We start from the raw sequence: 144,179 nt of genomic DNA, 5'->3' as shown, positions 1-144,179 counted from the left end.
GTGTCCTCATTCGACTAGGTAATCATCAGCACCCGAGTTTCCATGGGTTGTTATGGGACCAGTTATGGCTCTGAATACACAATGTTATTATAGCATGTGTGGTTTTACTTAAAAAGAAACACGATATGAGTATGTGGTGTGTCTTGAAAAAAAGTTTCGGAATGTTCCGTTGCATGGAATTTTTTCCGATGCAGTTACATTAGATAGTACACCTACCTCCAGCAATTTCCCTCTATTGAAATTTGATGGCCGCTGCCTTGGCTTAGCCCTTGATTTTCGGGTCAGCTGCCGATCCCCGTAACAATATTACCACCCAGGCGAACGGTTGTAGTTTCAGGGTCGGTGTGTACAGCTTAAGCGAAACTTTGAGGTGCTGTCATGGAGGCACTGTGTATCTATTATTCATAGAGTATTGACCAGTTAGAGTGTAAATATTTCTTTCATTTCTCAAATAAAGTAAACGTAGCCGAAAAATAACTCGTGACTAACAGATATATCATCCTCTTGACAGGTGTAGAAGGAAGCCAGGTGATTTTGTGTGTGGTAGTCTCGATTTTGCGAATATCACTCTGGGCATAGCTGACTGTGATCTCACTCACTTAATCTACAGTGGAAGCTGGGATCTTTCGCTGCGTGCTTTCGCGCAGCAAGGTATGTGACTGTGCTAGTACGTGTGGATTTGTGATGCATTACAACACACCCTCACACATAGGGCAAGGAGAGTGCTGCAAACGAAGCGGAGCATGTCCTCGATTGCCAGACTTTTTATATGCCTGCTGCAATACCTCAGGTATTCCTGCAGTGGTGGCTGCATTGCTGTCTGGAATACTGTTAGGTAGGCTCTTACAATGTACAAAGCACTTTGCCAGAAACACCTTCACTATAGGTTTTGGGTCCTGCATTCAGAGTCCGGTACAAACATAAACATCTCGCGAATAATGCAAAATATAGCATTAACGAAATTCTTTCTCCACATGTATGAATAAGCTAAGGTGAAGTCTTTAAAAGAAATCGGCCTCTAAATTGTTTTTAGCGACATGGAAATAGCTAAGATAAATTAAAAAAAAGTCGGCAGCTAAATTGCTCTTCGCGACATGGCACATAAGACATCATAGAATTTCTTGTTGGCACGAGTGCGTCAGCAGACATCGACCTGTTTCTGCCTCATTTGAATAGCCAACATGCACCGTAAGTGCGTGATAGAAAGTCACCTATCTGTCCTCCCACTACGACCATGTAGGACATAACACACGCCTCTGATTGGTTATCGCACAAAACAGCGGCTTCGTCCTACATTTTCGCTTCGAAGTGTGCCGAAATTTCATTTTTCAAATAATACTCTTCCAAAATGCTTCAAATTAACCTGAAACGCCTTTGTAATGCGCTAAAATTGACCGTGACTATAAGTTAACGCCATCGAGTCTGTCTGGTGACCCCGTGCCGACATACCTTACTGCCCAGGTACTGAATGACACCTTTGGTAAATCATTATCATCCACAAAAACCAAGAAATACGCAGCTTTTCACGATTCAGCGATCTTCCTATATATCTAACTTTTTTAATCCGTTAAAATAACAAAGATAATTGACAAATTAAAACCAAGTTTCACTTGTGGGACCGATCACCTCAACACGAAATTCCTCAAAAACACAAAGGAGATCTGTTCACTTATTTTAGAATGCATGTTTTCCCAACTTAAGACTCTGGTTCTTTACCTCAAGATAAGAAAATGGGCGAAATCGTACCGAATTTCAAATCCCTAAAAAGTAATTATCCCTAAAACTTTAGACCTATTTTTTACGTCAGTTCTATGTAAAATGTTTGAGCACATTCTTCACGCATCTTGTCAATCACCTAGAGGATAACAGCTTTTTATCGACCTCATGGCATGGCTTCCGAAAATCCTTCTCGTGTAAGACCCAACTAACCTCTTTCACAAACAACTTGCACTTATATGTTGACTGTGGTTTCATTGTAGATTGCATTTCTGTAGATTTTGCCAAATCTTCGACAAACTTAATCGCTCATTACTGTTACATAAACTAAATGCTGTTATTATTGACACTGAAGTACTCACTTCGATTCGAGAATTTCATTTCCTGCCGTGTGCAGTACGTTACTGCCAATTATTCAGACTCTTCGTTGGCACCAGGTAGTTCGGCGTACCCCAAGAGACATCGTTGGCCCTCCGTTTTTTTTTGATTAATATAAACAGCTTACCTGCTAACATTCCTTACCAAGCTTGTTTATTTTTTTGCAATTGATTCTATGATTTACAAAAAATAACCAGTCATTCAGGTGTGACATTATTACAAAATGTTCTAGATATCATAAACCAGTGGTTTCACACGTGGCAAATGGAGCTCATCATCATCATCATCATCATCATCATCAGCCTGACTACGTCCACTGCAGGACAAAGGCCTCTCCCATGTTCCGCCAGTTAACCCGGTCCTGTGCTTGCTGCTTCCAATTTATACCCGAAAACTTCTTAATCTCATCTACCCACCTAACCTTCTGTCTCCCCCTAACCCGCTTCCCTTCTCTGAGAATCCAGTCAGTTACCCTTAATGACCAGCGGTTATCCTGTCTACGCGCTACATGCCCTGCCCATGTCCATTTCTTCTTCTTGATTTCAGCTATGATATCCTTAACCCCCGTTTGTTCCCTAATCCACTCTGCTCTCTTCTTGTCTCTTAAGGTTACACCTACCATTTTTCTTTCCATTGCTCGCTGCGTCGTCCTCAATTTAAGCTGAACCCTCTTTGTAAGTCTCCAGGTTTCTGCTCCGTAGCTAAGTACCGGCAAGATACAGCTGTTATATACCTTCCTCTTGAGGGATAGTGGCAAACTACCTGTCATAAATTGAGAGTGCTTGCCGAATGTGCTCCACCCCATTCTTATTCTTCTAGTTACTTCAATCTCGTGGTTCGGCTCTGCGGTTATTACCTGCCCTAAGTAGACATAGTCTTTTACAACTTCAAGTGCACTATTACCTATCTCGAAGCGCTGCTCCTTGCCGAGGTTGTTGTACATTGCTTTCGTTTTCTGCAGATTAATTTTAAGACCCACCTTTCTGCTCTCCTTGTCTAACTACGTAATCATGAGTTGCAATTCGTCCCCCGAATTACTCAGCAATGCAATGTCATCGGCGAAGCGCAGGTTACTAAGGTATTCTCCATTGACTCTTATCCCTAACTGTTCCCATTCTAGGCTTCTGAAAACCTCCTGTAAGCACGCGGTAAATAGCATTGGGGAGATTGTGTCCCCCTGCCTTACACCCTTCTTGATTGGTATTCTGTTGCTTTCTTTATGAAGCACTATGGTAGCAGTTGATCCCCTGTAGATTTCTTCCAGAATGTTTATATATACTTCATCTACGCCCTGATTCCGCAGTGTTTGCATGACGGCTGATATTTCTACTGAATCAAACGCCTTCTCGTAATCTATGAAGGCTATGTATAGGGGTTGGTTATACTCTGAGCATTTCTCTATTACCTGATTGATAGTATGAATGTGGAATATTGTTGAGTAGCCTGTTCGAAATCCTGCTTGTTCCTTTGGTTGATTGAATTCTAATGTTTTCTTTACTCTGTTAGCAATTACCTTTGTAAATAGCTTGTATACTACAGAGAGCAAGCTGATCGGCCTGTAATTCTTCAAGTCCTTGTCATCTCCTTTCTTATGTATTAAGATGATGTTAGCGTTCTTCCAAGACTCTGGTACTCTTCCCGTCAGGAGACACCTCGTAAACAGGGTGGCTAGTTTTTATAACACAATCTGTCCTCCATCTTTCAGCAGATCTGATGTTACCTGATCCTCACCAGCAGCTTTGCCGCTTTGCATGCTCTCCAAAGCTTTTCTGACTTCTTCTATCATTACTGGTGGGGTGTAATCTGGGTTACTGCTAGTTCTTATAGTATTAAGGTCGTGGTTGTCTCGGCTACTGTACAGATTTCTGTAAAACTCCTCCGCTATTTTAACTATCCTATCCATATTGGTAGTTATTTTGCCTTCTTTGTCCCTTAGTGCATACATCCGACTTTTGCCTATCCCAAGTTTCCTCTTCAATGCTTTGACACTTCCTCCGTTTTTCAGAGCGTGTTCAATTCTCTCCATGTTATACCTTCTTACATCAGATACCTTATGCCTATTAATCAACTTCGAAAGCTCTGCCAGTTCTATTTAGTCTTTTGTACTGGAGACATTCATGATTTCACGCTTCTTAATAAGATTCTTCGTTTCATGGCTAAGCTTACCAGTGTACTGTCTAACTACCCTACCTCCAACTTGCACTGCACACTCCATAATGATACTCGTCAGGTTATCATTCATTGTATCTATGCTAAGGTTGGTTACCTCACTGAGAGCCGAATACCTCTTCTGAAGTGGGACTCTGAATTCCTGTACTTTCCCTCTCAGTGCTAGCTGATTGACTGGCTTCTTGCGTATCAGTTTCTGTCGTTCCTTCTTCAAGTCTAGGCGAATTCGAGACCATACCATTCTATGGTCACTGCATCGTACCTTGCCAATCACTTCCACATCCTGCACGATTCCAGGGTGTGCACTCATTATAAAGTCTATTTCGTTCTTATTTTCGCCATTAGGGCTCCTCCATGTCCACTTGCGGTTTTCTCGTTTTCGGTAGAAGGTATTCAAAATCCGTAAATTATTGCGTTCTGCGAATTCTACAAGTAGCTCTCCTCTGGCGTTTCTAGTACCGATGCCATAATCTCCTACTGCCTGGTCTCCAGCCTGCTTCTTCCCTACCTTTGCATTAAAGTCGCCCATCACTATAGTATACTGTGTTTTTACCTTACTCATTGCCGATTCCACGGCTTCATAGAAGCTTTCAACTGAAGCGTCATCATGGCTGGACGTAGGCGCGTAAGCCTGTACTACTTTCATCTTGTATCTTTTATTCAGTTTAGTTACAATATTTACCACCCTTTCATTAATGCTATAGTATTCCTCTATGTTGCCAGCTATGTTTCTGTGAATTAGGAACCCCACTCCCAGTTCTCTTCTGTCTGCCAAGCCCCTGTAGCAAAGGACGTGTCCATTCTGTAGCACCGTATAGGCCTCATCTGTCCTCCTAACCTCACTGAGCCCTATTATATCCCATTTAACACCCTCTAGCTCCTCGAATAGTACAGCTAGACTTCCCTCACTAGATAAGATTCTAGCATTAAACGTTGCCAAGTTCAGGTTCCAATGGCGGCCTGTCCGGATCCAGAGATTCTTAGCACCCTCTGCTGCGTTGCAGATCTGACCGCCGCCGTGGTCAGTTGCTTCGCAGCTGCTGGGGACTGAGGGCCGTGATTTATTCGACGTAAGCATGTGGGAGGTAGTGGCCAGATACTGCACCAGGGTGGCCAATCCTTCTCTGGTGAGGGAGTGCGTTCTCGGCGGTGTTTGCCGGTGAGGCCGCACCCCAGGCCCCTTAATGCAGTTCCATCAACACGCGGATTTTTTTTTAATCCGGTTGGGAACTGCGCGGTACCGGGATTTGAACCACGGACCTCTTGCACGCGAGGCGGATGCTCTAACCACTACGCCACCGCAGCACCACCAGAAGGCTTACATTTATTCACAAAGAAGTCTTACATTTATTCACAACAATGGAGCTAAATGTTGCTAAAGGCAAAAGCATGCGTGTAAGCCGGCGCATTGTTACTCCTCCATGCTGCTCTCCTAACAATGTTCTTTTGGAGTCTACCACTTCTTACCGCTACCTTGGTGTCCAAATTTGTAGTAACCTATATTCTAAACATCACGTTCATAACGAAATAGCAAGAGTGAATCATACTTTAGGTTACATAAGAAGGAACGTCTATCTTGCATCACTATCACTAAACCTATTGCTTTATACCACCTTCGTCCATCCTCAGCTAAAATACACCTCATAGCAGGAGCCACATAGCTTTAAATAAATACAAAGCATTGAGGCAGTGCAAAATCGTTGTGCTCGCTTTATTGTATGGAATTACAATCGCAATGCCAGTGTCAAAAACATAAATGGTGTTTTCAATCTTCCTTCTTTAGCAGCCCATAGAAAGCAATCGCGCATTCATCTTCTTCACAAAGTGTACTACAATAACCCAGCACTTCGTATCTTGTTCGTAAATCGAGCTTCATTTCGTTCACATTACATTCATGATAATCATAAGGTTGCTATACCATAAATTTTTTTAAATACTGCAGGCTCTAATTCGTTTGTTACCGTAGACAGCAGGAGAATTGAACCACCTACCTGCCTTCATAACGAATATAACTAACACAACTGCATCTGAAAACGTCTCATCAAGCCCACTATAACGTTACACGATTTTTCTTCTACCTTGATTTTAACTATACCGATAGATGTCCTCTAACGTGCTTTACGAAATTTTCGTAGTTCTGTATATCGCTTCCATTTTACTGTTTGATGTTATTGTTATACTTTTCATTTCTTATTTACTATATACACCTCACTACCTCTGTAATGTATTTACACCCTGAGGGTACCATAAAGAGATAAATAAAAATAAATAAATTACGAAATTGATTAAAACGTGCATTTGATACACTATCATGTCATCTTATGGTATTTTAAAAAAAGAGATGTCACAGCATTCTTGTCACAGTGCTCGGTCGGCTTTATGAAGACGACTGATGATTATACAAAGTCTGTGCTGACGACGCTGTTGATGGCGTCGAGTAGTAGTACCCCATCAGCCCATGTGAGTCGCACCAACATTGCAATAGAGCTGGCTAGGGCTGCCTGTTTTGTTGAAATTTTCATTGAAAACTTTAAGTAGCCGTTTAGATCTCAAATATTATTCACAGATTTACTTGCTGATGCGTTTTATCATGTTCAAGCACCCGTCAGCAGTGTGCCTATTAAAGTGCTTGCTGAAGAGCTGAAATGCGAGACATACACAACAGTTGCTCTGGAATTCCTGCTTTCAGTATGCCAGGTGACAGAAAGTGTGTAAGCAGAGTTGAATAAAGCTTGATCACATAGGTGTACAGCTCCTCTTCCAATGCTGTTCTTTATCAGTGATGGCATAGTTTTTGTGCTACGCAGCTCACGCAGTGTGCTTTGAGTAGTGCTACGGAGCTAACTTGAATTTTATATTTGACTTTCAAGTTCACATGACGTGTGGACTTGACATGAGTGACCAAGGAGCATATACGTAGCATTCAATTCTCATTCATGATAACTAAATGCTACTTGAGTAAAGTCGAACTGAATAACGTTTCCAGTGATTCCCTATAGTGCAGCACACAAAACGGCATTATGCGGTAATCTTAACAGAACGGCTTCCGCTATCTTAGTAGAACTTTTTGTTTAATTTCCCAGGCCTATGTTACAGCATGTTCATTCCTGTTTGCATCCATGTAAAGGATGCGAGCAGCTGACTTTGCTCTGCGAAGAGACACCTTGCATCTGCTGCGGAGTTTGGCGTGGTGTGCCGAAGAGCATGCGCTAAATGATACAAATGCCTATCTGTTTGCAAGGGTTCGATCTTCAAAGTTAAAGCAGATCCATGAAGTGAATGTTGGTAATAAAGTATAGCACTTTAGATAATTATTATTTGTTTAATAAATAACTATGAAAATATCTATGACTGGAAAACTGTTTATTCATATACAAAAAGTTCAGGTTTGCGTTTCGCTTCGAACGTAGTATTGAATCTCGGGTTTAACGTGCCAAAACCATGATATGGTTATGAAAGACGCCGTAGTGGGTGCTGCACCAATTTCAACCACCTGGAGTTCTTTGACGTGCACCTAATTTTAAGTACATTGGCCTCGAACACATATCACTGTCATTGAAAATGCAAGTACAGCAACCGAGGTTCGATCCCATGAGCTTTGGATTTGCAGTGCAGCGCCATTACCACTAGACCATCCCGGCGGCGCGTTTTGCTTTGAACAGCCCTGCTTTATGACCACAGAATTGAAACAACAGTCGTGTTTCAATTATGTGGACTTTAAATATTGCAAGCATCAGTTTAGTGCACTTCCACTGGAGGGTGGTCGGTTGGTTGTCCCACATGCAGCGTAGCGAGAAAGTGTCCAACATGCGTCTTACTAACCAGACGTCGTCGAGTATGTCTACGTAGAAGGATCCCATCAGGAACTTGTGGCCGCTCTCATTGAGTCGTTTTTTATGGCTGCGTTGAGGGCTGGGATGTGGCTGCCTTTATCGGCGGTTTAAGCGGTATTGTGTTGCCAAGGTGTTGAGCGGGTGTTGTTACTTCAGGCGAGGCCACACTGTCTGTGTTTTATTTTAGTAATTGTATGCGCGATAGGATTTAAATCGTGGTATTGCTCGTAGTAACGCCTGCGAGCAGGGTCACAAGGGCACTCGCTCTATTTTGAGGCTATATTTGGGCTCCATGAACGGTTTTGTGCACGGCGTTGTGACATTGGTCGATGCGCCTGCATACGATCTATTTTCACACCATTAGCCCACTCTCGACGCTTGCGGTAGGATCCGCACAAGACCTGTGTTTCGGCACGCCGTGGACCTACGACGATGACGGTGAGAGCTTAAAGAGCGTCGCCCCTCAAAAGTGTCATTGCTTGACGGGATATGCATTATGCTTGCGGCATCTTAATGTCAAAGAATGTTTGAGCTGCCACAGCTTGTGAGAACAAATGATTCGTGCATTTTATCGCTCTGACATATGGCAATACGCAGATCTGCGAAACAAACGAGCCTGTTGTGTCGGCTGGCAGCATCCGAACGACCGCAACGGCCCAGTAACTGGTCGCGACACGCGGCACGCCGCGTGGGCTGGCAACGGCCCATCGACACCAGTAAGTGAAGCGAGACCCACGGAAGTTATATGTTCTTAAGTCTGTGCTGCGCCGTGTCTAAGAAGCGCGAGCATGATCTTAGTGTAATTCTTTTGTGTATCACCGTTAGTTTTTGTCAACCTAATAGGTCTTCTTGTTTTGTCTTATTGTACCTGTCGAAGTGTTTTTAGAGCACTGTTTGTTTTGTAACTGTTCTTTTCATCCCGTGTATTCGAGATTTTTATTAGTTAACCATTGTAAGCTTTGCTATTGTCGTCGTTATAAATAAATGTTTGCTTTTGTGATAAATGTCCGTGCCTGCTCTAAGAGTACGTCAGTCAGACCGAAACATTACCACTGCATGTGCAACCCCACAAGAGCTGATCAACCTACACAAATTCTAAATGTACTACTTGCTTGCCTTTAAGGCGTCGCAGGTCTAAACGTAAAGTCTAAGCCTACGAGTCTGCCACTCGCCGTTGTTACATCGGCGGGGCCTATCTAGAAGAGTGTCACAATACAGAACACTCAAATTCTAAGATGTTGAGGCTGGACCCACTAGCCATGACAATAGAAGAATTTGTACGTCTGCCCTTAGTTAGCAAAGTTTTGAGCCACTCTGACCGCTTTGTATTATGACGCGAGCACGAAAAAGTCGCAGACGATCTTGATGAATTGCGATATTTTCGGTCGACATTGAACACACAGTTGCCCCTTTATTTTTGCCCTCCCCGGGGTTGAGAATATTTTGATCATTTAGCGAGAGTTGCCTAACAGGGTCCTTCTGACACCCAACGTTCCCTGATGAACAGCTGATTCAGACTTCTTAATAAAAAGAGCTCTGACGAATGAGAGCGTCTGTAGATTGGGGGCGCAGCCAACCAGTGCAGGTGAACTAGGGGACTGAGTGCCACGAACGTCAAGGTCAGAGTAAAAGTAAGTTAGCTCTTCAGGTGTCGCATAATGAGCCGCATTCTCAAGGAATTCAGGAATTACTGTCAGACTGAATACATTCCATCTCTTTCCATCACTCAGCACAAAAGTGAAAGGCGTAACCTGGGCCTCTAATGTAAGAGGCTTACTATAAATTAAAAAAAAATCTCTTCCTATGGGATCTGCTCTTTGCCGAGTCTCTCGTCTTGATGTGGTTTTGCTAAGCATCTTTTCTTCCACAGAAAGATGCATTACTCTTTCACTTTTATTGCGAGACTCTATTGCGGACATGAGGCGAAGAAGCTTGTAACTCCGATACCTGGGGAGGGATCCTAAAGTTCATAATGTGTATTTTAAAACGTGGGTGACGTCCATGCAATGAAAAGCTGGCGAAAGACCTGTCACAGCCTGTTGAGTGACACTGTATAAACAAAAATATTGTGTAATGTTTTTTGCAACATCTTTCCCGTTCAGTCTGCCTACCTGCAAAAGTTCAGCAACCCTATTCAGGTGTTGCACTTGGCTGTTAGACTGGGGATCGTAATTAGACGAGAACACGGGGGGGATGCCCCTTTCCTTAAGATAGTTTTCAAACAATCGTGACACATGCTGTGGACCATCGTCGCTAAGACCTCTGGTAGACATTCCCGGCTAAAATAACAGTCTATCGACCTATTGGCATCCACTTATAAGGTATTCGTTGCAAGAAACTCGTGCCACATACAATGTAGTCTGCCAATGTAACGAGATAACTCGGAAAAGAGACCTATTGGGCTGACAATAACCATACAAAATTCTTCCACGGCCCTTCAGGCCAATCAACCTGCTGCAACAGCACCACACGAAGCTTGGCATACTTTCCTGTCCGCTGACAGACACGACATTGCTTTACATGTTCGTCTACAGAACGATCCATTTGAGGTCCCCAATATTATTCACGCATAAGTAACCCATGTACAAAAGACATCATTTCATGCACTAAGATGAGTCTTAACCCATTATTAGATTTCTCGGATAACCAACCCACTTGCTCCCACAACCCACAAAACTTTCTGCAATGTCACATCTGTGCTCGTGTCAAGCTGGACAGATTCTTTATCGACTACTGATGTGACTAATGATACAATATAATCATTATCACTAAGTTCTAGACCGTTATGAAGTGGTAGTCTAGAAAAAGCATCTGCTATCACGTTTCCGAACTCTCACAATGATCTACATCAAAAGTCTAGCTGACCACTTTGAAATCCTTATAAGCCGGCGACCTGCATCTGCTGCGGCTAACAAAGCAACTACAGCCCGCTGGTCAGTTTCAAGGGTTAAAGGCTTACCCTAGAGGCAAATATACCACTTTTTGCATGCGAAAAACCAGGCAAGCGCTTTGCGTTCACCTACAGAGTACATATTTTCAGATTCTTACAGTGTTCTCGATGCGAATCCCATGGTTTAGAGCTTAGGATCATACCGCTGCTGTAAAACTGCTCCAATGTAAGTGTAGGATGCATTGGTTGTGACTACCACTTGTAGACCACGAATAACCATTTTAATACAAGGCGAATACTTAAAAGGCGTCTTCAACTGAATCAAGCTAAGCTGCATTGAGCACTCTCAGACTAACAAAAGTTTCGGCCTGCCTGAGCACGAGACGAAGAGATTGGACTAGATATGTATAGTGATGTATCAACTTGGCGTCACATCCTGTCAGTCCTCGAAATGACTGCAATGGCATAATGTCTTTAGGATGTGTAGGATTAACTATAGCACTTACTTTGCTTTCTAAAGGCAAAATGCCCTCTGCTGAAACATTTTGGCCGAAGAAACTAGGATTTTTGACAGAAAAAAAAAGACATTTATCGTTCAACTTCATACCACGGTTTGCTATACAAGTCAAGTCTTTAATCATGCTTGCATCATGCTCAGATCAAGTCTTCCCGCACACAAGAATATCATCAAGATCGCAAACTACAGTTTTGCAATTCTTTAAAACGTGGGACATCGTTTTTTGATGAAGTGTAGGCAGGGACGCCACAGCAAAGCATCTACGCTCAAACCTGAAAAAGCTATCTTGTGTTATGAATGTCACCAACTCCATGCTGCTCTTTTCCAACAACAGCGGATGATAAGCAGACGCAAAGTCTAGTTCGAAAAAATGAGCAGCTTCATAACATTTGTAAGCACACTTCTACCTGCGGTAAAGGATGTCCATCAATTACAATTGTCTTATTTGGTTCTCGGAGCTCCACACAAGACGGGCTGCTTCCATTCTTTTTGTGGACAATGACGAGCGGCGAGACCCACTCCTTGACATCAACACGTTCAATGACATCACAGTCCTCGAGTTGTCTACATCACTTCTTGTTTGAAGCAGTGTGTGTGACATGTACATTATAAAAGACCAGCGATGCCCAGGTGGCACGCTTACGATTTCTCTATGCGCACCTAAAATTTACACGTTGCGCCACCCTGAAAAGCTGCCTGAGAACCAGTTAGGCGGCAAAAGCTGTGCTGCACTATTCCTGGTTTTCCGGATGTGCGTCGTGTCATAGGTACGTTCGAACTCGCAAGACCAGCGAAGAATCAGACACTTCACTGAGAACTGAAACGCAGCGGGTGAGCAGCGCGTATTTCTGCTAAAGTTTCAGTGATGTGTTGTGCGCGTTCGTATACTTTAGCGCAACCGTTTTGTCAAAAAAGACGGATTCACTGCCCGGTGCTAGGTACAGCTGCGGCCACATCGGTGTATAGCGCGTGAGTGGCCAGATTGGATTGGATTGTAGTGATATCACCGCAGAGCCAGCCTTGCTCTGCGGTGCGACACCTTGCAGTCGTTGCGAGTTGTCACGTTGCGTGCACAGCAGCATTCGTGGCCTTACAGACATGCAGGCATAATCTCCACGGGTGAGAACGGTAGAAGGTGTGCTTGTTCAGCCGAAGATCCGCACTCCCTGACCCTTAGGTCACTTTAACACGAATCGCGTGTCGATTTATAAAACGCACCTGCATCAACGCTGCACGCTCACTTGTGGCTGTTTAGAGGCATGTCATTACTTGACGATATGATAATGCAACAGCACGTGAAAAAACACTAGATGGCCACAAAATGAAACCAGCCACAAAGAGTGCGTCGTTTATGCAGGCGTGTGTTATCAGTCGAAATGCGCTTCGTCTTATAGAATAGATATGATGAAAGCGCCCTGAGCGAGCGCGGGTCTTCAGTTAAACAACCTCACCTTCTAACACGGAGGAAGGAAAAACGTAAGGAGAGGGCATGCCCAGCCGGCGCAGGGCGTAAAAAATGTGGCGGAAATGACATCATGGCGGCCATATTCAGTAGGCACAATGGCGGCGTTGTTATGGTTACGTGTTGCGCAGTGGAGCTGGTCTAGCAGTGAGCGGCCGCGGCTGGCGGCGGAATGTGTGCCTCCCCAGGTCTCGTTCTGAGCCGTGGCGGGCAATATCTGTGCTCTGCGCCGCGTTATTGGTCACGCAGTGTTCTCCTAGCTGTTACATTACTCTTAGCAACGTTTACAAATCCCTTTGTCCATCACGGGGTTTCAACAGTGCGTGGAACACGTGCATATCCATGTGTCGTGCGGCGGATGACGCGGATGAAGCAGTTAGTGTTCAGCGAAATTGCGTTGGGCACCATGACGAAGCTCAATGACGACGAACGCCTTGCAGTTCAGTGACGGTTGAGCAGTGCTCCTGCTTGTGACAACGGACGACGCTGTTAAGCCCAGCAAGACGCGCCGTGAGGACCATGTGCACATAAGTAGTTTCGTGTTGTGTGTGTACAGTAATAACTTGCATGTGCGTATTAAAACACCTTTTCTGTTCCGCTTGGTACACTCTCCACCAGCATTGCATGTAATCTCAACGTAACAGCAACCGCGTTCAAGTGTCACTTGCACCGTGCTCAAAGACACCACGATCGCAGAATGCTGACGCCGGTGAGTTTCACGCGGAACACGGACACAGGGGCAGGACGCTGCGTCGGCCGCGTGGCGGAATGCAACCGTAGAAGGCGCACGACCGATCGTGTTGTCTGTACAGTTGCTGAATTAATGACGTGAAAGCACTCGCCGTTGTCAGTGCATCTAGCGCGCGTTCTCTCGTAGTTGCTTCGTTGTCGGCGAGCTGTTACTCCCTGTTATTACTCGGATGAAGCGATTTCGCTGAAGGTGTTCCGCTGGCTCAGAGTGATGAGCCCAGTTCTATTAGTTTCGGATCGTCACGACACGCGCTGCGCAGCCCACGTGCTTTCCGAGACGGAGATGGAGTCGCGCCTTCTGCTTCGCATTCATATGTAAACAAGAGAGGAGAATTTGCCTACTCAATATGGCCGACTTCCGGCTTCATCGCGGCTTCACAACGAGTGACGTCAGGGCCGCTCCTTACCTTTCCTTCCTCCGTGCCTTCTAACGTTGTCACCCGTGCAGAACAGGCCGGCATGTTGGTAAGGCCGCCCATGCTCCTGTGCGCAACGGTCGCAAGGTGTCGCGCCGCAGAGCAAGGCCGGCTGCTCGCCCGCTATACACAGACGTGGCCGCGGATGTACGCCTATGACGCAGAAAAAGCACTGTGACCTTTCGACGTAGTGCCAAGAATTGTGCGGCATTACCTTACAGGGAAGTGTGCTCAAATAGTGCCTGCGAAGCTCGACGTAGTGTGTAGGTTGCTTGTTATGCACCTGCTTTGAAGCATAGTTAGTAGTTTCGCAGGCAACAATGAGATAGCATTCGGCCCAGTGACAGCTGTTTTGAGCGAGAAAATCACAATTGCGGAGCTGGTAGTCGCAGCTCTTAATAAATCTTACAGAAGCTGTTTCACCACGTGCTTTCGTTTTAGGAGCGAAGCTCTTTAAGCCATGAGTCATGCGTCCTCGATATATGTAGTAGTTGTAGTAACACCTCTCGTTTAGCCCTTGGGATGTCCGCTGCAAGGTGGTACTTCTATATGATGAATATATCATGAAAAGATGCGAGATGGTGTTACTTCGGGCATTCACTAAATGGACGGATAGACGGACAACAATATAGACAGACACACATACAGACAGATGCACAAATTGATAGAGAAACAGACAGACCGCCTGACGGACGCATGGACGAACGCTTGCCCCACTAATCATCATTCACTGTGTCGAAATGCTGTTAATTTTTCATGGACTCGACGGCTTGCGTGAACGAACAAAATACTCGTATCGCAGTCTTTAAAATAGGTTTTTGAAGCTGATGGTGAATCGTGATGTGAATGTCTAAGGCAACCTCCACAACAAAGACCACTGTAAAGCGGATATTACTGGTGTTAGCTAAAATGCAAACATGTCGCAGCGGTCGTTCTTTACCGAAGTCGACTTGCCGTCGTCAGCAGACCGTTTGCAAGCTTGCGGTCGGCCATCGTCTAAACCCAGTACTTAAAAAAAAAATCACGCCTGCGCGAAAGGCGCAGAACAGTCAAAGCGAAAACTAGAAGAGCGGCCTTTCAGAGCCTTTTCTAGGGAAGCAATGGGTAACTGCTGCAATCACAGCTGCTGGGTATTATCACTACAGCATTAGTGATAATATTTTCTGGGTAGTACACATGCATTCGCTATTCTATTTTTCGTAATTCTTCTGAGAAGCGTTGTATCCGCTAAACACTTGCAAAAAATTTTGTTCCAGTTGTTCATGAAGTGGCAGACGACGATGGGGAATAATGCCACGAAAAACGGGCATAGACCCATAGCAGAATCTCTTTATTCTTCTTTTTTGTCTTCCCCCTGTTCTCTCTAAATCTGTACTTCGCAGTAGTTTCCGGTCTTTATTTCATCTCTTTGCACCAAATAAGGAATGACGTTAGAAATGGCTGCTATTTCCATCACACCATTTTCCATAGTGTAGCTGATGGTCTTCGTGCTACGTTTTTTTTTCTTATATCGTGGTAGTGGTTACGAACACCGTCTGTGGCAGCGGTGGACAACTAAGGCGCCGCGTGTGACCAGAGTTTTGATCTCATAACAGCTTTCGCTATAAGAAAGAATGACTTTGAACAACATGCTGGTTATTGACTTTGTGGTGGTTCCGAAGTTGACCTGCAGTGTGTGTGTTGAGTAATGTAACATGCGTAGATCATCATGATTGTTCTAGCAGTCACCGACATGTAGCCGGTCTGGAACTGTGCACGTGAGGTTCGAATATAATACCGTAATGAATTGAATTTTGGGCGAGGATTTTTTTATTTCAGATTTTTAGATTTAAAATCAACCCCAGGTTTTCGAAACTTCCGGAGGCCTCTCCCACAACTTTCCTACTAATAATGTGTTCATTTATGGCCGTTAAACGGCAATAAATATTGTTATTCTTATTTCTCACAAATGGTTTCCAGTATTGCGCATTTTTTATTGCTGGTACATGAAAACAAAACGCACCACCTTACTAGTAGCCAGGAGTAGCAGATATACCATAACAAAAAGTGTCCACAATAAATACTGAGAGTACAAAGTGCCGGTGTTTAGTCGTATGCGCCAATCATGGGGTAAACGTGCGATCTGGTTAAGTGCCAAGTAAGAGCTTTTAATATAATACAAACTTCAATGGTGCGTTATTTTTCCTTAAAGCTGAATCGCGCTACAGTTTACCATTAGAGCCATTGGGAGGAGTTTTAGTTCCGCGGGTGCTTCAAAACACATTTCGAAGTGTTTCAACGAGCTCTGCTGTCATTATTTAGGTAATTTTTTTAGAAAATATCCACACACGTGAAAGGGCACTATAGTGCTGTATAGTAAGTAAAATGTATGTTTTTTTTCATTCTGTAAAATTTTAGCGAAATCTTATGTATAGGTGGTCCAAGGAGGCCACGAAGCGGCGGAAATTCTGTCTTTCGGACGCAGCATAGGCGCCATCCGCTTCAGAGTAGAAAACTAGCGCTACATAATTGTAGGTCTATGAAGCTTTTTTTTTCATCTATCTACTGTTTCCCACTCCCCCAACATATTCCATAGATTTTACCGTGACGTCAAAGAACCATGTTAGCTGATTATATTTCACCGGGTGAAACGTATACTCGATACTAGTGCCACGGCCCTCTGGCTAGCACTCCCAAAGACTCGTCAGTGAGTGCGGCGCTCCCTCACTCTTACTTCATTGTACTCACAAGCAGTGTACTAGCCAATGAGGGTAACCCTGTGCTACAGTTGATTTGCTGTTACAAAGCACAAATTATGAGATCAAAGCCTTTACTGCATCAGCGCAAGACAATATGCGAGCCTAAAGGATATCTAAATCTAAATTGTTGTTTAAGCATTTGCTGTAACATTCAGCATTCCTGAAGAGCAACAAATGCGTTGCACTGAATCTTCAAGCGATATGCAAGTGCATTAGGTGTAAACTACACTAACAATAATAAAAAGTGTTACGCAAAGCTCCTCATGAAACTTACATCGGTCGCATGAGCACGCGTGTAGCCAGAAATCTAATGTCACCTGTAGCCTGAGCCACAAACAGAACCGCTTAAGTGGCCCGGCAGTGGTAACGCCAGCAACAAGTTCGCCTGACATTACAGCTGTGCTTGTCAATAGCAGAGACCATATCGATCGAAAGCGACTACCCAGCTAAGATGTCATGGACGCGCTCAGAGCTCACGTCAGACATGTCGTTTCCGCACTTGCCCATCGTCTAGGCCCACGGCCAGGAAACAATACACGCCTCTTTTTACCACACAATACTGTTCTATTTTTTATTTCTTCCATCATTACATGCTGCAGCGAGAGTGGCTACTCCTCCTAGTTGCTTGGCTCATAGTTAAGTTCACAATACCCTCTCAGTCCTATACTGTCAAAAGCCCAACTGTCATGCATATTTGAAAAAAGATCAGGGAGGTTCCTGTGCTTTTGTTATATAAGACCCACGACGAGAATGACCATCTGTATACTCATGCTTCATGCAAGATAGACGGGTCAGCAGGGTGTAGGAAGAACTACCACCGCCGTTATTAGGCCGTAACACCAGATAACATCACAGAAGGATTTGTTCTTGCACTAGCTTGTGCTTGTTAATAAAAATAATGTAGCGCGAGAAGACACAACGGACGCCCAACACAGTGTTGTGTGGATCTGTGTGTCTGTTCTGTCTCAGATGACATCGCTACCTGCTGCATTCGTTGCTTCTACGTCCAGCACTCCACGTGTTTTGTGATAAACCAAGCAAGAAACAGCCCATGCTCACACACTCCTGGGCAGCTCTTCAACACTTTATATTTACATTACGCTACGTATATAACAAACAACCAGTGTTGGAATTGAAAAAGCTGCTCCGTAACCTTGTCATACGAGTAGAAGACATCACGCTTCACTTTTTCGCAAGCCATATTACAACGGGCCACGAACATACTAATGTAGCACCGCGATCTGCTCACGATGATGGCGTAAAAAATTTGGCCCAATTCTCACGAACAGAGGCAGCAGCTCAAATTTGTGAACTTGCAAATAAATTCATAAAATCCTCACGAAACATGCCAAGGCCACCAACTGAACCCATAATTTGGACTTCGCTTTCCATAGGGCTACTCTTGACTTGAGCCAATAATGGTTTGCCAGCTGTGGCAAGGTGTCCGTTCAAAAAAAAGTTGTATTTTCTGAATGGGCTATGCAGAAAGTGCTGCAGGCAGCAACGGCAGCATCGAGAAAACTGTCTTGGATGTTCTGTGCCGCTGTCCTTGTCGGAGCACGCAAAAGCTGCCGCTAGCAGTATAAAGGGCACTCCTGTGTGACATGCTTCAGCAGGAACAGAGAGTATTCGAATTCTGACCTTCGGTGTCCTCGCACTGAAAACCTGTGGAGGCGTCTCAGAATTTGTCGCGCAGCAGTGGCCTGCAGGACATATTATAACACAACCACAACTCACCCTTTCTTTTACTTATCTTCTTTTGCTCCCTCACTTTCTTTTCTCGCTGTTACTTCAGATTTCTTACCTCCTTCCTCCTAGTTTGGGGCAGCGAAACACCAATATGTCTCAATTTTTGTTAAAAACTCTGTCTCTGCATGATTTGCAGCTCTCTTTCTTATTCTTCTGCGTTAAGCAAATAAAAAAATTAACATTACACCGTAGCAACTTAACAGTCGGGAGTCTTGTATTTTACTTCTGGCAGGTGCGCTTAGAGGCGTCGCCAACTCTGCTTGCAGACTCAGTTCATCCGACTTAACTTCAGTAGCATTTACATGATGTCGAGTGGAAACATCGTCATGTACACCTTGACTGTGAAAATCACAATTGCTTCGCACACACGTAGACATTGGTGTATCCAGAGGAAAAGGAACCCGAATACCACCCATTTTTTTATATTTACATGGGCATATATACGCGCACTCATACAAGCACACGCAATTACATAAATATATGAACGAAGAGACGTCTAACTCCTTCCTCCTCCTCCACCCCCCCCCCCAAAAAAAACTATGTAGCTACTGACCTAAACTTGTGTCTATTGCGAAAACAGCGCGCGAGGGGTCTTTACAGTACGCTTTTGCGAGTGTCAATTCGGATAGATGCCTTGCCTGCTCTCTTCAAAACAACAACTCATCAGCCTCTATTACGTTAGCTGATACGTACGAGCGGTGGTGTTTACAGCTGCGCTTGAACCAATGAGAGATATAGGGTGCACCGGCAGTACCGTGTCTGTATTTTGTCATTTATATACAGGGCGTCCCAATTATCACGTAGCACGATGAAAAAAAAACGGTGTTACTTACGTGAGGAAACATAAAGTATGTAGTTCCTGGTATACTGAAGTAGCCGCTACTATTTTTTGTGAATGACAAATAATTATTAGTGTAAATATATTTTAACTCACGAAGTACTCGCCCAATTATCAAAATGTCAATGAGGCAGATGTGCAAATGTCGCAATGACATCTGCCTGCGCTAGTTCCAGCAATATTTTAAGTGTGAGGTCATTTTTTTTTCTGTGAATAAAATTAGCACGCGAAATATAAAAAATAGCACGTGACTGCGCTCACACCCTCAAAACAAACTAGCGCCCTCAGATAATTCTACTGGAAGCAACCCCTTTGCTCTTTTCTGTTGCCAGCGACAGCGTCTTTCCCATTGGCAAGGGCGCAGGTCGGGTGCCAACAAAGCGTGTCGCAGTTTTGCAGGTATTCTTTCTGCTTGAGTGTACGTCGCTATCCACATTCTTAGCTTAAGGTCAACTGTTCTTATTTATAACGCGGCCGGATCGTTGTTTTGATTATAGTGATTACAGGCTTTACGTGCAAGATCAAGGCGGAGCGTTTTTTGGACGGAATGTGGCAGATAGCGCAATCCGTATCTTTAAGACCATAGTCTTTTTTTGTGTATTTCGACGAAAAAAAATTTTTTCCTGTCTGTCTGTCTGTCCATCCGTCCGTCCGTCCGTTTGTTTGTACATTTGTTTGTTGTCCGCCGCAACGATACCTCAAACGGCCCCAAACGAAACCCCAAACGCCCAACCCTATCCGCAGCACCCTGCAATATTGCTCAAGTTTGAGCGTTCATACTTGTGTGATTGTCAATTAAAAAGCAAATACTGCGCACGTTAAAATGAATTTCACAATGTTTTTGTCGATAAAAATACGCGAGGCGTAATCTTTGTCCCTACTTTGAACCATATGATCAAAAACATTGCCTGCAAGATGTGGCGCACAGCAATTCATCTGTAGAGCAGACGACGGATGACAAGTTGCCCTAAAGCGTGTTCTTCAGTCTAATGCGGCAGTCTTCGTGCCCCAAATGATAAAAATTTGTTATGAATCATTTATGAACCCATTCAATATCCAACCTGTTGCAAACACATGGCCGTCACAGCAGCTCCATCTGTGTGTCAGTAACGGAGAGGCACCACATATTAGAAGTCTCAGTGCTCTACGTATAAGAGTGAATTCAGATGCTGTAGAATACCGTGTTCAAAATAGTTACTCCTATCTGCTAAAACAGCCTTTCTTCACCAAATGCGGTCACGCTTACTCGCGTTTGATGCTTATTGCCACTTTTCCGTTCCGATTTCTAGATTTCTCTACTTATCAGCGCATTCTCGAAAAGCTCTGATTTGTACCACGATTATTGTCGCTAAAAACAAAATAATGCAGCACATTTTTCTATATTACTGTATGATGGCTTTCGGTTGTCTATTTACGAGATTTTAAGAAAAATCAAAGATGGAGTTTTTTATTATTCAAATTTCAGTGGAGTACACTTTTGCCAAGATGAGAACTTTGAGGCAATATATAAATATTCACATTTGCCCTACGACAGCAATAATTTACGCACTCAATGAACACGCTATAACCTTAAAACCTGTCAAGCTTGAAAACACTGCTTGCATTCCTTTTGGAGAAAAAAAATAAGGAATACGTAATTTATTTTGAACTGTTGCAAAATTAGACATCTTTAAAAGCTATTTTCCTAAGGTCTACAAACTTGAAACCGTATGCGTTCATTTTTCATTAGACATGCATTTCAGGTAAAAAATATCTTCCTTGAAACAGAAATGTTTGTCTTTTTATAGCATCTGCAATTTTTGAAAATGACAGGTGACGAAACTGGTGTCTCCGTGTTGATTTTTTTTCTCGTAAGTTATGCCGTTATTCATAAAACGGAGTTGACTTTCGGGTTACCTGGTGAGAGGTGCACAAAATATAAAATACTCAATGAAATCTAATTTATCACCTTTGAATCCGTGTCGATCTGTCGTGGAATCACCCTATAGGAACCCCAGCGTTTATCACGCTGCGCTGACAATGCTACAGGATGCTCAAAAACGCATGTGCTTCCAACGCTTTGCTAAGACGACACGGTGGTGAAACCTGCCTGTCACTTTGCGTTCTACACCTTAAAGCCTCCGAAATAGGTGCGCACATTTTCCTATGTTTTCGAAGATAACTTCCAGATGGCGCTCGTGTCCGCTCGTTCGCTTGCGCTGCACGGACCAAGAATCTCTAACGCTGCGTCTTCAGAATATAATTCACCAATTTTCTCGCGTAGAACATCAAATAAACGTTTTGTTCACTTTCTCCACACGCGAGATTATCGCCTTTTGATGACGTTCGGTGTGAGACATGCAGATACAGGGCCAATCTTTTTTTTTTTAAATTTCCTTCGTTGCTACTGGCTATGGCAAAGTAAGGTTGTTAGAGGGTGCTTCTTTCGGATGTGCGCAATAGTAAAGTCACGTGTTATTTTTGTATTTCGAAGGCTTTCTTTAGTAACAGAAAGACATGAGCACGCAATTAGTATGTTTTTGAAAGTAGCTCAGACAGATGTTTCAACATGGGCAAATCTGGCTCATTGACATTTTGATAATTAGACAAGTATTTTTAGTTGTAAATATTATTACGACTAAATAATTATTTGTCATTAACAAAAACCTATCATAGACTACTACAGTACACTGGGAACAGTCTATACCTGCCTTGCTGCGCGTAACACCATATACCTCTCTTTTTTGATCGAGCAGTGTGATAACTGAACCGCCCTTCATAATGGATGACTGGGCTTCGCATAGATAATTAAAACACAACAGAGCTTGAGAGAAATTGATAAATAAAACCCTTGTTGGTCCTTTTTCAGCAAGATGTGCTGGTAATTTCTATTAAAAGCTGAACCGAGAGAGCTCCAATTTAAGTAAAATGCTAAGTACAATTACGTGTAATAAATCTCACTTTTATGGAAGCGGTGGCCGCGAGCACGTCTTTCGTGGAAGGGGATGACGATGATTGCGGAAGCGCTCGTGGGAAGCATTCAGCATAATTACATTGGTAATGATTTATAGAATGTACATGCGTTCTATCAGAGAATCCGACTGTGCTTTATTTTTTGGCAGTGTGACTGGTAAAATGAGACCACTAATACTATTGGAAAGGGAAGCTTAACGATTGTGCCTTGGACTGCCCTAGTTCGTTGCTAACAATGTGCTCTACATGGAAACGCGTCTCCCTTCATTGTTAAATATATTCAAAATACTTACTATCCAAACATTTTTAAACCAATACACTTCGCCCTAGAAAGAATCGTTTTATGCTTTTATTAAAGATCCAAGCTTATTTTTTGAAACTCGGTGGCCACGATTCCAATCCCTACATATCATGTTCGTTCAAGCGCTGCTAGAACCAGTGAACGTCACAATGAAACATATTTTATCCACAAGTGACTTTAATTTAGACTTTCAGACAGAATTTCAAAATATTTATGCCTCTTACGCGAAGCAAATACCATTTCAGTATTTAAATGATCGGCTACAAGATTACTCGGCACACGTGAACATAAACAACATAATTGCGACCGATGCATCCGTATCAAATGAAAAGGATGGGGCAGGTAACGTCTTGCGTTTCCTTGACTGGTCCTTTTTTGTTAGGCTTCCAGATTGATTGATTGATTGATTGATTGATTGATTGATTGAATGAATGATTGATATGCGGGGTTTAACGTTCCAAAACCACCATATGATTATGAGAGAGGCCGTAGTGGAGGGCTCCGGAAATTTTGACCACCTGGGGTTCTTTAACGTGCACCCAAATCTGAGCACACGGGACTACGACATTTCCGCCTCCATCAGAAATGCAGCCGCCACAGCCGGGATTTGAAACCACGACCTGCGGGTCAGCAGCCGAGTACCTTAGCCACTAGACCACCGCGGCGGGGAAGGCTTCCAGATTACACACAACTATTCATAGCATAATGATTTTCTATTGCACTGGCATTGTGAAAACTTCCTTCGGGCCAATCAAAAGCAGTTGTAATAGCAGATTTTTTTCCGTATATGCTGCTCTGTCCTCGGGAGCCACCTTAACATTTATGCATATGTTTCGACAGCCCATACCGACAAACTTGCAAAAACTTCAGCTGGTATGGGTAGCAGGCCATCGTGGCATGTATCTCAATTAAATGGCGGATGCACTGGCCACAGTTTTTCTTAGCGGTTCCCTTATCCCTTTTTTGCCTGATACGGCTTATACGACAGCAGTAGGGTTTAGAAACCTTTGTGTGCATAATAAATTCAACACCTACTCACAGAATAGATTTTGAGATTTCACACATCTAAGGTGCTGCTGGAATAGACAGTGGTGCGCAACATGGCAATTGGAAGTTACTTGTACCAGTTTGCGTTGTGGAATTCCACAACTAAATTATTATTTACATAAACTTCGTCTAAAGGCGTCACCTTTATGTCAGGTTTGCGGAGAAATTGAAACAATACATAATTTCTTTTCATTCTGTCACCGATATTCTTATCAGCGGAAAAGACACCTGGTAGCTCCACTTGAAAAATTAGGGTTAGAGTTAAATGTGCAGTAACTTTATCGTTTGGTACCATTACATTAGGTTATAGCCACAGGGACGTCTGCCCTGTTGTATTTGAGTACATACTTGAAGCAAAGCAATTGCCATGCTAGTGTGACTTTTTTATATCATTCGTTTTGAACCCACCACACCCCAGTCCTAAAGTATATCTGATAGCCTGCATCGTTGCTCATATATAATCTTTTTTTGATTAGTGACATTAACAAGGGTCTCGTACTAGCAGACTTGGTGCCATTAGGGTGTATACGAGGAACTATTGGTCAGCTGCCAGCTCGTGATAAGTTCACGTGCTACGTGACGCCTTACAGACTCATAAAAAGAATGTGCCACACTCGCCGCTATAGCTACAGGTGGCGCTGACTGACACTCCCACGTTTAAACTCATATGTGAACCCAATAAAGTGGCAGGGGGGACAGCCGCCGTGATAGCTCAGTGGTAGATCATCGAACGCGTTATTCAAAGGTCGTAGGTTTGATTCCTGCTCACGGCAAGTTATTTTATCATCCACTTTCTGTCTTTTTTTACACTACATTGGTTTTAATAACTTCCTCTGTGCATTCCTTGGCATTACTGTCTGTTAGATATCATGTATATGTATATATATGCGCCGAAATACTAAGGATCATCATCATCATCATTATTTTTTACATTGATTAGACCTTAACTTCCCACTGACATTAACCGCCGGATTTAATGCCGATTCCCCTTCGAGGGTAAGAGACAGTACGGAGGAACAAGTAAGCAATCAAGCAGCCGCTGGCAGCAGGCCGTTGCAGCCGGGCATCGGTGGAGTAAACATGGCTGCTAGTTTGTTTCGGTGTCTCCTCTAGGATTCGCTGTAGCACGAAACCCCACATTTGGCGCCCAACGAGAAGGACAACACCACTGGGCAACGGATGTCGAAGCGACCTGGTAGTCTGCGACCATGGTTCTCATGATGACGCTAACCGCTGCAACATTTTCGTTTCAACATTTTCTGGCCAGGACGCGCAAGTATTGGTCGTCAATTTCACCGATGACCTGTGTACTTCATGACAGCTCGCACTTTCTCGGAGCTCGGGGTGCTCCGACGGGTCCTGCCAGCTGCACTGCGAGGGGCCGCGGAATCACAGCGATGACGGACTGTAAAGCTATGTTCACACTACGGTCGTAACGTGCGTAACAGCTCGTTCGGCGTATCGAACGCAACGGCTATAAAAAGCGTTACCACAGTTATGCCGATACCTTTGTTCACATTTACAGCTACGTACATTACGATTTTTACGATAGGCCAATCATATTTGTCGCTGTAGAAACTACGTCACTAGCGGTCCAATATGGCTCCCATCAACACGCGAGCGCTGGCCGAGTTGGAAGAAATTCACGCTCAAAATGAGCCTATAGTCGTGTATTCAATCGCCCGAAGACGGCGAAGGCGACAGAGATGAGTTTGGGTGCGCTAAATATTCCTCGACAGGGCCGTGGATGGCGACTTTCACAACCTTCTCGTCACACCAACACACCACACCACACCAAATGAAGACAGTATGGCAGGCAGCGCGGAACAACTTTTTACGTACGTTGCGAGCAAACATGCCAACCCAATCGTCACCGCGGAATGGCGAAGTAGCACTTCCCGCGCCGGCAGCTACCGCCATCGCCTCCGCGATGCTGCTGCAGCCGGGAGGACGGAAGTCCCGTCAGGTCTCGTGACCGGTTGTTGAAAACCGAAAGCTGATCGGTCATTGGCTGTGTCGTAACGGTCGTAGTATCGCAGTCGTAAAAGTTGCCTAGCCTTTAACACTCTCACCCACGATTCATGCGTTGGTTGCGAACGTTGGAACCTTTACGTTCACAGTCTGAACTAGACGCATACGCTTGTTGTGCTTCCGCTTACGCGTGTTATGAAAAATCGACGCCTTACGACCGTAGTGTGAACATAGCTTAAGAATATGTTCCGGCCAAGCAGCAGTTGTTCGGTCGGACTGACTGCAGCGCTCCTGAGACCGTTAAGGTATCGCACGTACCGCGGCGATGCCACCTTCTTACCCAGCCATTCCTGTTTCACCTCTTTTTGGCTTTCCTCGAGGAGTTTGCCCTATTTGCTGGGAAAGTTAATGAGCCGATTTTTCAAGAGCGCCACTACTATGAGCCTCCCGACGTTCTTCTCGAGCCCACTCGGGCCTCCACGACAACTTTGGCTTCATGGCTACATGACCTCTTTGTGGGCTACTACACTCTCTTTGGCATCCCGCCCTTGCACCCTATGCGCCTCGACCATGCTGCCGCAGATGATCCTCATCGTGAAACGACGAAGCAACGTACCTGGGCCAATTTCGCCGTGAGCGCAGATGGTGCACAAGACGAGGTGGCCTCGGACGATGTGGTGGCACTGCATGCCGACGACGTCTGCAGGTACGAGCATGCCTTCGGGAGCCTGAGTTCTGGGTCACTTACAATGGCCATGGTGAACGTCGGGGAAAGAGAAGGCGAGTTTCAGGAAGGTGAGGAAGAGACTGGCTGGTGTCGGCACGGTGCGTGAGATGTCGCCGAGATCGGAGTGGACGCAAACGCAATGTAGGAGGCTGACGTGAGGCGAGACGGCCATGCGAACCGAGAGGTGGCAGGTGATGGCGTGCACAGAGGTGACAACTACAAACAGAAGAAAATGAAATCTGTGAAGGCGCAGAGGAAGAAACGGTGAAGAAAAGGAAAAGCCGTGAGGACCTTGATCTTGAGAAACTGTTGAAGGATGTCATCTTGGAAAGTGCCGTACTTCTTCTGGGGCAACCGAAGAGGGTAGTCGGCACAGCAGTGAATATTTGGAAAAATATGTCGGCAGGTGACTCGGACAGTAAAGTGGAGCATCGCACTGATCAAGAAACCGAGAAAGTCAAGGCTGAATTGGCCGTGGCATCTGCCCAGAACAGGAACAAGTCGGCAGATGAACGTCATGTGAGCAGCTTTGAAGTGGCGTAAGGTGACATGAAGGCTATTACTTTAAAGCGCACGAAAAACAAGAGCGACTTGAAAGAGGGAGAAGCAACGTCGGCGGAAGTGGCGCAGGCGGTGGTCACTATCAGGGAAGAGTCAGCGAATAGCAAGGAGCAGAATGGCGGAAGGCCGATTGAAAGCATGAAGAGGATGCAGGGTACGCTCTGGAAGCAGATTCCGAGGGTTCTAGCGCCGACTACAAGGAGGAACAAGCGTTCCACAAGAAAAAAAAATCACAGCATATCCGCGGAAGGCATCATGATGAGTGGGGTGAAGCATCTGTCAGTCCGTCCACGCTTCCGTCCAATCATTCGTTCTTGCTTCTGTCCATCCGTGCGATGGTCTGTGCGTCCATCCATCCATCCGTGCGTCCATCCATCTGTGCATCCATCCTTCCATGCATCCGTCCATCTGTGTGTGCCCGTTCGTGCGTCTGTACGTACGTCTGTCCGCGCCTCTGTCAGTGCATTCATCCGTTCATTCATGCGCCTGTCCATTCATTCATGCCTTCATCTGTCCGTCTGTCCGTGCGTCTGTCCATTCGTCCGTCCATGTAGTGAACACTTCAAATATGGCCATCTCGCATATTTTCATCATAAATTCATGATATAGAAAGAAGTACCACCATCCAGTGGACATTTCGAGGACTAAACAAGAGGTGGCAGGGCCGAATTAGAGTCGCGGGACGCGTGCACTTTCTTACGCATGCGCTTCATGCCTAGTTTTTACCTTTAACCACCTCTTGTTCATGGCACTGTGGCCCAACCCTCACTAGAGCTTGCTAAAACCAAGGAAGTTACGCCCAGTGAGTTGAACAAGGCAACCCTTTTTGGCCAAATAGTGCTAAAAGTGCGTCGTTCTGATACTAGTTTTCTAAAGTAAGCATCAATTTCAAGGCAATTTTTTTCGGAGATTATGTCGCCGATACTCTCCTCTGTAGATTATTCTATCAGAAACAACTATCTTTTTTATTCATGATTTACATGCGCGGGTTTCCTCCTCAATTCTAATGAGTGTGCGCGTGGCGCTCCTAGTCCGGCTGTGGAGGTGGCTACGTACTACTACGATGCACTACTACTGCATACATCGCGAACGCACGACCCACATCTTAGAAGCGTCGCCCCTAAAAGGCAACCACGGGCAACAGTAGCAACCATTCTGCCGCCTCGACAACTGCTGACCCGAAAAGGAATAATGAACGCCGAGTTGCCGATGTGTGGTCGTGTGTGCCATGTGCAGTCCGTCATGCCAAGGTTAGACAAGACAGTTGCATAGACTACCGGTGTGAAATAGCCACCGTCTTTTCCACTCTTTCTGAGGGGAGGAGGACAGTATGCAGCGATCACCGCCAACGTGGCAGAGGAGGACGATGAGCGCGGGTGGGTTCGTGGCACGCGGTCAGCAGCTGCTGGCAACGGGAAATTTCGGCCGAGCATCGGTGGAGACAAGATGATATCTAGTTTGTCTCGTCATGTTCCCTGAGGGTTTCCGGGCTAGTCGCTTTCCGAAACCCCACAGTATGAAGAATGAAAGTTGGCCCGGCAGGTAAACTTCAGCTCTGTGTCACTAGTTTCTGACTCTTATAATAAATTGAATTATTATTGCGTGCTACGCTTTGGCGGGATATGTTTATCTTCACAAACGGGAAATGTATTTGTTGAAACCCTTATGAAAAAGATTCCCAGTCACGTTATGGTGAACGTGATAAAACAAATCACTTTGGACTTGTCATATAAAAAAACAGTCATTGATTTTTCTTGCAATCGGCTGGATTGGGCTGACTGAACGTCGAGACGTATTCGGTTGATCCAACCGAAAGGGTGGTGCTCACGTGCCCAATGCTCTTGATATGTGCACCTTAACACGGACATGTCACTCTCGGTGTATTTTTCTACTGAAAAACTCACATAATGTACACGTGTATTGAAAGACTCAACCACGTTGTCTTCTCTTTATTATACTTCCTTGAATCAAGGAATTGTTGAACGCTTCACTCTCAAGTTAACGCAGAAGTCCAGCAACTGCCATTTAAAAGACTGATAAGATATGCGTGAAGCACATACATTATCACGGATAACATGACGGTCTGCGATATCTCATATACCTCTATAGAATAATGCGCAGATATGTTCTATGTGACATTTTTTGTGGGCACACTCCACTATGAAACAATTGAAAATGTGTCCCCTCATACAAGCAATACCGCTGTAGCACCCGCCTACTTTACAAGGCAATCAACTCATTAGAAAGTAGCAGGGGGCCAGCAGGGTTGATATGTTTTGCCATTATTCTTTGGCACAGTCTCTCAATACATGAGGGCCAAGAAAAGTAATAAGCTAGTCTATTAGAACCCGAAACCTTCGTGGTCTTCACCCACTCTGTGTTTTCATCTTCGCAACATTCACTGTAGCTATACAACTTGTGGTGGAGTGGCACTGTACATTCAAACGAGTGGAAGTGCATGTTGACAAAGCATGCCACGAGAAAGAACAAAGAACTACGAAAACTCTTGATTGATGTTAGAGAGGGTTAGTTTTGTGGGACGGCTTCGTGAACATATCTCTTTTGTGTGTCTGTGCACAAAATCAAAGAAGGTCATGGTTCCAATCCTTTCATCATGCGCTTGCGACGAGAACGATTTCGCCTACGCGGACCTACCGCCTTCATGATCACAAAAAAGCAGTTGATTTACGTTCAAATGTGGCACTTGATAAACGCGCTCAAGCCGGCCTGCATGCACATAAAGCAGGCGCGAAGGAAGGGGCGTTGGTGGGAAAATGAATGCATATGTGGCCCGCAACGCACATGAATTGTTCATCGGATAACGTCAACGAACACTCGGATAACGACAACTTAAGGCTGGCCCTTCTTCGCTTTGGCTTCGTGAGAGCCACATAACGTGCCGTTGTCCAATGTCCACGTGTGCTTAGATGTGGCCCAGAGCTTGATGTGGACGAAGATCCAGATGATGGCACCCAGTGTCACTACGGAGCCGCAAAAGCGGAACAAGTTGTCGTAAGATCCCACCTTGTCCCGGAAGTAGCCTGTATAAGAGCGTAATGAAGCACATTTTGAGAGTATACTCTAAATAAAAGCGGCAAAGTACATGTTTTTGCAATACGGCTTCCTACTAACTGGCTTGCAGTTTTTTTTTTTTGCTGGTGCACATGAGCAACTCATAACTGGATCAGCCACAATCATAACGAAACCAAGTTCAAAGGTCTTCCTCGTTCAAGAATACTTCGGTCGATCACTTTAATGGGCAACCCGAAGCTCTGGAGATGCCCAACCGGCTTTCAAATAGCCCTTAATGTCGGAACAAAAATTATGCTTCAATGAACTTGCTACTTGCCAATTACATATCTAACAGCTCCCAGCACTACCCACGTCAGTATCATCCTGTCGAAAGCAATGACAGTGCTTTATTCATTCGAAAATATGGAAAGTTATGACAAAGGCCTTAAGTCTGGAGGTAATGCACCAAACTACAGAGCCCTGACGGAAACACAAGTTTAATAGTAGGGACAGTTTTCGCAGTCTACCAGTTTTCTAACCTTCAATTTGTCGTTCACCCTACCAACCAATTAAGGAAGCCTTTCATTATGGTAGTTGGCGGGTTTTCATGCTGGAAACCACGACATGATCATGAGACACGACGTTCCGAAGATGACCACCACATGAGTTTATTAACGTGTACTTATAACTGAGTATAGAGACCTGTAGCATTTTGCCTCTATGGCGAAATGCGACAGCCATAGTCGCAATCGAATTTACATCTTTCTTTTCGGTAGCCACACACCGCAACTACTATTGCACCATGGCGCCTTGAAATAAGCGTGGTTGCCTAGCCTACGCAAACGAAAAGGTATTAGTAAACTTGTGACAACATGTGTACATGTTAGACAGCATTATTTCGTATTTATTGCATTGCGAGTGATGGGGTGCGCATGATAAATTTACTCATGTCCGATACACACAATATAATACGGGTCTGGATACTGACTATAATTATGACAACCTATGATCGTCGTTAGTTGACGCTACGCAACATAAATTGCTAGTGTAGGGCTTGTAACATTTTTAAAGGCCATGATGAAGGCATGGCGCCTGATTCCATTACACGTGCAGCGACCTCTTTATGTATTCCGAGAATTTGCAGCATGGTTTGAACTCCACAAGCAACTTCTTGAACTCACAAGAGCGTATCGGATACCGTCATACGATGACGCCAATACTCACCAATTACGAGTGGCTTTCCCAGTGACGTCATCCCCGCGGACGCTGACACCATGCCATACGCCATAGACACTCTTTCGATGCCGACGTACTCCGCGCACAGCACAGAAAATAACACTACGGTAGTGCCGATGCAGAATGCAATCGCCGTCGCCATTGCGAACACTACAGCGTAACTCTCCGCTAGCGGAAGCATGATGTACAGAGATCCCATCCACACGAAGCTGATGGTCATCAGGGATTGACGAGTGAAGTATCCTCTGTCAGCCAGTGCCGGAAGTGTCAGCCGACCGACCAGGTCAGCCACTGAACTGGTTGAGAGCACGGTCACCGCGTGTGAAACACTTATTCCACGGTCAATCGCGAAATCAACCAGTAGGGAAATATAGCACTCGAAGGCGAAGCTGAACGCAATGTAAGAGTACATCACCACGTAAAACATGGGACACGAGAACACGGTAAGGCCATGACGAAATGATCCTGGCACTAATTCCTGTTTTTTCGCACTTGCGTGGCCATCTGCCGATCCATTTGGAATCGCATTGCGGCTGGCTTTTTCGGTGTGGCCAGCAGTGTCAGTCACACTGCGCAGTTTCTTCTCTTGGGCCTGCTTGTCCTTCTGCTCTTTCAGCTTCTTCTTCAGCCATGATGGCTGACGCAGAAAGAGGCTGAAAGCCACGGCGTTCAGACAAAGAGCACCGAAGAGCAGCAGGGCACTTTTAAAGCCGTAGTGATTGGTCGTCAGCTCGAGGAACTTTGGAAAAACAAATGTGCCCATCGTAGCACCAGCGAAATTGATTCCCATGGCAAGACCTTTGTAGCGAATGAAGTGCTCGTTGATGACAGTCGGAATAACGACAAACAGCATACCGCTGCCGATTGCTGAAACGAGAGAAGATGTTACGATCTTTGTACTCTGGAAAGTCACAACTACTTATCACCTAGAGAGCCCAACACAATATATTCACAACAAAGGTCTAAAAAACGCTATAACCACCTCACAGCACCGCTGGCAGGCTGAAGCCAAGTTACATGTGCCTGAATGTTGCTGAAATGTGCCTGTATTGAGACGTAGTTGAGGTAGACACGACATCCCCGCAATAATAATGATGTGGGTTGTCAACGCTCACAGTAGAAGTTTACCTGACAATGTTACTCATTTTTCAGATAATTGCATTAACACTGTACTTGTCGTCACGTCACCTCTCTACATTTGCGAACACACGCTCGTAATATTACACTTTAGTGGTGAACAGGTAGCAAATCAAAGAAAGCAAAAACAAGACTTAGATACCTCCACTTATGATGTACACTCAATAGTAACCACTTTGATGGTTTTTTTTAACCGTGAATGTATTTTTTCATGTAAAAGGTACTATTTTCAAAGCATAAAGAAACGCTCGGTTCTGTTGAATCTAGCTTTATTGAACCAGAAGTGGCTTTCCATAGACTCGAAACAGATCATATGCAGAAGTTTTTGCTGCGTTTGGTTGAGTTGCAGAGCAACTCAACCAAACGCAGCATCGACTTAGTGGTGCCTTGCTAAAAACCTAGCATAAATTATCGCTTTGTGAAACGTATCGAAAGGAAGCGTAACTTCACATGACGTATTAAAACGAAGCATAACCTCTTAAGGTTCCAGACCAGCTAGGTTCCGCTCAGTTCAATTGCTTCTCTAGCCTTGAGTGTTTAGTGGGAGCTGCAGTATTCTTCGCAACTACGCACGTGAATATACAGATAAGAGTTTTCATTTTTAAATTTTTTAAATTGTGTCAATATATAGATTGTACGCGCTCATTGAGGGCTTGAACATGGTTTAAGGTATATGTCGTATATCGTGGCGTTGAGTGATTCATTATCTCGAACACCATTCTAGAAAGAAAGAAATTTGAAAGGAATTTATGTAGCGCGAGGCGAAAAAACAAACACAGGAAAGTATAGACTGAGAAGACAGAGCGCTACTATCAACAACATGTTTATTTTCGACCTCCAAGCTGCTTTTAAGCCATAATCGTCAGGCGACCAAGCAGATAAGCACGTGTAATTCAGATACATGCACGACAATGCCATCTACCTACAAGAAAAAACGATAAATAGGACAACAAAAAACCTCACAGATAAAATCACGTATCTCTGCGTACGCAGGAACGCCAGTTTCTTGGGTGACAAGGCAATTGAAGGCTTGCTAATACATACATCTCCAAGAGCATCAATAAGTTCGGCTTCTGTGATCAACCGAGTCCTCTTATCCTTATGCCGACCAACAATGATTGTACTCTGGAACAAAGGCCGGCAGCCACACGCGTGAATGTGAAGAGCGAGAAAACCTTCTGGCAGCAGTTTATTCGCCTTGTAATCGTGTTCTCTCAATCGCTCATTCACACACCTACTGGTTTGGCTGACATATTTTTTCCCACACGTGAACAGAGTAAGATAAATGACGAACAAAATGCACTCCACAAATTTGTGTGTATGCCTTTTTGTGCACAACACCCTTTCCTCACGTGACGGATTTGTCAGCACACACAATTTCCCAAGTTCATCGCGTACTGAAAATAGCACCCTAATATTGTCCCGAAGGGCCACTTTCTTAAGATTATGTGACAGCTGGTGAACATATGGAATTACGGCCGTGTGTCTTGATTTTGCCGGTGAATTTCTTTCATAAATTTCTTTCAAATGTTTCACCAACAAGCCCGCACCGCCACTCTTGTCGACCATTCTAGAGTCAATTCGATGATTCAGCGAGAGCATATAGCTGGGAGCTTCTCTCGTATAGTGTCAGTACAGAGCAACAAAGCTACAGAAAGAACAGTACACATAACGGTACAATGCACGCTCTGTTTATTGGCTTTAAGAAATCTATCTTCTTGAATTCAGGTGGGTATCGTTGTGCTTCATGCTTGTCTCTTTCCAGCATCATTAATGCGCCCCTACGTTATGAAAGCCTGTCAAAGTCTTTTGTGCACTGTCTTAATAAATGTAAGCAATATTTTTGGTACTTCTTGTGAAATTTACGGTTTTTTTTCTGTTTTTCTCACTAGAAGCAAGGTACTTTAACAAAGAAAGAGTTTATAGGCAACGCAAGTGCACCTACAAGTCAAAAATTGATCGTTTAGTTGCTATGAAATGCATAGGACATCATCGAAGTCCGTGTTTATTAGCATTTTCTCATGCAATAAATATTTAAAGTCTACTTACAGTGGACAATGCCCAAGCTGAAAACGAGGTATTCAGTGTTGGTGGCGAAGTACGAAACCATGAGTCCAAGGGCTCCAATGGAGCCGCCGACTATCGCCACAGGTCGTGGAGTATACCGATGCGCTAACGGCCCAGCAATGAGACCTGAAAATACAGACGTAAATATAATACGCTATTTACCTGAATTGCCTCTCGAAAGAATGCGCTTTAGATGTAGTACGATCTAAACAGTACCATGGCCTTATTTAAGGCGCCTTCTACATTAGCCCAGATGCTATCCAGAATATTCAAAATCCTTGATGATTGATTGATATGTGGGGTTTAACGTCCCAAAACTACCATATGATTATGAGAGACGCCGTAGTGGAGGGCTCCGGAAATTTCGACCACCTGGGGTTCTTTAATGTGCACCCAAATCTGAGCACATGGGCCTAAAACGTTTCCACCTCATTCGGAAATGCAGGCGCCAATGCCGGGATTCGATCCCGCGACCTGCGGGTCAGCAGCCGAGTACCTTAGCCATTACATCGCCACGCGGGGCTTCAAAATCCTTATGTCATGCATGACAATCAGTTACACACAATTCAACTTCTATAGATGAGCACTTGCCAGCTCATGATCACAAAATAGTCTAGTTTTTAATTTTTCATCAAGTTCCCAAAACACTCTAGTATCTGGTAGTTCACCGTTATTAATATTCGTGCACGTGAATCTTGCGTGGCAACTACGAATGAGGTATTCGTGCATTAAGGTCAACATTTATCAGCCAATTAATTAACAAGACGCACGAACAAGTCATAAGCAGTTAAACGATTTGATAAACTTCTTGCTAGCTTTGGCAGTTTTACTGATATTCATATCTACGAATGAAGTTGCTGATCCAATAGCGTTGCTTTCCAATGAATAGTATAGTCATGTACAATCATAAGCTGCGTTCCTCTGTGTGAGCCCACCTTACAAGCTCTAGCGTTGTTCGCAGTGGTCCCTTCGTTTCAAGATATTTTCATTTTAGTACATACTACTCGAGCTTGCAACATTTTGCGTGGTGATTGCCTCCCAATTAGGTTTCACATAATTGCGATTTCGGGCCAATTATACAAATGTGCAAAGGGAATGCAGTGCACTTTGTATGTTCCTTTCGTGCCAGGCTATCTTGAAAGCGCTTGCTTATGTCAACACTTGTGGGCATAAGTTTTAGTATAACTCATAGGGCCAAACTCAGACAGCGGGATATTGAGCAGTCATTCTTGTTGCACCGTTGTAGATATTAGGTAAACTCATGTGACTGAACCTGTTAGCAGCAGCACGCCACCGAGTAATATGATGGGCCATGCAGCCTGTGTTCTGGTAGCGCCGAAGGTGTCCAGAATGGCCACGTACAAGAAGCCACTCGACCTTCGTCCACCGACGCCGAAAAATGTAGCAAGGGCGCATGCTCCTGCAAATCAAGCAAGTGCGAGTTTACACACACACCCCGGCGCGTGTACATGCACGCACACACACTCACAAATAGCATAGTCGTTTTACTGTAAATGAAGTACAAAAGAATTGTACTAATTTGCAAATTAACGTTTGCAGCTGACATCATTACACTATGGCATGCTATAAATGATTGAAGATGTAACACCCCGCAAGTATGTACTACTTCAATGGAGTTCTTCACGTCAATGCGGCTTGTCAGCTCGAGGCTCAGTGACGAGATGCACTTCCATGCATTTTTTTTTGCCCTTCCGCAACGTTACTTACACCTTGACCTAATGTGAGTAAAGTTGCCAGTAATGTTAGAACCGCCTTTCTTCCATATCTTATTTTGCAGTGCAGCCGATAATCTGCTTACTACACTAGAAATTGCTTCAAAAGCGCTCCGCGAAGTTAAGTTTACAAAGGGTACATCCGCAAAGTTTACTTATTTATTAATTTTTTTTATTTATATCACACTGTGTAAAGGGCCGTAATTGGGAGAGAGCAAAAAGTGAAAACGCCTAAAAGAACAGAATTTCAGCAAGCAGCCGAAACTTTCGAGCTACTCATGCACAAAGAAAATGCGCATCGCGCAAGTTTATAAATTAATGTTCTTGGTGAAGCACTCGCGGTACTCGCACCCACTCAATTTTACTGGGGACTCGTACGTAAAAAAATAATGCGCAAAGGCCTCAGTGGAACTCCTTACTGCCCAATCTTTTCTTTCGTGCTCATTATTGTTAGATATGTACTGTTTGATTGTAATATGTAGTAACAATTATTATTGACAGCTTGATTACGCTTAGTCGTAAGAAAAATTGCCAACTACGGCGATTTTATGCATACCGGAAGAGCTTGCTGTGAATTAAGCGATGACGTACACTCACTAGTCTTGTCCGTGGACTCGCTGCTTTATGGAGACGTCGTTTTCAGCACGAAAAAGGTACTCTTCAGCAACGCCAGAAAAGCACCATTCATCATGCACCTTACATCTCACTGTCAGTCATGCCCACTAGGACCGCAAACAGCGAGTAGGAGAACACAGTAAATACTCCATTCCCTCAGGGTCATATAATGAAGGCTGGCATGGAATGAAATGTTCGAAACGGTACATGGCAATTTTAAATTTGGCACAGTACTTGCGAATACACCTTACCAATCGAAAACAAAGACAGAAGGTTGAATGCAAACACAACAAACACTGCAGGCGCTGCGATGCTGCCGTTGCGCTTTTGGCTCACGCTGTTCGCACTCCATTCTCATAGCACAGACCACACAAATCGGTGGTATCTCAAAGCTATTTTCTGAGTACGAAGGACGAGCTACCATGAATTTTCCTAGAATAATTCACAACACAGTACGCATGTTGTCTACAAAAGCAGAACAGATGTAAACAGAGTAATCTTACTGTGCGAATAATTCTGAGAAAGTGTGCATCTTTGGTGAAATGGCAGTATCAGCTTGAATTCATGCAGAGTAGTTAGTCTTCATAATAGGCCTCCATTGAACATTTCTCAGACTACAACTATCAGACGAAATTCTAATGGCGGGCTCGCATAGCATGGTGTAGAAGAATAACGTGCGTATACAGAAAAGGAGTAAAGTCGAAACAGATGAAACGTTTCAACAACGATCTGGTTAAACTGGGTTTTCTATCAATATCAATCGTACCTTTAAATTGTGGACCCAGTAGTGCACCATCTGTGCACCTAAGCGTTCAATTAAATAAATGTTACTCAATTCTATTGAGCTTTCATTAGAAAGAGTATATAGCGGGAAACATAGAGACGACTGTGAAAAATATATTGCAATACCTATGTATAAATCATTACACTAGCATTCTGCAGTATGTTTCGCGTATACATGGTCCACAGGACGTCACTCATTAATTCAGCTTATACCAGAATGGACAAATAAAGAAATCTCACCTGCCGTCATCCAGCTGTGGACGCTGTCGGGCCCGTAACGAGGTATTCCTTTTCTCGCATTGCTCGTAGGCGAAGTCTCACACCCGTTCTTTTTCTCGGCAAGAGTGGACGCCTGGTCTGGGACAGTCATGGCGACCAGGCAAGAGGGGCACTTCTAATCACGGGCCATGCACTGCAGGTAAAAAAAAAAAAGAAAAACTCCTAAATGACTCATCGAAGCTCTCTCGGACCACTGCCCGCCGCGTGTCGGCAGTACCCTTGAATATTGAATGTCGACGCTGCACACACCCACGCCCGTCGAAAGACCACTATTGAATCAGAACAAGCAGGGGGTTTAGTGTAGAGTATACGGCTATTCTTTTCTCCGTTCTATCCAATAACTATCCGTGTACTTTCTTACCTGCTATCTTTGGTACGGTGCCAGCCGCGCTTCAAAGCGACTGAGCAATCGCACTGTCACTAAAAGTAACATGTCCTGCCCGTATATGTGCTAGACGGCCACAACCCTTCGCCGACGGGGCCTTCACGTTCCCCATGAAGGTCTCAACAAAGTCCCGACAGCTTGAAAGGCGGGACGGGCCGCAGAGCGTAGACGTGTGCCTAATCGAAAGTACACGTGCAGCCGAGTTTTGTTCCCTCTCTGTATTGCGCAAAATTTGTCTTCCTTGACAGGGCGTGGCGAGACGCAAACGCCGGCTTACTAGTGTGGCTCACTCGGACACGTACCTCTTCGGTGCCTAGGCAACTCCGCGAGACGGCTTGAAATGGAAAGAAGAACATGGTGGCGGAAATAACATTCACGGCTCACAATCTATAGATTATGCTTACACAATATAACAAGCGCATATATTGTGCTGCCACACAACCAAAATTCTTCAAATAAGCCTGCGTGAAAAGCGGGGATAACGTTGCTGAACACGCATTGAATGCCTACAATAAGATGCTTGGTGCACCTATGATTGGAGCCAGGCCTATTGCCAGTAATAGTTTCTCTTGATGAATTTATAAGGCTTGGAAATTATTAAGCCCTGTAAATTCATTATTTATTCTCAGTAAAGCGCACCCTTTTTCCTTGGCTAGGGAGAAGGGCAGCTAAGGCATCCTCCCCCCCCCCTCATGGCTACTGGTCTAAATGGAACCATGGAGGCAGGGAAGCAAGAGCATAGTGTAAGAGCTTAAAGTTTAAATGCAGCTAGAGTTACAGGCATCCAATATGTAGAATACGCAAGCATTTTCCCGATGTGTTTATATAACAATACTATGCGCGTGTGCCTTGCATGTTGGAACCATGATACGAGGCTGGCCAATTTAAAGGACACTGGCAATTTATACCTTTTTGGGTTGGCAGCCGGGTGCCGAAACCTATGTGCTTCGCGGCACACTGTGTAGAGTACGTCTGAAATGGGTGGTTAAACTACACCTTTCAACTTTAGTGATGCTGTTATCTTCTTAGATGAGTGGGTATCGCGTTTGTGCTTTGTGGTATGATACATACCGAGTGTCACGGAAGCATGAGTTGTTTTTTTTTATTTCAGAGACAGATGTTTCACTAGGCTCCCTATTGTGGTTTTATCTCCCCGTCTTCGTGGCAGCGCCGGAGTGAATCATTGCAATCGGCCACGCTGCGGCTGGTGTAACTCTCCACACACACACACACACACACACGCACACACACACACACACGCACGCACACACACACACACGCACACGCACACGCACGCGCACACACACGCGCACGCACGCACGCACGCACGCACGCACACACACACACACACACACACACACACACATCCCACTACTAGAGGTTTCATGTGAACTCAATTGTAAATCCGCAACCCAAGCACCACAAGGCTCATTCATCTGTCCTTGTCTGCTCTAGAGTCTGATGCCAAAGACCGCTCAAGCTACGTGTTACACCCGGGCGTTGCCTAACAAAATCGGGCCTTTCGAACATTCTCGCATTGTTTCTTCGAAGAGAATGCTGTACCTCGTTGCACCCACACGTTATCACCGCCATAACGCGGGGTGGCGGCTTTGGTGCCTGCGCGACATGCACCATCTTTGTGCACAACTCTGTGTGTTGCAGCAAAGTGTCCTACGTTCATCCTAACATCCAAGCTGTACAGGTGCGTCCAAAGAGAGCGTAGTGCGAAATTTTGAAAGTTGGCCATACAAATATCAATGCAATAATAACTGTTGGAGTTATTGCGTCCAGCATCTACGATATGATTATGAGAGATGCCGTAGGGGAGCGGTACAAAAATTTCAAATACATAGTGTTCGGCAAGATGCACCTTGACCTCAAGATACGGACCTCTAGAACTTCGCCTTCCCCTTAATGTGGCTACCATGTCTTTGATTGAATCTCCCAACCTTCGTTCTATCACCTGAGTGCATTCATCAGCAAACGAATTGCTTGAGAAAACAAAGTGAGCAATAAATGCGGTGTTTACGGTCTTTTCACAGCACTATACTGGCTAGCTGAGGAGGTCGCGCCCCGCTATTATTGAAAAAAGTAGGCAACTACGATGAAAGAAACATGTCACTAGGTTAGCTTTTTCTATTGATGGCATTGTTTACAGCATCCTTTTGTCTGGCCGGAAATATTACGTAGCATTGACAGGATGTCACTTAAATTACCAGCCAAGAAAGCCCCGTACAGCGGTATCATCGCTCGCCGTGGGTGCGGGGAGGGGTCAAAGAAGAGGGCTTCGACAACTATTGTAAGCGGTGTGAGCACGCCTCTGCATATAATGCAACGCAGGTGTTGGGATTGGATCGCAACCATATCTGGCGAGATATTTCTACGGTTGTTCACATACGCCGAAAGGCAGAGGGGCGCTTAGGTGGAGCCTCAGTTTCCCACACACAAAGAGAGAGAGAGATTAGCTTTTTGTTAGGTTTCTTGCATGAGCTGCACCTGTGCAGCACGATGACAGAATGATGGCACTACAATTAGTTTGAATGTTTTTTCTCGTTCTTTTTGTTATGAGTTAATGTGTCGTTGATTGCAAATAAAAATTTCACTTAAAGTCTAGCGGCCACCCTGCTTGCGCCTTTCCGAGTCCTGGTTTAGATGCACTACAGTATGTGTTCTAGTCAATACCAGCTGCCCATAATATCAGCTGTAAAGTCGTTACGTCCTATTGACTCCATATGCGGTAGCTTTGCAATGCTCTTCACAATCGACATTATTGAACTTGTTTTTAATATGCGACGCGAGTTAAGCTCGTATGGTCTGGTTCGACCTCAATGTTAGACCACTCACTTGTGGGTGGTACAGGCTGCCGCAATTCCCAGCTACCGCTTGTCAGAGATAACTAAGGAAAGTGGTCCACCTACTGGGCGTGAGCTTCTGGTGGTGTAGAAGGCAGCTTAAGGCATAACTGGCGGCAACTGAACGCACAATAGTGACCTCTCTGTACCTTTCCATGTATTCCACATTGATTACATTAAACCAGTTACTGCCGGTCGCCGTTCGCAATGGCCCGATGCGGTCTATTCTCAGGGTATGAAAAATTGTCTGTATGGGTGTGATCGGTGTGAAAAGTTTGGATTGACATCCAGGACGCCACTTGTTTTGTTGGCGCATTTTAACGCACGGTCTTGTGTTTTGTCCAATCTCGACCACGGATTATGCTCTGCCGGCAAAGTTATTGTTGAGAAAACATTATCTTATAATCGCGGTTTTCCCTCTGTTGTAGTTCGCGATCAGGCACCCACGCCCCGGTTTCGCGCTCCTGTTTGGTGACAGGATAGCGAAGAGGCGCTGCATCTCTTTCACTGTAATATAGTATGTAGAAGCAGCAAGTCACAGTAACAAACAATCTGTGAAAGTTCGTGTTACTGTTGGCCTTCAGCATTGCCTGTCATATCATTTTTTTGCTTATGAGTTTAAGGGATTTGACGCGCCAAAGTATTGATGTGATTATGGGGCGGACGTCATAGATGGAGGGCCCCGAAAATTTTTGAGCAACATGGGATCCTTAACGTTTACAGAAATAGAGGCGGACACTTGTTGCTTGCATTAGGCCCCCTAAACTTTCGCGAGCAATTCACGCCAAAACAACTCGTTTACAAACTATCAACAGTAAGATGCACGCGCATTCGTGCAGCCCAAGTAGCACCAGTCAATTCCGCAATTTTACTTGCAGAATTAACTCCAACAGTATTCCCTTCAAAACTATTCTCTGCAGTAACTGTAGCGCTGTATTCATCACTCTTCCCAGCAATGCACCTGCTATGACGGCATACGGGATCGCTTTGTCCTGTGATTGGTCGGTGATGAACGCGATTAGCCGTGAGGGTTCGTCTGTGCACACTCTTGTAGCGAAAGTAATCGGGCAGAACACGTGTTGTTTGAAAATACGAGGTCTTGTTTCTCAGAACTCGACCTTCACGGCTCTGCGAAAGTTTTTTTTTTTTTTTTACAACTACTCCAGACAATTGCGAACAGGCCGGCGTGGTTTCCGCTAGCACCCCTGTGTGTCTTCGTCACGCTCCATCTTTGTGGCCTGCTTTTGATACCGCTACCTTGCGAGAAGCCCCAAGTAATCCTAAGATGTAGATGCAAAGATACAGGCAATCAGAAATGACGCAACTGGAACAACTACTCTGGTGCAAGCGTCGCGCGGGTTTCCTGCTCAAGGCGTTAACCAGTGACGTAGAGACGACGGTTTTTCTCCCACGATGTTGAGAACTTAAATTCAAACATCTTTAAAAAATAAAATACGGGGTCTAATGGATCCAAAACCATCACAGAAAAACGCGACGACGTTACCCACCACCCCACACGCAGCTAGAAAGGTCTCAGGCGTCTGATCTGAGGCGTCTGCAGACCGACAAATTTGAGAATTCCTGACACCTGCATTGACTGTGTCCCTCGTTTATCCCGTCACCCTGCTGTTCGTGGTGAGGGCACGAGACAGCCAACATGGCGCATATACCTTGGGAGTGTGAGTGCGGTGTTTGCCGCCACAATTCGGACGAGCGTGAGTGTACCCCAGGAGGACAGGCTGAGTGGTGGCGAGCCGCCCTTCGGAGCCCTAGTACAGTGGACCAAATCTGGGCTGTTCAGCGAGCCGGGGCTATCGTCGAAGAGATCGCACGATGCTCAGCGGATGACAGCTCTTGGAGGCCTAGCCCTGGCCAGCAATTCCTCGTTGAATCCTAATAAAGTTAATTACCTACCTACCTATAATAGTTCAACATCTTCGAATCACTATTACAAATTTTATATTTATTTATTAGAAGTAATATATCAATCGTATCGGCTCGTAATTCAAGAGAAGTAACTGAGCGATGCGTGTCAGTAAATGGATACCAGCGTCAGGATATGCCGCTGTCCACAAGCGGCAAGAGGATAACATCCCTGACACGCTAAACATCAAGTCATTGCGCAACCAGTGTAAGTGTGGCAATGAGATAATTGAACGTAAGGAGTGTATTTTAATGTCTTGTTTTTATTTAGTTAAGGCTAATCAACAAACGATCAAGCAAATGACGTTATTTGAGGTAACTGTGATATAACTGCGGAGAAGTTAGAGCAGCCGAAGAACCATCTAACCACCGGAATGAACAAAATCTGCTACTGTCATATTTGAGACACTTCTGATGCTTATTACAGTATTTTGTTTAATTGAGTACGCATTATTTCAATTTGTGTGAGTATCCGCCGGCTGATATGCTTAATTTTCAAGCACATAAGCACTGCAAAACGATGTCAGCCATTGACGAAGAAAAGAAAACACTATAATAAATGCAGGCACAAAATTTCCCACCGTGTAGTTTTTTACGCCATCCATCGCGGAAATTCAGTAAGCGAAGCTGCATGCATATTCGTAACTCAAAAACTTCGCAAGAACTCTTTTTAACTAAGAAGTACACACAGTCATTACTCATACATCTTTCGAGCGATCTTTCAGAAATCAGTGTTACAGAAAGTTTAAGCTCGTGTGCCAGTACCGGCCATTGATGTGTTTTGTGTAATGAAAGTTTAGCGTTGTCTGCCTTATGAGTAGCATCAGAGTTACTTATTCAACCATCATCTTTCCACTCCTTTTCTTGCTCGATCGCACGCAGGTAACTAACTGTATTAATAGGTTTCTTTTTCGGCAAACTCAGCATGCATCTTAAAAACAGCGCAAGAATTTCATGACGAAGAAGGAAGAAACAACGGTATATAGTTGTTTCATCCTTTCGTTCTCGTGTGTATGTGATGTTTTAGAGATAACTACAATCCAACTTGCCGAAATCATTGTTCTGTTGATTTTAGCATGCACTGTGTGACTCTTTCAATTGCGTATAATATTACGCGCTAGTTACTCATGATGTCTAGGAAAACACCGAAATTCGTAGAATAGACAAAGTTTTATTATACCGGTGTCACACAGGTAATCTTGATCACGATCAGGGTTGATCCAGATCAGAGTTCTTAATTGCGATAAGAAGTTCTTCGCAGCCACATAGTACAGAATATTCTGGATCGAATTTGGTGCCACGTCAGCAGCCAAATTGTGATTGTGGAGCGAGATCACGATCGTCTTGATTCCTATCGAAAATGACCGTGTAGCAGCGACTGCGCAAACGACCCTGCTTCATTAGAATTAGTAGCAAATCATTCACGCGACTAATTTGAAGTTCTGTCCTTTTTGGGTGATTTAAGGAAAATCGTTAAGTGTATACCGCCTAGTATCATTGCGAACAACTTGCCGAGAAATTTCTCCATCTGTCCAGACAGGAGAATGTCATGCGCACGCAAGCCTCCAGTTATTCACTTTAAAAAACATGGTTGCAGAACAGGCATAATTTGAAACCAAATAAACATAATACAAACACGCTAGAATACCCGCGAAAAAGTGACATGGCACTCCTCCTAGCTGACAAAAAAGAACTGTTTGTAGCAATGCGATGCGGTTTTGCATAAAGAAAAGGAATGCAGCGATTAGGAAACATTTTCGTAAAGCTAAAGTTTCTCTGACTAGTGTAAAAGAAACCGCTGTGCGACGAAATGAATCTTGCAGCTCGCCGTAAAAAGCTTTTGATTATCATTTGGACACACTTAGTGCATTTTTTCTCGGCAAAAACACATAAGGAAGATGTTCCACTTCGCAGGATAGTGAGGAACAGAGGGACTTGGCATGGTGCGCTTTTCAAGTTTATCTTGGATGAGTTCCGTTTGGCACACGTGATTGGTCATTTGCTCATGTACCATGCTGTTGATATCATGCAATATTTTGTGCACAGTTACATCGCTGCGCTTACATTTTCATTTTGAACTGGCGTGGTTGACATTTGTTTTCTACTGCCAAAGCAGATTTCTCGCAGTTGAGGCAACCGTCACCGAAGAAAATGACCTCATATCTATTGTTAGCTTTTTGTTTATTTATTGGGAGCTTACTCGAAATGCTTAGTTTTTATTGTTGCTCTGTTTTTATTCACTTAAACAAAAATTTTGCCTTTACACAGACAGAGTTCCTGTTGGTTTCTTTGTCGATCATACATCGCTTATGAGATGGCAGAAGAAAGCACTGAAAGGGAGAAGGCAGGGAGGTTAACCATAAAGACATCCAGTTGGCTACCCTACGGCTCATCTTTTAACCTAGAGGCCTCAACAAAGGCTGCCCAGTGCGGCATGCAATGTTTGCGGCACTGATGAAAATATCGAACACCTGCTGTGCCGCTGTCCTCTATTTGCATCAGAGAGACAAGTACTTGCGAACGTGTTGCGGCGACTGGATGAGCGCCCTAATTTTGTGCAGGTGATATTATTACAGCACCGTCAACATCCCTCGACAGTCCACAAGGCAGTAAAGACCCTTTTGTGTTTCTTAAGGACGACGCGTATGTGTGAACGCCTCTTACTTGATGTGGAGTTGTACACGCTGCAGTGAATTCACTGTCCCACTACGCTTTTTTTCTTCTCTTTCATCTTTCTCATCTTTCTTGTCTCTTCCCTAATACTTTTATGCGACTGTTGACACTGTGAAAAGCTCTTAGAAACACTTGTTCGTCGATAGTAGTACCAACTAAGACAAATGCCCATGACTATAGGCGATTCGCACTATTATGGTTCCAAATGATTTTCATGCAATGTTTTGTAGTATTCTTAATGTTTTCGAAAAATCTGCTCCAGGCCTTTATATTACCTATAAAAGGCATGCTGCTTACACATGCAGTTTCATGACGTCACTCTTGGAAAACTCGCCTACTGGACGTACGAGCCGCGTTCAAAAAAAGGCGTCCTAAATATCAATTACGGACTTTTAAAGGTGGTTAAGGGTGGCGTAGCTTGTAAGCGCCTACGCGCAGCCCTCAAAAAGTAATGCGAACTCCAACTGACTCTGAGCTTGCAAGGGCAAGTGCAACGCTTGAGTGTGGCGCCTTTTCCGCTATAGATCATCGCCTACTTGCTGGAGAGCCTTCCTAAGGGGCTAAGATCACGGGGGCGTACAGAAGAAACTGGATGAACGACTACAGAAAAACTAGATAAACGACTGCGGAAATCGAGGTGCTTTACTTGCACTTATCACAGTGTTTTTTCATATAATATGCTTCCTACATTACTCGCATATTTTGGTGCGGGTAAAGAAACAATATGGCTCAGAAATCTTTCAAACAGAGCATGTCTGACAACGGCAAGCAAAATGAGAGGAAGATGTGCCTTTCCGGGAATCTCTACCTTGTCTAAGACGTGTGTTAACGGAACGACCAGTCCGACCGATGCACACGTCACCGCAAGAACCAAGTGAGTGAGTGAGTGAGAATTTATTAGAAGGCAGAGAGGTCGGCCTGAGCTAGTTCGCTCTAGCCTGCTACTCTACACAGGGGATAAGGGAAAGGGGAAAGAAAGAGGGATGAAGGGTGATGATGGGGACAAGAAGAGGTGGTGCGTATGTACAGTAGCCACTTTGTATAGTACCCTACAGTCTAGTTTCTAGTCCAGTGCTTTTTATAAAGTCTAGAACAGCCTTTGTAGCAGTTTTTGACACTGTTTGGTCGCTCATTGCTGATAATATGTGGCTTTCACTTAATGGTGTTCGTCCAATGCTTGCCAACGTTGCAGTTAGCATTTCTCTTTGTGCCACGTATAATGCACAGTCACAAATTATGTGAGCTATCGTTTCGCGCACTTGGCAGCGTTCACAATTTGGGCTGTCCGCACGGCCGATTAGGTGGGTGTAGTGACAAATGCTTGGACGATTCCTAACGTTAACTCGTAAAATTGGCCTCTTCTTAAGCAAGAATGAATAGCTTGAAGCGCTGATTTCGAATCAGACAGAATCGTCCATTAATTAGATATACCACTCTGAAAAGCAGCCCCATACAAAAACATGTCTTAGACCGCTGTTTACATTTACCGCTGTATAACCTTGCGTCTTTCTGTCCACGCTGGAGCACATAAAGGCGCTCCATCGCTTCTGAAGTGCTGAAGAAAATTCACTCTCATCCCATGTATTCTCTCAACATTCATTTCTCCTTTCCTAATTAATCCCTAAGTGTAGGGTAGCCAACCAGATGCAACTTCCCTGCAATCTGTCATTCTGTCCGTTTCCTTTATTCCTTCCTTCCTTGTTTTATGAGGGGACGTGCAATAATACATGATATGTAACAGTCATATTGCCATTTTGATTTTGTAAGGGAAGGGGGAGGAAGACTGTGTTTCTCGTTAAAGGCGCGTATGAACTTTAGCTCCCCAATGTGATACGGTGCATTAGATACCCTGTATCTTCTAGGTCATCTATTTTCACACGAAACGCGCTCTTCACCATGCGCGCAAAACGCTTGCATAAAACTGAACTTACACAGGTCAATACGATTGTGAATTAAACAATTTTTGAATGCTCCAACAAGAAATTACAGATCGCTATATTGAAGCGAGGGCTATACTGCCAACAAACCTGTTCGCAGGGAAGCTTAAGCTCACACGGGTAAACTGCTATACGTGTGAACTGCTAGTGAATTCAATTGCATTGTAAGACGTACCAATGCAAACTTCTGCAAGCGAAGTCATGTTTTTTAGTCACCAGTGTTACACTGCGCGAGAGATCTTGGTGGCATATTCATCAAAAAGAACTCTGTCATATGTTTAACCGAACCATCTCTACCATTGCATGACAAGGAGTTCTTTTCATCAACCGATACTGAACACGAACCTCGAGTGTATGCCTTTCAACTACTTGCGACAAGCGCGAAGCGCTGAATGAAATTTCTGTCGCGCAATAAGAATGCAGTTATGGATGAACGCTTTTTGTCTGTGTTTCCCTTCTTCGCCCACGTTGTTTATTTGTGCCTAAATTTTATTCAATATGTGATACCACCTAGCCCGCCTAGCTATCCAAAAGTGCAAGATTTTATCTATTACAATAATTTTTGTAGTGAATTTAAAAAAGCAGGTTGAAGTGGACCATAATTTGTATTTGGCTGCGCAATTTGCCAGAAGTAAGCGTGCCTGGCTAGTGGTGACGTGGCTTTCAGCTGTTCGTTCGCTAAGAGAATAATTTCTGGTATAACCATTTTTAAGCAATGGCGCTGATATATATATATATATATATATATATATATATATATATATATATATATATATATATATATATATATATATATATATATATATATATATATATATATATATATATGATTCAAAAAAGAAATTCTGTGGGTCCGGTGTAAATATAGTTAAGAATAAAGGAGCACACTTACGAAAATTTTATAATTGTTTACTCTACGTTTCGGCCGTGGCACGGCCTTCGTCAGGATTAACCAATCCTGACGAAGGCTGGTTAATCCTGACGAAGGCCGTGCCACGGCCGAAACGTAGAGTAAACAATTATAAAATTTTCGTAAGTGTGCTCCTTTATTCTTAACTATATATATATATATATATATATATATATATATATATATGTGTGTGTGTGTGTGTGTGTGTGTGTGTGTGTGTGTGTGTGTGTGTGTGTGTGTGTGTGTGTGTGTGTGTGTGTGTGTGTGTGTGTGGTGGGACAAGATATTTCTATGAAACCTAATATTGTCTGAGAAAATAGTTGGAAAATAAATTTTGCAGCCGGTAGTTGTTCTTGCGACTTACACAACTACCCTCTATAGATGATAATTGCCGTGCTCCAACTGAGCTGAAATAATAATTTCCACTGGAAGCAACGTTCCAGAAACCTCTGTGGACGGGTGTACGTTTTGCATGAGAAATGAGGCTGAGGTGGGTAGGTGGGTTAGTTGTTCTATAGTGCTAAGTTTGAGCAGTGGAACTGAACGCGAACGGAAAAGAACACGCAGCGCTGAGTGTGTGCTTGTCTTTTCCATCCGCATTCGGTCGCGCTGGACGAATATAAATCTTGAGAAATGTGCAACGCCTGCAAACCATTGTCTCACAATTCTTGTAAGTTATTTCGCGATCTCTGAATATGCGGCAGCCTAAACTACGTGACAACTGGTAAGAACAAAAAAGAAACATTCGCGGCATGCTGCTTAAAATTAGCCTGTACCTGCACTTGCGAGAATCATTTTGGTAGCGAGTATTTGCTACTTTTTATTTCTTGCTTTTGGTGGAACAAAAGTAAAAAAAAAGTTCAGTGGGTGACAATACGAATTTGAACTAGTCACTCTACCTACCGTAAACGCCTCATAAAAGCGGGTCGACAGCGTTTAAACGAGTCACTCTCACTATAGCACTTGGCAGTGACGGCGGAACTGTGAACGTCGTAATAAGCAATCTGCTTTCTGTACAGGCTGACGCACGTTTTTCACCGGTGATACCCAACCCTGGAAGGAAAGGTACCGTGGTCCCTGGCTGCATAGTTACGCTGCTGCGTGCTTCATTTGTGCGCCTGCGTGCTGCCGTGTCCTGCGCGGTGCAGCTTCGTCCACGTCATCAAATTCACCCTACAAGAAGAGCGCTCAGGTCGCCGGCTGCATCACTTGGCAGTGACGGCGGAACTGTGAACGTCGTAATAAGCAATCTGCTTTCTGTACAGGCTGACGCACGTTTTTCACCGGTGATACCCAACCCTGGAAGGAAAGGTACCGTGGTCCCTGGCTGCATAGTTACGCTGCTGCGTGCTTCATTTGTGCGCCTGCGTGCTGCCGTGTCCTGCGCGGTGCAGCTTCGTCCACGTCATCAAATTCACCCTACAAGAAGAGCGCTCAGGTCGCCGGCTGCATCACTTGGCAGTGACGGCGGAACTGTGAACGTCGTAATAAGCAATCTGCTTTCTGTACAGGTCAGTGACCAAGTATACTGAGCTGCTTATAGCTTTTTTTTTGTGTGTTTCCGTCGTCACTGCCAAATTGTTTTGAATTATCTGTGGTGCTTTCTTGCTTCTTTCGTAAATCATTAAGATTTGTTATGGCTAAATTGAAGGAGGAAATGAAGACTGAATGTGTGAAGTTAAAGGAGGAGGTGCAGCAGGAACTTAAGATGTTCCGTGACTCTGTGGTAAGGGATTTCAGGAATGAAATTCGAGACTTGAAAACAGAACAAAGGAACATGACTAAAAGCATTGACTACGCTCACGACAGTATTGAGGAGTTGAAGAAAAAATTAGAAGAAGCTGTCGCTGAAAGTGCTCGCCTTAAAAGTGATAATGCTTCTCTACGCCTAGAAAACGCGTCCTTGAAAACCTCTGTATTTGAATTGGAGCATCGATTGACCGGCTGTGAACAGTACTCTAGGAATGTCAATATAGAAATACAAGGCGTTGTGAAAAGGGAGACTGAATCGGTCAGTGACTTACTTTGTACGCTAGGCACGGTTATCGGAGAGCCGCTTAGCAAGGATGACATAGAGGCGTGTCACCGTGTGCCGAGTAGAACGGAAAACAAGAGCAACATCGTTGTTCAATTTAAGTCCCGCGTCAAACGGGACAGGGTGCTAAAGAAGGCAAAAAAAGCGCGCCTTACAAATGCAGATTTGGGCATTGGCAACTCAACTTCCTTTTCACCGCCTGTGTATGTGAATGAACATCTCTGCCCGACGTTGAAAAAACTGCTCGCGACCGCTGTAAAAAAGAAGTACGAAATGAAATGGAAATCTGTATGGTCTTACAACGGGAAGATATACGCTAAACAGACTGACGAAACACCTGCTGTACACATACCCAGCGAGCGTGATATCGACAGGATTTTTGGAGGGCAAAATAGTTCTGTGTCTGCATAATGTCAGTTGATGTGCTTGCTTGAAACTTTGAAATAGCATTTATTTCGCTATGGATTACCTAGAGCTTGCTTTTCCTCGCGATATCTGCTTACACAATCAAACAGGCAACTCAGTTCTGCATATTAACACGAGGTCACTTAACCATAAAAGGGACGACGTTGCACTCTTTTTAGAGCAATTCCAAATAAAATTTGACCTCATTATGATGACTGAAACTTGGGGTACAAATGATGAACCTACTTTTACTCTGGATGGCTACAATACATTCTATCTTAATCGGACGCATAAGCGAGGGGGAGGGGTTGCTTTGCTCGTTACGACAAAAAAGAGTTGCCACGTCGTCCCTGAATTCAGTAAGATAACAGATGAATATGAAATACTTACAGTCCAGTTTAAAGATGAGCTTATCTCGGTAACCTACCGACCGCCAAATGGAAGCATGGCAAGTTTCATGCAATTTTACGAGAACTTCTTGGAGTATGCTTGTTGTAATAATTTCCTCCTTATTTCTGCAGGAGATTTTAATATTAACCTACTGGAGGAAAACTGTGTCACCCGCGAGCTAAATAACCTTTTGCTCTCGAGTGGTTTTAAAAATCTAATTAATACGCCAACACGAATTACATGCTCCACTTCATCAGCACTGGATCTTGTCATTACCAATATTGACACAGTAATTTATAGCGCAGGCACAATAACATCTGATATTAGTGACCACTGTCCCGTGTTTATGAACTATTTTTGCAAACCTCTCGATAAAGGGACGCGGCGGGTGCTGCCTACCATACAGCATATTACATCTCGAAGTCTTGAAGCTTTTACGCTCGATATATCCAAACAAAACTGGTCATCTGTATTTAAGGAGAAAAATGCCGATAACGCATATGATGCATTCATCCAAACTTTTCGACGCATTTACGCAAAACATTTTCCATTTAAAACATTAAAATCTGCAAGAAAGGCAAGGAAACCCTGGGTCACTCGCGAGCATCTGAGTATGATAAAGCGTAAAAACATCTGCTATCACACTTTTCTACGTACGCGCTCTGCCGAAACTTTGAAAGAATTTAAAAAGCTTCGCAATAGATTAAACGCTGAACTTCAACGTGCCAAGAAAGCCTACTATCAGCGTATCTTTGTACATGCCAATCGGCAACGTTCAAGTGCTACGTGGAAGCTAATTAATACCATACTCGGTCGTGATAATAAAAATGCTTTGCCTGAGTCCATAACCTTTGGGGGTAAAGATTTTAGAGGTGCAGCACTCGCAGATCATTTTAATAACTACTTCATAAATGCAGTAGCGTTGTGCAATGATAACGCGGATTTTGTCGCCGGATGCAGTAACGTGAGCCAAAGTATCTTTCTTGACCCAACAAACGAAAGTGAAGTATGCGAAATCTTCAAGCATCTAAATAGTACTAAATCTCTTGATGCCGATGACCTGCAGATCACACCAATAAAACATGTTTTATATTTACTTAGTAGTGTACTAACCTATATATATAACTTAGTTCTTGAACATGGTGTTTTTCCAGAAGCCATGAAGAAAGCTCGCGTATCAGTCATTTTTAAGGGTGGTGACCGCAACAGTGAAAGTAACTACAGGCCTATATCGGTCCTTCCTGTCTTCTCTAAATGTTTAGAAAAAATTATTCATGTCCGCATAACGAAATTTTTTAATAAACACAATGTGTTAACAGATGCGCAGTTTGGCTTTATAAGCGGCAAGTCCACTGAAACTGCATTGTTGACATTAAAGGAAGCTATACTTCATAACTTTGAACAAAATAAATTCACACTCAGCATATTTCTAGACTTCAGTAAGGCATTTGACTCGCTTCATCATAATATATTGTTAGACAAATTAGAATCAAATGGCATTCGGGGTGTTGCCAAATCTTTAATTCGATCATATCTTAGCAATAGGTGCCAAAGTGTTTACATTAATGAAAATAGCTCGTCATTCTTGCCCCTCACTCGTGGTGTGCCGCAAGGCAGTATACTTGGTCCGCTGATGTTCAATGTTTACATTAATGACATTGTTCAACTGGACACAACAGTTAAATACGTCATATATGCGGACGATTCAACAATAATCCTTGATGGCGTTAACTTAGATGACATTGTAAGCAAAGCAAATGATATACTTTCAAGAATTTCGTCATGGTCCAGAATGAACCAGCTTAAAATTAATCCAAATAAAACCAAAGCCATTGTTTTTCGTGCCAAAAATAAAGTACTCGCTACCCATCAACCTTTAGTTCTTGAATCAGTGCCGATTGATATTGTTGATAGCTACAAAATACTTGGAGTTTATTTTTCTTCCAATCTAGGCTGGGATACACATGTAAATTTTGTTTGTAAAAAGCTTTCTTCGGTAACAGGAGTGATGTCTCGTTGCCGTGACATTTTGCCGCTCAAAGTGAAACTTCAGATATATTATGCGCTATTTAATTCACATCTAATGTATTGCAGCCTTGTATGGGCCACGACAAGCAAAGCAAACATCAATAAAGTCATTACTTTGCAAAAAAAAATAGTCCGCCAGATTGGAAATATTGAACCGTTCGGAACGACGCGTGGAGCTTTCCAAGAATTTAATATAATACGAGCTGACAACCTTTACACATTTCGCTTATTGCACACACTTTATTTCTCGAATAAGGAATTCTCCAACTTCATTAGATCACTGTCATGCCTACAGCGTCGTGTCATTACGATTCCTACAAGAAATACAGATATTTGGTTCGTACCGCGTTTCCGCACTACATATAGACACCAAGCCTTGGCCTACAACGTTCCCACAACACTTAACACGCACGTAAGTACAATCTCCTGTAACAAAAAACAACTACACTCACATTTCTGCTCTCTGGCTCCATAGGAACATGCGCAACAACCCATTCTCACAGTCTATGTAATTTTTTTTTTTTTTTTTTTTTTTTTTTTTTTTTTTTCAGTCTAGTGTAAATAAATTGTATCATGTTATATCTCGTTATTTTGCGTTGTATTAGCGATATGAATGTATGTGTTTTCACATAAACGTGTATATGTTTCTTTTTAGGTTGATAAGTGTCAATGTATACGACTGTCTGTGCATGATGTATTTTGCTTATTGAAACCCCTTTTTTACACATTTTATAACAGGTATTGTAAAATAATCAGTTAAAAAATCATTTTTGAATTGTGTATTGTTCATGTTTTTTTTTTTTTTTTTTTTTTTTTTTTTATGTACTTGTAATCATTTCCGCACTACTGCCATGTGTATATTCAGGTCACCAGGGCCTTTGTCAAGCCGTTCTCACGGCTTTTAGCCTTGGCGACCTTCCAGTTTGGTCTGGTAAATAAATAAAGAAATTGAAAAAAAATTGAAAAAAATCGGTTAACCGTCAAATGACGCCAGGTTTTCAATCTTGCGCTGACGCGGCCACTTTCCTTGTACTCGAAAATCGAACTTTCTCATACTCACGTTTCCGCTCTATGTCAACAACCATAATCCTGAATGAGCTGAGAGTCTGTACGTGAACGTAGGAAGAAAAACCTACAATGGTACACACATCACGTATTCCGAGAGAACGCGACCACGTCAGTGCGGGGAAATGACGCGCTGGAAAAAGAGCACGTCGGTGTAGTTTTCCAAACGTGCGCCGATCTGTTTCCGCTGAGTACGTCGACAGCGCGTGTGCGAATGCGAACAGCGGGACATTCGCGCTCCGGTGACCATCCGTATGCGATACACAGCGCATAGAGACCTTTCCTTCTCGGTTAATCTCCTTCTTACTCTCAGCGCAGTTCTATATGGCAATCATAGATGAGCAGCCTGCGGAAAGATCGAGGCAAGGCGCCTCGTCTTCATAGCGGAGCATACAACACTTTCAAAATACCCGCTCTGTTGACACGATAACTCGGAGAAGCGAACCGGACGCTGTCGGCATCACACGCCCATCAAAGTGGAAGAGAAAGAAGTATATAATCCGGTGTCACAGCGTACACGGGCGGGGATGAAAACAGCGTATTTGAGAATGCTTTACGGCGAGCCTACAAAACCAGCCAGTCGGGTGTGGCTTTCGCTTCCCAACTCTTCGCTTCTACGTACGCGTGTGGATCGATTCGAGTGCGATGTTGTTCCTCGAACTGGGAGCGGGCTTTTCCGTTACTTGCGCGCTTTCAATCAATCGCCTTTTGAGACATCTGACACGGTTTGCCCTCTGACGTGCATTTCTCGCAGGAGCGATCGTCATGCTCCACGTGTTGGCAACCACTAATGCTTTAGAAACTGCGTCCGTCTTTTCCGGGGATGAAAATAGGGTGAAAATCAAGCCATCATTGGTGGTTCTGTTTTCCTGCTTTCGACGGCGACGCATCAATTGCAGCTTAAACTGAATGGTGTCTAGATTTGGTGACGTATGTACGCGCGGGAAAGTTGCAGCATGAATCTTCTCCACGTGCCATCGTAAGACGTCTGAGCTTTAACGCTTTTATCGTGTAGGGTCACTTGACGTGTTAGAAAAATGCCTCTTTGTCTGTGGCCACCGACGCGCCCAACGTGCTCGAATATAAAATGCAACACGAGGCTCGACCGTGATGTGCATGTGCGAGGCGCTTCGTGGCACTTCATGGCGGTTTCCGCCGATGCGCCGTAGTTGGTGTAGGAGGGTTTGAGTGCACGATGAACACGACTGAGACGTAATGACATGCAATACATCAAGTGTCTGTTACGTACAGTTGACGTCAAATGTACCATCAACAGCGGAGTGCATGCCCAAAGCACTATAGAAAAGGTGTAGTGTGAGCTCACCAGGCATCACTGTAGACCGGTCTCCACACCACATTCGGTCTGAGAGCACTACGTGAGCTTCCTACAGCACTTCTGTTCTAATTCTCATATACAAAAGGAAGACAAAAAGAATAAAATGGATCGACTAGATGCTCTCCTCATCTATCATCACCATATCAGAACTACAATGCAGGCAAAATAATTTGAATTATGAAGAGATTGCGCAGCTTTGCCAAATAGGAGGTGTGTCCCTGTCATTGGAGATGACTGGACGGCACTCACTGTTCAGCCATTCTGTTTATGAACACGACCGCGTGGCCAGTAGCCTCATGCTACACGTGTAGCGCGGCACAGTGGTGAAAGGAGAAAGTGAAAGGAGAGAGCGCTGCCATTCCATCTATTGCCTACTCCGCCTTCTTGCAGTTTTCTTCTTTGCTTATCTATTTATGCCGTTGTGGCAGACTAAGCTGTGATAGGAACATAATTATCTACTCATTGAATTTCTATACATGGATACACAAGGACACGGAGGAAGGAGGGAGATAGCAAGCAGGCAACAGCCACCTGGAGTGGCACAACGTCTGCCTACTATTTCAGGAGGAGGAAAGAAACAGAAAAAACAAAGAGGAGACAAAGAGAAAAGAAGAGAGGGAATTAAAAAAATGACGAAGACTTAGACAAGTATAAGTAAACAATAATTAAAAAAGCCGACTATAAATCGGTGGTCAGGACCGTTTGGTCCATAAAAGGAGAGCACAATTGGCCTCGTCGCGCCGGGAAGCACAGTCTCTCTGAAAGAGGTAATTGTCTGGGGTCGTGCACTTAAGTCGCAAGAATTTATTTTAATTAATCAGCAAAGCCCACTTCGTAACAAATGCGGCACGGCGCGCTATGAGATGATCACGTGTTTCGCAGAAGCCACAAGCAGCGCCAAATGACTGCGAATACGCCCTTGATGGCGTAATCATTCGCGCATTATCACAGAGCCCACTCTTAGCTTGTATAGGAGCGCTTTGGAACGACGAGGCAAGTCACGGCCACAAACACGGGGAGGGAGCGACGCGCTCGCCACACGCTGGTCTAGGTGCTGCTTTAGTAGGTGGGAGCCTATAAGCAGACGAGCGTTGTCCATTGTACATGGAATTCCCGGATAATAAGAATCATCATGGTTGCAAGATGGAGCAAAGTGATCCGCTTCTTCATTGCCCGCACTGCCCACGTGCGAAAGCGCCCAATATGCAGCTAGACATACCACACGTGAGAGGATATACTGTTGATGGATTCCATGATGCTACATTGAATAGGGCTGTATGTCTCCTTGCGGGTGAATTTGCTAAAGGAACCACGACTGTCGGTAAGGGTGACACCTTCGGTGCTGATAGCCCTGCTAGCACGTACTTCAGGGGGACATAAATCACTGCTAGCTCGGCTGTCACCGACGATGAGGGGTGCGGTATTTTAAGCAACCGTCGATATCGGTTGAAGGGCAGAAAAAAGCTGCAGAAACGCTGAGGCTACCGCGGCATACAGGAGTGACCGTAAATAGTTCTGCATAGTCTTCGAATTTTTCAGATACGTGTGAATGGGCTAATTGGTATAGTTCCGAAACAGGTTGGTAGGTTGGTCACACTTTTTGCGTATTCCTGGAATTACCAGATCAGTAGGAAGAGGCACATGGGCTGTGTTCAGTCGGTGATGGCAGCTCAACAGTTTCGCCGGAATTGCCAGTAATACCATTGAACAAACCGCCATTTCATCCAATCGAGAAAGTGGGCCCTGAAGCAGCCTGCTAACAAGTTTTTTGTCATCTGGGGCTTTGTGCATACGCTCAATATGATGGAATGCTCTCTGGTCAGCGAGCAGCCTTAGCGGCAACGGGTGTGCTTCAGAAAGTAGTGGAATTGATTGTGCTTCACGTGGTAAGGCAAACATTATTCGGAGGGAAATACGATGATCCCGTTTCAGCTGAGACAAAGCAGATGGTACATCCAAGACTGGCCAGGCATACATTATGCAAAAGAGTGCAGATGATTGATGAACCTGCAGTGCCGTGTTTTGATCAATGCCATCACCCGTAGCATTCAAGGCGGCTACATAATTGAAAAACGACAGCAATTTGCGCCTCATAGTTTTAACAGCAGAGCGCCAAGAAAGGCGATCGTCGATGATTACACCCAGGTAATGGTGTAGGTGTAGACGCTGTACCGGTGAGTCTTCGAGGCAAAGCTTGCTAAGGCTTCGCCGAGCACGTTTCCTAAGATGATACCCAATCGCGGCTGACTTCGCGGATGAAACTGGCAGGCCAACTTCCACCAATTATTCTGAAGTTGCGTTCAGAGCTTGCTGCAATATACCACGAAGATGTGGAATATGATGTGACGGACCACTGATGACAGAGCGCGATGTCATCAGCATAAACCGCAATTTCTATAGGAAAGTCAAATTCTTGCGGTAATCAGCCTGGAAGTCCAGCAAGAACGCTGTTGAAGAGAGGCGGTGACAAGACGCTGCCTTGCAGAATGCCACATTTAACAGCGCCAGGTTCACTCTATACTTCTCTAATGGGCACTTTCATTCTGTGCTCAGTTTGAAAACGACAAAGTGTAACAGATGATCTGAAATTGTTCATTCAAAGGGAAACAAATAATCGTACTATGTGGTATCGAGTCAAACGCTGGCTGTATGTCAAGGAATAGAACATACCCTAAATGTCTGTTTGCACGAGCACATTCAAGCGATGATAGAAGCTCTGTTATACTGTCCAGGACTGAATGGTGGCGAGAAAATCTGCTCATGCAGGAAAGAAAGTGAGCTGCTGTTATCTGGCGTCTAAACAAAATAGCACTATACATAAGCTCTATACCATTAGAAGTTAGTGATATTGGCCGGTATGACTTCAGGAGTTGTAACGGGCGACCAAGCTTTAAATATGGCTTCACCACAGACTATTTCCATTCAGCAGGAATCAGACTTGTTTGCCACACTTTGTTGTATTCGTCCAGGATACTTTGATGAAAGACCTCGTCAATGTTTCTCAAGGCTTGGTACGTAACACCATCTACGCTTGGAGCAGCTTGACGGTAACAGAGGCTAAGTGCATGACGCAGCTCGACCAGGGTAAATTCTGCCTCATCCACTTCACATGGAGGTCCATATAAAATTGTTACAGAACGATGACTGGCATTGTCTTTTGACATAGGACAGGTGAAAATATTGGCAAAATCTTCCGCAAGAATTTTCGGAGACCGTTCAGTCATGATGCACAATGCTGTAGTTGGGTTCTTGCAGACCTCAGGTGCTCGGAGAGCCTTCAATATGTGCCATACACTCCCGAAACCACTCGCCACATGCAACGACCTACACAATGCGGCTCAGCTCCTTCGACGAAGTTGTTTTGTGTGCCGCTCTATGGCTGCATTTAAGTGGTTTTCATGTGTACAGTAAGAGCTTCTTTTGGAACTCTGTGCCATCTTGTACGCGCGGCGTCAACATGCACGTAGTCCCAATAGCTTAAGGTCAGATTTGCTTTATCTATGCTTCGCTGTCATCGTACAGTAGCTTGCTGTAGACACTCATTCAATAATTTGACAAGTTTTTGTATAATGGCACCCCTGCAATCAGCTGAATGAACTTGTCCAGATTCATCACTGTGTAGGAAGCACTCTTCTGCCAGGAAAATGCTCTGGAACCAGCCAAATCGGCAGATCATCTGAACCCCATGGGTCAGCTTCGCTTGACCAAGCAAGTCGTACATCTCTCGTTGATATGACAAGATAAATGGTGGACTGTTCCTTTCCTCTGCCGACAGATGTGAATGAGCCGTCATTAGGCTCTGCTTTAATGATGAGCTCATTGAATTCTAACAAGGATGATGGGCATTGAAATCTCCACACAGCAGAAATGACGAGCCACACCGAGATAGCAGGCATTCCAGCAATGTGATGTCCGAAGATCACGTTGGCCAAAAATACATGCTGACTGTATACAGTTGTATATGCGTCCCTGAGAATAAACGCAACTGCTACATATTCAAAATCGGTGTCGCAGAGGTCACTTGCGTGAATCACTCCCAAATGAACATCATATCATATGTACAAAGACGTTCACGAAGCACATTGTGGATGCGTGTTGTCTGTACACAGGAAATAATCCAAATGCCATCACCGCAGACTGGGCCCTGCTGTGAACTCCTACGTAACCCGGAAGCCTGAGCTCATCATTTCTTACATTGGTTTCTTGGAGAGCCATAACATCCGGCGGATTCTTCATTGCAAGGAGTCTAAGATCGAGGTCAGCATAACGGTGGAACGTCAGGTCGTAGAGACCTGACGTTCCCCTGAAGCCCATAGGGTCAGGGCTTGCGACAGGTGTTCTTGTTGCTTTTGGTGAAGACTGTTGAGAACTGGAACGAGAGCCTCTAAAAGCTGTTGTGCGGCTAATTCTTCTAGCGTTTGACAACCGGCTATTAGAGATCGGACGGCGTTAACAAGCATCCTAAGCATGGGGAAATTTGGGCATTATCGTTGACTGAAGCCATTTCTGACGCCCTGTTTAAAATATTTTCTAGTGCAGACATGGCCTTGGTGAAAGCCGGTTCCGACGTTTTCTGAGGTGCGACCTTAAAGGAGGTTGTGCCCGACAGCTTTGATAAAAGCGCCAGCCATGATGTTACTGAAATGCCGAAATTACCCCTTCCTCCGTCGCTTCGATCCACTCTGACTGTACCATTCTTCGGTCGTGCAGGTGCATCTTCAGTCATGTCGTTGGGTACTATGACCAGGCGTCTTTTCTCTTGATGCAACTTTTTTAGCTTTCTCTTTCAGGACCTTCCATTTTTTTCAGCTTAATACACTCTTTGTCTGTTGCCAAGGGTTCGCCGTTACAGTTAGGGTAGCGATATGTCGCACTGTCACTAAATTTTACGCTGTGATTTGCGCCACACTGAGCACAGGCCAGAACACTTGTGCAGAAACCCTGTTCATGTCCACGCTTAAGGCATTTGTGGCATTGTAGAGTCTTCGGTATGAATGGTCGGAACGGTACCACCGGCCTCACTGTTATTATGTAGCTTTTCATACCCGAAAACCATCTTCACACTTTGAAGAGCCAAACCTTCGAGCACTGATGACTCTGCACGGTGACAAGCAAATGACCATACTTTTCAAAATGTCGTCTGAAAGTTCTAGGCTTACGTCCGATATAACGCCAGCTGCTGCATTAGTGCCCTGTGGAACAAAAGCCCGCTCGTTGACGTTACATAACTAAGATAGATCTAGCAGGGTTCACAATATTCTGATCTGTTGTGTCTACGCCAATGATATTTTTTTCTGGGATTCACTCGAACTTCTTGAATCAGGCCCCACCGTGGTGGTCTAGTGGCTAAGGTACTCGGCTGCTGACCCGCAGGTCGCGGGTTCATATCCCGGCTGCGGCGGCTGCATTTCCGATGGAGGCGGAAATGTTGTAGGCCCTTGTGCTCAGATTTGGGTGCACGTTAAAGAACCCAAGGTGGTCGAAATTTCCGGAGCCCTCCACTACGGCGTCTCTCATAATCATATAGTGGTTTTAGGACGTTAAATCCCACATATCAATCAATCAATCAATCAATCAATTGAACTTCTTGAATCAGACCAGGGGTAAGTTGGAAGAAAAATTCATCAAGCTTTTGTTTAGGTATCGAAAGCATTAATTGCTTTCTATTGCATTCAATAAGTAACAGATATCTAGACGAAAGCGTAAGCTAAGGACACATTCGTGAGAGAAACGTGGGGAAGTAATCAGCCCCACTTTTTATTTCTATATTTCGACGTTGCGCCACGTCACGTCTGTCATACCGGGCTATCTACCTGATGCTCCACATTGCTCTCCATAAAACTGGCAGCTGTAACTTTGTCAATGCTTTATACACGCACTTCGCTGTTCTCGTTTCATTTGACACCAAGAGTACACTATCGCCCCGTAATGTTAGCGCATATCCACTCAGCCCCTACAGGTTGTGTGTAGTATGCAGATATTCTTAAGGAACCACGGGTACTTGAAAGTTCGGAGCCCCCCAACAACAGCGTCTCTCAATGATATAGTTGTTTCGGGACGATAAACCTCAACAGTTATTATTTGAGTTGGATATGCATGCCACGTAACTGACAGTCAGCGTCAGCTGAGGAAAGGCCAGGATACACATCGAAATCTTTGTAGGACATTGTGTGGTTTAAATTAGTGAAAGGCGCACCGGCTGTTGTAGTAGGCGATTTAAATATAGACATAACGGATGCTTACAAACGTGCTATGAAGGCCCTTAACAATTAGAGCAGGTGGCACAGAGTAAATGAAGCTTAGCGCTTGTGGTGATATGCGATGCCACTGGGGTAAAATGTAGACTTACCGGCTGCGAAGCCCCGGCCTTACCACTGGGAGTTTCTCACGAGCACACCAGATAGCGTTCACTTATGTTGACTATACCAACTGTAATCATAAAGCACTAAATAGCATATGGCGTAAGCGAAAAAAGTTACTTACTGCAAGCGACACTAAAACTGAACGTGGCAGTGATCTGGTCAAAATTTCGCAGAAAGTTTCCCGCAACACACTGATGCGACGTGCTGGCGCAAAACGGTAGACGAAAAAGCTGCACCGGCGCGGTTGGGTTGGCACCATGGTATTGCACACCACTTAAGCTATCAGGAGTGCCAGCGCATTCCGATGGTGTTCACCCGAACTACATCTGCTTTTCTTAGTAAAAACAATTACGTAGCTTTACAGATATTTTTTTATTTCAGCTGTACAATTTGCAAGATATTTTCCGCCTGCAATATTGCAGTTTGTTGAAAGTCAATCCCCGCACCCCACCCTGGCAAAGAGCCTTTTTACGCGGAAATAAAAAGAGCGCATCTGCGGGAACAAAATCGTCGGGCCACTCACGCTGAAGTACACAAGAACAGCCCGCAGAGCACATGTCTCTCCTATATAGTGAAATATGCGTGGTGGGTGCACGTTAGAACATGAACTAAAAGCCACGTTTTTTAAACGTGCCGTGGGGTCACACGGCATTACTTTGAGTTGCGTGCCGCTTAGCAGTACTTTAATTGTGGAATCGAGAATGTCCAAAACATATACGTCTTCTCAAACACGCTTTTTATCATATTATTGACTAATCGAGCCTATTAGGATCTATGTGCTAAATAGTCACAGAGAAAACATATGGAACTAATTATAAATTATATATCGTAATTGCCTTGTTGCAAAACCTGCCCAGAAGACCAAAAAATATGGAAACAAAATGTTTGTTTTGTGCCTGCAATTACTTTTTTTTTCTGAAGCAATAAACACCTAAACATGACAAGAGACTATTATTGTGATAGTAATTGAAAAAAAAATAAATATACTTTCTTACATAGCAGAATAATGTTTTGTGCCACGCTGGAGAATTGCAGCCCTCCCGGGGAAGCACCACTGGCCACTTTGAGGTTTCCCAAATGCGGCCCGTGCTTATTTTAGCACAGTTATGAAACCTGACCGATTCCACCATAGGCCAAAACGTGCTAGAGAAATAGAGAAAGACAGATCGAATGAAGGGAAATGAAGCAAGGGCCGGGAGGCCAACTAGCCCATGCGTACTTATGAGGACGAAAAGACCTGTGTAACATTGAGAGATAATCATGAGTGCACGCATTCAGCAACACAAACACACAGGTCAGTGCATCAAAGTTCTGTTCATTCGCCTTGAATAACTGAAGAAGCTTGATAGATTGATTGATATGTGGGTTTTAACGTCCCAAAACTACCATTTTATTATGAAAGATGCCGTAGTAGAGGGCTCCGGAAATTTGGACCACCTGGGGTTCTTTAACGGGCACCCAAATCTGAGCACACGGGCCTACAACATTTCCGCCTCCATCGGAAATGCAGCCGCCGCAGCCGGGATTCGATCCCGCGACCTGCGGGTCAGCAGCCGAGTACCTTAGTCACTAGACCACCGCAGCGGGGCCTGAAGAAGGTCTCGAACGTTTTCTTTTGGAACGAGCTGTGAGGTAAATCTCCCAGGATCCTTCCTTGAGTAAAAGGTAATTTGTGAAGAGTTCGCAAGGCGCAAAAGAGACTTCGGTGATATTCGTAAAATTGCCGACAGCGGTACGGGAGGTTATCGAGAGCCTCTGCATAGTTGCAGTTATCGCATATCAGTGAAACTGCCGTAACAATGAGATAGCTGCTTAAGTCTGTGATGTTGCACCACTCGTATGGTGCCTTGAACTGTAGTGTCATGAGCAAATCAGCCTCACAAGGAGTGTAAGTCAAAACAATGGTGCAGGCGATCAGCCGACTTATATGTATAATACCTGCAGAGCTACATCTGACGCTTCGTCAGGGCGACTCACCCGTATCCAACTGCAAATTGAGAACACGATTTCTTGTTCACTTTTATCTCCCGGTTTCTCTACTGCCATTCGCTTATTGCTTGCCTCTCTCTAAAAACTCAAGCGATTGTAAACAGAATGAGGGCGAGTGTTCGGAAGCAAACTGCAGGCGGTTCAACACGTGAGATATAGAGGACTGATATTATCTCTCTATAGAAGGCTTAAGAACTTGCAAACTAATCGATATGCCAACGGGTGCGCAAATAATCTGAAAAGTCGTCTAAATGGGCTGAGTAAACTTCAGGAACCACAAACGGCACACACAAAGGTTGAAAAGTATTCACATACGTTGGCTCAAAAAAGGGGCTTTTAGGCACGGTATTTCCTCTTTTCATGTATATATATATGGGAAGTACATAAAGCGTTTCCGTTTAGGCATGCCCTTCTAATATCAAGGGTGCATTTCCAATTGACGAAAACTTTCAGAAGAGAGCAAAACAAAGAACGATAAATGACTGCTGGTGAGTACTCACGCCATTGGGTGTATCCAAGTAGCCAATAAACTCATTTTTTTTCCCACAGACCGCACCATCGAGCATGCATCGAGCCAACGTCGTCAGGACTTATAGCACTCCCACAAGTGGCAATAACGTTGGCGCCACTCGAAATAAGTTTTGGACGTCATCAATGGCAAAGTACTTTGCACCCGCCAGCGCCACACTGGCTGCGCGAATCGGCGGCAGTAAACTCGGGCATGACGTGACTTCTTTTCTGCGTCTTTTTTTTGTTAATGATCGACTTGTAAATTTCGTAATAAACCTTCCGCAGCCACTGGAAAGGCTGAACCATGCTCGATCCCATAAGCTGGTCGAGATAATTCTCTGGTGGGCGTGTTCGCTAGGTGATGTGTGGAAACGAGCGGCAGTGCAACGTCCTCGACGCGACGCGTACCGTCTCTCCGTTTCTATGTCGTTGCGTCGGCTCTGTTTCGTTCTTCTTTTTTTATGGGGAGTGCGTGTCTTGAGCCACTCAGAAACAGGCCGCGTATCAGCCCCGTTTTCTCGCCTTCTAGCACACGTGTAGTCGTGTTTTTTTTCATTATTATTTGCTGGCGACAACCGCTAGTTTGTCCTGGTTACAAGCGTTCAGGTGACCGAGGACTGGCGCTAGTGGATCGTGATTTTTCGATGGCAGTGATTTCACGTGCTCAACTGCCAAACTACGCTTCGCCATCCACTCTTCCGCACCGCGTTCCTTGAAGCGTCTTCGCACGCTTTCAGCACGTAACTCTAGAACGTCTTACGTGCACTACGCCTACCCACTCTTTCTTAACGAACTCACACCCTAAAGCTGCGTGGACAGCGCCACGGCAAATTACGACTCATAGTTGTGGCAGCACCGCAACCCCTCGGCATTCCAGAAAGCGACGACGGCATGCTTACGCGTTCATTTTCCTGTTTTAATGCTCTTTTTTTTTTCTTGGTAGGCACACCTCATTTTCATTCTACCGGAATCTGTTTACGTTGGCGCATGGATATCGTTCAGTACGCCGTTGCTTTGAGGAGGCCGCTGCCCTGCGGCGAGCGTAGACGAGCAACCACGATAATCTCGATAAGTGGCTCTAGCAGTCCTATCGAACGCCACACGAAATTGCTCTTGTGATGGCAGCAAAGTACCAGACCGAGGCGTGGTTACAGGAGTGAGCAACACGTTAGAAGTGCACCAACCAGCCACTCGTTACGTGACAGGCTAGGTAGTCAGAGCGATCCGAAGAGATAACAGCGCAGCTGATTGAAACCAATGCTTCTATAGCGGACTGCTTTCCTCTTCTTTTTGTTCAGGCACTGCCGTATCAAGTTCACCAGCAAAGCGCGCTTACAGTGGCCGCTGAATTCCTCAGAGCAGAAAAAAGCGAATAGAAGTGCACGACGCACTGAGGAAGAAGGCAAGGTGAAGGAAAGAATGCTAATCTGACTGTATCATGTTCGCGTGTGTACATTGTTACGTGGCAAACTGTCACATCGCAGATAATGAATCTCATTCACTAGCGAAAAAATCAGAGGTTGTCCACGAAGTGAATGATGATGAGTGGGACGAAGCGTCCGTCTGTTTGTCCGTACGCCTGGCTGTCCATCCGTGCTTCCATCTGTCCGTTCGTTCTTGCTTCTGTCCGTTCGCCTGTCTGTCTGCCTATCTATACGTCCGTCAACCCGTTCATATGTCAGTCTGTCTCTCCATCCGTCGGTCTGTCTGTCACTCACACTAGTGCCACCCGCTCAGGGATTCATAAAACTAGATGCACGGTTACGAGCTGGTCATAGACATGCATGGGCAGAGCCACAGCTTTAGGAGCTATATGCCCCTAAAGCGAGCCCGCGGCATTCGGTTCTTAGCTGCTTGCACGCTCATGGTCAGATATGGAGAACTCTTATGGCCTCAATCGCGAGTCAATGATGGTACGACTACACATCTCGTTTATACAAAATTTCGGATACTACGGATGATATGGAATCTGCGAGATTAGTATCTAAATTGCTTTGACACGCTAATCAGATAGGATACGGCTATTTTAGGCAACTTGTACTCAATATATATGCCATTAGCGCTTCCCTTTAGTTCAATGTTGCAGACACATCTTTGTTTCGATACCTTCTCTTCCCACAGGGCGCGGGTTCGAATCCCGGCTGCGGCGGCTGCATTTCCGATGGAGGCGGAAATGTTGTAGGCCCGTGTGCTCAGATTTGGGTGCACGTTAAAGAACCCCAGGTGGTCTAAATTTCCGGAGCCCTCCACTACGGCGTCTCTCATAATCATATGGTGGTTTTGGGACGTTAAACCCCACATATCAATCAATCAATACCTTCACTTCACCTATGTCCCACCTAATTGCATAATACGAACAAAAATAATTGTGCGAGATTTGTGAATGTACGAAAAGCTTGCTATTATAATGAACGAACTGTCACTTGTAAGCCTCCTCTTTCACAAAGAATAGAAATAGACACCGTGCACATTAATCTCTCGCTGTCTGCTCGTGTGCGCCACCAATAACTGATTACATTATTTCTAATGCTGGGAAGGTGTTATTACAAACAGGCGCACAACCACAGTAGTATATACCAAATTGAAGATGCTGTACTAAGTCCCCTTATATACGGCCAACCGCTTCATTTTATTAGGTCGTTGTTATTTTTTCCTTTGCGGTGGTATATGCAACAGTCCTCAACTTGAGCTCTGTTATGTGAGCCCAATACTAAATCAATGTTGTGGAGCCGTAAAAAAATTCGGCAGATCCCACGTGCCTAGGAATTCACGTTATGCGAAGCATGCGGAGGGAAGGTGACCGTGTTTATTGCGCCAAACGTCATGAAATCACGCTAAATACGTCTAAAAATGTTGCACGCACAGACATATATGTTGAAGAGTTGCAGATGTTTATATAACCAGTTGTTTGCACTTGCGCAATGATGCCAACTTGAACATGCGCATTAGCAACACCGGAAGCTGATATGAAGCGCTGATGCTCGCGAGGATGCAGGCCGTAGACACTGCTACATAAATCAAATTCAGCGCATGGCAACTGACCACAATTAACTTTAACCCGACGAGACGGCTGTATCAAAGGAGTACATATGTAATGTTTAAAAAACTGGGTAGGCAGCACTGTAACCCCATTGACGTTTCACGAAGATTAGCGTCTATTTGAAAAGTAGTTCCAATACCTGGCGTAGCTCTGTGGTAAAATGCTTCATTGCCACGCAGAATGCCTGGGTTCGATTCCAGCTGAGACTGAGAAATTTATTCTTTGCATTGGTCGGATCGACGCTACCGATTTCGGGTGTTTGTTACAGGGCCACTCACCAGGCTCCCGAAATACAAAAAAAGAGTGCAACATTTTTTTTTCTGATGTTTCTCGTCCTTCTAGGTGCACTACTGTGACGCAGACCGTAGTTCCCGTGACGTGTACATCGTACATGCTCTAGATTTGTTGACGTACGTGAAATATCTCATGTGATTTGTCTCCTGCACTGCTTTGCCATGCAGCTGCCCATCCGTTTTCTTTTACTTTGCATAAACATCGTGCACAATACCGATAAAACTTCATTTTTTGTATTTACAACTGTGCAAGCGGCAATAACAGCCTGCCGCCGAGAAGCGCGATATCCTGATGGGCTCTAGCGTTTAGCGCTGATATTGTTCACGTGCATTAAAGAACTAAGGGGCGAGGAAGATGCATCGTGTGTATGAAGGAGAGGAGAAAATCACCCCCTCGTCTTTAAACGCGGGGTCGTGAGTGGTCCGTTAAGGGTTAAAATTGCCCCACGTGTGTCCTCGTCATTCCTGCATAGATACTAAGTGTCAATCACCAGTGGCACACACGCATAGCACCGGCACACACACCACCCACCCACCCCCGTAAGTGTGTGACACTTTCTGGCAGGAAGTGTTTGACGACGTACGTGACGGGATTATAGTATAATTCATGTCTGGACCAGCGCATCATATTTGTCAAACCATCTTACCCTCCCATGCTAAATTTGGTTCACGCACAGTTAAGAGGTGACCACGAGAGTACCGAAACTTAAGCGGCTAGATAGATACGCTGAAAGTCGCCGAAGTAAAAAAAAAGCCTGGCCAGCGCTGAAGGTGCATGCACAGTCACAGTGAAGGCTAATGATATGTGGGGTTTAACGTCCCAAAATCACCATATGATGAGAGACGCCGTGGCGGAGGGCTCCGGAAATTTCGACCACCTGGAGTTCTTTAACATGCACCTAAATCTGAGCTCATGGGCCTAGAACATTTCCGCCTCCTCCGGAAATGCAGCCACCGCAGCCAGGATTCAATCCCGCAGCCTGCGGGTCAGCAGCCGAGTACATTTGCCACTAAACCACCGCGGCGGGGCACAGCGAAAGCTAGAACAGCGGCCTTCCAGATAGTTTTTTGAACACTGATTGGATAACTGCTTCAAGCACACTTGCTTGATATCCTCTACGGCATTATTAATAAAAAAAATTGCTGTAGTAGGCTGGCACTCACTATGCTATTTTTCGTCATTCTTATGAAGAGCGTGGTATCCGCTTAAACTTGCAAAGAATTTTTCGCCAATTCATGCAGTGGCTGATGACGATGAGGAATCCTGCCTGAAGTGGGTATGCGTCACAGCTAATCGGTGAACAGGAACAAGCTTTTGCAATAAGTTGAAGCATTGGACGACCCATTCGTTCCACTATTCGCATTGTGCGACGACTGGTTGTTTTTGCGCTGTCTTAAAGCGCTTTATAAGCTGTAATAACATGATCGCTTTCCCGACATCAAGTCTGCCTAAGGCAAGTTTACGAAAAAGCGCCAAGCACTGGCGTGGCTCAGTGGTATAATACTGGGCTGAGACCCAGCAGACTCGGGATCGAGACAAACTGTGTCATTGGTACTAGGTTTTTTTTTTATTTCGTGCGTTGTGATTACGCTCATCCGCGGCGGTGGTGGATAAATAATTACGGCAGCGCGTGACCCAAGTTTTTGTCTCATAAGAGCTTTCATGGTAAAACGGGCAAAATATTAGCTTCTAAAGTCGATCCACTGTTTCTGCAAAAACTAGTTTTGTGTTTGGTGTTGATATTGGTAAGGGGCATGACGAAGAATCGTAAGGACACAATAAATCACGCGCCAAGCCACTAGTGACTCTGCAGTGGTCTAAACAGACTAGCTCATCAGGCCACTGAAATACCTGCTTGTGTATCGCTTCCAAATCAAGGTTTAGAAAAATGAAATTGTTCCTGCGATGAAGACGTAGGCCAAGGCAGTGCAAAAGAGGCTTTTCCACATTGGCCACAGTTGAAGAGGGGTGAAAGATAAATCCTGGGGCGTTCGGAGTAATTTTGTTCTGGGGCGTTCGGAGGCTTTGGGGCGTTCGGAGGCGTTCGGAGGCTTTGTGTATATAATGGCTAATTTTGGCAATTGGTGGTCGCTGTGAAGGCATACGCGTAAAGATGGTAACGGCCCCCGAAAAGTTCACGCATGGAAACGTTCACGGTGCGAGGTGGGGGGGGGGACTGCCCCTTTTGCAAACATCGCACACGTCATTTATGACGTGTGCGATGTTTAATGGCTGTGTGCTTATGTAACCTGCAACTATTTGCAGGGACACACTGAGGCTGCTGCTACCTAAATCAGGAGGGTGGTTCACATCTTTGAGCCAATCGCAGTCAATATGCTTAGGAAAGCCTCACAAATGGCTCATTTTCGAGTAAGAGCTCAGTGGCAATCTTCCGTAGGGGTGAAGACCAAGGTTGACAGATCTAAAAAGATGGGTTGAAGATAAGGTCTCTAGCATTTGAGGCGGCCTTCTTCAACATCTTAACCTGACCCAGTGCCAGTGTCATTGCTCTGCATGAGCAGTAGAGTCGTGGGCATACCTAAAGTCGGGACACCGTATTTCAATCCTCATTACCTATTTTTACTTTTAATTGATTGCTGCAGAGAGTGAATGGCGCTATGCTGTGTAACAGGATGGTCAAAAGCTGAAAGAAGCGTCACCTGTAATCTAAATTCACCCTAGTTATGGCAAGCCGGAGGGCAGTACGGTGCACTCTTAGAAAAAAAAACACACGAGGGTGTGGTCGGTGGTTCACGCAGCGCTAATTGCTTGCGAGATGTGTAAATGTGACACGTGCGCATATTTTCATGTTGGTGGTGCGCGCCCCGCGTCGTCTGCTACTTCTTCGCTAGTGCTCCGCGTGTGCTAGCTGTTTCCGCATTTCATTTTCGCAGTGTGAAGCAACTTGTACAAAGTCCACGCAAAAGGACGAAGCACGAGAAAAAAAGGACACGGTACGAGTGCTGTTTAACAACTGAAGTTTAATGAAATGAAAATAACACGACAAAAACTGACGCATGCATGCACAGAAAAAAATTTGATGTCAAAGATACAAGCTATATGCTCCGCTTGTTTAGTAGATAAATATTTTATGGCCGGAAAGGTAAGGTTAGTGTATGCTCCTATCGGACGTCAACTGCAAGGTTGCCTGTCGTGGCTAGTTTGTGTCAAATTGGTTACTATTTGACCTTTCTTTGGCGAGAAAAATTTCTAGTTGGCGCCATAGTTAGATTGGCGCTACTTTGAAACTTCAGATTTTGCGCATTAGGTACCTGGTGGCCACATTTTACTTTTTACAGCCAAAATGCATTGTGTTTAAATTTTATATTGGTCTAGCTATGAATGTGCGCAACGTCCACCAACCAGTACCATGTGTATATCGAGATAACCTGGCGCAACGCCTGGCACACTTGGAGATACAGAGTGGCGAAGTTGCGCGCATGTTGTAAAACGCATAACCAGCATGGTGCCCCAGCTGCCTTCCATCTATGCTCTTGCTGCGCGCAAGTTTTTACGAGTCATTTCGATGCGCAGTGCACGTTCTAGAGCAAATTTCAAAAAATAAAGAGAGATCTGCGGACAAATAAGGCTGCCTTATTCGATCTAACTAGATTTCATTTTACCAAATTATGCGGGTGTTATGTAAGCTCAAAAATCTAGTTTCGTTTGCAGCATCAAGGACAATCTGATTCAGCGTTTGATGTCCCCGCTGACTTCCTGGCTGCAATATTCTTCTATAATTTTGTGTCTGACAAAAGCTTTTATCTTTTCTATATAGAATATATACAGGCATAACGACTAAAATAATTTGTTCATTAAATTTAGTTGACCCCTATCAGATGGTTTTTATGGTCATACCTATTGAAAGTGGCGCTGTTTGTTCATTAAGAATAAAGACTCTGCTTACAAGTTTACTCCCGCTCTGTTTGTCTACAAATGTCTCAAACATTTTGAACGACAAAACTACTTTTGAATAGAGTGCTGACTACTTTTGAAGTTCATTCAATGGCAACTAGACCACCGCGGTGAGACGCTGGACCTTTGATTCTCATTTTATTTTTCTTCGCAACCTGCTAATACACATTTGACAACGTCATATCCGTGACAGAAAAATCCGTGGTAGACGCCGGCATAAAACACTTTCGTGTTAAAAAAATTTTACGAGTGAGCAGTCTAAAACGTGTGGACAGATGTTCAATGATGCTGTGATGTGCAGGAAACTTTCGCATGCGAGCCACCACATGCGCTAAACTGCCTTCTGCTACAAAACAATATGCATGTGTCCGGATGGGCATGCTGCTTGAGTGAAGAAAAGACCGCTTGCACCTTTAGAACTTTCTCGTAGTGACTGCAATTGTTACTCAACCCAGCTGCATAGCACTCCATTGTATTATACTAAAATTTGTGAAAATAGGGCAGCGCGAGTGCTAGGTAGAATTGCAGAACGCGGTGGCACTGGCAAGCATGCCGGAAAGGCAGCGCGGGGCCTAGAACCAGTGTCGGATCCAGCCGCCCGTTTTAAGGGGCAGTCACTTAAATTAACAACTAAAAGGTGGGTGTGGTCATTACTTTTTGTTTTTACTAGCACAATGACCCTGTAATAGCATGAATACTGTTAACGTGTGCTCACAGTGGTTCCACTAATTAGTCCCAGCAGGTGATAGCAGGTGGATGGCAAGCACTGAAGAGAGTGAAAGGAGGTGCTGATAGGATTTAGGGGGGGGGGTTTCAATGACCTCTACCGCCCCCCTCTGGATTTGCCAAGGCCCGGAACCGGACGTTCATGCAGGCACACGCTGCAACCCCTTATCTTTTCTCTGCCTGAGCCATGATTTTGATGACATCAAGTGAAATGTGGGGTTTAAAGTCCCAAGATCATGATATGATTATGAGACACCGTAGCGTAGGGCTCCGGAAAATTAGAACGCTTAGGGTTCTTAAACGTGCACCCAAATCTGAGCATGCGAGCCTACAGCATTTCCGCCTCCGTTGGAAACGCAGCCGTCGCAGCTGGGATTCGATGCCACGACCTGTGGGTCAACAGCCGAGCACCTTGACCTCTAGACCACCGCGGCGGGGTTGCCATGATTTTGCTACCCATCTTCAGTAGCGTAAATGTTAAGACAAAAAAAAATGGACTAAAAGATAACTTGAAACCGGTAAGGACCTAGAGGGACCATCGGTAAGTTATTTTTTCGCGCACTTTCTTGTCTTCACATTTACCTTAACGTTACTACCAATAACGGTCTGAATAATTTAGTAGATTTTTCAGTTCTCATTAGTACTGTATCTAGCAAAAAAACCATCAAACTTTTATAGAGGGTAATAATTCCCAAGAGAATAAAATACATTAAAGAATCAACGATTGTAAGCTAGTCGCACACTCCACTAACTGTTTAAATATTGGCCGCGTCACGGTGGTCTAGTGGCTAAGGTACTCGGCAGCTGACCCTCAGGTCACGGGATTGAAACCTGTCTGCGGTGGCTAGATTTTCGACGGAGGTGAAATTGCTGTAGGCCAGTGTGATAAGATTTGGGTGCACATCAACAAATCCCCGGTGGTCGAAATTTCCGTAGCCATCCACTATGGCGTCTCAAACTATCATGTAGTGGTTTTGGGACGTTCAACCCCATATATCAATCAATAGTTGAATATTGCTGCGTAAAATGTCAATCCACAATTTCAAGTTTCGATATATATATATATATATATATATATATATATATATATATATATATATATATATATATATATATATATGTATATACAACGTTAGAAGAGTAATATCGCCCCGCCGCGGTGGTCTAGTGGCTAAGGTACTCGGCTGCTGAACCGCAGGTCGCGGGTTCAAATTTCGGCTGCGGCGGCTGCATTTCCGATGGAGGCAGAAATGTTGTAGGCCCGTGTGCTCAGATTTGGGTGCACGTTAAAGAACCCCAGGTGGTCGAAATTTCCAGAGTCCTCCACTACGGCGTCTCTCATAATTATATGGTGGTTTTGGGACGTTAAACCCCACATATCTATCTAACAACGGCTACACAAGCTTTTCAATAGGTTGTTTCAACCAAATCAGTGGTGAACACTTTAAAGTGCCCAGGAACTTCTTGTTTTCCCTTCGTAGTAGCAATGGCTAGACCTACTTTTCAGTCAGTTGTTTTCACTGTGCCAACTGTACTACTACTACTACTACTACTACTACTACTACTACTACTACTACTACTACTACTACTACCACTACCACTACCACTACCACTACTACTACTACTACTACTACTACTACTACTACTACTACTACTACTACTACTACTACTACTACTACTACTACTACTACTACTACTACTACTACTACTACAACTACTACTACAACTACTACTACTACTACTACTACTACTACTACTACTACTACTACTACTACTACTACTACTACTACTACTACTACTACTACTACTACTACTACTACTACTACTACTACTACTACTACTACTACTACTACTACTACTACTACTACTACTACTACTACTACTACTACTACTACTACTACTACTACTACTACTACTACTACTACTACTACTACTACTACTACTACTACTACTACTACTACTACTACTACTACTACTACTACTACTACTACTACTACTACTACTACTACTACTACTACTACTACTACTACTACTACTACTACTACTACTACTACTACTACTACTACTACTACTACTACTACTACTACTACTACTACTACTACTACTACTACTACTACTACTACTACTACTACTACTACTACTACTACTACTACTACTACTACTACTACTATTCATTGGGGACGCAGGGCTTAAGGAGCTTCACCCGTAAAAAACAACCAGGCATCATACGATGCAGATAGCGTAAAGAGCCAACCCATTACACAATCATCTTGTTCTTGATCACCTATTAACTATGGCGCATACCCACTTCAGGCGTAATTCTGAACAACTGGCACATGAACATTTGGCACGAAATTTCTTGCAAGTGTTAAGCGGATACCACTTTTCTCAGAAGGACGAAGGATAGCATAGGAAATGCTGGCCTACTACTCAGAAATAATTTTTATTAATGCCTAGTGGGTACCCAGCAAGTGTGTGTTACCCATTGAGTGTTAAGAAAAAAGCCCTGAAAGGCGATTGCCGTCGGCGCAGCCTGACGGCAATCGACGCGAAATGCGACGTGCTGCATTTCACGCCGACGTCATAGAGTACCGTTACTATATACCGGTCCGTTACCGAGACAACACTGCGGCTCCTTCTTTTCGTGACAGAGAGATGTCGGACGCGGTGAAACGTGCATGCGTCAAAGCAACGCAGCGCCGCACACGCCTGCGAGTGTATGGCACGACCAGCGCCTGGCGTGGCAACGCAGGCCTGACACGACGAAATGAACGCCGGCGAGCACGCGCTCCGCGTCATGTCGAAATGTATTGGCTCCTTGACCGTGGCATGTAGTTATGTTCTCACATGGCACGCATTTCATGATTATAATGTTTGCACCAGCGACATTCCTTCGTCATCCATTGGCGTCACGTACTACCAAATTTGGCATACGTGAAGGTAGCAAAACCACCGCGAGTGCATCATTAGCTAGCATGTAGTCATGTTGTTACATGACACGCATCTCATGTTTGTCATATTTGCAACAGTATCATACCTTCGTTATTCATTCACGTCCCGTAATACCAAATTTGATATATATGAAGCTAGCGAAATGGCTGCCAGCGCAACATGAGCGTGGCATGTAGTCATGTTTTTACATGACATGTAAGTCATAATTGTTATGTTATGGTATGTCGCTTGTCTTTGCCATGCAATCAAGTCATACTATGCCAGTTTTGCAACATGCCATGTAAACGAAACCACCGCAAGAGTTGCAGGACAATAAAATATAAATAATGACATTCATACATCCATGTCATGATATTTATGTTATGACTAGACAAAATCACACAGTCATGTTATGCCGTACCAAGTTTTGTATTGATAGCATTATCAAAACGGTCAGGAGAGCTATAAGTCGTAGGTGGCTAGATAGATAGATACGCGCTAAGTCGCCTAAGTTCGCCAAGGAATGCTTCGCATTTAAAAAAACTAAATGTGGTAAAAGACCCGACTAGCATACCGCTTGGCATGAGATCGTCTACCAGACTAGTATCTGTCTAGTTTGTGCCTGGAACTTAAGCAGCACAATTAACCGCAAAAGTGGGTGGGAGTTTTTAACATTTTGGTATGTTTTTGTCGGCTGAGATTCATTGCTTTTATTAGTGCGGAATAGATGCTGAATTGCAGTGGGTCATCATTTTCAATTAGATGTACCAATTGTTTTTTTATTTGAAAGACAAATATTTGTTCCGCGATTTTCTCTTCATTGTCGCGAAAATGCTCATGTGCTCTTCGTATGGAAACATGTCTTAGTGAGAGCGCTGAAGAAAACCGTTCACAACGAGTATGGTTTTTAGTTATTGGCGTGTTGGCAGTATTTAAGCGTAGAAAAAAAGGGGTACACAACGACGCTAGCCAGTATTTCTGATATCGTACAGCGGATGAGTGAAACAAGCGTGAGACTATAGGAGATGATTGCCGAGCAGTGAAAAACAACGCTCATATAGAAAGCGTAACGTATACAATTGTTACAAAGTTTCAGGGGCGCTACATTAAAGTGCATTGATTATTGCAATTCTGTTCATATAAATGGCAATGCTATGTATGTGTACTGCAATGCTATTATTTGTTATTTACCATTATGGTTGCTTAATTAAAGAGCATGTTTGGTCGCCGATTCTAGCAATAGCCTAATCATGTCAGTCACAATTAAGTCAAATGCGAAGAGAAAAAAAAAATCAAATCGAACGTCAAGAAGACCTCTGTCTCCTTTCTGTGTGACCTGCAGCGTTTAAGCTCTTGCCGTGCGTAGTTAAAGGGGCAACAGTCCAAGGTTACGTACGAAACACTTTTCTTTTTATGAAAGAGGGAATTTCCTGTAAGTACCACTGTGATCGAGCCAGCTGGAAAAAAATTGCAAGGATGAAAAAAAATACCAAGCGAGGAACTAAACAAATTTATTAAACTTCTTGTTTATTTCAACAATATTTTTAACAACACTACTATTGTGTTCTAGGTTTGGGAAACCTATTATGGATTTCATGGTATAAGTAATAAAGAAATGTGAACGAATAATTCCCAATAAAATTTGTTAATAGAACTGGTCACGTACGCCAAGGCAATGAATTCTTACTCATTGTCTTGGCGTGCGCTTTCATTGAATAAATATACCACTGTGCCCATTGGCCACACGTAAAGATGCGAAGTCTGGCTTTAAAAAAGAAATAGCCCCCGAATAAATGCTGACCGGGATGACAACCTTGGACGTAGGTATCACAGCGCGCAATCAGCACCCACACAATTTGAAGTATTTTGTTTATCCAGTAGATTTTCCCCTTTCTATGCCATCGCGATTTCAAAGTTATAACTTGATTTGCAGAGCATGCGGGCGAATGATTTTACGCAAGTGATTGTTCGGTAGGTCTTTGTTCAGTCTCACGAAGCTCACAGGCCTTCTGTGTGAAAAAATTAACAAATAAGATTTTTTATAGGAGACACCGCAGAATAAACAGCTCTTCTTACTTTAGTTAAGGCATGAGAATTGTTAATGAGTATTGTACCTGTGTAATCGTTCGCTGAGGCAATCATTCCAGCTACTTTGAAATGTAGCTGCTCCTCTGGCTAATTCTCGTGAGTTATAATTAAAGTTCAACGCATAAAAAAAAAGAACCAAAAGACGTCATTCGTTAAAGAGGTGATTGGATACGACAAGTTTTTCACCTACTACCCCAACCACGCAACATTTGACTTGATATGCGCACACATTGCGCAATCATTTGCGAAGCGACGCGGCTCTGTCTTCATGCGACTGTACTTCCTTAAGCGAAAGCCGTCGGCTGCATTCATTGTGTACTGGTCCTTGCTCTGGCATGGTTTCAGCTCCAAACAGATTGCAAACAAGGAGTTCTTTTGTTTGCGGCCCCATTGGCGTGTTCGACGTCGTGATATCTTCGGGAACGCGTTTCTTTTACTCGCCTTACAAGTGACAAGGCCGCCGGGTTTCGGGAACAGTCGTACCGCTCTGCAAAATACATCCGGAAATGCTACGTTGCAGATCGGCCCAGTCATTCCTTCGGCGTCTTTATTGTCTAACTGCTCCACGAGGTGTGGCGCCGCGATTGCGTATATGCTGTTTTATACAAGTGGGCATGCTTCTTTGGAAAACATACAGGCGTCCTGTCTATTTTCTTCACCCTGTACTTAAACGTTTTTTTTTTGTGCTGACTAGTTTCGTCGGTACTAAATGGGCAGCTAATACGTAAATGCTAGCAGAGTTTTGTGAACTCTAACGCACTTGAAAATAAAAATGGAACCACAGTATAGAAATGTTTTAAGGAGCTTAGGCTGTATAGTGACATGCTAAAGTCGTATGAAAACTATTATGTTTCTGCAGATGTGCGGGGAGCTGTACCTTGTTTGTGCTTGGGCTTCTGCTTTTATGAATCTTTAAGCCCCGTATTCTAGAACGTCTCTTCACTCAACGCTTCACCTTCACTTGAGAAAGCCGACGGGAGCGTCATCTCTAGGCACGGCCAGTCACTGCATATCAGCAATAATCTGCTGCGATTCTCAAGTAGCGCAGCGTCATTTTGAGCCGAGCTGTGGCGCAGCGCCTAACTCTGTCAAGTGAAGGATAAAAGTAAAGCCGAGGAGCGTTTGTGAATACGGGGGCAAGACTTTGTGAAGGCCAAGGGCTTCAGCAGGTATTTCTTAAAGGGAAGTCTGTAACTTATAAAAACTTTTCATAAGTATTTTTTAGGTTTTATTTGCCTATGAAATAAATTGTAAACAGCAAAAGGTAAGACGTTAATTACGAATATATACTGTCGTTCTCATTGTGGCGCTAGCTGAAACAGACTGCTGCTAGACACTACATGGCTCACTTGTTCATGATATTTCAATTTTACTTAAGCTTACTAATGGCGCATTACTCATATATTCAGGGCAAAATATTCTACTTAGTAGACGGTAACACGACAGATCATCGCATCATTTTGACACTTACAACAACAAAAAAAGACTGCGCTCCAAACGACACTCTAAATAATGCTCTCGAAAACTACTCAATCACGTACGACATGATGCTCTATGCATCGGTTACTGGTTGTAGAACCTGACTTATTAGCCTGTCTGCCTCAGCATTGCTACAACATGGCGAATAATGTGCGTCCCACAACGCAACACCGCTTGCCATCCATCACACGTCCATCAGCATGGAGAAGGAAATCGCACGCTCAACCAAGAAAGCGCCAGCTAAACCCACACAATCCACAGCAGACAAGTAGACAAGTAGAAGCTGCAGTGGCACACCAGTTCCGCCACTTCCACTTTGCAAAAATGAACTTCATACGCACAGTGTTGCGATTAATTCTGGCAGGCAAAGTGAGCGTTTGTGGGCAAGCTACAATATTTATTTAAAAAGACTCTGCGGAACTCTAAAGCCCTAAATTTGGTATAAATGGCGCAAACGTGCAAATGAACGTACATAGTAAATTTCATTGAGATTCATTGACATCGAAAAAATTCCGGAGTTGGCCTCTAGGAGAGTTTGTTTCGGAACAGTGTTCCCAGCCATGCACGGTATCATCCTCAGGTTGGAGGGTTCCCTGGTCTAGGAACCCTCTGGCTTCGATCGCCATATTGGCCTTGGCGACGGGCTGTCACTGGTCTAAATAAAAAAATATAAACAATGACGTGGTGCTAGCGCTGACAGCCAGCCAAAAAAAAAAGACCGTAGTTATGTCATATATGCATAGCGTTAGTCACAGCATGAAAAATGTGTCGAATAGGCATGGCGATAGCGTGGTTTTTTCGGCACCTAGAAAGCATGCTGGATTAGGCTCTAAGATTGGTGCAAGGCGCGGAATGAAGCAAGGGGAAATGGGCGACGAAAGTGGTCTATGAAATACCACATCAGTGCAGAAGGTCATATGTGAGATAAACGGGCCGATGTGTGAATACTAAGGAGAATGCCTTGTCAGTTAGAAATACAGGGGTGCACCATACACTCGCTCAATGCGATGCGTTCTTAAAATGTGAAGCTTTATTCAGAAAGATAAGAATTTTAGGAAAGAGTAGGACAGGAACTCTTGGAAGCATTTATTATAAAAAAAGGGTGTTCTTTGTGCAAGTGACACTTCGCTGAACCTACATAAGGCAGAGGGCGATTTGCTGTGCAGGGTTGCTTGACATGAGGTGCACACAAACTGCTTCACTTTTACTCCTTACGGCCTTTTCCTGTGGCGTTTGTAAAGAAAAAAAGCCAATATCAGGCTGTTCCAAAATTGAATAAACCAGCTGATAGCCCACCTGCAGTGGATGTGACAAGTGAATGACAGGCGAGCACCTCGCATCATGCGTGAAACGACGTTCGGCGCCTGCACCAAGGTCAAGAGGGACGGACGCGGTGAGCGACAATAGTGCGGCCGCGTGTCCGATAGTCGTCCCTCTCGATTGGGGCATGCATATATATACGTATGACTTGGTAAAGGCGACACACGTTTGCGTTGCCGCGATGGGACGTAGTGCGGGGTTTTGCTTATCTGGATGCTTCCTGGTCTTACTATATTCGTATTGTTCAGGGAAATGAAGTGTGTTTTTGTGCCACCTCGTGTCCCCTTCTTGCGTTCTTTCCGCTTGCTCCAACAACCCGAACCGGGCGACATCATCCGTGACAACGATCAACTGTGGGCAATCCAGCGGGCCCGAACAGCGGTGGAAAGGCTACGCCTCACCGCACAAAACGTCCCGGTGGCCTGAGCTCGGGCCGGTAACCTTGGAGTTTTTTTTTTTCAATACAGTTTTTTTGTTCATCCGTACGTCGGTGTTATTCACGTGTCATCCGTATTCAAGAACGCGATCAGTGTTCTTGACTGACACCTCGTCGGTTTCGCTGGTATTCCACTGCCAACGCTTGCGTTCGGCTTTCCTGGCTCGCGCCTCATCGGAGTTGGCGTCGCCATTCGCAAACGCGATCGGCTTCGCTAACCCTCTTAACGCCGGCGACTGCCTGGAAAAGTACGCCAACACTAGCGGCAAGCATGTCGCGACGGCGTCTCGCCCGTCTTCGCGATCGTGCGGTAAGCAGGGGCATCCTGTTTACATGGTCGGCGCTGCGAGATTCTCGAGGCGCGGTTTCTTTTCGCCGACAGACAGAGAGGGGGCGCCAGTGAGATATACCCATGGGAGAAGAGGGCTCGAACGTTGCGAGTGGTGGAGAGGGTGAAGCGAGAAAGAGCTGACCCGCTGCTTGCGCCGCAGGTGAGAGAGAGACGTCATCGTGCACTGCTAGGAGGGTGTGAGCTACTTACCAATGCTCCACCACCAGCGGCGAGAAGAGCGGTGCGGACAGAGGGACGGCGTTACGCAGGCTAGTCAAAGAGTTGCTTCGCATCTGAAAGTCATTGCCATGGAGACCTTGTGTCAGACATAGTTGCCTTGTGATAGGTGGTCCATGGATTGCAATTCTTGCAAAGGAATAAAGCTTTTAGCCAAACACTTTTCTTTTTTATTCCACTCTTTTGCTCTCTTTCTCTCTCTCTTTAATTGTAATCTTGCCCATCAAATTATTCAATGTCGTAACTGAGAAATTGCCACGTGGTCTGAAAGCGACGTCGAACATAAAGAAGACAACCACAGGGCGTGGCGGCTCATGATAATGATCATAGCTGTTTCTGAGAAATTACCACGAGCATCAGCAACTCGGCTATTGAAAGATTTCTGTGCTATAGATTGGGTTGCGACGTCATGATCTCCTTGTGCTCGCTATTTTATCGCGACGTCCATACGACTTGATTGTTCTAGTCATGAAAAACCAAAAAGATAAACAAAGCCGGTGAACAAAACAAAACGAAGGAAAGGGGACCTACGCACAGCTCAAGAGGTTCGCTGTCAACTGATCTCCTTGGGCGTCCACTGCGCCCTTGTGGTTGCAACACGCATATGCATGCACAAAATTAAAAAAAAAACGCTGACGCTGCTGCACGTGTCGCCCGTTTTATGGCTCATTTCTGAGGGGAGAACAGTAGTCAGTCGAGCTTGCTTTCAGTGGTTCAAGGCCCCGGACACGGAGGCCGTATGCTAGACGCGTGGCTCTTCCCTATACTCGAAACTCCATAAGGAAGCTGTCCGTGACACCCATTCTTTCCTGCATGATAGCTAACATAACATGATCTAGCAGCAATCTGCAACTTGCCTTGGCCTGCGGCTATGCTCAATTTTCGCGCGTTGGTTATGCAAGCACGCGAACCTGCGCGCAAAGCGCGTAACCGAGCACCACGCTAGCTGGCCGATGTCAACAATTTACGAGACGTTCTCAGCCAGAACGTGTAAGATAGAAGTACAGCTTACGAACACTTTTTATTTTTTTTCTCGTCACCCTTGCTGCTGCGGCTAAAGTGCTTTGCGAAGTTACGATAGGCTTGTTTACGCGAACAAAAATAAGAACAGCTGGTAGCGTCGTGGAACCCCGACGGCATGGCGGTATCTATCTGTGCTACAATCGCTCACGTTCTCGCCATTCACAAGACGCGCCTCTTTACTGGCTTTGGGGCGTCTTTATCTCCGAGCCTGCCACAGAGAAGCGACGAGGCCTCCAGTATCTGTTGATCTCATCGCACTCTTTGCGGTGTCGCTTTCTCTCGAGAAGCGTGTGACTGAAAACGGGTTGCGGGCATGACCAGTAGCGGATGGCGCTGCATGTACATTTGTTCGACCAGATCGCGCAGCTTCTGTGCTGGATAAACAGTGTTTGGAAAACGGCGCACGTTGTTTGAACTCAGTTCCGGTGGTAAAGTGCACCGTAAAAGAGATATAGGGCAGGTCTTACACCCACTCCAAACATTTGCATCTCATAGATTTTACCGCTTATCCCAAAAAGAACGAAGGCCATTCTGGCTTTAGCACTATGCTTCCAAAAGCACCCACAGCATGATGTTCATAGTATGTGGAAGTTGCCTTCATTCCCCTGGACAAGAATGAATCGTCAGTACAGTAGTCGACGTTATCCCTGACTTATTCGTAATATTTAGAACTGAGCATTTTAATATTTCTTGTCTTACCTTTCCCCGTTATAGTGAATATCTCAAGCACGATGCACACAGCGCAGAAGCATCCACAAGCTGATGTTTTATTTTTTTCATGTAGTTCCTTGGGGTCAATGTATTATAATGCACCGCCTTCTGTTGTTGTTCCCACGTAAAAGATGGCGCTTTTTTAGGTATGATGTGGCGTATTTTCGGAGTCGCATGATTTGCATGAAATTAGGCAAAACATATGAATTTTAAGGGCACACTGATCGGTTGGTAAAAAAAGTCAGGCAAGTGGTAAATTCCTTCAATGGATAAGGGACATTCTCTTCGAAACTCACCATCTGACAAAACGGCCACCTGCTATGGTTGTTGGCCCAGAGTTTAAAGTTTTTGTTCTTTCTTGCCTAGTAAAGGTATACTTCTCGTTCGAGTTATTGCAATGACACTATCGATATCGTACGTACATGTGCTGCACAGACACTATTTCGCGTCTACGACAACTACATAGGTGATTACCTAACGCCTTACAAAACATCGCAAGATGTATGATGGGAAGCTGCATACAAACTTTGCTGCCATATCAGAACTTTCCCTTTTTTATTATTGAGTCTAATCCAGAAACCATTGTTGGGCTAAACTTTACGGAAGTTCAAAACACGTTTAATTGACTTCAACACTTAAAACGTTAGTACTCAAAACGAGAAATTCATCAGTGTGGGCTCGTCGTGGTGGTCTACTAGATGGGGCGCTCGTCTGCTGATCTGGAAGTCGCGCAATCAAATCCCGATTCGGCGGTTGAATTTTCAATGGAGGCGAATGTTCTTGAGGCCTGTGTTCTTAGATTTAGATGCATGCTAATGAACCCCACACTCTAAGAGAAACAGCTCAATGGGAAAGTAACATAAATATTCCTCAAATCGTGTCGTTAGTCCCCAGAAGACCAAGTGTCGTGAAGTGCGCGTCCTGTGCAAATTTCAATGGCTAACGAGAGGACGAACGGCCCATATACTCCTCCTGGTCGAGGTTGAATGGACGAAAAGGTTTTAATTTTCTGAAGGCTTTGCTAGGTGCATGAGTCAGCAGCCTTTTAAAGACCAGGCTCTCAATCTGGTGTGCCCTATTGTTCCGAAACTCGTCTTCTACTTCTTCGAGGTGGCGGTTGCACGCGGCGGGGGAATGAGGGGTGAAAAAATGCGGAAAGTGCATGTTTAGGGGTGAGTTCAGTGAACTGATGAGGAAGTTCTTCGGCCCATTTACAGTTACGTAGAAGATGATAACGAGAGAAAGGAATAGTTTGTCGGGGGTTTACATTGAGCCGTTCGTTATAATAATTTGTGGCGTAGTTAAAAAAAAACTTGACAATATTGACTAGCGGTGACGTTCACGCAAGTCTGACAGACATTGCAGCTCGTATATTGTGTAACCATCCGCGCCGCAGTTCTTCGGAATATCACTGTAGCCGGGGGTGCGGCTAGTGTTTGTCACCCATAATATTTCTTGTGAACTTACTTACGGCGCAACACCAGAAAAAATACAGGACAGGGCAGGAGTAAAACAGAGAGAAAAGACGGCGCTGACTCACAACTGTTGTTTATTGGAAAAAGACAAAAAGGAGAGCGCTCTTTCCTGTCCTTTTTGTCTCTTCCTGAAGTTGTCGCGTTGTTACCAGAACGCAACCACGAGCAACTGCCTGTTTCCTAGTTTCGCTTAAAGGCTGACTTCAGCGTTTTTTCACCATTACAAGATAATGGTGCTATTTATGTTCCTGAGGCACTCTTGCCTGGCGCACGCTAGCTGAAAGGCTATAAAAATTCGAAAATATTTTCAAATACTGAAAAACCGTAATACCAACATTGAAAGCCAACCTACGTGTGACGTAATCATTTGCCCGAACGTGCGTGATTGCTCATATAGCCTGCCAGATGGCACTACCTTTACACGCCGTTAACCCCGATCGGATAAAACACTTCCACTGTTATAGCGAATGTATAGCGAATTGTGTGTGGCTCACAACGCAACACCATTTGCCACATGTCGCACATTCATCAACACGTTAAAGGAAATCACACGCTCAACCAAGGAAGCGCTGGCCAAACTTACACAATCTATAGCACGCTGCAATGGCACATCACTTTCGTCACTTCCGTGAGGCAAAACTCAACGTCACAAGCACAATGTTACCATTGATTCTGGTAAACGAGGTGAGCGCTTCGAGGCAAGCTATATTATTCGTTAAAAAAACTGCGGAACTCTCAAGCTTCCAATTTGGCATGAATGGCGCAAATGTACAAACAGAACATACCCAGTGAATTTCATCCAGATCGATTGGCCTCGAAAAAACGTCGGAGTTGGCCTTAAAGTGTACTTTCCATTTAAGAAAAAATAAAACACCTCGTATAATATTTTTGTGCCGAACGCACATTGTAACATTTTATTATTCTAAGTAAGTGTAAAAACACTAGGTAGGAAGCTTTGTAGCACTTAGTGAAATGATAATACAAACACATTTGCTTTGACGGGGTGAAACCACGATGTGATTATCATAGATGCCGTAGTCGAGGATTCTAGATAATTTGACCTTTTGGCGTTCTTTAATTAAAGAGCACCGATATCACACAGTGCGTGAGCTTCTAGCGTTTTGCCTCCATAGACATGTGACCGTCACAGTTGAGATTGAGTTGGCGACCTTTGGATCAACAGTTGAAACCCATAAAGTCATCATAGCAAAAAGCCAATTAGAAAAAGCCGGTTATTAGCAACCAAGCTGTTTTCACCGGCCATGAAAAATTACATGCCTTCAAGTGTGTACAAAAGCTCTCATCATTATAAAGCGGTATTTTTTACAGGGTTTGTACAAATCTAAGAGCTCTCCGCTGGTTCGCTGAAAATGAAGAAGGCAACATACCGATGGCAAACACCAAATAAAAGTGTTATATACCTGTAATCAGTAATAGAGCAAAGCTATCATGAACCACCATTATCCAGCAGTAGTAAACAAGGCTGTTTTAGTGACACCTACAAGGATACGGCACGGGAAATACGACAGCAGCCACGTAAACACTCCCAAGCGATGGAAACTCTGCGCGAACGACAACATGCCAGTACATGTATGTGAATGCTAGGTTACCGCGCGAGTTTCTGTCTCTCGAACTGCAACATTGGTGTCCTGTAGTCTGGTGCCATCTGTGCTTTTACTAGAACTTGTTTGCACTGCGGGTCTACCTATAAACAACATAGCATGACTTCGCTAAAGCCTAGCAACAACCTCGAAACAACCGAGCATTTCTAAGTTAGTGCACAGCAGCAATCTAGAAGCAACCAGATTATACTTCAGATTCGTACAGATATGCTGTTTCAAGTCTTGAGTGACGTATTAAAAGCACCGCTATTTTTTTCGGGCATAATAAAAGGGCGTTTAAGGCGCAAATCGGCAGTTAAAACAAAGTTTCAGGCCCCCAACATGGTAAACACACGGACAGTAAGGCTTTACGTAAATGCAAATAAATAAAAACTAAGACTCGTGAGACCTTGTGGCCATGAAATGATAAAAAAATGTTATTGTTTACGGGGGCACAAGGACACGGACACTCTAACACAGCCGCGAAATTCTCTTTTTCCTGCCCTGTTAACAGCACATGGTCTCTTCATTAATTCTGTACCACGGCAAGTCAAATGTCTACAGCCGAATTAGCGCACGTGTGGGTGCACGTCGTTTTGGCAAACATGAGAGGGGCAGAGCAGGAACAGCCAGACCTATAAGAGACAACCGAGAGATGGCGTCTGTTTGTCTGGAGGAAGCGCATAGAGCCAGTTTGTCCATACGCGGTGACCACCTTAAAAGTAACTTACAAACCTTACGAAGTCATGTGCACGTCCAATTTTCCGTTTCTCTTTCTCTCTTCATCAGCTTCATCTTTTCCTCTAACAGCTCTCCACAGCTTCACATTCGCCAACAACTCCCGTCGTGTCACCGCGAAGGGCGTGCGCTCTACGGCGCGTCCCACTGCACTATATCGGTCACTTGCACAAAGTATGTTACAGCTAGAGGAGTAATTTCAACCGTGTAGAGTTGCGAAAGTTGTGTTTAAAGCTCCTTCGTCTCGAATAGTTAGTGTTTCACGTCAACATAAATCTTGGTCTTAAACTTCTTTCGATAGTAAAACTTTTTGCTAAATAGGTTCACATAAGCGTTCATGTCGACAATGGGTGTGTGTACTCTCACGTAGTGTTGTCATTTGTAGAGCCGGAATTCCAAGGCGGTGTTGGGGCAGCCATTTCATATGGGCGGAACGCGCGCCTTAGTCGGCGTTGGTATCCGACTGGTGCACCGACCGCTTCAGCGTGTGTCATAAGAAAGAACGCCCGCTGCTTGGCACTGAGCGCTGTTTGTATTCAGGCTGGTGTCTCTCATGAACACGTCAAGCCAGCAGCATAAAACTCGATACAATCATTCAGGCATCATCATACTAGGTGCTCAGTTTTACGCATGTAAAGGCGAAAGACAATAATAATTATAGCCGATATTAATCGCGTCAAAAAGACACCACGTGGCAATACGCATATGCAGGCCATTAGCAATAGTTGTTATGTTCACCATTTCAAAAACCCCACATCATTAAGAGACGCCGCAGTGAAGAGCTCTGGTAATTTACACCATCTGGGTTCTTTGACGTGCATCTAAATGTAGGCACACAGGTCTCAAGTATTTTCGCCTTCATAAAAAAATGCCTCCACTGCGGCCGGGATTTGATCCGGCGACTTGCGGGTCGTAATTGGAGTGTCATAGCCACGGTATACTACCATGGCATGTTATATGCTACATTAAGGCACGAACCCCGAAATAGCCAATAATAGGTACTGCAATAACACTCTAATAGTTCTTCTGAAGCTTTCAGGCATGCTCACATACTGACAGGGAGATAGGACCACAAAGATCAAAATATGTATTTGCCTAAAATCCCTTCTCCACTCTTTAGGATCACCCACAGCGGCCTTTTGATCGTCGTTCGATTAGCTGAGAGGAAACAAGGGATAATTGTCCGACTGCGCAAGATCCTGCTAGTCCTTTCCGACTTCACTCCCGCAAAAGATATGAAACAGAAAAAAACAAATCGAGCCTTTTCATTCTGTGAATGACCAGCGGAGCTGATAAGTTCACGACATACAGAGAGCGCACAAGTCTGAGCAAAAATATGAACATGCGTCACCACGCCCGGGTCTAAACGAGTACGGTTTCCATCTTGGTAAGAAGCGCAGCCACTATTACACAGAACACACAACACAAGCGCTTATTTTGTGCGTTCTGTGTAGTAGTGGCTGCGCTTCCTACTAAGATGGATTCATACCAACTGGTCCGATACAATTCTTTATTGAGTACGGTTTGGCAGGAAGACCTCCACGCAGCGGCTCATCACAGACGAAAAGCACACTACGAAACTGCTGGCGCATGTGCCTACAACGCTCACTTGGTGTGCACTAGTACCGAAATACATCTAGGGTATAAGCCCCTTTCTAATTTAGTACATTCTACTTTAAAGCTTTTCGTTTGAGCTGCTTCCATCTTTTTACTGCAGAAAAAAAAATGTCGCGCACATGGCTCCGATGGCGGATCTGACGCAGCATGAAGCGACTTATATTACTAGAAGGAAGGAAGAAAGGAAAAAAAACTTTATTTTGGTCCAGCGGCACGCGACAACAGACCAGTATATTTGTGAGTATACGAGATTACAGTACTAAACATATAGCGATCTCAAGTGTTGCCCTCAAGATTACCTGATTTGCTGAACGACCAGATTTTTGGTAATGTATTTCGTTTCTCGTGTTGACCTCATGCCTTTTTCGATTTTGTTATTTTGTGTGCAAGTAAGATTCCTTCATTATTATTTTACAGTATAATGACAAGATTTACTTGTATTTCGTGTATTATGTATCAGGCATAAATATTATACATATATGACCTGCTGTAGAAAGATTATTTCGGCTCTTCTGCTCCTGTATTATTTCTCTTGCTTTGTACTGGTTTTTGGGGCTTGTCCACCAGTTATAAGCCGCTTATTTTCTCCTTTTGCCTTATGCACATCTCTAATTGTTTTGTGGAAAACAAAACATACATATAATGAAGGTGAAGAAGAACAGCATCGACTGGTCGCGCAGGCGATCGAAATGCTCGGCTTTAAGTTTTGGCTGAAACTAAAGTCTATAGCTACTGCTTTACTAAAATCGACAAGTACCGCTGATTGGGCGAATTTATGCATGATAAAATGATATTGCTTTGGCGCAGCTGCATAGTATCTGCATAGTATCTTTCCTCTACGCTCAAACTGAGTTGCGCTAAAGCAATAACTACTGCTATAATTCCATGCCTTCCCTCCCCCCTCCCCTTCCCCAGTGCAGAGTAGCCTACCGGGGCTCAGCCCAGGTTAACCTCCCTGCCTTTCTCTTTATGTTCTCTCTCGCTCTGTCTTCGCTTCGCGATGCGAGTCGTCTTGTTAGACCTCTCGCCCACGCGCGCCTCTTCTTGCACAATAATAATTAATGTATGCCACTACGCGACATCGTTGTAATGTCCACAGCTACTTGCTTCGTCGTTCCGTCTAGGCACATTTCTCCTCAGGGGTCCTAATCATACGCCATATCAGCTGCAAAAAAATAGGGGGGGGGGCAGCATCTGGTCTCATTCCTCTTACGGTACTTTAGCGGGAACCGCTACCATGACCTCGAGAAGTCGCAGGGAAGTAGCCACGAACAGTATGGCGTTGATGTAGTGCACAATAAGTCGACGGAACCCACGTCGTTAATGTTTCGCATTAAAATAACTAGACAGATGCGAAGTTACGTGCGTTTTGTACCCTTTCCAGGTCAACACTTGTACCACCATGGTGTATTACGGCAGGTGTTGGAGCGCAGAGAGTCAAGTTTGTGGCTCATTACTTGTGAAAGTTGCAATATCAGCTAGTGCCCTCCTTCAACAAGGAACCCATCAGTTTCACTTTTGTCCTAGCTCAGCCCACTGAGCGGAACATATTGTTGCAATTATTCGGGCCTTCCTCGCTTTCTCAGCGTTACTAAACACTTCTTCCACGTGTGGCTCGTGTGCATCTCTACGCCATAAGAGCACGACGAAGCCAGCGTACTTTGATTATCTGTAAATAGATACCGAAATGAGAGTGGTGCAGTATTGTTGACGTGCGATTTACAAACTTCAGTGAATACTTGGATGCTCGTGACAGCTACTCTCTCACGTTGATTGTATTTAAAAGCTTGCATTTCTTGGTGTTCGGACAAGTTCGAAAGACTTGTTGCAGTGCGAAACCGTTGAAAAACACCGGTGTCGAGCATTTAGAGCTGTACCGCGACTCGCTTCCGCAGCTTCCTCATTCGCAGTAGGGCTCTGTATGAAAAGAGCGGTAGCGAGGCACGTAACATGCCAGACATCAGCGGAAACTCTCGCCGCGCTATTTTCTAAAATTCCCGATGAACTGGCTTGAACAGCTCTCTCTACAGGACAGCGCAGTTTGAGCTTTCACTTTTTATTTAACACCAACTCTGTCAGAAAATAGCTTTTCAGTTAGCGTATGTTTCAGAACCCGGGAGGGCAAAGATATTTCATAAACAGCAGCCCGGTTCTTTATGAACAACTGAGTGGTATAGCGGCATTGCAGCAGATATTTTAATTTATTTGCGTCTACGTTCTTATTGGCTCCAACAAAATAGTCAAAACTTCATATTTCCTTCACTATTTCCAATCTACGCAGTATAATGGCGGCTATCGTTACTTTTAAGAAGCAGCGTTGATAGAAGCAAAAAAAAAGGAGATAAACACAAGGCCAGCAAATTCTAGTAAGCCCCCGTATATAGGATCTGGCTGCCCCTAGGTCCTGAAGTGTGACCCCGTGGCCACCAGGAGCACCATTCTCTCAGTGTGACAATATGCATGGCTTGAAGAAAAAACTAAATATGGCCACGTAGCATCTGCGGAAGTGAATACGCGATGCGGGAAACAAATATGGCTCATAAGCACGTTTTAGTTGCAAGAACAAAATAACTTTGAAAAATGACAGTGCATCTTGGGTTACGCAAGGCGGCGTTTTGGTATGACCAACAAAACTTTTGCTCCTTCTATACAAAAAAAAATGAAGCGCCTCTATCGAACGATTCAAAGTAAAAACAATATTTGGCGTTTTACGTGACAAAACCCCGACATCATTATGAGGCATGCTGCGCAGTGGAAGACTGCGGATATCTCGACCACCTTTTGCTTTAGGCAAACGACATCGCACGGTAAACGGTGCTGTAGCATTTCACTGCCATCGAAATGGGAGCGTCGCGGCCGGGATCGGATCCACGACCTTTGGGTAAGCACGCGAAGAAATGAAGCTGCGGCGTCATTTCGGAAGCGGAGAACGTGAAATGCGCTCTTGTTGAGTAGCGATTGGAAGAAACACGCACCTAAATTGTACTTACGGGAATGACTGCGGAAGTATTCAACGTTTCACCGTGTCGTCACGACCGCAGTGTGGTAGTAGGTCACGCACAAGCTCATTGCACACGAAAGCGAGCCGAACACTCGTGTCGGAGTGTTTCGTCCTTACCAAGCCCACGGACTCGCGTGTGTTCCTGTCGGTGTATTTTCTTTTTCGACACTCTTCGTGTTCGCCCTTTCTGCGAGCAGCGTTCCCCTCTCCCAACGACACACGCGCACACAGGCCGAGGGAGGTGACGTTGGGTGCGCGTATAGATAAAGCAAGGTCTCCGGACCTCTCCTTCGCGCATTCGTACGGCTGACGGGAGTGCCTAATTCATTTAACCGAGAAGTAATGCGGCTCAATTTTTCCCTTTGAACGGCACGCTTGTAGCGCTTCGCGACCGATGAGAGATCGTTTCGTGGCCGTGGTGTGAACGGGGTCGTGCGCGAGGCGTGTGGCGTCCGGGGAGCGCCGATAGTACATTACACTGCGTCGGTAGTACAAAGCCTGCTGAAGCTCCTGAGAGCTCGCTTTTTTGCATTCGTATCTGCCGTAAGCGCTCTCTCCCTTTCGATCTCAAAAAGGCGAATCCGTCGCCGAGCTACGGACGAGATAAGGGGCGAGCTGTAAGTGCTTGCTGAATAGTAAGGCTGTGGGTCCCAGTCAGGTGTATCTCTTATTTTCGCGCGGCTACCTGGTCCGCCAGCGCGACGCACACTCGACCTTGCCGCTCGAGTGTATACCGTTCGCGTGAGTGATTCCTTACAAGCGTCGGCGTGGCCTCCATGCCCACTATAGTTGCTCCCAGCAGTGACGCCCTCTGGCTTGCGTCCGTTCAACCGGCAGTTCGGTCAACAACGCTTATGGTCGTACATATTTGTTCGTGCAGCTTTTTTTCTGTTCCGCGCAGCGCTTCGGTGTGTCCGTTCAGTTTTAGTGGTGTCCCTGTTATTTTTTTCTCTCTATCACTCCATTTGCATTGTTTTGCATGGTCAGCCAGATGCATTATCTTCGACCTACGTTTTGCTTTTTCTGTTTCGTTAGCGTCTTTGTGTTGATCAACTTGAAAAATACCGCAGCGGCGGAGGCCGACCAGGCATTCGGGAGCCAATACAACATGATTCACTGCTATGGTCCCACGCTGTGACAGCCCTTGGCATAGCGTAGTACCATTCTATCCGAAATCAATAAGAGAGTGGAAGAGCTTAAGAGACGAATTAGTTATTTTATAAAATAATTATTTATTTTTTCTATGCTGTGAAATTCTTTTTGCATTATGCATGTTCTGTGTGAAAATGTATTTGTGACATTATTATGTTCTGATAAATGACGTAAAAGTACTCAATATGTGTTGCAGCCCATGTTCTGCTCTTTAACTAATCTAATTTCGAAACTTGACTGAAAGCTACGAAAAAAAAGGTAAAGATACAATCAATATGCACTATAGATAATGCCATCTAATCTTACAGGCTTTTGCATGTGTGTAGCCAGTTGTGTTTTTCTCTGTCTTGTTTTCAGTTGTTTTCCTTAAACATTCCACTTCCGAAATAAAAGATTGTGGCGGTACAGAGGACCACGACAGTTCACGACATAGCCTGGCGAACTTCAGAAAGGAGGTTATTGATGAATTCGAAGCGTTCTAGAAAAGCGTTCAGTACAGTAATGATACCTGTGACGCAGCGGCCGAATGTCATAAGGAACTCATATAACTCGTGAAAGAACAAAAGTCACTTAAGTATAGTAACCCAGCTCTACCGGAGGACATTCAAAGGCAAACCCATAGAATCAAACTCGGGCGACATTCTTCAAAAAGCATTGAACCTGGGAAGCCCCAACAAACTGTGAGCCGCTTAAAGCCGTGACCAAGTTGACTGAGTTTGTTAATCACTGAAGTGACAATGATATTTGTCATGAATTGCCAGCCCCGAAAAATGAAAAACAAACAAACAGAACAAAACACCATCATACGGTTTGTGATGCGATAAATTGAAATGCACTCCTCACCAAAGCGAAGAAAATGTGGACTGTGTCAGGTGAGCTGGAGCACAAAAAAAGGCACTTCTGTGTGCATAAGCCCGCATCTCATACGAAAAAAAAAGAAAACTCAAGCAGATGTTTGCGTTGTGTGAGCACAAAAAAGGCAACTAGGGTAAAAAGACGAGTGGACTAATTACGGCAGAGCTTTCACCCGTCGAGAAGATACCTTGCGCTCCGGCTCTTGTCGTCCTGTTGACGTACAGCTCATGACAGACAGTAGCGAACAGGAAAGATAAACTTTGGAATGTGCTCTTGTTGGCGATCATGTGCTTAAATGTCATTGTCTGCGTGCGCCTGCGTGGCTTTTCCACTAAATAAATTATGAGCGCTACAAAATAAAAACTCTTACCCTTCTTTGTATATATCTATGTTGTAATAAATTCAGACACAGAGAAAGCACCCAACAGCTGTTTTTACGTAGCTCAATATTATATATATATATATATATATATATATATATATATATATATATATATACATATATATATATATATATATATATATATATATATATATATATATATATATATATATATATATATATATATATATATATATATACACGTAAATGTGTGTTGATAATGATATCAGAAACTTGGTGCACACGACTTAAAGGCGATGAAAAATTGCCTTCCTGAAGCTATTGTCCTGGAAAAAAATTCTGAAAAATTCAAGGAGCAGTCAAGTACGTTCTTTGCTACATAATCCTATTTATGTCTTTTTGCTTATTTTCTTGCAATCTCTTTTCTTCACATTATTATGTCACTGTATGAAAAAGGAGAGAAATGCTGTATTTAACGTGCTGTGTTTCTTTTAAATGCTGTATTTTTTGTTCTCTACACCACTAAGACTTCTGTCTTCAAGTCTTTTTTTTTACTTTTACTTAGTTTTTCTTCAATTCAGCTTTAGCTTCCCACATCATTATGCTCTACGCCTTCTCGTCTCAGTGATCATTGCTTGTTACATATTCATTTTTTTTGCGTGCTCTGTACGTTTTGTCACGCTGAAAGTTTTCTATATAAGCAACTGCTCAATTATTCGGCAATTGCACTCTGTCACCTCCAACCACCCCTTCTTATGAAATGCCCTGTTTATGGTTCTCAAGGATTAATGGATGATGTAGAGGATAACGTTCCATTTACGTGCAGTGGTTATCAAACCTTCGCACTCAACCAGCGGCAACGGCGGGGAGGTGGCACGTGGCAGCTGGATATGGCCTCACTCACGAAGTGCCGGTTGCAGAGAAATTCCCAGTTTTAAACGATAATTATGAAAGATTAGCTGCAAGAAATGGCCTCACGATTATCTCTGTTATATATAAGCCCTCCAATAGTCAGTGTCATTTCTTTCTCAAATTTTGTCATGAAACGCTCGAATATGTGTCTCAAAATAAATACGTAGTCTTTCTCATCGGAGATCTTAACTTGTTTGTTTTGAAATTAGAGCATTTTAAACAAAGATTTCAAACAAATCATTTCAAAACAATTATGTATCACCAACTCGCCCAATCAATTACATTGACTTAACTTGTCTGCTATTGGAAGAAAATTTCAGTCAGGCCTCACCTCTGGTGGATTTATTAATGTTATTAATGAGTCAAACCGCATCAGAGATAGAACAGAAAACCTACTTGACGTTTTCATTTGTAATGCTTACTGTGAAATAGTGTCCACCGCGGTAGCAGTGGTCATTGTGCTCGGCTGCAGACTCGAAGGTCGCGAGTTCGATACGGGTGGCTGTGGTTGCGTTTTGAACAACATGAAATGGTAGACGCTCGTGTAATGTAGGGTGGCAGTGCACGTCAAGAACATCAGATTGTCAAAATTTCTGGAGCCTTTCACTACCACGTGTTTCATAATCATATCTTTCTTTCTGATGTAACACTCAAGATATTTAAATATGTTACGGTGAAACTTTGTCAAGTGAAAAAAATTGCCCGCAGCTTCCCTCGGGGGAACACTGAGGAGGATGCGGAGCATATAATTGGTTAACGGGGTGTTAAAGTGCAACTTACTTGGGTCGATGGCTAAATTGGTTAACGTGGTTGTGAAATGGGGTGTTAAATTGCGACTTACTTGGGTCGATGGCTCAATTGGTTAACGTGGTTGTAGGAGGGGGTGTTAAATGAGTGAACACGTACACACGTATGCGAAAGGGCGGCGCTGGTCGAAGGGACGTCGATCATTGTGTTTGTGGATTCGTTGGAATTCATTTCACCGCGACCTTGGACGTCGACGCGCCGTACAAACCAACCGACGAGCGGCAACTGAGCGAGCGAGCGCCGACCTTGAGTATATATACAGCACGACGGCGCATGCACTGTCAGCTGTTGAATGTTCTCGAAGCGCGACGCCACATGCGCGTCCACTGGAGAATCAGAAGAATTGTAGATGTCGAACGCGGTGTGTAGAGGAGGAAGGGTGCACAGATGGTGGAGGAGTGAAGCGCGCGCGGTGTGTAGAGGAGGAAGGGATGCACAGATGGTGGAAGAGTGGGCGACGGCACGACGGCGCATGCGCGCGCGTCAGCTGTCGAATGTTTGAGAAGCGGTGTGGACGGCGCGGACGGCGCGGACGGCGCACTACAAGGCGCGAGTATAAGATGCTCCGCATCTAAAGCTTCTACATGTGTGATATTTGTGGCTATCTTACTATCTTTGCTTTAGGTTCTGAGGGAAATGAAGTAAAGCATGAACAATTTCGTTTTGGGCGCGCGCAAAGTAATACGTATCATTCTCTAAAACCTTTCGAAAGGAAAGTTCAAAATTCTGATTTGAGTCATGCTCTATTGTGCGCTGACGTAGGTATAATGTATCAGGCATTGAATGTAGTTTCGAAAACATCCTTTAAAAAGCACAATCCCTACATTTGAATCACGAAACGTAAAAAAAATGGCTAAAGCCTTCAATAAACACGCACCTTCACAAGTAGAATATTTGGAAAGCCGCGTTTACTGGGACTTTGTGAAAACAAGATATGTCATCAGGTTAAGGTTTTTAGTGTGTTTAAAAGAAAGCTAAGTGACGAACTGAATACCGCGAAAAATGAGTATTCTTCAATCTGTTTTACTATGTGGTGAAGAATTCTATTTTGTTGTGTAAGCGGCTGAAGAAACCTTTAAAACAGACTGTTCCATCTAACTTTGTCTGCATGCTTGTCAACGATCGCATTGCTCATGAGGTGGATCTTTGAAATATTCTGGATCATTTCTTACCGTCGTTTGAGGACAAGAATATGTAATACAAAAAGCATTTTCTTGATGCATAACACTGCAAACTTTTCTGTCAGCATGGTGGCTTGTCCCAGCACTGCGGGAATGAAGTTATTATTGTGTTCCAAGGCCTAAAGAAGTCCAAGTCATGTAATGCTAATAGTGGGAAAGTTAGGAATGTTAAACTTGGTATAGACATGCTGCCCCAATTTTAGCGGAAATTCAGAACTCAATCTCAGAATACACGTGCTTTCTGAATAAAATACAATTTGCGAAAGTGGACGCAAACAAATGAAGTCGTGCACAACCAGTTATGTAGTTTTTTTGAATATGTGTTACACATGTGTGAGACTGGTGTGTGTGCAAACTTTCAATTGCTCTCACAGATGCTGAGATTGCGCATTTACAGCATACTTCATTACGAGCTTAGGGGGGGGGGTGTCAAGGTGTGTTTATGTTTTCATGCTTGCGTATATATCACACGTTGCTTTCATTAGGCTTTCAGTTTTTAGACAGCGCTTGTGTAATGCACCTTCATTTTTTGTTCTTTTCATACCCTGATCGTGATGAGTATCCCACTGGGTGCAATGAATCTCCCAGTGTGACGATACACTTGATTTTTTTATGGCGCAGCTCGTATTCATTCCTGTGCTGAGCAGTGTCATCACCGTCGGGGGAGTAGCCGATACACACGAAAAGAATAAAATGACAAAGAAATACCCACAAAAGAATGCAACTTCAACCCGAGCTCCCTGCGGTGTAGTCAATAATTGTACACACAGCCAGGTTTGTGATTTCAGCTGGTTTGCTAAAACACCACATACAGGTGTGATGCCGTGCAAGGAATCGAGTTATTCTATGTAACATAGAGTGGTAGAAGAGTAAAATACCATCACTCATCAGATTCCCGCTCAACCAGAACACCTGCTGCGCATTTCGAATTGGAATAAACGTCATTTCATTATTTCAGTATTCTTGCTAATAGCGCAAAGACTATGTGGTTTGATGCTTCCTACCCACTGTGAAATGATCAGCCATAACTCTGCGCCGCCATCAGCTGCCGTCAGCATCAGTAAAGTGCACATTTTACCTTACAGAAGCGTGGTGAGTACCTCCCTTATCAGCAGAATGAAGAACAATGATGTAGTATACGTGCTGTCCCACTTCACAAAAGTTATGATTTATGCAATAGTAGATACCTTGCATAAAGCCAGAAATTAAAACATCACACAAAACTTCGCTTCAAATTCGTGTTCGGTAATATCATAATTGCCGAAGTTTTTTAGTATTTTGGTCACAGAGAATGAATGTTTTGCGTTTTAATTTTTTTATTCCTGCCTAAATGTTCAAGCCTACTTTGTTGTTGTATTCTGATGTGAACTCAAGATGCCAAAAAATTTTGAGTGTCTAGTTGGTGCGTGTCGACCCGAATCACTTAGCGCTAGAAAAAAAAAAGACAGCACACGAGACAGACCAACAGGGGATAAGTGCTTATCCCTTGTGTCTCTTTCACGTAGACTGCGTTTTTCATTGTGCTTAGTCATTCTTCTCAAAATGATAAGCCATTATATTTATCCATCATAACACCAGCCAATCACGTCATTTTGTACCTATATGCAATTTGTTCTGTTTCTATATTAGGGACCAACTTTTTTCGTCACTATGTCACTAACATGAAGAAGTTTGACAGTTTTACATGACTAGCTGGCTTGTCATGACATCTCGGCTTGCGGCAACATATATGGAGGATTCGCACTTTGCCAGTCTGTGACAATCTATGCATGACGCATGCAGTATCGCATTCAGGTCGATGTTGCCCTTGCGGTGCCAAATAGATTTATTCGGGCCGTCGGTATTGCATGTTTGATCGCATTAATTTCCATGCCGACCAAGCAAGTCAGTGATGTGTTAATAATACGTTTCATTGATACAGTATCGCTGTTATAAACACACCGGGCTTCAGATTGCGAACTGAAGAGATTCACACGTGTTCAATCGACACAAGAAAATGCGTATGAAACTTAATGGGTATCCTGTACGTACAGTTACTTTGCCGTTAGGCACTAGTCAAGCTAAAGGACAACGGCAAGCAATGTTGGTACTAACATCCAATGTAAGCGCGGCATTACTGCTTATTTCATGTGATACACGAGCCGTTTCATCGATATGCTGAGAAGTCAGCCTATTCAGCAGCCTCAACTGATATTCGCACATAGCACGCCCGCGCAGATCTAGCCAAAAATGCTTTGGAAAACACTTTACCAAAATAGGTTACTTCAAAATATGAAGCGATCGCACGGCAGGTATTGCAGGTAAAACCTGCTGACGTTGCGCCCAAACGGAACGCTGACGAGGTCTTTTATTATAGGCCCCATCGCGAGATCATATATACGAGACGACTTACAGAGATTGACGCTGCCACTCCTGTTCCCCACAAAAAAAAGAACAAAAGGGGGGCTGATTGATATGCGGGGTTCAACATCCCAAAACCACCGCATGATTATGAGAGAAACAGTAGTAGAGGGCTCCGGAAATATCGACCACCTGGGGTTCTTTAACGTGAACAAAAAGGAGGGGGGGGGGCAAAATCTGCAATGCAGATGTGCTGATAATATTGCTTATTTTTTTCACTGCTATCCCATAGCCATCAAAGGCGAATCCAAACACTTTGATGCAAGAAATCAAATCAGGATGGGTTTAGTTTCTGCAGTTTATGAACGTGCCATGTGGTGAAAAATACCTTGGAATCGCAAATGGCACGTAGGTGTGTCAGCATGCGCCCTACCCCCCTTTTTTCATTTTAACGATACGCCATCGCTTGAACAACGAAAGCAGAGAAGACCACTTGGCCGGGTTTCAATATATAATTTCTACGTGGACGACTTGTTGGTATAGGAGCAAACTGTATTGGCGAAGATCTGTATGACGTGTACAGCTAGTGGACCTCTCATTCAGATGTCGACGCCGGAATGAACTCATAACTACGAAACGACGCCATAAACATTTGGAGGGCTGGATAGATCCTTCCGAAATGGAAGACGAACTACAATCGCCTCTAGTAAGGTTTGACGAAAACGGAGAGTGCTTGGCGCAGCTGGCGTTTACTCTAGCGAACAAGTAGAGAGCCTTCATCCGCGCCCCTTTGTGCCTGGGGGCACGCGCGCACTTGGTACACGTGTTCGCGATATTTTTCTCAGGGAACGCACGTTCTTATTTTTGCCGCTTTATTTAGCCTGCCAGGTGACGAAAGAGGACACCGTGACGGGCTACAACGACAGAAGACGCTGACAGCGTGAGCGCATCAAGTGCTTCGTACCTAAGCTAACCTTTTCACTGTAAGGGGGTAGCAACGGTGACAAAGTGGCAAATTATGCAAAGGCCGCCGGATAACACCTTAGGATACAATGTTACATATCTGAACAAAAGAAGTGAGGTAATGGAGGAGAGATGTGACGGTAAGAAGAAGGGGAGAAGGCTCCACTGTATCAGAAATGAAGATCAGCTTTCGCGCCTGGTTAGCCTAGTTAGCATGTCAACCACCCTTAAAAGGCGTTTGTTGGGCTCAGGTTCTAAACACGGACCAGATTTGTTTTTGCAGTACCAAAAACTTTTTACTGAGAAAAGCACGTGAAATTAGATGTTGCTTCATGCTACGTACGGGTGGTTGTCTCTTCTTCTTTCTGATTGTTAGATTAAGTCGATGTTTCTGAATTAATGCCATTACGGAACACTTACTAAGCACAAGCATTTGCCAGCGTAAGTCGTAAAACTTCTATTTGCAGTTGTAATGTTTTCGTCTGCTATATCGCTGCTGTATGCATAATTTTAATGCCATTACTAGTGCTTAAATACACGTCCTCGTGAAGGAATCGAGCCAACCAGTGTTCTCGTATATGTTGGCAGTTTGCAGCAATATTCTAAAGCTTCAGAAAAACATTAGCTATAAGATATTTGTGGAAACCAACGAGAAGAGAGCTTGGTATCAAGCTTTCATTTCTTGTACAGCAAGAAATTCAAGGTGATAGATAAACTATCATTATCAGCTCCTTTTATCTCCTCTCCAAAACGGAAGCCTCTCCCATGGATATTCAAATTGTCCGACTTCATTAAATAACTCTTCGGCATTAATACATGACCAACTCAAGTACCTGACTTCCGCGGCTACTTTTCGCATATCTTGCCGTCCTTTCGATTGTTCTAATCGAGCATCCATTAGCTGTACTACGCTTTCCGTTGCCTGTCCGGATTCATTTTCACAGAGAAAGCTGTTATGAGGTCAGAACAAGGCCAGACTCTGGCGCGGTAGTTGTCCGCTGCCGCCACTAGTGTTCGTAACAACTATCGCGCAAAATAAAAAAATATAAAAAATACTGAAGTCAGAATACCAATCGAACGCGAGCATTGTGCGGGGCAGCTCGGAACTCTACCACAGCATTGTTTGAAATTCAGTTGAAAACTGACCCTATGCAGGCTTTATTCCGGGTAACGATCGCGTGAACACGTGTAATAAAGCGTTTTAGAACAGTATAGAATCAAACAGGCGTCACACAATGCGAATCGCGTAACCGACGGGTCGTTGAATGCTGTAACCTTGCTTGCTTGTTTACGCCTGTTCTGGCTCTTAACCACTAAGGGGGATTGGCCAGAAGCCAGCGGTTAATGTAAGTGAAAAATTAAATTCTATGCAGGGTAAAAATAACATGGATTACTTTGTTTTTAAAAGCATATAGTAATTTTCGGCACAAAGGAAAACTGAAAAGAAAACAAGTAAATGATTGAATTCTTCGAATGGCGCAAAATATTGACTTGAATGACTTGATTGAAGTAATATGTGAAATTTCACATTTCAAATGCACCATATGATTATGCCAGACACCGTAGCAGAGAACTTTGGAAGTTTCGACCACTTACGGTTCATTAAAGTGCACACAAATCTTAGCACACGGACCTTCAGAATTTGACGTACATCGGGAATGCAGTTGCCGCTAATTTATTATAATAAGAACGTGCAATACTTCAGTATGCTAAATTAATAATGTGGAATAGTTCAATGCCTAATTGAGGCTTCATTTGGAAGGAGAGCTGATCAATGACTCAGCAAGGTAATGTCTTTTTGTCAAACAGGAATTTGTAGAGGGCCCTATAGATAGTGGTGTCACTAACATCCGATGAAGCAGCCCCAAAAGGCCGAATATTCCGAGTACTCAGGGGAATTTTCAGTTTCTTGAATAAGCCTTCAAGACATTTTTTCCCCTTTGACTCTAGAAATGATGACATGTTAGGAGAAAACGTTCCATGTTTTAAGGTTTGTTACAGCTAGAAAACACAGGAGTCTCGCCAGGCTAAACTTGTTTAGGTGGAAATTAAGCGGTGGTATATGGCATCGTTACTTAGTTGCAAAGACTGCCAATTTACGCGTAAAAACCTGTTTATTATTAAATATGACGTGCAAGAGCAAGAAATCTAGATCCGATATAGTAATCTTTATTTAGTCCTTAGGAAGGGGTAATTTCCTGAACCTCGCTGCTGTAACATAAGCTGTCACGGTCATGATTGGCACAATTAGAATATATGGGGATGCGCACACCAGTGAGTGAGCCATCGAATTTATAAATAGATGACCATTACTTGGCGTCCATTTCAATCACACTAAATTATTGTTTGCAGATAAACTGTTTATTTGTATTTAGTTCAACTGATCCCAACGACGATGAGAGAGTTAAACACACGGACATCAAACCAGTGCACATAACTCCGTGCACATTGGTGTCAAATATCGCGTACGACGCTTTTCCAAAGAATGTCGAACAATGGCATGGTGGAGGCGTCCCCACTAAACAAAAATTATGGTGATTTACGTCGTAGCGCATACCATGCAAGTGTGTTCTGGTAGTGACTTCAAGAGTGTTTTGAAAAAGGCTCTCTAAAGGCCACTCTTTCAGCTTTCGCTGCTAATCTGCTGCCCGTTCCACACAGGCCCGGTGGTTTTAAATGCGAAACATTTCTTAGCAAACTTCGGTGACTTTCAGCGTATCTATCTATCTATCTATCTATCTATCTATCTATCTATCTATCTATCTATCTATCTATCTATCTATCTATCTATCTATCTATCCGCTTATGGTTGGGTGCTCTCGTGGTTACCCCCTTAACTTGGCGTGAACCAAAGTTAGCATGGGAGGGTGAGATGCTGTGACGAATATGACACGCTGGTCAAGACAAGAATAGTGTCACAATCACGCCACGTACGTCCTGAAACACTTCCCGCCAGACAGTGGCATATACCCACGGGTGGGTATGTGCCGCTGGTATACGGATATGTGCCACAAGTGACTGACACTTAGTATCTACCTAGGAACGACGAGAACACACATGGGCAATCTCAACGCGCGGGCGTCAAGAAATACCTGACATCAGTAGCGTCAACCCGACGAATGCAAAGAATAACGTCAGGGCCAAAGCTAGAATCGATTCCAAGCACTCTGCATGGCAATGAAGCATTTTACCACAGAGCTACGCGAAGTCTCGAAACTGCTGTTCAAATAGACGCTAATCTTAATTAAATGTCAGTAGTGGTTGTACTGTTGCCTACCCAATTTGATAAACAATACATCTGTACTCCTTTGATACAGCCTTCACGTCGGGTTAAGGTGAAATAACACATAGATGTAATTAACCGGCTGCATATGAACTCTATGGGTTCAAATGAGGAAACAGAGGATCAATTTTTGCAGCAAGTGGCGCATCACGAGACGTGCGCGTCATCGAAATCTGTCAACATTGGTAGGATTGGCATGGCTAGGAAACAGGCTGCCGGTTTAAAAGCCACGGGATTTAGTTTTGCGGACTTCGTGTGACAGTGTGAGAGGCGAGTGGTTTTCGGTCGCTCCAGCTCGCTGCATGAGCGTAGGAGTCTAGAGTATGCACGAGGATTCTGTGAGCGTAGCTCAGGCTGCAGGTGCGTGTGACGTCTCCGCTGCTGCGCCGGATTAAACTAATCACGTTACTATTCGATCCGCGAAGCAGCGGGATTTCGCCCTCGCGTGTGAATCTAGCTTTAACACTAATTGTGGTTAGTTTCCATGCGCTGAAAATGATTAATGTAGCAGTGTCCAGGGCCAGCATCCTCGAGAGAATCAGTGCTTCATATCAGCTTCTGTTATTGCTAATTCGCATGTTCCAGTTGGCATCACTGCGCAAGTGCAAAAAACTGGTTGTATGTCTGTGCGTACAACATTTGTACATAAACTTAGCGTAATTTTATGACGTGCCGCTCGATAAAAAAAATCGCTACATGGTCAGCTACCCTCCATCTGCTTCGCATAACGTCGATTTGTAGGTACGTGGAATCTGCCGAATTTTTTCTCTTTTCATGTGAAAGAACACATCGGCCACCCGTGCTCGTTCTCTTATCGGCTGCTCTGTCCTCCTATGACTCAACGAGCGCCAATCAATTCGGTTTCATCGTTCGCTGCGTGGTTCCTAACTTGTCAAAGAAGTCTGTCACAAAATTATCTGATCCAGCGCTCGATTCAAGTAAACCTTTTTCCAGTACAAAAAGCACTGAGGTAATGAAAAAGAGGCGCGAAAGTAGAGTTTCAGATAACTTCGTCCCTTTAAGTGGCACAGTGAAAAAATATCCCAGTGTAGAAAATCATTTCACTGGAAATGGCAAAGAATGTGCAAGTATATGCATATTATAAAAAATTACATTATCATATAACGCATGAGAAGGTTTGTTTCGTCTTTGTGCCATGCATGATAGAATAGAAACGAACGAATGAGCAGGGAATTCTTTAGGATTACTTTTCCAAACTTTAGACAAAACATTCACAGAAGTGCCGCAGTATAAATAGCCAACACAAGAGCATTCACACTTCTATCAACAATGTAGCCCGCTCCACCTATTCACGTCATTTACTCACTCAAGATCCGGCAGCATTCGTCTTCTAAACTGAGCGCGTCCAGAACGATCGCAGTGCAGCGCAAGTATCAACCTTTGAACTTTGATTCCTCGTGGCTGCTCTGGCACCTCAATGTGACAAAAACAGCTTTTGTATTTGCGCTATTCATTGCGCAGCACCACTTCTAGCTCACCTTCAACGCTCATCTCATTAGTTCATTTCCTTTCACGTATTCGCGTCATTTCGACACCACGTGCTGTGTGAGCAGGCTGCCACTTGGTGCCTTTCGTATGAAGGCCTGAGGACACCATGGCAACCACTTTGGCCAGCAGTCGCTGCTTGAATGTATCATGTATCGATCCCGCCTTATCCACTCTCGGTTTCTTTCCTTTTCCTGTCGATGTAGTCGACGCGTTGATTCGTGCGTAGTTGGCAACGGTGCGAGTGAGTATTGAGGTCAGCGATGGCAGGTAGCGGCCGTGAATACGCTCGCCTAGAAATGTGTCACCCCATTAGCGCCGTTAGCGCTATATTCGGCTAATACTACTCCCGCGCTATGTAGGCTTGTCGAGCAAAGCTGATGTCGCTTGATATCTAGCCCATCAATAAAAAATTGCACATTTTGCAGAGCCAAGCATTTCCATACAGATGCCCATCGGAATACCTATCTGTACAACTGAGCCCATCACACCTACATAAAAGCTGGCTTTAATTTTTTTATTACGATGAAACATGACCCTTGTCGCATAATTTTTGATCAATGCATGTATAAATTGTGTGCGCTGCAAGCCGTGTGCTGTAGACGGATTCAAATAATATATTGTTGAGTCTGCATCCACGTATCCCATGATCTTAGTTGGCCATGACAATAAAGCAGAGTCAGGCTTGCAGTAGAGACGCTTTCAAGCTATCGAAACAAAAAGTATCTTGCAATAAATAATAATAATAATAATAATAATAATAATAATATTAATATTAATAATAATAATACTTCTATAATAACAATTTTATTGAGCGGCGAAATATACAGTGACTGCGAAGTTGCAAAAAACGCTGTCTGTGAATGAAGCAGCCGCCACCAAGTACCGAAAGATGTAACACTGCCTTCCGAACAGATGAAGAAAAACTTTTTTCTTGTGTAATTACTTTGCGTGTAACACCAGAAGTAGTGTTGCTCTTCCTGAAATCGTCTATGTAAATTAACTATTTCTTCATTATTTGCGATACACTTCTCGATAACTTATTTATATTGCTTTTGACTTCGCGTTCAATCATCACATCACATCGTGGACCCAATAATTGTTAGGCAAAATGAAGTTCTTCAAATAATGGCTCAGTTGTTCTATTCCTGATGTTTTCCTTATCGTTGTAATACTTCTAATGTACTGGTTTTACTCAACCCTGACTATTTGTGTGAGGGAGTGAAACAACCATATTGTCGATTCGGCATAAAGGAGGAAGAGTTAAAGGAATCAAAGCGAGACTCTGGCGTGCTTGGACGTGCAGCAGCAGCAACCTACTGGCGTTAAACCCGTAGGGGCGCCGCTTTCACCCGCTGGCGTACCAGGATGCCAAGAATCAATGCCAACTACCGTCAGCACCAAAGTCATGAACCGATAGCTAGGCAACCAAAGGGACGTGGTCCAGCACGTGATTGGCATCCTGTAAAGCCAGTGACCCTGATTATTTGAAAATCTTTCTGGCAGTCCCTCGATAGCCACTGCGCGCCTTCAGAGTTGTTGATTGGAATGCTGACCTATCGTTCGATGTGTTGTGACGAAGAAGAGAAAGACACCTGTGTTTCCCTGGGGATTATGATGATGATGACAACGCCTTGAAGAGTGAACACTTCATTTTCTTTTAATTTCCATGCTCACGCCCAGCCCCATCCTGCGCTCCCTTATTCGCGCGTCTTGTGCGCTGCATGGCGTTTCGCGCCATCGTTTTTAGCACGGGAGATTCTACATCTCTCTGGGTTGCGGCGTGCTCGCTTGCGTGCAGTAGGTAGAACCGAGTTGTCGTGTGCCGGACTTGATGCTGTTGGTTGCTGAGCTCAAAATACTTCTTGCAGTCGTCCGTGCCTTGAAAGCTGCGACCACTCTGTTTAATTCCCACCCAGCGCTGCCGCTTTCTCGTCATTGGCAGTCACCAAGTCACCAACAGGCAGCCATACGAAGACAGTGGCTCACAGTGATAATTGGAGCGCTGGAGAAACTATTCTTTTTTTCTCTCTTCTTTTAGACAGTCGCAGAAGCTTATAGCTCTTTACACGCCTTCGTGAATCATGCATGGTGGACACAGGCCAACAGCCGCTAGTTCTCGCTGGTAGTTCCTCGGCGCGATTGCCGGTCAGGAGGAGCAATCGTGTCAGCGCCTTTGCAATTTCATTGTCCTTGCAGAGTTACTTCTGAGAGCTGTCGCCTACTGTCACGCCTCCATAATCATATGACGTTCGTCAGGCGCAACTGAAAATGCACAGCTTAGACAGAGTAGAACATTCCTATGGCGTACTGTTCTACAAGTTCTCTGCGTCAAGTGCAATATGCTGGTTCCAATAGATCTCTGGCTTTCATATATGCCCGCCACTCCTCTTTAATGGTGTGACTAGGCAATCACGCGATACGTGTCTTGAGAGTCCGCTGAGTGAACATATATGTAGTTCCTACAGGCCTTGAAGTGGCACGTGGCGCTGACCACCACGGTGTCGGAGCTATAGTTTGGATAGTAAATGATCCTGCGTCAAGATGCTCGTTGCCTTCTGTGCTTCAAAAGCTCTCGCTGAGGCGGTTTCTTGGTGTGACATTTGGGTCTTCTCCTGGCTTTTCACATCACCTTGAATGAACTACGGAACTGGTCTATTTTTCTTTTCTATCGACTGAACTACAGAGTCCGTGGCGTCTGTGTCACTCTCCGCGCCCTTTCGAAATGGGATCGCTACGTCCTCTGGTGACAAGCGCGAAAGTTTTCGGTGTGAAACTACCACGTTTTCTGCTGATGGCATGCCAAGTTTTTCAAAACAACTGGTCTTAAAGTGGTTGTTCTTGTACTCGTCCTGTTACCTTGATATTTGCGGCGATGACTTGGATGCTTCTGTGGGAAGTAGGCTGGTGGAGTGTTCATTGACGATAGCTTTGCGGCCATACCTAGCGGTGGGCACCTCGATGGCGACGTTGCAGTTTCTCTCGGTCAAACGTGTTTTTTCGGTGTCTTATTTCATAGCACAAGCCAAGTAACCTTTGAGCGCTTCGATCTTCGTGAACTTGGCGTATGTGTGAATGTTCGCCCTGCAGTGCTCCCGTAAGTCTGAAAACTCACGGTTATCACAACTAAAGGTGAGTGCTTGAAGCTACGGCAATGTTTCTAGCACGCCAAGTGCTCGTGACCTACTGTGTTTGGTGAAGTTGTGACTGATGGGATAGTGCGCAGCTCCAATGGAGTTGTTCAACCTGTCACTCATAGGCGCATGACTCGGGCGGTTGGCATAGAGGACGGTAGAGCCATCCGGTGCATGCACTTTCACCATAAATCGAAGCCTGCTGATGGCTTCTACGATCTTCTCATGGTAGGCAACAGCACCCCTTACTTCGTCGTCAAGGTTCTCACCGTCGACGCCGCCAGCAACCTGTTTGTTGGGTGCGGTGAGAGCTGATTACGTGTCGCGAAGCTCAACGATGAGAAGTCTGCAAGTCGGTCAAAGACATTACTAAGTCTTGCGTGAGGTTCTGGCTGACTTCGGAGAGGAGTTGGGTGGTGGCGCTACGAAGGATGTCTCGATGTGTGTGCAGCTTGTTCATCCTGCGAAACTATCGGGTGGAGGATATGGGTCTTCTGCAGGGTTTCAGCACCAATATGTTGAGATAGACAAAAGACCGACGCTCGCGTTGCCTTGGTTAAATACTTCGTTCTTTTTTTGTATTCCGGGCGAGGCTGTGCAGCAGCCTTGCCATGTGCTCGCTTATTCGCACATCTTATGCGCTGCATGGCGTTTCGCGCCATGTTCCACTTTAGATTCAATACGACATCTGCTGATGCTGACACGTAATAATTCCCGCTGTAGATTCAATATGATATCTGGTGATGCTTTCACGTTAATAATGACCGCATCTGGAAAAGTGACACTACAGGTAATGCTCTCAAACAGATGCTCCTTATGATCTAAACCACCTTAAACTATTTCTGTGCCTTGGCTCCATTTCTCTTCTTTTGACAAAGTGCAGTTTTTGTGAGTCGTTTTTTTTTTTGCGAAATTCAACAACACACTTTTTCCTCATAAATTTCGCCTAACCGGTTGTTATATGTGTGGCTCATCACACGAAAGCGTTTCATGAAGTCTGTCATAGGACACCATTTTCCAAGCCAAAGAACTGAAATTGAGCCTCTCATTTACTTATCTAGCTTCAGTACTTTGCTGTCAGATTAATTTCTGGCAAACCGCATTTGCTTCTCTTCATACAAGAGCACAATGTCTTATCTTGTCTAAAGTCGTTTTTGAAGTGCCATTGTGCTACTGTTTTCGATAATCTGTTTTTGTTTGTTGAAGTACCCTTACGACGTTTAAAATTGTGTTTCTTCTAATGTTCGATCTATTTTCAGGTGATTCTGTTATATTATAAAAAATTTTGAGAGTAGCAACCACATATCTAACTGATTTGCCGTGAGGCTCGTGAAGCTTAATTTTAATTGATCTTCCACTGCCTCTCTCTGTTACCTTCTCCATCACTTGAATACGAAACCTGTTCTCGCAGCTGTCTTGGTGCTTACATATTATCTCTTAAGGTAACTGCTCATTACTCATCACCAGCGTTGCTAACAAGGCACACGAAATGCTTGGTTGCTTTCGTTGTAACTTCTCTCATGCCCCTCCTACCTCAAAGCCCTCGTCGTCAAGACTGCATTGAGAAGTGCAATTATATGTGACAGGTATTTAATACGACACTTTTTACTTGATGAATTTGTTGAATTCTGCCTCGCAGTCGATCCTAAACATTGTAAGGGCCTTACATATACAGAGGAACGCTCACTCCTCCACCACACGAAATACGCATGTGTGTGGCAGTTTTAGAACACATTCTGCCTGTAGAGGGAAAATACCCGTATTGTGTGTAGGAGTCTGCGAAAATCTTCCACATGGTGTGGGCATGCTAGTAAACCTGAACTTTGCCCCAAAACCAAACACCACCTGGGAGGACAGGTAGTCAGCCCTGCTTGGCTTTTCCAACTTAGAAAATGAGAAGGCCCTGGTTGACCAAGCCCGAGTCACGGAGGTCGCCAACAAGCTCCTGTAATGAGGAGCCCACGTAATGCTTTTGAGGGTTAGGGCCCCCTCTGGGTCACCTAACACTTGCTTCCTATTCAAAGCTGTAATAAACTTTAATTTATCTATGTGTGTGTTGAGAGTAACACTGCAGCTTTATTCCTAACAACGTAACTGCGAGGCCCATTAACAATGCGCTTGAATTAAATTTCCAAACATCAGGCATCCCTGCTGAAAACTGTAAAGCTACCCTGGTTCAGCATATTGCCATATTCTACAGCTCATATTTCATCGACTCCCCTTCTTCACTTTAGTATTAAAATCTGTATGACCTTGGTTCCCTGATTTATTCATTTGTGTTCATGAATAATGAAAAAGGTGTACGTAAAATGATCACCGCGATTTTATATACTGGGCTGATTCATGACAGATGTGAATATGTCTTTGCTTGCTACATCCCTAATAGAACTTATAAACAACTGTCTGAGAAAACTTTTCCCACAATCCTGGGCGCATTCTTGTCTTCGTGGCCTCCCAGGAACTAGAAGCTCTTGCTGAGTACGCCTTGAATCTTGCCAACCAAACGGGTTGACTCTATGCGTGGGGTTTTAGGTCGTTGCTTCGTGCCAGTTGTCCTGTAGTGCTCCCTCCCTGTGCGACGAACAGTGCGTGCATTTCACCCTTTCCGAGGTTCAGAGAGAGGCGGTGTGTGACTTCTTCGGGGGTGGAGTGGAAGATGGGGAACCAATGAAGGGTCCTGGACTTAGTTGTTTTCCCTCGCAAGGAATCTTGGGATGACGGAGGATCCAAAACGTGAGGACAGAAACTCTCGAAAGAGCTTTCTTTTTTTTCTGCATACTATCACGCTACCTAAACGATGTAATTATCAGCTAATAAACATTCCAGCTTTCAGCTCTGGTTCCACGGTTGGTCTTCGCCCTGACTCTTGGGTGGCTCCCGGTCTCGATAAGCTTCACGAGTTGCAATAGTGTGTTCAGTTCTCAAATCGGCGGTACTTCCGAATACACCTCTCGATGGGATGCCGGAAGTATCTTGGTTTTGAGCCGCCGCACCAACATGTCGAGATGCATTTATGCTTGATTTACAAGCGTGAAACACTTTTCTGTGGTACCAGGCTGTCCTTCACCGCAGCCGGCATTGTCTCTTCCACGTCTTCCGTGGTGTGGGTAGCGGATGTTGTGACGACGACTTTATTGAAAAGCGACTCCTTCAGCTCAGTCAAATAGTGCTCGCGGTTCTCCCGGCGTGGGCTCTGAGCAGCTGTTTTTTTATTGCTTTTGTTTAGAGAGCTTGCAGAGTGACAAAGGACGGCCTAAATTCTCAGACCCACAAACAACGTAATTTCAGGGAGCCAGTGTCAAGAAATGATTTTTGCCACGTTTACTTTTATTGCGCTGGGGTAATTATGGTCAATCTATCCACCTTTTCACTGAAGGCTAACTGGGTGCTACCATGGCCCCCTATGGACTGTTAGTGCACGTGACTACTCGAAAAAATGCGCTGTCAAGGCTGCGCCGTTAGCTTTTGTACTCTCGTACGACAGCCTAAAAAGGAGGAAATCCTCCTTTCCGTAAATAAGGTTTATAAGGGCAGGAAAATCATCAGCTGTTTGGCATGGCATCGATCAGACCATACGGTTGAGGAATCGAAAGATGGGGACTGAATTTGGCTTCTCCCCCCACCGCGGTGGTCCAGTGGCTAAGTTACTCGGCTGCTGACTCGCAGGTCGCGGATTCAAATCCTGGCTGCGGCGGCTGCACTTCCAATGGAGGCGGAAATGTTGTAGGCACGTGTGCTCAGATTTGGGTGCACGTTAAAGAACCCCAGGTGGTCGAAATTTCCGGAGCCCTTCACTAAGGCGTCTTTCGTAATCATATGGTGGTTTTGGGACGTTAAACTCCACACATCAATCAATCAAATCAGTATGGCTTCCCAACAGTGAACACACACTCACACCCGACATGAGAGCGGAAGTGTCTTAGTCCTAGGAGACACAATAATGAATATCCCCATACTGGATGATCATCCGTTATGAAGGCGACATTTATTCACTATAAAAGAGTTTGTGCTCTCTTACAGAGGTAGAAAGACCTTTTTTGGCGAGTCATGTGGTGAAGTTAAACGGGCACTGCCCACGAGCCTACGCCGCTTTGAGACGCTCCAGTTGCTTAGGTGAAACTAACGTTCCCAGCAAACGGGCCTTACGTTCAAAATGAATATGTACTGGTAGTCAATTCACCAGTGTTAGTAGCTCGAGTGAATTGTTCGAATTCTGCGATTCCTATTATAGCTAATTTTCAAGTGGTAGCGTTAAAAGTTTGTTTTTCAGAAATTATGACGAAGGCGTAAGGTGTCGTTGGTTGTGTGCAAAAAATAATTTTGTGTGTGACCGAAAAATTGTGAAAGATGAGAATAAACTGAATAATAAAAAAAATTTGGCTTGAGAGAGGATGAAACCCGCGCCTTTTGCATGGCAACCAGGTGTTCTACCACAAAGCCACGCATCTTCTTAGATAGGCTCTGAAAGTAACTTTCATGCGTAGCAAACACACGCGTCCTGTACACATGCTTAACAATTCATGCAATATTATCAAGGGTGTGGAAATACCTCTCCAGTGGGGCAGCTAAAACGGCCCCTACTGAAAGAAGACGACGACATTGGTGTTGTGGGGCTCAGCCTTGATTTCCCTGTTGTCTTGAATTCTGTGTGACCATTGCACATACATGGATAGCCTGGAAACGTGGCTGGAGGATATCAACCTATGCCTCAATACAAACACTAGTAAAATCATAGTTTTCGCACATATTGCTCCATTGCAAATTTCACTTATGTACCAACAAGACGCCATATCTCAAGTCGAGTCAGTTAGGTACTTGGGGGTAATGTACACCAAAACACTTAACTAGAGTCCCCACTTACAAAACATGGCTGCTAAAGGAGCACGTGCCATAGAGATGCGGCGCAGTCTCAGTAATTATCCTGCCGGTTTCCGTAGAGACGTGCTCGTCATTATATATTGCATCTACATTCGACCGATATTAAAATTCGATTGTGTTTTGTTTTCTGGCGCTCCGGCCTACTAAGTTCGACCACTGATTCTGTTAGAACGCGAATTTTTACGCTTATGCCTAGGGCTACGTAAATATGTTGCGAACAATATCGTATACGAAGAACCCAGCCTGCCTTTTCTAATCAAAAGGTTTCATATTCTAACAGTACGTACATTCCTTAAAATCTATGCATCACCTCAGCGGAGGTCACAGTATGTAATCATCAACCAGCAGACCTCAATTTTCAACCACCAATGGTCTAAATTACGGTGCCCTCAAATAATTCTTACACAAAAACTTTGGGAGCCCTTAAGAGTTAACCTTAAGGAAATACTTGTACTCAACACAGTAGATGCAATGAGGATTGAATTTAACAATATATATTCCAAGATTGCAAAAACTTTACCATACCAGTATACAAATGGCATTTTGGAAGATCATTTGGCCAATCCAGCAACATCCATTGTGATAGCGACTGACGCTTCTGTTTATGAAAAGAAGGCTGGCGTAGGAATCGTATCATCGTCTCTAGATTGGGCTTTCTCAATTCGATAACCCAACTTTACCCCTATTTACCAAGCTGAGCTACTGGCAATTGTCCTAGCATTGCGTAAAGTGCCGCAAGATCTATCAGCGGTGATTTTTCTAACAGACTGTCTCTCGGTCTGTACTGCGTTAAGCTCACCAACCTTTTCGCGTACCTAAGAAACTTTCTACTCGCTCAATTCTAGACATGCGTGACTCGTTCCACTAGTTAGGGTACCAGGCCATAGGTGTTGAGCTCTGAATGAGCATGCAGATGCACTAGCTGTATCTTCCCTTGATTGTCGTGTTTTACCTATTTTGCCTACTTTAGAATATATCACAGCAGCACGCTTTCAAAAACACACAACGGTTAGTAACTTCGAAAAATCTCCTTTGCTTGTATTAGACTACCCACAGCTAAAGTTCCCTTGAACGAACAAGTGGTGTTCATCAAGAAAGGAAGAAATATAATTACCAGGCTGCGTTGTCGAGTCCCTTTATTGAACTTTTACCTTCACAGGTCGGGTCTGGCACAGTCGTCTTTGGGCCTTGATTGTAATGAGAAGGAATCTTTGAAGCACTTCTTTTTGTCATGCCGAAAAGTCAAAAGTCAAAGGAAAAAATCTACTAGAAGAACCCCTACGAAAGCTGGACTTAAACTTGACACTTTCGGGGATTCTTTCATTTGGCGCAGTCACATTTGGATTCAGCCACAGGAGCGTTTTTACTGCTGTTACAAATTTTTTTACGAGATTCTAAAAGAATATATTGCTAAAAATAAATAACTTCAGTTGTTTTATGTATGGACTTTTTTTGCTTGTTATGTGATTGTTTTCAAGGTTTTGTTGCTTGTTTAGAAGTCTAACATCTTTATAATATTACCTATATTACCTAATTAATCCAACCCTTCCTTTCAAGAAGTGAATTGATTTTAAAAGCAAGGCACCATCCTATTCATGGCCTATCTCCCTAGGTGGGTTGCGCCAAGGTGTTGAGGAACCAACCAACAAATCAACCATTGCACTGTGATCCCGCTCTCCTACGGACTTACGACCCCTAAATAAATACTCCCCGTAACATCTTTTTGGTGGGAGTGCTGGTAACATCCCGACTCTGGATATCCGTAGTGGACGTCACATTCGTCCAGCCACGATGCCTAAAGGCAGTGTGCCGTCTGGCCAGTCCACGCCTGCTCTGTCACCTGTGAGTATTTCCCATCTTCTGGACCCCGACACAGTTTGCAGAACCGACAAAACTGACGTCGACGAATTGCTCGCCTTATACGAGCGCGTGGGAAAGCACTACAGGTTTAGTAAGACGGTTATGCTCGCCAACATCCTTTTCTACTTACGGGGTACGGAACGCGCGTGGTATGAGACCCATGAGGAAGACCTTACCAGCTGGGACGTGTGCAAACAGAAGCTTCGTGATTTGTTCGGCTGGTCTCTTGCTCGAGAATTGGCAGCCAGACAGGAACTCACTTCGCATGTTCAACCATCCACTGAATCTTACGTTGCCTACATTCAGGACGTGCTCGCCCTGTCCCGCAAGTCCGACAAAGTCATGGCAGAGACAAACAAGATCCATAATGTGTTGAAGGGCATAGCTGATGACGCTTTGAACATCCTCATGTGTAAGAATGGTGCCATGATTGACTCAATCATCACCGAATGTCGTCACTTTGAGCAGGCTAAAAGCACCTTCGACCGCTTCAACCACCTTCCAAACAACCCTGCGACTTCCTCGTGCGAAGATCTTGCGCCGCCAGGCCTGAACGCGAATTTTACCATCGCACAGATTGTTCACCAGGAGCTAGAAGCCATAGCCCTGCTACCTGTACGCCCCCTGCGCAAAACCACTTGGCAACCATTTCACTAATTCGAGCCGTCGTGCGGCAAGAGATTGCCAATATGAACGTGCAACCTTCCCCATCCGCTCCCCTTGCACGCCAGTTCATATGGACAACGACGACCACAATGCTGCCCACAACAGTCCCCACAACACTGTCACACTTGTTACCGCATCCTCTTTGGTTCGACTATTCCCCCCCACGATACCGAAATTCCTCTGAGTGGCGCACCAATGATACTTGACCGATTTGTTTTTCTCGTTCTCAAGTTGGCCACGTTTCTTGTCATTGCCGTAACAAATAGTCTTCCCAAACAAGACTTCCAAGCGACCGCAGTCAGGATCGCGGAAAGTAGTCTAGACCATATTTTCTCAATTACTACCTTCAGAACATTCCACCACGCCGCTCATTTACTCAATCTCAATCCACCTACGTGGACGTCGTCGCTCAGAGGAACTTCTCCAGCCGGTCGCTGTTATCTCAGGGTCACCAGTCACGCTCTTCTCAGCCCAGTCGCTCTCCATCGCTGACTCATTCTAGTCAGCTCCCGGAAAACTAACAAGTGCAGCTCCTGGAAATGGCACTGCACTGACGACGAGCACCTGAAGCCCTCTACTGAACCCCGATCCAAAACGAAATTCACTTGTAGTCCTCATCAATGGCCTGGCCGTTACAGCACTGATCGACACTGGCGCTCAATTATCTGTGGTTAGTTCTAAGCTTCTATTCCACCTCACACCTGCTGTGTTCCGAAGAGTGCGCGTAGCTAACGGAAGCTGAACAACAGTCCTTGGTATATGCACTTCCCGTGTTTCTGCTGCTGGCCACTAAGCTTCAGTACAATTTGCTGTTCTTGCCACTTGTCCACACGATAATATTCATGGCATTGATTTCTTCCCCAGTCAGTCTGTCCACATCGGTTGTTCATCCGGTGATTTAAGGCGCAAGTTGTCTTTGTATGACGATGCCCCTCCTGCAAGTTGCACGCGGCTACGGTCTATGAAGTTCCTACGACTTCCACCTCAGGTTGCTGTGTACGTCCCTATGTCGCCTTTTTCATCGGTCACTGATGGCGACTACTTTGTGGCTCCCTCAATTACCTCACTCTTTCCCTCAGCATAGCCCTCCCACGTACTGTTGTGGCTGCCGCCAACAACAAGATGCTGCTTCCTGTTCAAACTTGTTTCTCTACGTCAGTGCAAGTTTTTTCCCAAAGCATCTCACTAACAGAGCTGTCAATTGTCGAAGAATTCACAATTTCTTCTTTTAATTCTGATAAAAAACTGTGGTCAAAGATGTCATAGCAGCGCCCAATAAGACATTCCCGGACAAAATGATATCGAGGCACCTCTTCCCTTTCCAAGTTGAAGCTATGCGCAGTGTATTGCTTTCCTACATTAATATTTTGGACATTGACGACCGTCCACTAGGTCGCAAAAGTGTCGCCACCCACCGTATCGACACCGGCGACGCCAGTCCCCTTCACAAACGCCCATACCACGTGTCGCACGCTGAGCGCCAAGTGATTCAAAAGGAGGCAGAGAACATGCTTGAAAGAGCTGTCATAGAGCCTTCATCCAGCCCTTGAGCATTACCTTTGGTGCTAGTTGGGAAAAAAGACAACAGCTGGCGCTTTTGCGTTACTATCGCCACCTAAATCAAGTCACTATTGAGAACGTCTGTCTCCTGCCTTGAATCGATGACGCGCTCAACTGCCTCTATGGTGCCAAGCATTTTTCGTCACTAAAGCTTCGATCCGGATATTGGCAAATTTCAGTAGGCGATCACGATCACGAGAAGACAGCATTTATCACGCCCGACGGCCTCTACAAATTTAAGGTCATGCCGTTTGGGATGTTTAATGTTCATGCAAATTCAAACGAATGATGTACTCTCTCCTAAGCGGTTTTAAATGGTCAACCAGACTTCGCTATTTGGACAATGTCATCGTGTTTTCGCCCATGTTTGAGAGACACTTCTGGGGTCTATCGGCTATTCTTGAAGTCTTTCGGCGTGCTGGCCTCCAGCTGAATTCGTCTAAGTTCATTTTTCGGTGCCGTCAAATTTAACTACTTGGTCACCTTGTCGATTCTACTAGAGTCCAACCCGATCTCGACAAAGCATGCGCTGTTCCCGAGTTCCCCGTTCCGCATTCTACAAAAGATGTCCGCAGCTTGCTGCGGCTCTGCTCACACTTCCACCACATTGCCGCAAACTTTGTGGATATTGCTCGGCCCCTCTCAGATCTCCTCAAAAACGACGTGGCTTTTTTCTGGGGTGTGAACGAAGCGCATTCCTTGGCATCAATAGTTTCCACTCCAAATTCACCACCAGTGCAGGCCCACTTCGACCCAGATGCACAAACAGAAGTTCGCACTGACGCAAGCGGCCATGAAATTGGGGCTATACTCGTTCAGGTACAGAGTGGTACAAACCATGTTATAGCATATGCCAGTCACCTTCTGTCACTGTATTAAATGAATTATTCCATTACCGAGCGGGAATGGTTAGCTCTCATCTGGGCCGTCGCTAAATTTCATTCATAACTGTACGAACGCCCGTTTGTAGTCATCACAGATCACCACGCGCTGTGCTGGCTGTCAACACTAAAGGGCCCTACTCTAATACCCAACCACTGAGCATTACGACTGCAGGAGTACACGTTTTCGGTAGCGTACAAATCTGGGAACTTGCACAGCGATGCCGACCGGTTATCCCACCACCCGGTTGAACCACCCGACTCCACTGAACTGGAAGCTGACGCCTGCATTTTTGTCATCACAGTCTTTCTGGACGTGGCAGATGAACTACGGTGAGATCCATCACTACTCCTCATCATTGACCCCCTTCAAGCCGGCAATGCTGACCCTTCCTTCAGCATGTTCTTGCTGCAAGACAACGTTGTGTATCGCCGTAATTTACACCCAGAGGGCGCAGAACTTTTACTCGTTGTCCCGCATCATCTGCGCAAAGACGTCCTGCAAGAACTTAACAACGCCCCAGCTCCAGTACACTTAGGCGTGACCCGAACCTGCGACCGTGTTCGACGACGGTTTTTCTGGAAAGGCCTGTATCGCTCCGTTCGTCGCTACGTTGCAGCTTGTAACCTCTGCCAACGTCGAACAAATCCCATGACTCTCCCTGCCAGCCACCTCAGGGCTATTGAAGTCCCAGCTCAGCCTTTTCATCGACTGGTACTGAACTTGCTTGGTCCTTTTCCAACTTCAACAAATGGAAATAGATGGATCGCAGTAGCCAGCAATTATGCCACTCGGTACGCAATCAACTGAGCGCTACTGACCTGTTGCGCCCCCGTTGTTGCTGATTCCATCCTATACGACGTCATTCTTCAGCATTGCACTCCTTCTCACCTACTCACAAGCCGTGGTCGCGGCTTCCCTTCTCGGGTGGGCGATTACCTACTGCGATCTTGTGCTACTCGGCACAACATTAGCGCATCTTACCATCCTCAGACCAACGGGCTGACGGAACACCTCAACCGCACACGGACAGACATGCTTTCTATGTACGTTTTCAACAAACCCACCAACAGGGATATTGCCCCTTCCGTTTGTCATATTTGCCTATAATTTATCGCGCCATGCAACTGCCAGCTACTCACCCCTTTATCTTCTCCTAGGGCGTGATCCTTTCAAACCATTTGATACTCTCCTTTCATTTGACCCAACATGAGCGACTTCATACGCACAAGATGCCATCACCCGAGCTCTCATCGCACGCACGGTAACCTGCACTCGGCTCTCACTGTCCTAGGCTGCACAAACAACCCCGTATGATAGTACAGGGACGCTGATTTGCCTCCGACGGGCTCTCTCATTCTGCTGTGGATCCCATCTCGCTGTGTTGGCCTCAGCGAAAAGCTTCTATCGCGATACGTCGGGCCCTACCAAGTAGTGAACCACGTGACATCTGTCACCTATGAGATTTCTCCGACAACCAAATCATTGAACTCATCGACTACTACTCTCAAAACCAACATAGTGAACCTCTCTCACCTGAAGGCCTACAATGGTGACAAGCCCTCTTAGTCAAACCTAGATAGCTGGCACCGAGACGGTGGCTTTATAGACCGGGCTAATGTCACGGGCGTGGAAATAACTCTCAAGGGGATCAGCCGAAATGGCGCCCAATGAAAGAAGAATACGACTTTGGCGTTGTGGGGCTCAGCCTGGCTTGCCCTGTTGTCTGGCATTCTTTACGCTCTGTGCACTGTGATCCCGCTCTCCTATGGACTCACGAACCCTAAATAAATACTCCCCGTAACACTATCACATTCATATTGCGTAGTACAAGCGTACATTAACATCGGTCGTGAGAACACGTGATTATCATATTGATTTAGTGGTTTCAAGCCAGCCACCCAATACAAAAGAGACGCTACTGCGCCTATTCACTTAAGGCTACTTAGTGGGTGCTATCAAGTTAGAAAAGAATTCATGCACATAACTGCCCTTGGTTTAAAGCATGCTAGTCGTTACTCAGAATGCAGCCATATGCTAAAGTTTCACTGACACAAGCCACGATGAGCCCTAATAAGTACATCGTACTGTTCGAAAATTTAGGCTTCTCAAGTATTATTATTATTATTTGATTTGCATGCACAGACACACAAAAAAGCTGAAACTAGAGGAAGAGAGGAAGCTCGCAACTGCCACTTGGAGGGTCACAACGCCTGCTCACTCTTCCGGGAGGAGGGAAGAAACAGAGGAAACATAAATAGGAGGGGAAAAAAAAGGAAAAAAGAGAGGGGAGTAAAGAAAAAATTGATGAAGACCTACACGGGTATCAGTAAAAACCAATAAATGAAAAAAAACATATAAACGGGTGGCCAGGTTAATTTGGTTCATAAATATAAGGAGAGCTCGGTGGGCCTGGTCGCATCGGGAAGCGCAACGTCTCGGAAAGAGGCAATCGTATATGGTCGTGCACTTAGGTCCTAGGAATTTATATTCCTTAATCAGCAAAGCCTGCTACGCAGCGAATGCGGGACAGTGCACTACGAGATGCTCAAGTGTTTCGCAGGAGCCATAAGTTGCGCACAACAGACTGGACACACGCCCTTGACGGTGTAATCATTCACAGACTAGCACAGAGCCTACTTTTAGTTTGTACAATAGCGTTATCGAACGACGAGGCAAGCTACGGCTACAAACATAGAATACAAAGTATGCAGTGAGTGGTTGAAGTACACACTAGGGACAGAATATTGATATATCGCGTTGAACTCTTGAAGGCAAAGCTTAAGGCTCCTTAGTTTTTCTGTCACCTGCTATGTTAAAGTTGGTGTCCACCGCTAGTTATTTCTATTAAGAAGGAGCGTAGTAGTTATAGATACCTGTAATAATACCATTTGTGACAGTTACGTAGTTTGTAACCTTTTGCTCCTCAATGAAATATTGATGGCGCTTAGGTTTCAATATAAATGAGTAAGTGAACTACACGTTTCAATGCACTGCACCTGTATATACAATACTGTGATGCACCTAATAAATGTGACAGCAGAGTTTGAGCATCCACATAGTTAAAGAATAAGTACCCGATATATACTTTGTGTTGCTCTGTCTGTATTCCGGTATATATCTGCTGTCTTTTTGCAAATGAATACCCAAAATCTCCGGTTAGGTCAGAGTCAAATGCACCTCGTTATTAGTATTTTGTGATTCCAACCTATGTACATCGATAATTGTATGACGGAGTACCTTTACGAGGATAATACACAGCCCTGATAGTTTTCGGTTTCTTTGAGGAGCAGAGAAGTTCCAGTTAGACCACTTATAGTCACAGACACAACAACGACGTGCACACTGCCCAGATAGAAACTCGTGCTTATACCGAGTGTTCGCCCCACCGAAATATCGATGTGCACGCCGCCATTTCCGCAGGGCTCACGTCGCTGCGGGTTCTTCTCACCGCCGTTTTTTCCTTCTCCGCTTCTTAGCACTCTCGCGTTTTACGTACCGCTGAGTCACTTCATTAGCTGCAGGAAACCTAAATAGGTGGCCATGCATATCATTCATCAATGGGTTTATTCCAACAGTTTACTACAACTTGCTGAGTTACTATAGTTACATCTGTGTATAAATATCGATTGATGGGTCTTGGCCGTTTGCGGCCTTCTTTATTTGCAGCCAGCCAGCGGCGAATAATAAAACTTGCCCAATTTCTGCGCCACCAACTGTTTTATGATGATGATAGTCTTTTTTAGATTCCTCAGTTCACCGATGTTTTAATGGCTAGCTGAATTATCATAAGGGCTAAGATTCGCAAGCAAGGTCTATACGGGCGCGAATATTGTTAACAAGAAATATATTTTAACAGAATAGAAAGTTGGGCGAGTTGGTGTATATTCATATTAAAAGAAAAGCGGCGCACAAAAAGACGGAGACAAAGAAGAGAACCACACACAGCGCTGTTCAGTTGTGAGTGCAGCGCTGTGTGTGGTTCTCTTCTTTGTCTCCATCTTTTTGTGCGCCGCTTTTCTTTTAATATTGTTAACAAGAAGTCTTCTGCAGCCAAATGCGCCAGCACACTCCTTGATCATGAATTTTTCATCACTTCCCTAGAGTGACCATAATCTTCAGTTCTGTAGAGTGATGCTGTAACCATAGTCGTCACCAAACTAAGTCGATAGGGACACTCGTTAATATTTTTCTTTGACACAGTCAAAAATGAACCTCAGGAAATGGGTGACTTCTATTTGAAACATGATTTCTTTCGTACACACTTGATAACAAAGAACCTGACCACACAACCAACGACTTGATAAGAGACAAGTGATTGACCAATGTGTGCAATGGCATACCATATATATATATATATATATATATATATATATATATATATATATATATATATATATATATATATATATACCGAGGAAGAAGAAGTACTTGGAATAAACATGGCGTATGAACCAGACCACGTCGCCCGTTCATCATAGCATCTTACGAGTCGATAGGATGGAGACCTGTTAGCCTCTTCACCAGTCGCACATCATCAGCATGGTTCTTCGCAAGAAGCCCTGACCATAAATGGACTTCATAACCAGCACCTAGCAATACAGATCGAGGAGCATCATGGCGGAATCATCAACCGACATTCCCATCCCCAAGTACACCGGAGCAACGGACGATAGACCCGTACAAGGCTGGTTCGACCTGTTTGAGCTCCATGCGACCGCCGCATCATGCTTGGAACGGGAGATGATCACCAACTTCACTGACTTCATCTCCGGTGAGGCATTTAGGTATTACTTGACAGAATATTCGAAAACGATGAATCTTGGCTAAATATCATAAAAGAGATGATCGCCCGTTTTCGCGACTATGATGAAGCCTTTTTTATTGCAAATTATCTGGAAAAAATCGCACTCGTTCGCCACAGTCAAACTCAAAGCTCACGCATTAGGACACCAAGAATGAATCAGCCTTTGAAACAATACCATTTAAAACACCCTTTCACTAAAAGACAGCCAGATATGTTTGCATGAAGAGTATAGCCTCCACCGCACCGTACCCCGCCGCGGTGGTGTAGTGGCTAAGGTACCTGGCCGCTGACCCGCAGGTCACGGGTTAAAATCGTGGCTGTGGCGGCTGCAATTCTGATGGAGGCGGAAACGTTCTAGGCCCGTGTGCTCAGATTTGGGTGCACGTTAAAGAATCCCAGGTGGTCAAAATTTCCGGAGCCCTCCACTACGGCGTCTCTCATAATCATATGGTGGCTTTGGGACGTTAAACCCCACAAATCAATCCATCACTCAATCCACCGCACCGCGTTTTGTAGCTGCCCGATTGAACCAACCTTTACGTCATCACTGAACCGTAGCATTCACGTTAGGGAGCCACCCTGTGCAATGGGCGCTCCGTCTCACGCACTTCGACCACCTCCTGCTTTTTCGTCGCTTGGCTCTTCAGGCGCTCACAACGCCCACCTCACGTCTCACACGTTCACTATGGTTGGAATAGAGCAGAGGAGCTTGGAGCATACTCAGTCAAGCCCGGGACCTATAGTTTAGCTTCATGCGCCAGAAGAGCTCGCATCGTTCGTTGCACAGAAAGACAGCCATTCTCAATCGGAACCTGATCGAACCACGCCTGTTGCGGTGTTGCCATTGAGAGCGCAGCCATATGAAAGCCCAAACACAGGAAGCGCGGACACTACTCTGACAGGTTGCCAGGTGCCAGAAGCCTGTGTAATGAATGTTGTTGCAGGCGCCTCTGATGTTCCTCCAGTGAAATCGGTCCTACCAACTTCGCTGCCTGAAAAACGTTGCAACAGCTACCAACTTGACACTACGACAATTTGCCAAATAAAGCATTGTCCTGTTCCAAAAGGGCTGCCCCTTCAACACTTTTCGCAACATAAGCAAGGCCAGCACAATGAAGTCGACCAGGCTAAGTGCCATGTTATTCAATACGGACAGCTACAGACGTCGCAAGAACACGCATGGCTTAAAGAAAGACATTTACGAACGAGTCAACCAAAGCGATGGCACATTCCAGATGTCTCGCGCGAGGGAAAGAAGACATCGAATTCAAGACACTTTCCCGAAAAGAAACATGACACAACTTTTATCTAGCAGAGGTCAAGACGAAGCCTACGGTCAAAGCAATTGAAACAACAGGGGACAAAACGACACAACACAGCCAAGCCCACAAACTCATGCGACAACGAGAGAGACTGCAACGATTGCATCGACGAACGCGAAATTTGATGGAAGCACACTCACCATTTGAGAAACAGCAGAAAATAAGGTCTCCAACCAAAAAACTATTCCAAGACGTCAAATTTTCTCGCACAGAGGAAAGTCGTCAGCGACGCTCTCTGCGCCTGCAGTTACACAGACCGCAACACCACAGAAAACGCCAAGAAAGATGCAGAAGCACTTCTTGTATACCGCTAATACTCAGGTAGAGTGTACTAGAAGTGTTGAGTGGCCTGACCACACCTTGCCGCCTGATACCTTCTGCCTTACCCGTACCAGCAGCACTGCAGTCGAACAGTACTGAAAGAGCCGCGCGCCGCGTGCAGGAACTTCTATGGGTTTCCGCTTCTCCGGTACGCTTTTTTGATGCAAATTTCTTCGTACCTTCCCATCATTCATGTCTAGCACATGATATCATAACCCTTAAAGTATGAGACGCTAATCTGCTGAATTTGAGCTCCATAAAGATCCTTGTGAGAGATCGAAAAGTATTTAGAAAGGGCGTGTCTTATATTTTCTTCTGTTTAGCTCTTTCTTTGTTGGTTAGTTGTCCACAATAATAAAAATAACTGCGCCCATTTATTGGAATATAGCTTTGCTCAGAAAGCTGTGAGATTAAAAAAAATATCATGTCAAACACTCGTAGAACCAGGAGGCCACGGAAATAAAGGGGTAAGAGGAAGAGATTCTAGACCCCCTAACCAACAAAATTTTTTCATAATTTAATTTTTCAGGGTATATTCAAATTTTTACATCTATTCACAGTGACCACCAATTGTCAAAGTTAGCCGTTCTGCTGCCCCCCCCCCCCTCGAAAAAATAAAAATAGTTGGTAGATATATATACATATATATATATATATATATTGTAGTGAAGAAGATGAGTGCTACTCAGAAAGGCAGGAGGTATGACTCTGTGGGTGAAGAAGACGACGTTTGGTTGGCTGGGTACTCAGGCTGGTTCCGCCATTACCACTTGACGTGTCGTGACCGCTCTCCTGTTTTATAAAAAAGTGTCACTCTAAAACGCCTCGTTTTAATTGGTGGAGGTGCTGGGTAACGCCTAATCCTGGAATTTCGAAACCGTACGTTGCCTCCAGTTGCTACATTGTCCACTGACGACGATCAGCAGGTGGCCACCTCGGCTCCAACTACTACAGCTCCTGTCTGTCTCGGCTCCTTTCGGGAACGCGAACCGCCTACCTTCAGTGAAACCGATGAAAAAGACGTGGAAGACTAGCTCGATGAATACGACCAGGTGAGCAAGCACAACAAGTGGGACGATGGGCACAAGCTTGCTGTCGTCCAATTTTATTTTACCGACGTCACCAGTCTGTGGTACCATAATCACGAGAGAGACCTCCCCACCTGGTCGGCCTTCGGAACGGCGTTTGCGGACTTGTTTGGCCGTCCAGCGCTTCGCAAAATACGGGCCGAACAGTGCTTGCGTACTAGGGCTCAGCAGAATGGTGAGAATTACACCAGTTACATCGAAGATGTGGTCGACCTTCGCCGGCGTGTCATCTGGGCCATGACAGAAGCCGAGAAGATCAAACACATCTTGAAAGGCGTGACTGACGACACCTTTCAGATGATTGTCGCCAAAAGCCCGCAAACGGTAGCGGAAGTGATCCAACTTTGTCAGAGCTTTGATGAGCTCTGGAAACAGCGTGACACAACTCATCGTGCCAGCGCGCCATGTGCAACTATCTCCGCTTTAACGTCGGTTGGCACTGCTATAGACCACATCACTTTGCTTCTCGGGATCAAGCAATTTGTACGAGAGGAGGTCGCACGCCAGTTTTCCCTCGTGCCTTATACCTCAGAAGGTGCCTTATCTATTTTAGCGCCATCAATACAGCGAGTAGTCCAGGAGCAAGTGTCTGAGGCGCTACCAACAGCTCACGCACCACTTGTGGCTGCTTCATTGACCAATCCCGAAGCACTGAATGGCACCCGACGTATGCCTGTCGCGAACGGCCACGTTTCTTTGTCGCGAACGCCTACGTCCACGCGCCCCTTTGTCGTACCGACTGAGCTTATGTACCAGGCTGCCCGTCCTTTCTCCCGACCACCACCTCCATGCTTTTAGAACCCTTTGCGCACTCAAGACAACTACCCCTCATGCTTCGCCTTCGGCACGATTTTGTCGACGGCGTGAGTATTTCCTGCGTGACGACGTCAAGCCCAACAATTACTATTTCCCACAACGACCGGAGCCTGCTGTATCTGGCGAGACTGCCACCGTGGACACAATTTCACATCGCTGGAACTTCAACAGACACCGGTCGTCTTCACCTCAACGCCGTTCCCTTTCCCTTGTGCTACGACGACCTCGCCCTGTCCCTGAGGAAAACTAGGAGCCGCTGTTCCGAGGGCAAGTACTGCGGATTTTTCGAACTCCACAAGACCTTGTTTTTCGCCGTCGAACGTCGTTGCTGTCTCCGTTGAAGGTACACTTGTTTTTGCATTGGTCGATACTGGCGCCGTAGTGTCTGTAGTGACTGAAAAACTTTGCCGTCGACTAAAAAAGGTCACAATGCCTCTTCACGACTTCTTTTTGAGCACTGCGAGTGAGCAACGAATTCGCCCTTTTGCTGCATGCACAGCACGTGTCGTTGTTGCTGACAATATTTATGTCATCGAGTTTGTAGTGCTCCTGCAGTGTTCCCATGACATTAAATTAGCCTGGGACTTTCTCTGCACTCATCATGCTGTCATAGACTGTGATTGCGCCGAAGTGGAGTGCGCACCGTGATGCGACGCTGCTTCACTCTACTCGTCCCTTTCACCAGCAAAAGTTTTTGTTGCCGCCGACACTACAATACCCCCGTTCTCATCCACCCTAGTTCTGCTTTCCTATGACGTCTCTAGTGGCTCAGCTGTTCTATGTAGGCCTTCGGAAACCGCTGTTTGCCGCAGGTGCTTCCTGATTCTTTTCGCCGTTTTGAATGTTCACGGTGGATCAAGTGCAATTCATGTTTCAAATTCGTTTCCCTCGCCTTCCAAGTTATTGTGCGGAGAGTACCTGGGTTTTGCCGATGACATTGATCACTCGAGTGCACGTGTAGTTCTTGACCACTCGACTACGCTACCTATTGACGCTGTTGATTGCTGCGCGTCATCCTCTTCCTCATCATTCACCAACGCAATTTCGTGCTGCATTGACACCACCCTCACGGCCCAGCAGCGCACCGACATCATCACTCTCCTCGAGCGCTTCCGCGCCAGCTTCGACCACTAGCAACTGACTTTGGGCCGTGCTTCCACAGTATCTCACGAAATCGACACTGGCCTTCATGGTCCTTTACGTCAGCGTCCGTGTCGGTATCGGCATCTGAGCGTCGCATAATCGCGAAACAAGTGGACAACATGTTGAATCGAGGTGTTATTGAGCCCTCTAACAGCCCGTGGGCCTTGCCAGTTGTTCTAGTCAAGAAAAAGGATGGCTCAATAAGATTCTGCGTCGACTGCCGCCAGTTGAATAAAATCACGCACAAAGATGTTTACCCGCTACCTCGCATAGACGACGCCCTTGACTGCTTACAAGGCGCGGAGTTCTTCTCGTCACTAGATCTGCGTCCAGGTTATTGGCAGGTTCCTATGTCTGAGGCTGATCGCGCCAAGACGGCTTTTGTTACCCCTGATGGCTTGTAAGAATTTAACGTCATGCCAATCGGGCCCTGCAATGCGCCTGCCACTTTCGAGCGCATGATCGACAACATCATCCGTGGCTTGAAATGGCAGGCATGTCTGTGTTATTTAGAGGATGTCGTGATATTTTCAAGCGACTTTTCAACGCATCTTCAGCGGCTCGAGACAGTGCTTACTTGCCTCACCTCCGCCGGTCTACAGCTCAACTTGAAGAAGCGCTGCTTCGGCGCTCGAAAACTCATAATTTTGGGCCATGTATCAAAAGATGGCAATCTTCTGTATCCGACAAAACTCCATGCCGTTACCCAATTTTCTAAGCCGAAGACCTTAAAACAACTTCGCAGCTTCCTCGGTTTATGTTCATATTTTCGTCATTTTATTCGCAACTTCGCCCCCATCATATCGCCCTTGATTGACCTTTTTGCCGGCAACAACGACCTTTCTAGTTGGTCGTCAGCTTGTGATGATGCATTTGCCACACTCCGCCACCTTCTTACTTCACCTCCTATACTGCGACATTTTGATCCTCTTGCCCCGACGGAAATACACACGGATGCCACTGGAGTTGGCCTCGGTGCTGTGCTCGCCCAGCGTAAACCTGGATTTCTTGAGTACGTTGTCTGTTGTCTCTTACGCCAGCCGTGCACTCACAAAAGCAGAAGCCAACTATTCAGTCACCGAAAAAGAGTGTCTAGTTATCATATGGGCCATAGGCAAGTTTCGGCCATATCTTTATGGGCGCTCGTTCAGCGTGGTTACAGATCATCAAGCATTATGTTGGCTCTCCTCGTTAAAAGATCCCACCAGCCGGCTCGCCCGTTGGGCGCTTCGGCTACAAGAGTACGACATTCGCGTCGTTTACCGATCTGGCCGAAAACATTCCGACGCAGACGCTTTGTCCCGATCACTTCTACGATGTAGAGACAAGTCGCCGTCTTCGCCTTCCCCCGACGTATCTGCACTTTGTGCCAGCGACATGCTACAAGAGCAACGAAGAGATTCTTGGATCACTCCGCTTATAAACTTGTTGAGTCGAACTCCCTCGCAAAATATCCCTAGAGGTATGCGCCATCAAATACCTACCGCACTTCGTTATCAGAGATGGTTTGCTATACAGAAGGAGTTATCTCTCCGAAGGACGCCAATGGCTCCTAGTGATTCCCATACGTCTCCGCTCAGACATATGCGCTCCATTTCACACCGACCCACAATGCACCAATGCTGGAGTGTTGAAAACCTACACCCGCCTGTCCCACCGCTACTACTGGCGTGGAATGTATCGCTTCGTTCGTCGCTACGTACGTTCCTGTCTCGCTTGCCAACGCCGGAAGAATCCCACTCCAAGTTCTCCAGCTCCACTACAACCCTTACCTTGTCCTGTCCGACCGCTTGACCGGGTTGGTATCGATCTGTATAGACTTCTTCCGATTACACCGGCTGGAAATCACTGGGTAATCGTCTTTATCGATCACCTTACGCACTACGCAGAAACTTCACCACTCTCTTCTGCCTCAGCCAGTGACGTCGGTCGTTTCATATTGCATCAGATCATTTTACGTCACAGTGCACCACGTGAACTCCTGAGTGACCGAGGGCGTGTGTTTTTGTCGAATGCCGTCGAATTGCTTCTCAAGGAATGCCAAGTCATTCATCACACCACCACCGCGTATCATCCTCCAACTAATGGCATTACAAAACGATTCAACCGTACATTAAGATATATGCTGTCAAGTACGTCGCAACTGATCAAACCAACTGGGACAGTATTCTTTCTTTTGTAACATACGCGCATAATACTGCTGTCCAGACAACCACTGGTTTCTCTCCATACTTCCTCCTTTATGGTCGCGAGCCCTATTGCACGCATGACACCACCCTTCTTTACCACCCGGATGTTGCTGAGTCGACGACGATGTCACAAGCTGCTAAATACGCGGAACAGTGTGTCGTCAGCTTGCCTGCTCTTTTACAAGTGCTGAACAGCAACGTCAGAAACACCACTGCGATAGCCCAACGCCTCCGGCTTCTTATGCATCGGATGACCTTGTCTGGCTTCGCATCCCTTCAACCAGCCCTGGTCTCTCAACGAAACTGACCTACAAGTATGACGGCTCTTACCGTGTGGTTAAACAAACTTTACCCGTCAATTACATCGTGGAGCCGCTTGAGCAACCCTAATGATCAACGACGCCGTGGACGTGAGACCGTCCACATAGACCACCTAAAACCGTATTACGATCCCTCTATTGTCTCCTGCCCATGAGTCGCCAGGATGTCTCTTTTCCAAAGGGGAGGAAAATGTAGTGAACAAGATGAGTGCTTCTCAGAAAGGCAGGGGGTGACTCAGTTGGTGAAAAAGACGTCGTTTGGTTGGCTGGGTACTCAGGCTGGTTCGGCCATCACCACTTGACGTGTCGTGACCGCTCTCCTGTTTTATAAAAGAGTGCCACTCTAAAACGCCTCATTATATATATATATATATATATATATATATATATATATATATATATATATATATATATGTATATATATATATATATATATATATATATATATATATATATATATATATATATATAGTTATAGTTATAAACTTCGAGAATAGTGCAGTATAGGAAACAAAACAATAAAATATTTATTTATACCTAACAGTTTCGGCTGGTGGACCAGCCTTCTTCGGAGGATGTAAGTGAAATGATACAAGTTCCCGTAGCAGAGGGTCACCCTCACAGTTTAAAGACCCTCCAAAAAAAAAGAAAAGAGAGAGAGACAAGCGGGCGAACGAGGTAGCAACAGACAACAAGAAGCAGAAGAAGGAGAGGAACTAGAAAGGAGCGACGGAGAGCCGCCGGAAACGAGCGGGTAATTCTGGCATTGTTACTGGGTAAAGGTAAGACGTGCCGCCAGCGGAGGCGACCAAGAAAAACGGAAAAATGTGGAACATGTTTTGCTTACTCGCATCCCACACATGGATCGAGTTTAAGTTCACGTGGTTCGGCGGCTGGCCCGCGGCATCGGGCAACACACACACACACACACACACACACACACACACACACACACACACACACACACACACACAAGAAGCATACGACCCGCTCCAGCTTTCGGAAAATCATGGCCACGTTGGAAAGCTAATGTGCCCTCTCCCCCTCCCTCCACCTGCCCTCTCTTGCAGAAAAATGTACAACCAGTCATACTGAAAATAAATGAATGAGTATTCTTGTAAAGGATGAACAAACAAAAACGTAAATGAAAAATCTATAAAAACAAATAATACTAACAAAGTACTCAGAAATGAAAATAAAGTCTAATAGTACTAACACACGCCGTTTGGTTCACGTAGCATCGAATTCGTTTAGTTTCTCTATATTGACCAACTTGCGTGTGCGACTTCACGTATGTATAAATAAATTAATTGAGTAATTCAATTTCTGTGTTTCACGAAACGTCGCGGAGACACGTCAGTCGCCCAGGGCTCTCGTTGATTCCATGGGTAAGTGATCTGAATTTCTTTATAAAGTATGACTCCCGCTGTTCGCGCTCCCGTGTGTTCTGGAAGCCGGATTGTAGGAGTATGACACTTACGCGTTCGAAAGAGTGACCAGGAAGATTGATATGTTTGGAGAACAGCAAATTGGGGAGGCCCTTTACGTGTGCCCTGTGGTTGTTGAAACGCAAACGGAACGCGGTTTCCGTGTGTCCAATATATTCCTGTTGGCACACCTCACAGCGAATTTTGTATACCACATTGGCTGAGTCACAGTTAAGGTCGTCTTTAATTTTGTACACATAGTCTGAACAGGAGGCTTCGGCCGTATCTGTGGTCACCATGTGTGTGCACACCCTGCAGCGAGGTTTCCCGCACGGTCTACAGCCCTGATGGTGGTCGGATTTGTGTGTTTTCGCCCTGACCAGTAGGTCTCTCAGGTTTTTATTTCTTCGGTAAACCACCTTGGGCGGAGTCTGAAAAATGGCAGAGAGGCGACTACTCTGTTTAAGTATGTTGAAGTGGCGGTTTAGTATAGAATTCACCCGAGGGGCGGCGGCGCAGTATGTGAGGATTAAATTTGCCCCTGAAGTTATATCATCTTTATTCCCACCTTTTTCTCCCATTGTTGATTCTCGGTCCAAAGAGCGAGCGCGCTCAATTGCATTGTCAATTATTTTTTTCGGGGTACTTTTGACGCAAGAAGGCTGTTCTCAATTCCTGTGCGTGGGTGTCAAATTGCGTGATTTCAGAGCAAATTCTTCTGTATCTGTGGGCTTGAGAGTAAGGAACACCTGTTTTGCAGTGATGGGGGTGACTGCTATGGAAATGCAGATACTGTTGGCGGTCTGTTGGTTTTTTATACAGGGAAGTAGATATGGTGGTGCCACTGAGTGATAAAGTGACATCCAGAAAGTGAACACTCTTCTGCGAATACGTGTGCGTGAATGTTATCGAAGGATGCACGGAGTTGAAACCGGAAATGAATTTGGAAAGATTATGTTCACTATCGGCCCACACGAAGAATATATCATCGAGGAAGCGTCGGTAAAATATAGGTTTGAATGGAGAATTTTCGAGGAAAGGAATCTCCAACGAGACCATGAAAATATTTGCGTAATTTGGGGCCATTTTGGTTCCCATGGCAGTTCCGTTTACTTGCAGATAATGGTTTTGGTCGAATTCAAAGTTATTATGTTTAAGTACCAGATTTAGGAGCACCTCTAAAGCGCTTTCGTCGAATTCACTCGTCGATTTACTTTTTCCATAGGCGGCGACTGTGGCGGCAATTCCTTCGGTGTGGGGAATGTTTGTGTAGAGTGATGAGACATCCATGGTGACCAAATAGCAATCTAGAGGTACCACAAGTTTTGAGATTTCTCGAAGGAAGTGGCTGGTATCTTTGATGTATGATGGGAATGATTGTGGGATGTGCCTAATCAGAGAGTCAATGAAACTAGAAATTTGTTCAGTAGCAGTACCGTTGCTGGAAACTATGGGTCGGCCGGGATTGTTAGTCTTGTGAATTTTGGGTAGTAAATAGAAACGCCCGGGAGACGATTTGCCAGGTGACATCATTTTAAGCATAGGGTAGGTTATCTTCCCACTTTTACGTAATGATATTAGTGAGGCCTTAATAGTACTTTCATACTCCTCTGTCGGATCACAAGGAAGTTGTTTATAAAAATTTTCATCTGCCAGTTGGCGAAGCCCTTCTTTGATGTAGTCAGTCCTGTCGAGTAGAACCACGGCACCACCCTTATCAGCTGGTTTAATAACGATGCTCTGGCTGTCACTTAAACTGCGCAAAGCCTCCCGCTCCTCTTTGGACAGATTGTTGCGAATGGGTCGGTGCTTTTCATATTCCCTGATTATATCCCCCTGGACGGCTGAAATGTACATGTCTAGATATTTGTCTCGTTGTTCACCTGGAGTCCAAGATTTATCTGAAAATTGATTTTGTTGCGTGCTGCTTCGATCATGAAAATATTCTTTTAGACGCATGGTTCTGGCAAAGTTGTCCAAATCTTGGTAAAGTTTAAACTCATCAATCTTGCCAGAGGCGGGGCAGAAGGTTAGACCTTTTGATAGCAGCTTTGTTTGCGCAGGTGTCAAAGATTTGCCGGAAAGGTTAACCACATTGGTGACATCGGTACTCTTTTGTGGAGATCGATGAGAGGTAACAGGTTGATCTGTATACGTTGTGGGAGGATTGCTGGCGGAGTATTTTAAAGTCGGCCACGCACCGTCTCGCCTCAATTTCTTGTCCTTCTTCCCCTGAATGGTCAATCTCTTTTTTTCTTCGTATTTGGCCAGCTCTTCTGTTTCTGACTGCGTTAAACTTGACTGTTTTAGTCGCGCCTTTTGTTCCTCTTTAAGTTCCGCGGCCTTACGTGTACTGTGTTGTATTACGACCTGTGTAAGCCTGATAGATGCATCTTTTAAGATATTGCTCCATTGCCGCTGCTCATTTTTGTTGAAGTTATTCATTGCGGGTTGCAGTTGAACAGTGAGACCCTTTGGTGCGAATCCCGATGAAATATATGTTTTAATGTTTGAAGCATGCATTTCAAACCTCACGCGCTTATCAACATTCTTTCTTAAGGCCATGAAATCACGAGACCAATATGTGCTGGAGCGGGCCGTACCTGACGGGTTGTTGAGTCAGTCCCTGCGTGGGGGAGAAGCACTATCACCGGAAGCCTCTGGGTGGCCCCGAGTCGTGTTGTAGGGGCTCTTGCTTCTTGATCTATGAGGAGCACCCCTCGGCGCTCGTGGTGATGATCGTCGGCATGGGATCCCGCTTGCTTCGCGGATGCTGGGGTTCTCACTCCGGGAATGACAATGTTCTCTCGGTGGGCCCGGCAGACCTAATGGTGCATGGTCAAGCCAGGTTGACGGCGACCTCACCATATTTCGCAGAAGCAGCGATCTCAGGTGGCTGGCGATAAGAGCAACACCCTCAAAACTTGGGTGTATACCATCGGCCGCCAGAACCCGGCCAGGCGGAAGCCATTCCAAGGCGTGATCGATGTAGAAGAGAGTCCCGCTTCGACGACAGTGCAATCGAAGGAGGTGGTTGAAGTGGCCCGCTTCTCTGTCGAACCGTGCGACGAAGGGCGGGTTGAGGCACGCGCGCCTGCGGTCTGGGGACCTCGGTAGCACCAATGTGGTGAAGATCTTCTTAATCTCCGGCCGCTGCTCCACGATTCGGCTCACCATGTCCTTGTATTTTTGAAACACCACAGTGGCTGAGGAGGATGCTATGTCATTCGTACCCACGTGTAACACCAGAGTGGTCACTGTGCGTGGAATAAAGTCCAGCAGTGAAAGTGCTTCCTGCATAATCAATCCAGATTGAGTCACGAAGACGGGCGTGTTTGTTCGACGGGGGACAAAATGGTTGTAGAGATACTTTGCTTGAGAGTCACCGATGATGGCTGTCGTTGAGGGATGGTGGGGGAACTTCCATGTTAACTGTTTCCTTGCAGCACTTGCAGTAGCCATGAGTATAAGATAGATGAAATAGATGATCAGAGTTTCTTCCGGCTACCGTAATAAATGTTATAAACTTCGAGAATAGTGCAGTATAGGAAACAAAACAATAAAATATTTATTTAATCCTAACAGTTTCGGCTGGTGGACCAGCCTTCTTCGGAGGATGTAAGTGAAATGATACAAGTTCCCGTAGCAGAGGGTCACCCTCACAGTTTAAAGACCCTCCAAAAAAAAGAAAAGAGAGAGAGACAAGTGGGCGAACGAGGTAGCAACAGACAACAAGAAGCAGAAGAAGGAGAGGAACTAGAAAGGAGCGACGGAGAGTCGCCGGAAACGAGCGGGTAATTCTGGCATTGTTACTGGGTATAGGTAAGACGTGCCGCCAGCGGAGGCGACCAAGAAAAACGGAAAAATGTGGAACATGTTTTGCTTACTCGCATCCCACACATGGATCGAGTTTAAGTTCACGTGGTTCGGCGGCTGGCCCGCGGCATCGGGCCACACACACACACACACACACACACACACACACACACACACACACACACACACACACACACACACACACACAAGAAGCATACGACCCGCTCCAGCTTTCGGAAAATCATGGCCACGTTGGAAAGCTAATGTGCCCTCTCCCCCTCCCTCCACCTGCCCTCTCTTGCAGAAAAATGTACAACCAGTCATACTGAAAATAAATGAATGAGTATTCTTGTAAAGGATGAACAAACAAAAACGTAAATGAAAAATATATAAAAACAAATAATACTAACAAAGTACTCAGAAATGAAAATAAAGTCTAATAGTACTAACACACGCCGTTTGGTTCACGTAGCATCGAATTCGTTTAGTTTCTCTATATTGACCAACTTGCGTGTGCGACTTCACGTATGTATAAATAAATTAATTGAGTAATTCAATTTCTGTGTTTCACGAAACGTCGCGGAGACACGTCAGTCGCCCAGGGCTCTCGTTGATTCCGTGGGTAAGTGATCTGAATTTCTTTATAAAGTATGACTCCCGCTGTTCGCGCTCCCGTGTGTTCTGGAAGCCGGATTGTAGGAGTATGACACTTACGCGTTCGAAAGAGTGACCAGGAAGATTGATATGTTTGGAGAACGGCAAATTGGGGAGGCCCTTTACGGGTGCCCTGTGGTTGTTGAAACGCAAACGGAACGCGGTTTCCGTGTGTCCAATATATTCCTGTTTGCACACCTCACAGCGAATTTTGTATACCACATTGGCTGAGTCACAGTTAAGGTCGTCTTTAATTTTGTACACATAGTCTGAACAGGAGGCTTCGGCCGTATCTGTGGTCACCATGTGTGTGCACACCCTGCAGCGAGGTTTCCCGCACGGTCTACAGCCCTGATGGTGGTCGGATTTGTGTGTTTTCGCCCTGACCAGTAGGTCTCTCAGGTTTTTATTTCTTCGGTAAACCACCTTGGGCGGAGTCTGAAAAATGGCAGAGAGGCGACTACTCTGTTTAAGTATGTTGAAGTGGCGGTTTAGTATAGAATTCACCCGAGGGGCGGCGGCGCAGTATGTGAGGATTAAATTTGCCCCTGAAGTTATATCGTCTTTATTCCCACCTTTTTCTCCCATTGTTGATTCTCGGTCCAAAGAGCGAGCGCGCTCAATTGCATTGTCAATTATTTTTTCGGGGTACTTTTGACGCAAGAAGGCTGTTCTCAATTCATGTGCGTGGGTGTCAAATTGCGTGATTTCAGAGCAAATTCTTCTGTATCTGTGGGCTTGAGAGTAAGGAACACCTGTTTTGCAGTGATGGGGGTGACTGCTATGGAAATGCAGATACTGTTGGCGGTCTGTTGGTTTTTTATACAGGGAAGTAGATATGGTGGTGCCACTGAGTGATAAAGTGACATCCAGAAAGTGAACACTCTTCTGCGAATACGTGTGCGTGAATGTTATCGAAGGATGCACGGAGTTGAAACCGGAAATGAATTTGGAAAGATTATGTTCACTATCGGCCCACACGAAGAATATATCATCGAGGAAGCGTCGGTAAAATATAGGTTTGAATGGAGAATTTTCGAGGAAAGGAATCTCCAACGAGGCCATGAAAATATTTGCGTAATTTGGGGCCATTTTGGTTCCCATGGCAGTTCCGTTTACTTGCAGATAATGGTTTTGGTCGAATTCAAAGTTATTATGTTTAAGTACCAGATTTAGGAGCACCTCTAAAGCGCTTTCGTCGAATTCACTCGTCGATTTACTTTTTCCATAGGCGGCGACTGTGGCGGCAATTCCTTCGGTGTGGGGAATGTTTGTGTAGAGTGATGAGACATCCATGGTGACCAAATAGCAATCTAGAGGTACCACAAGTTTTGAGATTTCTCGAAGGAAGTGGCTGGTATCTTTGATGTATGATGGGAATGATTGTGGGATGTGCCTAATCAGAGAGTCAATGAAACTAGAAATTTTTTCAGTAGCAGTACCGTTGCTGGAAACTATGGGTCGGCCGGGATTGTTAGTCTTGTGAATTTTGGGTAGTAAATAGAAACGCCCGGGAGACGATTTGCCAGGTGACATCATTTTAAGCATAGGGTAGGTTATCTTCCCACTTTTACGTAATGATATTAGTGAGGCCTTAATAGTACTTTCGTACGCCTCTGTCGGATCACAAGGAAGTTGTTTATAAAAATTTTCATCTGCCAGTTGGCGAAGCCCTTCTTTGATGTAGTCAGTCCTGTCGAGTACAACCACGGCACCACCCTTATCAGCTGGTTTAATAACGATGCTCTGGCTGTCACTTAAACTGCGCAAAGCCTCCCGCTCCTCTTTGGACAGATTGTTGCGAATGGGTCGGTGCTTTTCATATTCCCTGATTATATCCCCCTGGACGGCTGAAATGTACATGTCTAGATATTTGTCTCGTTGTTCACCTGGAGTCCAAGATTTATCTGAAAATTGATTTTGTTGCGTGCTGCTTCGATCATGAAAATATTCTTTTAGACGCATGGTTCTGGCAAAGTTGTCCAAATCTTGGTAAAGTTTAAACTCATCAATCTTGCCAGACGCGGGGCAGAAGGTTAGACCTTTTGATAGCAGCTTTGTTTGCGCAGGTGTCAAAGATTTGCCGGAAAGGTTAACCACATTGGTGACATCGGTACTCTTTTGTGGAGATTGATGAGAGGTAACAGGTTGATCTGTATACGTTGTGGGAGGATTGCTGGCGGAGTATTTTAAAGTCGGCCACGCACCGTCTCGCCTCAATTTCTTGTCCTTCTTCCCCTGAATGGTCAATCTCTTTTTTCCTTCGTATTTGGCCAGCTCTTCTGTTTCTGACTGCGTTAAACTTGACTGTTTTAGTCGCGCCTTTTGTTCCTCTTTAAGTTCCGCGGCCTTACGTGTACTGTGTTGTATTACGACCTGTGTAAGCCTGATAGATGCATCTTTTAAGATATTGCTCCATTGCCGCTGCTCATTTTTGTTGAAGTTATTCATTGCGGGTTGCAGTTGAACAGTGAGACCCTTTGGTGCGAATCCCGATGAAATATATGTTTTAAGGTTTGAAGCATGCATTTCAAACCTCACGCGCTTATCAACATTCTTTCTTAAGGCCATGAAATCACGAGACCAATATGTGCTGGAGCGGGCCGTACCTGACGGGTTGTTGAGTCAGTCCCTGCGTGGGGGAGAAGCACTATCACCGGAAGCCTCTGGGTGGCCCCGAGTCGTGTTGTAGGGGCTCTTGCTTCTTGATCTATGAGGAGCACCCCTCGGCGCTCGTGGTGATGATCGTCGGCATGGGATCCCGCTTGCTTCGCGGATGCTGGGGTTCTCACTCCGGGAATGACAATGTCCTCTCGGTGGGCCCGGCAGACCTAATGGTGCATGGTCAAGCCAGGTTGACGGCGACCTCACCATATTTCACAGAAGCAGCGATCTCAGGTGGCTGGCGATAAGAGCAACACCCTCAAAACTTGGGTGTATACCATCGGCCGCCAGAACCCGGCCAGGCGGAAGCCATTCCAAGGCGTGATCGATGTAGAAGAAGGTCCCGCTTCGACGACAGTGCAATCGAAGGAGGTGGTTGAAGTGGCCCGCTTCTCTGTTGAACCGTGCGACGAAGGGCCGGTTGAGGCACGCGCGCCTGCGGTCTGGGGCCCTCGGTAGCACCAATGTGGTGAAGATCTTCTTAATCTCCGGCCGCTGCTCCACGATTCGGCTCACCATGTCCTTGTATTTTTGAAACACCACAGTGGCTGAGGAGGATGCTATGTCATTCGTACCCACGTGTAACACCAGAGTGGTCACTGTGCGTGGAATAAAGTCCAGCAGTGAAAGTGCTTCCTGCATAATCAATCCAGATTGAGTCACGAAGACGGGCGTGTTTGTTCGACGGGGGTCAAAATGGTTGTAGAGATACTTTGCTTGAGAGTCACCGATGATGGCTGTCGTTGAGGGATGGTGGGGGAACTTCCATGTTAACTGTTTCCTTGCAGCACTTGCAGTATCCATGAGTATAAGATAGATGAAATAGATGATCAGAGTTTCTTCCGGCTACCGTAATAAAAGTTATAAACTTCGAGAATAGTGCAGTATAGGAAACAAAACAATAAAATATTTATTTAATCCTAACAGTTTCGGCTGGTGGACCAGCCTTCTTCGGAGGATGTAAGTGAAATGATACAAGTTTCCATAGCAGAGGGTCACCCTCACAGTTTAAAGACCCTCCAAAAAAAAGAAAAGAGAGAGAGACAAGCGGGCGAACGAGGTAGCAACAGACAACAAGAAGCAGAAGAAGGAGAGGAACTAGAAAGGAGCGACGGAGAGCCGCCGGAAACGAGCGGGTAATTCTGGCATTGTTACTGGGTATAGGTAAGACGTCCCGCCAGCGGAGGCGACCAAGAAAAACGGAAAAATGTGGAACATGTTTTGCTTACTCGCATCCCACACATGGATCGAGTTTAAGTTCACGTGGTTCGGCGGCTGGCCCGCGGCATCGGGCCACACACACACACACACACACACACACACACACACACACACACACACACACACACACACACACACACACACAAGAAGCATACGACCCGCTCCAGCTTTCGGAAAATCATGGCCACGTTGGAAAGCTAATGTGCCCTCTCCCCCTCCCTCCACCTGCCCTCTCTTGCAGAAAAATGTACAACCAGTCATACTGAAAATAAATGAATGAGTATTCTTGTAAAGGATGAACAAACAAAAACGTAAATGAAAAATATATAAAAACAAATAATACTAACAAAGTACTCAGAAATGAAAATAAAGTCTAATAGTACTAACACACGCCGTTTGGTTCACGTAGCATCGAATTCGTTTAGTTTCTCTATATTGACCAACTTGCGTGTGCGACTTCACGTATGTATAAATAAATTAATTGAGTAATTCAATTTCTGTGTTTCACGAAACGTCGCGGAGACACGTCAGTCGCCCAGGGCTCTCGTTGATTCCGTGGGTAAGTGATCTGAATTTCTTTATAAAGTATGACTCCCGCTGTTCGCGCTCCCGTGTGTTCTGGAAGCCGGATTGTAGGAGTATGACACTTACGCGTTCGAAAGAGTGACCAGGAAGATTGATATGTTTGGAGAACGGCAAATTGGGGAGGCCCTTTACGTGTGCCCTGTGGTTGTTGAAACGCAAACGGAACGCGGTTTCCGTGTGTCCAATATATTCCTGTTTGCACACCTCACAGCGAATTTTGTATACCACATTGGCTGAGTCACAGTTAAGGTCGTCTTTAATTTTGTACACATAGTCTGAACAGGAGGCTTCGGCCGTATCTGTGGTCACCATGTGTGTGCACACCCTGCAGCGAGGTTTCCCGCACGGTCTACAGCCCTGATGGTGGTCGGATTTGTGTGTTTTCGCCCTGACCAGTAGGTCTCTCAGGTTTTTATTTCTTCGGTAAACCACCTTGGGCGGAGTCTGAAAAATGGCAGAGAGGCGACTACTCTGTTTAAGTATGTTGAAGTGGCGGTTTAGTATAGAATTCACCCGAGGGGCGGCGGCGCAGTATGTGAGGATTAAATTTGCCCCTGAAGTTATATCATCTTTATTCCCACCTTTTTCTCCCATTGTTGATTCTCGGTCCAAAGAGCGAGCGCGCTCAATTGCATTGTCAATTATTTTTTCGGGGTACTTTTGACGCAAGAAGGCTGTTCTCAATTCATGTGCGTGGGTGTCAAATTGCGTGATTTCAGAGCAAATTCTTCTGTATCTGTGGGCTTGAGAGTAAGGAACACCTGTTTTGCAGTGATGGGGGTGACTGCTATGGAAATGCAGATACTGTTGGCGGTCTGTTGGTTTTTTATACAGGGAAGTAGATATGGTGGTGCCACTGAGTGATACAGTGACATCCAGAAAGTGAACACTCTTCTGCGAATACGTGTGCATGAATGTTATCGAAGGATGCACGGAGTTGAAACCGGAAATGAATTTGGAAAGATTATGTTCACTATCGGCCCACACGAAGAATATATCATCGAGGAAGCGTCGGTAAAATATAGGTTTGAATGGAGAATTTTCGAGGAAAGGAATCTCCAACGAGGCCATGAAAATATTTGCGTAATTTGGGGCCATTTTGGTTCCCATGGCAGTTCCGTTTACTTGCAGATAATGGTTTTGGTCAAATTCAAAGTTATTATGTTTAAGTACCAGATTTAGGAGCACCTCTAAAGCGCTTTCGTCGAATTCACTCGTCGATTTACTTTTTCCATAGGCGGCGACTGTGGCGGCAATTCCTTCGGTGTGGGGAATGTTTGTGTAGAGTGATGAGACATCCATGGTGACCAAATAGCAATCTAGAGGTACCACAAGTTTTGAGATTTCTCGAAGGAAGTGGCTGGTATCTTTGATGTATGATGGGAATGATTGTGGGATGTGCCTAATCAGAGAGTCAATGAAACTAGAAATTTTTTCAGTAGCAGTACCGTTGCTGGAAACTATGGGTCGGCCGGGATTGTTAGTCTTGTGAATTTTGGGTAGTAAATAGAAACGCCCGGGAGACGATTTGCCAGGTGACATCATTTTAAGCATAGGGTAGGTTATCTTCCCACTTTTACGTAATGATATTAGTGAGGCCTTAATAGTACTTTCGTACGCCTCTGTCGGATCACAAGGAAGTTGTTTATAAAAATTTTCATCTGCCAGTTGGCGAAGCCCTTCTTTGATGTAGTCAGTCCTGTCGAGTACAACCACGGCACCACCCTTATCAGCTGGTTTAATAACGATGCTCTGGCTGTCAATTAAACTGCGCAAAGCCTCCCGCTCCTCTTTGGACAGATTGTTGCGAATGGGTAGGTGCTTTTCATATTCCCTGATTATATCCCCCTGGACGGCTGAAATGTACATGTCTAGATATTTGTCTCGATGTTCACCTGGAGTCCAAGATTTATCTGAAAATTGATTTTGTTGCGTGCTGCTTCGATCATGAAAATATTCTTTTAGACGCATGGTTCTGGCAAAGTTGTCCAAATCTTGGTAAAGTTTAAACTCATCAATCTTGCCAGACGCGGGGCAGAAGGTTAGACCTTTTGATAGCAGCTTTGTTTGCGCAGGTGTCAAAGATTTGCCGGAAAGGTTAACCACATTGGTGACATCGGTACTCTTTTGTGGAGATTGATGAGAGGTAACAGGTTGATCTGTATACGTTGTGGGAGGATTGCTGGCGGAGTATTTTAAAGTCGGCCACGCACCGCCTCGCCTCAATTTCTTGTCCTTCTTCCCCTGAATGGTCAATCTCTTTTTTCCTTCGTATTTGGCCAGCTCTTCTGTTTCTGACTGCGTTAAACTTGACTGTTTTAGTCGCGCCTTTTGTTCCTTTTTAAGTTCCGCGGCCATACGTGTATACTGTGTTGTATTACGACCTGTGTAAGCCTGATAGATGCATCTTTTAAGATATTGCTCCATTGCCGCTGCTCATTTTTGTTGAAGTTATTTATTGCGGGTTGCAGTTGAACAGTGAGACCCTTTGGTGCGAATCCCGATGAAATATATGTTTTAAGGTTTGAAGCATGCATTTCAAACCTCACGCGCTTATCAACATTCTTTCTTAAGGCCATGAAATCACGAGACCAATATGTGCTGGAGCGGGCCGTACCTGACGGGTTGTTGAGTCAGTCCCTGCGTGGGGGAGAAGCACTATCACCGGAAGCCTCTGGGTGGCCCCGAGTCGTGTTGTAGGGGCTCTTGCTTCTTGATCTATGAGGAGCACCCCTCGGCGCTCGTGGTGATGATCGTCGGCATGGGATCCCGCTTGCTTCGCGGATGCTGGGGTTCTCACTCCGGGAATGACAATGTCCTCTCGGTGGGCCCGGCAGACCTAATGGTGCATGGTCAAGCCAGGTTGACGGCGACCTCACCATATTTCACAGAAGCAGCGATCTCAGGTGGCTGGCGATAAGAGCAACACCCTCAAAACTTGGGTGTATACCATCGGCCGCCAGAACCCGGCCAGGCGGAAGCCATTCCAAGGCGTGATCGATGTAGAAGAGAGTCCCGCTTCGACGACAGTGCAATCGAAGGAGGTGGTTGAAGTGGCCCGCTTCTCTGTTGAACCGTGCGACGAAGGGCCGGTTGAGGCACGCGCGCCTGCGGTCTGGGGCCCCCGGTAGCACCAATGTGGTGAAGATCTTCTTAATCTCCGGCCGCTGCTCCACGGTTCGGCTCACCATGTCCTTGTATTTTTGAAACACCACAGTGGCTGAGGAGGATGCTATGTCATTCGTACCCACGTGTAACACCAGAGTGGTCACTGTGCGTGGAATAAAGTCCAGCAGTGAAAGTGCTTCCTGCATAATCAATCCAGATTGAGTCACGAAGACGGGCGTGTTTGTTCGACGGGGGTCAAAATGGTTGTAGAGATACTTTGCTTGAGAGTCACCGATGATGGCTGTCGTTGAGGGATGGTGGGGGAACTTCCATGTTAACTGTTTCCTTGCAGCACTTGCAGTATCCATGAGTATAAGATAGATGAAATAGATGATCAGAGTTTCTTCCGGCTACCGTAATAAAAGTTATAAACTTCGAGAATAGTGCAGTATAGGAAACAAAACAATAAAATATTTATTTAATCCTAACAGTTTCGGCTGGTAGACCAGCCTTCTTCGGAGGATGTAAGTGAAATGATACAAGTTTCCATAGCAGAGGGTCACCCTCACAGTTTAAAGACCCTCCAAAAAAAAGAAAAGAGAGAGAGACAAGCGGGCGAACGAGGTAGCAACAGACAACAAGAAGCAGAAGAAGGAGAGGAACTAGAAAGGAGCGACGGAGAGCCGCCGGAAACGAGCGGGTAATTCTGGCATTGTTACTGGGTATAGGTAAGACG

At 44.9% G+C, this 144,179-nt stretch overlaps 1 protein-coding gene across 2 annotated transcripts; it reads right to left on the bottom strand.

The window, feature by feature from the left end:
• Positions 1-28,935: 28,935 nt before the first annotated feature.
• On the bottom strand, positions 28,936-91,763 carry LOC142761602 (monocarboxylate transporter 9-like). Of its 2 annotated transcripts, none has more exons than XM_075890628.1 (6): positions 91,630-91,763; positions 37,839-38,010; positions 35,741-35,887; positions 34,450-34,593; positions 31,252-32,130; positions 28,936-30,056 (listed from the first exon to the last, which is right to left on the bottom strand). In XM_075890628.1, the coding sequence occupies exons 2-6, from the start codon at positions 37,966-37,968 to the stop codon at positions 29,866-29,868; spliced, it is 1,491 nt and encodes a 496-aa protein (XP_075746743.1). In that variant the 5' UTR covers positions 37,969-38,010; positions 91,630-91,763; the 3' UTR covers positions 28,936-29,865. The 2 variants fall into 2 exon arrangements, with proteins under 2 accessions (XP_075746743.1, XP_075746744.1); XM_075890629.1 differs by lacking the exon at positions 91,630-91,763 and adding an exon at positions 64,668-64,764.
• Between the last annotated feature and the right edge of the window lie 52,416 nt (positions 91,764-144,179).

The sequence above is a fragment of the Rhipicephalus microplus genome, chromosome 3 (genome assembly GCF_043290135.1).
Source record: "Rhipicephalus microplus isolate Deutch F79 chromosome 3, USDA_Rmic, whole genome shotgun sequence".
NCBI classification, from domain to species: domain Eukaryota; kingdom Metazoa; phylum Arthropoda; class Arachnida; order Ixodida; family Ixodidae; genus Rhipicephalus; species Rhipicephalus microplus.
Note: the sequence above shows the minus strand (reverse complement) of the source record. Positions and strands in the feature narration are given on the sequence as shown.

What these genes read in the sequence shown, in the direction of transcription:
- LOC142761602 (XM_075890628.1), bottom strand. Translation starts at nt 37,968, where the DNA reads ATGACTGTCCCAGACCAGGCGTCCACTCTTGCCGAGAAAAAGAACGGG. An exon ending in CCACAGCTGGATGACGGCAG is followed by an intron (nt 35,888 to 37,838) that starts GTGAGATTTCTT and finishes CTTGATTTGCAG; the next exon opens with GAGCATGCGCCCTTGCTACA. An exon ending in CAGCTTGGGCATTGTCCACT is followed by an intron (nt 32,131 to 34,449) that starts GTAAGTAGACTT and finishes CTCTCGTTTCAG; the next exon opens with CAATCGGCAGCGGTATGCTG.